We start from the raw sequence: 108,207 nt of genomic DNA on the forward strand, positions 1-108,207 counted from the left end.
AGTTTGAATCTGGCTTCTGAAGGGTATATATCCATTTTATGAAGATGTCACTCCACAGCATACATGACAATTGTACTATTGAGGTAATTGAATACACTTGGGCATCAGCCTTGTTTCTCACTCAAACATACAAACCATACCATTGAATTTAATGGAACTATTCATGTAAGTACTGCTTACCATGAGCGGATAGCAGAATCAGCTCATCACATGAGAATTTTAAGTCTCACAGTCTCATGCGTTTTTGGTGGCAGGACATAGATAATACAAATTCAAATGCTCACAAATGTATGTTTTCAATACTCTTTGAGGAAAACAATGCAGGAGATTGCCAATTTGATACGAGGTAAAAGCCGCCTCCACCACATTTCCTGTTCCTTACATGCTTATGAACAGATGTTAAGACTTAAGATTGAATTGAAGTCTTCAGGTACATACTCAAATTGCAAGGCCAAAGCAGAACAGCACATCAACGTCTGCCAACATTTTAAAGCCAAATTTTGTTTGAGATAAAGGGGGAGGTCTTGCTACAAAACAGCAATATATGAACAGGTACGTCTTTTCTTCCTAATCTCTTGTTTCTGGATGTATTGTACAGAAAAAGTGTTTCAATGGATTACATATCCCCCAAGTATGTTGCTTAGAGACTCAAAGTCTGAATATTAATAGTGAGTCATCAGCATAAACCTTAGTTAATCTCCAGCTAAGTGGGCCAAAGTGCATGAAGATTTGTTGAAGAAGAAACATTGGCATCATTTTTAGACTTAAAATATTTGCTGCACTGGGGGGAACTGATTTTACTGTGTGCTTTTTCCCCTTATAAACTTCATACATGAGATCTTAAAAAGCAATTAGCCACGCTCTAATTAACTGCAGGTTAAGGACTCCTTTCCAGGGAATCAAACCTGTCTTTAAAGTTCACAGCCAAGGAAGCTTTATTAAAGTTAAAATTAACATTCAGTCATTTAATGGATTTTTGGGTAAGGGTCATTACTACAGAAAATCCCACTGTTAAATTGGAAAGAATATTTTCTTTTCATAGACAAAGTCAGAATTTAGTCTGCACAGAGAAGCAGAAGGACCAATGGAAGCGACAAAATCCACAGACTTTTATCCTCCAAATCACCCCTTAAAATCTGGATCATGTTGGTAGTCCCCAAATGTAATTCAATACATTTCCCTCTGTGACACAAGAAGTTAGAGGATGTGGTGAATCCAGTTCCAAGCAGACAGATGTCAGTTTCCATGAGAAATCAGAATTAATTGGGGGCTGGTGAAAGGTGGTGAACTGACCGCTTTGGGGGCAATCATTTATTTACCCTCTGACTAGCTATAGCTTGGGCTGCTGCAGTGCTAAGCTCCCCCACATTGCTCCTGTACCTGACTTAGAGAAGCCTTCGTAGCAGTTTCAGCTGAAAGAACCGAACTGAGAATGAACTGTCTGATCCCGCTTAGTGACGGCTTCTCTAAATCGGGTACAGGAGCAATGTGAGGAAGCTTGGCACTGCAGCAGCCCAAGCTATAGCTAGATAGAGGGTAGATAACTGATTGATTGCTCCCAAACCAGTCAGTTCACCACCTTTCGCCAGCCCCCAATTAATTCTGTAAGAGAAGCCTTGCTGTGTCCCCCACTTTCCGATTATATCGGCGCTGATGAGCAAGAAGAGAGTGGATTTTAGATTCCAAACAGGACAAGATATTCACAAGATGTCTGAAGAGGGGGGTTAGACAAGGGTAAAAAGCAATTGCATTGCCAGAATTTTTTTTTAAAAGAATCAAACATTTTATTAGCACTATAACGGTACTATCAATGTACAAAGCAATGTACAATATGCTAAACAAAGGGCAGCAGCCAAAAAAAAGCATACATGCACCATCCAGCTGTTGAAATGTACAGGCTAAAGCAGTGGCTCTCAAATTTTTGTACTGGTGATACCTTTCACATAGCAAGTTTGAGTGCGACCCCCTTCCCCTGCCAATATATTAAAAACCATTTTATATATTTATTTTAACATCATAATAAATGCTGGAGGCAAAGCTGGTTTTGGGGTGGAGGTTGACAGCTCGCAACCCCCTCATGTAATAACCTTGCGTCCCCCCAAGGGGTCCCAACCCCCAGTTTGAGAACCGTTGGGCTAAAGGGTCCAGAGGAAGGTCTGTGATTCATTTAGTCTCCCCTCTCAATTTGACCCTTTGTTTGCAAACCAGTAATCCCTTGGCTGGGGGAAACAGAGTAGCACAAGAAGTGGCATTAATTCAGAAGAGACCCAAATGCAAAGTGTTTTTAATATACAACCATGTAATGTATTAAATATATCCCCCCACAAGGTACAAAAATTGAAACCTAGAATTCCTGGTTCTTATTAATTGTTTTATGAAGCTCTTTGGACCACATTGTGACCCTCTTCCTCACACACAGAGGCGCATGTTGCTCCAAAAGCAGCCCAATTGACTTTGATAAGATTTGTACCTGGAGCAAGCTGCTCTTGAGAGCAAGTAAATTATTGGAATCTAGCCCTTTATGTTTCTTTGTCAGAGTCTGAAAATGATCCTAGAAGCCCTTGATGAAATTGCAGATTTATTATAGTCAAGCTACAATTATTCCTACAGATTTTCTTTGTTCCGAGACTTTTAAAAAAAAGAACAACTCAATTGTTTCAATCTTTGTCTTGTTTTTTTTAAAAGAGGGTTCAGTTTGATCACACTTATTTACATATAAATGAAGATAATGCAACCAAATGTGGTGATAAAGATCTTTAAAAACAATCTCTCGTCTACACAAAATGTACTGTTTTTGCAATATATAGCAGCAGATTATGTGGATGAGAATTAAAGTTAGAGAAATTAATCCATAGAGCAATCCAAATGATAGAGAAATATTCTTTTCCATTTTCCTCACCTTTTTTGGTCCCCCTTAATTTTATTTTTTGGGGATCTTTTGCACAGCAGATCAATTTTTGCAGGTTACACCTGTTAGCACATATTGAGAGACAGCTTCAATTATCTGCAGGGACATTTTTTTCTGTGCAGAGCTATTGGGTTTCTCCCACCACTGCCGCCAAAGTTGTGGATATTGAAATAATTCATTTAGCATAGTAAATACAGGTTGGAATCTATTGCAAGCATGTGGGTGATAAAGGATCAGATGGGGAACGCATCTATGAAGCTAGGATATGGAAATACAAGATATTGCTCATTTTCTGTTTAGATAGTGAAATTAGCTTGAAATTTACATTTAAAAGGGTCAGACACACAGAGAGGCATTCTTAGGTCTTTATGGATATCTTAAGACTCATTGTTCATGAAATATAAAAAAAATGTTGGTTGACAAGCAGATCAAATATGTGTTCACTTATGTAAGAATGATTAAAGATTCAGAACAGAAATGGGATGTGTGTGTATTTATATTTCCAACTTAAATAAAAGCCAATAATAGAATGTTTGAATGAGGGTTTTGGAAAATAATTTTAAGATTTAAATGTAAAGTGACCCCCTGAGGAAAAAGCTCAAATTGGGCGTGTCCCTCCCCTCAACCCTTTTAAATATTTCTTAATGAAGTTACAAGCCTTTTTTTATTTTCTTTTAAATAGTTGTGGGTTTTTTAATTATCTGGTTGTCTTTACACATTTGAAATTCAGATCTTGCATCTCCTGGTTTTGCTAGGAGATTCTAAAGATGTAGGAGTCTTGTGACATCTTAAAATACCAAGGAAGTTAAACCTGATTAACTGAGAAGCGAGTTTTATCTAGACTGAAATATTGGTTTGTTATTAATGCCAAATTAAATCAAATGCCCCCAAAATTGCTGGGAGAACTGCTCATTTTAAAGGTTCAGTAACCCCTGCCTCTTCAGTTAGGGGCTGAGAAAGCTCAGTTCACATCTCAAATTGCTCTTTCTGCTCCAGGAAAGTCAGGGAGGATTAAAATTCACAATGTTCCTTAAGTAAAAGAACAAACTGGATTTTTGTTTGTTTTAAATTTCAGGCCTTCTCCACTTCAGAAAGGGGCACCATCTCCGTTTTTAAATACTTTCAAGTCACCTTAAAATTCACTATTTGGGAGACTCTTCTACAAAACTTTTTAATCCAGTGAATGCAGAAGTGACATTTCTATGCTACTGGTTTCCATTACAGCTCCTTATACTTTCTTCCTTCTCAGGCCATGTCATTTCCTTCTCTTCCCCATACCTGGCAATAAAATGGAAGTGGAGAAAATGAAAAGCAAAAAGAAAGGTTGGGGAGGGGAGAAGGGTAATCAATATCTTCAGAAGGAGTGAGACAGCAACGTGAGCAAGGATGGTTTTGTGATTAAAGTACTGGACTGTGACTCAGGCAATCAGAGTTCAAATCCTGGCTCTGTCGCAAGACTTATGTGACCCTGGGCAAGTTTAGAGGAGATCCCTTTGTTACTCATTTCCTCCTGAGGAAGAAAGGGGAGCAATGCACACATATTTCATAGGGATCTGAAGTCCAAGTTGTATTCATGATCCTCAGATGGTAGGCACTTGTAAACATACAAGGTGTTACTGGTGTTCAGACAGCGTAGCTAAGGAGAGCCTAGAAATACTTTAGGCAGGCAGAATTGTGGTCTCAGAAAGCAGAGGTCTGAATGATGTCTCAGATGCACTGCAAAATAATGGGAGAAGTCTCATAGGTAGCAACAGCTGTGATCTGACTGCAGCAGTGTGTCTTCTGGGAGAAGGAGAAAAAAATTAGCGCTTCTTGAAACCGGAACTGCACTTGCCAAGAAAATATTTTTCTTAATATTTAAGAAAATGCACTAAGGAGGTTTCATGACCCATTTGAGAGAATGCTAACATTAGAGAGAGAGAGAGAAAGAAAGATTGATTGAATCAGAAGGAGCAATGTGGTTATAGTGCTCAAAATATTCTACACATTGTTGAACCCACGGAATTACAGACCTGTCAGCTTCCCCTCAGTCCATGGAAAAATCATGGAGCAGGTCCTCAAGGAAACCATTCTGAAGCACTTAGAGGAGAGGGAGGTGATCAGGAACAGTCAACATGGATTCATCAAGGGCAAGTCATGCCTGACCAACCTGATTGCCTTCTATGATAAGACATAGGAAAAGCGGTGGACATGATATATCTTGACTTTAGCAAAAAATTTTTGATACAGTCTAACACAGTATTCTTGCCAGCAAGTTAAAAAAGTATGGCTTGGAAGAATGGACTATAAGGTGGATAGAAATCTGGCTAGATTGTCAGACTCAATGGGTAGTGATCAACAGCTCGATGTCTAGTTGGCAGTCAGTATCAAGCGGAGTGCCCCAGGGGTCGGTCCTGGGGCCGGTTTTGTTCAACATCTTTAATAATGATCTGGATGATGGGATGGACTGCACCCTCAGCAAGTTCACAGATGACACTAAACTGGGGGGAGAAGTAGACATAGTGGAGGGTAGGGCTAGGGTCCAGAGCGACCTAACCAAATTGGAGGATTAGCCCAAAAAAACCTGATGAGTGCAGAGTCCTGCACTTAGGACGGAAGAATCCCATGCATCACTAGAGGCTAGAGGCCAACTGGCTAAGCAGCAGTTCTGCAGGATAGAACCTGGGGATTATAGTGGATGAGAAGCTGGATATGAGTCAGCAGTTTGCCCTTGTTGCCAAGAAGGCTAACGGCATATTGGGCTCCATTAGTAAGAGCATTGCCAGCAGATTGAGGGGAGTGATTATTCCCCTCTATTTGGCACTGGTGAGGCCACATCTGGAGTATTGTGTCTAGTTTTGGGCTCCCCACTACAGAAAGGATGTGGACAAACTGGAGAGAGTCCAGCAGAGGACAACAAAAATGATCCGGAAGCTGGGGCACATGACTTACGAGAAGAGGCTGAGGGAACTGGGCTTGTTTGGTCTTCAGAAGAGAAGAGTGACGGGGATTTGATAGTAGCCTTCAACTACCTGAAGGGGGGGGTTCTCAGTCATGGCAGATGACAGAACAAGGAGCAATGGTCTCAAGTTGCAGTAGGGGTGGTCTAGGTTGGATAGTAGGAAACACTATTTCACTAGGAGTGCGGTGAAGCACGGGTTACCTAGGGAGGTGGTGGAATCTCCATCCTTAGAGGTTTTTAAGGCCTGGCTTAACAAAGCCCTGGCTGGGATGATTTAGTTGATGTTCGTCCTGCTTTGAGCAGGGGGTTGGACTAGATGATGTCCTGAGGTCTCTTCCAACCCTAATCTAAGTAACCCCACTTAGCCCCTGTTGCTGGCAGATCTCTGTACCTGTGAAGCTCCATTGACTTCCCTGGGACTCAGAAAAGACACAGAGGTCCCGGCATGCCATTCTCTCTCTCTTAAATAAGAGTTAAGGCCCTGATATGAAAACAACTTGCAGCCTGAGTATCAAGTTGATTACAAGTCAGTTGGCTGTCAACAAAGAAGCAGCCATGTCAGCTAGTGGTTTCAGCAAAGAGCAGGGAAGCAGAAAGTTCTAAGAGAGGCTATACCATACACTCACTGTGCCACTGTATCCTGGCAAGTTGTTGGACCTCCTTGTTGCCTCAGGTCAAATCACCCTGAAAACCTGCAGTGACTGAGGTCAATAGGACACAATGAGAAATACATTGTTGGTGCTCTACAGATAAAATCATCATACTACTATACAAATGAATACTGCGGGGTAGAGACTGAAAAGGCTAAAAGATCAAGGAATGGAAATTTGATGACAGTTTAAAATGCTTCAAAAAGTGGCTGTGGATGATAGTGTGTACCAACCAACAACATTCTTTCAGAGAGAAAGTTATGGTTAAAAACAATTCTACAAAGATATGTGGGGGAAGCAACAGAGTCCTGTGGCACCTTATAGACTAGCAAATGTATTGGAGCATAAGCTTTCGTGGGTGAATACCCACTTCATCAGATGCATGGAATGGAAATTTCCAGGGGCAGGTATAAATATGCAGGCCACAATCAGTCTAGAGATAATGAGGTTAGTTCAATCAGGGAGGATGAGGCCCTCTTCTAGCAGCTGAGGTGAGAACACCAAGGGAGGAGAAACTGCTTTTTTAGTTGGCTAGCCGTTCACAGTCTCTAATTATGTGTTAGAGAGGTTTAAGCTTAGGATTGTAGGTGATGGCCAGTGGAGTTCTGTTGGTTTCTTTCTTGGGTTTGTCTTGCAGCAGGAGGCTTCTGGGTACACGTCTGGCTCTGTTAATCTGTTTCCTTATTTCCTTGTGTGGGTATCGTAGTTCTGAGAATGTCTGGTGAAGATCTTGTAGCTGTTGGTCTCTGACTGAGGGGTTGGAGCGTATGCGGTTGTACCTCAGCACTTGGGTGTAGACGATGGATCGTGTGGTGTGCCCAGGATGGAAGCTGGAGGCATGAAGGTGGGCATAGCAGGCGGTGGGTTTTCGGTATAGGATGGTGTTAATGTGACCATCACTTATTTGTACCGTGTGTGACATTGTGCAGTCTATATGGTTTTATTAAAATATGTTAATGAGTGAATATAATGTAAACTGGAATATGCTTCATCCAAAAGGTCTGTTGTAAGGTATCATTACAAAGCTTATAATCTACTGAGCGTGATCATCCTGTTTCTATAAATTTACCGTTCTTGTATCTGGGACTAGAAATATAACTCTGAGGGTCTACTGGAATTATGCAAAGTGTGGGCCATTAATGGTGGTATGGAATCTTAATGGCTCCCATCAACCAGGACAATTGACTGGGGCTCTGTTTGCAGGCAAGCCTTCCTGTGAGTCAGGCTGGGAGGAATGAAGGCTTGGGGTCTTACAGTGACATGTGATCATGTCACATGAACTGGAATCCATCTTTAACCTGGTGCTTTTCCAGTGAGTGGGAGTGGAAACCCAGAGAGAGACAAAGGATTCCTGCCTTATGCAAAAGATATATAAAGGTGTGGAACAGAACAAAGAGGGAGAGCCATCATGAAGAATCCCCTAGCTACCACCTAAGCTATAACAAGAGCTGTACTAGGGAAAGAATTGTGCCCAGGCCTGGAACGTGTCCAGTCTGAGGAAAAAACTTACTGAAGCATCTCTAAGGATGAGATTATCTGTATTCAGTTTGATTAGACATAAAAAGTGCAAATCTATTTTAGTTTGCTTGGTGACTTACTTTGTTCTGTCTGTTACTACTTGGAACCACTTAAATCCTACTTTCTGTATTTAATAAAAATCACTTTTTACTTATTAGTTAACGCAAAGTATGTATTAATACCTGGGGGAGCAAACAATTATGCACCTCTCTCTCTCAGTGTTATAGAGGGCAAACAATTTATGAGTTTACCCTGCATAAGCTTTATACAGCATAAAATGGATTTATTTGGGAGTTGGGCATCTGGGTGTTAAAGACAGAAACACTTCTGTGAGCTGTTTTCAGGTGAACCTACAGCTTTGTGGCACGTAATTCAGACCCTGGGTCTTTATTGGAACAGATGAGTGTGTCTGGCTCAGCAAGACAGGGTGCTGGAGTCCTGCACTGGCAGGAAAACAGGAGCAGAGGTAGTTTTGGCACATCAGGTGGCAACTCCCAGAGGGGTTTCTGTGATCCAACCCATCACACCATGGTGTCTAGGAAGTGGATCTCCTGTGTTTAGATTGGTCCAGGCTGAGGTTGATGGTGTGGTGGAAGCTGTTGAAATCGTGGTGGAATTCTTCCAGAGTCTCCTTCCCAGGGGTCCAGATGTCATCAATGTAGCATTAGGTAGAGAAGGGTGTGAGTGGACAAGAGCTGAGGAAGCGTTGTTCCAGGTCAGCCATAAAAATGTTGGCTTATTGTGGGGCCATGCGGGTGCCCATAGTGGTGCCACTGGTCTGGAGGTATATATTGTCACCAAATTTGAAATAATTGTGCGTGAGGAGGAATAATTGTGGGGGAAGGAATCTTACACCAGAGACCTGTGCAATTTGTGATGGGAGCAATTTTACTACCAAGTAGCATCTCCTGGCTCTTCTGGTACATTCATCTAGCTCTGGCTACTAAGCAGTTGTCCTGTACAGACACAGGAGAATAATTGTGATCCTGACATTGCTCCCAGTGAAATCAATGGAAGCTGTGTCATTGGCCTCAGTGGTAGCAAAACTGAATTCTAAGGGTGTGATCCAATATCCTCAAAAATCATTTGGGGTTTTTCCATTGACTTTAATAACCAATGGATTGGACCTTATGAAAAGGACATTTTATACAGAAGCAACCACTGCTCAGCTTTTTTTTTTTTAAAAGCAGCTCTTGCAGTATGTACATCATTAGAGAATGAAAAGTGCTGCAACCAGAGGGAGCAATGCTCCAGGTGAGCAGCAGCTAACGAGCTGAGCAGCAGCTAACGAGCAGCAACTAATGAGCTGAGCTGTCTTTTCTCAACAGGAGTGAAAGCCCTGGCCCTTCCTGCAAGGAAAACGTTTTCCCCCTGTAGACCTTTGTAAAAAATAGGCAAAGGAAGTTCAAGGACATCAAATGAGAATGACATTAAGGGTCAGATCAGACCTGCTGATCAACACTCACTCCAATTGCCACCTCCCTCCCCATTGGCCCCTTTTCCAGCTCAGTCCTTTCCCGCAGCATTACTGGAGTTTAAGTGCTTTAACACCCTCCCTCCTCTGCAGGGATCCATTTCAAGAGCTCAGATACTGCCATGATGGGAGACACAAGAACCTACAGAAAAGCAAATGTAGATTCAGGTTGCCTCTACTCATACAGTTGAGTGTTTCTCTCTGGGAATAGTTTTCCTACCTCTTGGCGGATAAGAGTAGTCAGACGCATGACACTCTGCCCAGTTTTATGGCTACGTCAGAGCAGGAGGTTGGAAACACACTATGGTCTTCTCACCTAGGCTTGATGGTGAAGAATTTGGATGAGCTAAGTTAGCATCACAAGATGAACCACTATGAAAAATGAGGAAGGCATTTGGTGAGGGAGGGTCCTGCCTGGGTTCCTGTCTGGAGCACCAAGGAGAGGAGGACATGGGATGGAGAAGCCTCAAGCTGTCCCTATGTCCCTGCACTATATGCACAATTAATACTGGCTGGTTATTACTTTAGGGTTCCTTTGAAGTTATTATTGCCAAGATCTGCCTCTGAAACACTTTTGAGGTCCATGGACTCCCAACTGCTTGTATTCTTACTGCGTTTGGTCCTCAGCTTCTCTCCCTCATCTCAATGCCAGGGTAGAAAGACTTCAATCAGTAGCGCAGTTGATCAGGAGGAGAAAATGGCAGTTTTTGGTTGGGTAAGAGGGAGAAACAGAGAGGGAGAAAATTTTTCACTGGAAAGGAGTTGTGGAGAAGGAGCAGAAACATAAAGATGCAAGAATAGACCAACCCTTGGGGTCCCTTTGGAAAAAAAAGTCCCAATATACGATCAAATAATGAAGTCTTAGTCTTTAAAGAGGCAAACTCCCACTGAAGCCAATAGTTTTGCCTGAATAGAGAAAAAGGCCTTGACTATCCAAGGAGTTATTTCAGAACACCTATTCCATATTAGCTCCATGTGGGAATGCTCATATTCCAGAATTAGTTTTAACTAGTTTGGAATAAAGCACACTAATTCTGGAATAAGAATGTCCACACATGGAGTTAATCAGGACTAGTTAATCTGCCTTCAATTCACACTATACTTTATTCCAGATTAATTTTCATATAAAGGTTTGTCCATAACTTCAGAATTTGGCTCACCAACCCGTGTAATTCAGCCACAAACTAGCAGTTTTTGAAAAATCTGTGCATGTGTGGCAGAAGCCTTTCTATTTTCCTAGTAGTTTGGCAGTCATAAATTGATAACAGCATTTTGGTTTGACCTAGGCCTGGTCTACACTGGGGGGAGGGGTGTCAATGTAAGATACGCAACTTCAGCTACGGTATTCCCTAGATGAGACATGATATATCAATCCCCAATAAATCGATAGTTATCTGCCGATACGGCAGGTAGTCTGGACGTACCCCCAGAGTGGGGTTACGTGTCATCACTACAAATAGTTTAACAAGACTAGTTTCCTACTCGGACATCCAGATGTTCTCACTAGTATTTAATTGGGTTGCATGTCAGTGGCTGTGCCTGGAACAAAAAAAAAATTAAAGTCACCACCTCAACTAAAGGGGGTGTGTGGAGGGGAAGTGCAGCTATTAGACAATGCATAATATGCAGGAATTTGCTTTCTATTACAGAAATGGAGTTTGAATGCCACTATTCAATCTGGGGACTTCTAGCCTTTATGACTATGGCTCTGATTGTTTCATTGGTCATAAACATTTCATACTGCATAGCAAACAAGCAAAAAGGTAAGAAATGATGTTCACGCATGCGCATGCAAAAGATTGTGTTTGAGTATTTGAGAGAGACTACAAACAAATTTGTCACCACTGGGAATTTTCTGGCAAGCAGACAATGTTTTTAAAATGAATCTTTTTCTAAAAAATTGTTCTAGTACTAATGCATTTTTAACTTGCAAGGCACTGATACCTGATGTTACATGGTATGACAACGAAAAACAAAAAGCTTTCAAAACATCAGCATGACTCAATGATTAATAAAAGCTGAAAAACAATCCTCCAACTTACTCTTCCCAAATAAGTCAGCCAGACATGAGGAAGGGGCAGATTTTAATTCAGATAATATTTTCAACATATGTCATGTAGACAATTTCTCCCATCTGTAAGTTTTAGCTACCTGAATTTCAGACACAACAGCACTATATGTACACATTAATACAAGCTATGAATCTAGGCGGCAATATTTTCTCCCTCTGAATTCAGGAATGCTTATTTGAATTTTAGATTTCATCCAAATTCAATTTTTTCTTTGTTAGGAATTCAGCTCTGCTCCAAAGAGGGTAAAAAGGCGTGTGGGGGGGGGTTGCGTGTGTGTGTGTGTGTGTGTGTGTGTGAGTGTGTGTGAGAGAGAGAGAGAGAGAAAGAGTGTGCACACCAAGGTAACTGTCAAGCCATCCTATTGCTGACAAATAGGTGACTTATTTTGCTTCATGGATGCTAGCCCATGACTATTGGTCTGGCGTACACACAGATTTTACATAGGTATAATTATTTTTGAATAGGGTTATGATTAAAAAAAACACTGAAACAACTATACCAGTACAACCCCTAGAGTGGATATAGTTACACCAGTATTAAGGTCGCTTATTCCCCTTCCTATATAGGAGTAAGCCATACTGATATAACCACCCCTGGAGTGCTATAACCGTGTCCCTACTAGAGAGGGGGTTATATTGCTTTAACTATGCCAGTACACAGGTATACAAATTGTGAATAAAGAAGTCCTATGTAAACAACTGGTACTTGCAATGCACAAGGGAAAGGATTTGGCTGAGAGCTGCTAAGGTGACACCTACTCAATGAGCTGCAAGGTAAAATATTTTTATCATGAAAATGAAATTATTTCTAAAACTAAGCAAGGGAGCAATGAGATTGAGGATGTGATGTCCACGCAATCAGATTTTCTGAGAGGCACATTCTGGAGGTCAGAACGCAGAACTGAGAGCCAGGAATTCTTGAATTCTAAACCCAGCTCCAACAATTGACCCCTTTATGTCGCGGGACTCTCTGCTTCACTTTCCCTGTTTGTGTAACAGTAGGTACCCCTTACTGAAACATCACTAGTAACGTTTGTAAATCCAAATGAAGAGGAAAAGGTAGTGAGCCTGCCAAGGCTGCTGCTCACTCACACAGCATTCTTTCATTGTTTCCTTGTTCTACCACATCCTGTTTATCTCCACCTAGTGTGGTGCATCATAAGTTTATACTGTAAATTCTTTGGGCACAGTGACTGTTTTTTTATGGTGGGTGTATATGTAGTACTTAGCAAAATGGGGACTTAATGGGGGCTTGTAGGCATTAGTGCAATGCACAGAATATTAATAAACTGCGTTAGCCACAATTTAAATCTAGATACTCCTGAGGAAAAAGATATCCCCAATCTGAATCTGAGAGCCTACAGCTTTCAATCTCACACAAACATGAACAAAGCTACTGAGACATTCTTAGACTCGCATCACGTTTCTCTCCATGAGACACACAATACAATTCTGTTAAGAACAAAGCCGTGAAGACAGCAAATGGAACTGTTCAACAATTACACAATTAATATTTTCTTTCTGCTTAAACTTCTTGTGTTTTAAAATAATTTTCCAGGTTACACGTACAGAGACTATCAAGAATATAATCCAAGGTATGTTGAAGATAAATTACGTCTGATTTAAAAAAGTTAAAATAGAGTATTAAGTTACAATGGCTGGATTTGAAGGAATGGACCAGAGGACATATGAAGGGTCTTGTTTGATGTACAGTAACTCCTCACTTAAAGATGTCCCAGTTAACGTTGTTTTGTTGCTGATCAATTAGGAAACATGCTTGTTTAAAGTTGTGCAATGCTCCCTTCTAACCTCGTTTGGCAGCTGCCTGCTTGGTCTACTGCTTGCAGGAAGAGCAGTCCATTGCAGCTAGCTGGTGGGGCTTGAAACCAGGGTGGACCAGCAGCGCCCCCATCAGCTCCCCTTAAGTTCCCTGTGCTGCAGCCACCCACCAGGCTATCATTTGCTGGCAGTTCAGCTGTCCCTCCCCCCAGTGCCATGTACTGCTCCTGCCCTCTGCCTTGGAGCTGTTCCCAGAGACTCCTGCTTGCTGTGCAGAGGGGAAGGGGGCGCTAATGTCATGGTATCCCCCCCTGCTTCTGCACCCCGCTTACCCCTTCCCTATATAGAGCAGGGAGGGTACACAGACAGAGAGAGACAGAGAGCTTGGGGCAGCAGCTGCTCTCTCAACTTCCTGATCCACTTAAAAAGACAATGCAGTTAAGAGTGGGTCAGCTTCCTTAAATGGGCAGTGTGCATCTCTCTCTCCTCCCACACACAAGCTGTGTGTCTGTCTCTGTCTGCTGTGCTGTCTCCCTTCCCTCATGTTCGTGCTGCCTTGTGTGAGAGGCTACATTAACAAACTGTTAACCCTTGAGGGCTCAGCCGAGTGCTAGTTCATCATATAGCAGCAAGGCATTCCCTGGGAAATATCCCACCCTTTTCCACCCTCTAACTTCATCACCTCATCAATGAAGCCTCACAATCATCATAGCTGTGAACAGTATTAAATTGTTTGTTTAAAACATATACACACAGTATATCTATACAATATATAGTTTTGTCTGGTGAAAAAAATTTCCCCACATTTACATTAATTCTTATGGGGAAATTGGATTCGCTTAACATCTTTAAATGCTTAAAGTCACATTTTTCAGGAACATAACTACAACATTAAGTGAGGAGTTACTGTACATAGAAATATTTTTACAGCTAAAAGGGGTGCTTAAGGAATGAAGGAAAGAATGCAACTTGTAATGGGAGATACTGCACCCACTTTATTAAGCAGTTGGAGGGAGTTCACTTAGTAGTATGAGAAGCATGATAGAGTTAATCAGTTTAGGATAGCAGGCTAAATGGGTATTTATTATTGCTTGGCCTCAGCGAGAATGAAGATGAGCCCTCCGAACTCACTGCTAACTGTTCTGATTAATTACCACTCCATACTCTCTCAGTATTTGTACTTATATTTTACAGAATGTTTAAACAAAACAAAAAAAAACTGGCTCTGGATGATCTAACCTCATGTTTTTCAGAAAACAGACATTGACAAAGCCCTTCTCCACCCCAAAACAAACACATAAAAACTTTAATACAAAAATGCCTCCAACAATACCCTATCACTGATTTGTCTGAAGTTAGCATGTGGACAGCCATAACTGCCCAAACAATGAAAAATACCATTTGAAAAACTATACCCCATGGCTTCATTCATTCCGATTAGACACGAAATAAAGTACATAGCTAGGAATGTGTCAGACGAAACATCTTTCAGTATGCAGAAGCCTGCATGCACAATTTCCATTTTTTGGGCACATACCATTTTAAAATATCTAGCCTTTAAATTATACCATTCATTGAGTATAGGATGCTCTGAGCACCAAGACCTGGAGGATTCTGGATGTTCTATAATGCAAACTGGGGATTGCATTTGCCAATGATTTCTTTTTCCTTCTTCAGATCTGCTTTTCTCCTCTACGCTTTCATCACCTTCAATTTGTAGAGCTTTGAAGGTCAGAAAATATTTGGGCTAAGTGTGGTTTTTACAAAATGTATTACAAACATATTAAATTCTTCAAGTGAACTACAAGGATGATCTTATGATTAAGATCCTGGACTGGGACTCAGATCTGGGTTCAACTCCTGGCTGTTCCACAGACACCTTGCCCCAGTTCTCCTATCTGGGAAACAATACCTGTTGTCTCCCACACTTCACCTGTCTTGTCTATTTGGACTCTTCTAAAGCCCATACTGGTTTTTGTTAATTATCTATGTACGTAGGTCTATATGAAAATTGCTCAGCACAATGGGCTCCTAACCTTGACTGGGGCCTCCAGACACCACAGTAATTTAAATAAAAAAGGGTCAGGTTCACTATGTGCAGCATAAGATACTTCAATGAACAATTACAGAGTGAATTAAAATTATTTCTGATTCCCCATTATAGCTATGATGATGATTATACTGAAGAATGCCCAGTTTATGGCAACCTCAATCAGGAGATTTTAGGTAAGATCTCTTATCCTAAGAACTTATTAAAATCAACATACAATAATTAGAGACAGAATCATTAACATCCTTTATGAATGTCTCCTAAAACGTGAATTTCTGAAGCCCTGTTTGTTGATCAAATGGATACACACTTGTTCCAGTTACAGGGGAGAGAAGCAGTGAGCCTCCAGTTGCTCATTTTAAAACCAAAATGTGTTAATTCCCATAATATTAACCTAGATCAGGGGTCAGCAACCTTTCCGAAGTGGTGTGCCGAGTCTTCATTTATTCACTCTAATTTAAGGTTTCACGTGCCGGTAATACATTCTAATGTTTTTAGAAGGTCTCTGTCTATAAGTCTATAATACATAATTAAACTATTGTTGTATAAAACGTAAATAAGGTTTTTAAAATGTTTAAAAAGCTTCATTTAAAATTGAATTAAAATGCAGAGCCCCCTGGACCGGTGGCCAGCACCTGGGTAGTGTGAGTGCCACTGAAAATCAGCTCGTGTGCCACCTTCGGTATGCGTGCCATAGGTTGCCTACCCCTGACCTAGATCTTGGGATAGTGCTGTGACAGTGGATTGACTAGTGCAAACTGAGTTTTCTATTTTACTCTCCAGACATTAAGATATGTGAATGAAGAGGGCTATTTAAAGGTTCTCAAAAGCACATGCGGGCTAGTCTACATGCAGAGTTGCACCAGTTTAACTAAAGGTTCAATGTTAAACCAGCACAGGCGGCTATGTGGACTTATTTCAGATTCAACTAGGCTTATTTTGTTTTTTCCACAGAGAGATTAGCAATAGGTTTAAACTAAACTCAAAGATGACAGTGTTCACAAGGGGGTTTAACCAGTTTAACTAGAAACAGTGCAAATTTGTGTTCACACCCTCAGTTTCAAAACTGCTCTATGAGGGAAGAAGATGTCCATTTTACCAGAGCATAAAATGAGGCATGAAAATAAAAGATAACTTGGCCCAAATTCATAGAAAGTTAGTGGCAAAGCAAGGAATAGATCCTTGCCATTTTGGCCCTGCCCACAGGCCCTGCTGTTACTCTAACCCTGACTCCAGGTATTTCTCTTACCCAGGTATACCATCTCAGCAATATTTAGCTTGTGAGACCTGACAAATCATATGGTGACTGGCACTATCAAGTCTGTCAATGTTTTAAATTATCCCAGAATTGTAAAACTTTTTCTGGACAACCTAATACCGTCCAATACTGTGATACTGTGAAAATAAACTCTACCCAGGGATTTCCTAGCTTTTTATTTCCTGGCAGCTGGGAGAGTGAGAGGGGGAATATAGTTTAGAAAAGACGGTTACTCACCTTTGTAACTGTTGTTCTTCGAGATGTGTTGCTCACATCCATTCCAGTTAGGTGTGCGCGCCGCGCGTGCACGTTCGTCGGAAACTTTTTACCCTAGCAACTCCAGTGGGCCGGCAGGTCGCCCCCTGGAGTGGCGCCGCCATGGCGCCCAATATATATCCCTGCCGGCCCACCCGCTCCTCGGTTCCTTCTTGCCGGCTACTCCGACAGTGGGGAAGGAGGGCGGGTGTGGAATGGATGTGAGCAACACATCTCGAAGAACAACAGTTACAAAGGTGAGTAACCGTCTTTTCTTCTTCGAGTGATTGCTCACATCCATTCCAGTTAGGTGAATCCCAAGCCATACCTAGGCGGTGGGGTCGGAGCGAGAAGTCGCGGCATGGAGCACTGCAGATCCGAAGGCCGCATCCTCTCTTGACTGCTGGACCAGGGCGTAGTGGGAAGCAAAGGTGTGGACTGATGACCAGGTCGCTGCCCGACAGATTTCCTGGATGGGCACACGGGCGAGGAAAGCCAGCGACGACGCCTGCGCCCTGGTAGAATGCGCAGTCACACGGCCCGTAGGGACATGGGCCAAGTCATAGCAGGTCCTGATGCAGGACGTTACCCAAGAGGACAACCTCTGGGAGGAGATAGGAAGCCCTTTCATGCGGTCCGCTACTGCCACGAAAAGCTGGGGGGATTTGCGGAAGGGCTTGGTCCTCTCCACGTAGAACGCGAGAGCCCTACGGACATCAAGCGAGTGGAGCTGCTGCTCCCTGCCTGAGGAGTGAGGTTTCGGGAAAAAAACCGGGAGGAATATCTCTTGGTTGACGTGGAAGGCTGAGACCACCTTGGGGAGAAAAGCAGGGTGTGGTCTCAGCTGCACCTTGCCTTGTGGAAGACCGTATATGGGGGGTCTACCACAAGAGCCCGGAGTTCCGACACCCGTCTAGCTGAGGTGATAGCTACTAGAAAGGCCGTCTTCCAAGAGAGGTAAAGCAGGGAGCAAGTAGCTAACGGCTCAAAGGGGGGCCCCATGAGCCGGGACAACACGAGGTTAAGATCCCAGGTTGGAGCAGGGGGACGGACGTTAGGGTATAAACGTTCCAGCCCCTTAAGGAATCTAGACACCGTCGGGTGAGAAAAAACAGACTCAGATTTTGAGCTACTCGCCTGAGGAGGTCCTGGTGCGCCCTGAGGTCCAGCGGGGGGGGGCTGTTGGAGGAGGTCCCAGCCACCGCTTCATCCGGGGAGGAGGATGAGGAGACCCCCGGCAAGAGAGTGTCTAACGGCGGGTCTCCTTCGGCCCTCGCCTCTACCTCAGGAGCCAAAGCGGAGTCTTGATGCTTGGACCCTTCCTCCCCATCCGGGGAGGGAGGGGGGCGAGACAACGAGGCTTCAGGTGCCCTGCGCTCCGCAGTCGCCGGCCTAGCAGGGAGCTGTTGGGGGCCCTGGGCCTGATGATATGCCCAGGGTGTCCAGAATCCCCATTGTTGCGGGCCTTGGTCCTGCTGTGGCGGATCGCTGAACAGCGCCGCTGCCGGTCGGTGCCCAGCGCATACCCACTGTCCGTTAGCGAAGATACGGACGGCTGTCTAGAGGGCCATGGCGGGGCGGACCCTGGATGGTAAGGGTCTGCGCGGGCCGGCACGGACGATCTTCTCGGTGCCGGGGACCGGTGCCGGGAGTCATATCGGTGCCGGGACCGGGACCGTGTTCTGTCACGGTGCCGGGATCTGGACCGGTACCGGGCGCCGCTCCGGTGCCGGGATCGGGACCTGCCACCAGCTCGGTGCCGGGAGGTCAACCGGGACCGGGACCTGCCACCAGCTCGGTGCCGGGAGGTCGACCGGTGCGGCGAATGATGTCTGGATAGGCTCCTGGAATCGCGGTGCCGGTATCGGCGGCTGGAGACCGACCGCGATCGTCTTGATGTCGACCGGCGCCGCGAGTGCGACCGGTACCGCTGAGGGAAGCGGTGCCGGGACTGCGAGCGGCGGCGGGATCTGGAGCGACCGTGGCGTCGGGACCTGGATCGAGAACGTGAGTCCCGAGACGGTGCCGACATCATAGGCTTGCCTCTGGACACGACCCGCACCGGAGGTACCGGGGGTGGCAGCTGAGTGGGCTCAGTCATGGCTATGAGGTCCCGTGCCGAGGCGAAGGTCTCTGGTGTGCATGGCACCACTATCTCAACCCCAGATGTCATGGGGGAGCTTGGCGGCACCGGACTCGACGGACCCGCCGGGCCCGGAGTCGACGGTGCCGGCGGCGCCGCGGCCGATGTTGTGGCCGGGCGCTCCAGTCGGGTCTGCCTGGCCGGAGTAATAGACTTCGACGGCCTAGGCTCTGTCCCCGGTGCCGGAGAAGGTCGGTGCCGGGGAGTCTTCTCGGTGCCGGTGCGATCCGGTGCCGGCGCCGAGATCACGGCCTGCGAAGCCGCCGGGTCAAGTGCCGCCTCCATAAGGAGAGTCCAGAGCCTTTGATCCCTCTCCTTCTTTGTCCTTGGCTTAAAAGCCTTGCAGATGCGGCACTTGTCGGATCTGTGCGATTCCCCCAGGCACTTCAGGCACGTGTCGTGGGGATCGCTGGTAGGCATGGGCTTCTTGCAGGCCGCACACTGCTTGAAGCCCGGCGAACCAGGCATGAGCCTGGTGCCGGGTGCCGGGAAGGGCTAAGCCCCCGGCGAAGAACTATTTACAAACTACTTAACTACTACTATCTACACTTAACAATCTAATTAACAACTACAATAGTGCTAGAGATAACGATAGAGAACAAGGAGAGCTAGGGACGTGGAGGACAGCTATGCCGCGCTCCACAGTTCCAACGACCGACACGGCGGTAAGAAGGAACTGAGGAGCGGGTGGGCCGGCAGGGATATATATTGAGCGCCATGGCGGCGCCACTCCAGGGGGCGACCTGCCGGCCCACTGGAGTTGCTAGGGTAAAAAGTTTCCGACGAACGTGCACGCACGGCGCGCACACCTAACTGGAATGGATGTGAGCAATCACTCGAAGAAGAACCTGAACTTCCACTGAAGTAGATTTGGAGAACTGAGTTCTATAACAGGGTGTCTGTTTACTCTTTAATCAGAGGAAGAATCTTCTAACCACTACGAAATTTTCTCATTTCTAATCTCTAGATGAATGTTGCTATGAACAAATGAAGTCCCAGCCTCGGAGACATGCTAATGAAGTAAAGGTACCCTTATTTATATTCTTGTTCTTAGCCTTCTGCATTAAGGAAGGCATTTTGCCTCAGAGCTCCTCATATGTACCCAATGGCAGAATATAACCCAAGACTTCAGTCTTCTTACAAAAATGGACACACCAATTCAGCAGAGCACTTAAGCATGTATGTAGGTGTTTTGCTCCATCAGGACCTTAATTGAGGAAGTCTGAAGATTGCAAGCAGCTATGTACCAGTCAGATGTGTCAATTGTGTCAAACTTGTCAATTCATCCATTAGTCTCATGAAAGATTAGATGAAAGATTACATGTTGAAGTCATTTTAGTACTTTGATTACCAATGTTTTCTAATGTGCTCAGCCATTTAGTATTGAGATACTGTATTAAAAACTAGAAAACCAGAATTTCTGGTTGTGTAGAAGAGATATCCACTACTATAAATTAAGCAATGGCCTGAAATTAAAAATGTTGCTAACCATTGCTAATAATAACTTGCCAAATAAGTTGCAAGCTGAAAAACATGGTAACCATGAATCCATTAGGGATACAGTTCTATATTTGATTATCTCTAACATGCCCAGTACAAGTACCCTAAAAATGTAAGACCCAGAGTCAGTAACACATCCTGTGGCCAATACCACACATCCTCCCTACTCCCAGAGCAAAACTGGTGTAGGATTTTGCATACCCTGCAAAAAACCTGGCAATCTGAGTTAACTCTTTACCAGGAAAGAAGAAACAGGGTTGGGAAACCATCTATTGATGTCTCTGATGCCAAAAATTTGGAGTTGACTTATACCAGTAGCTCCTAAAGTGGGGTTCTCACACCCCTGGGTGTCCACCCTGGTTATGCCGGGGTCTGTCCCTTGAGCCTGGCCAGAACACAACAGCATTTTGGCACTTTTGCCGCACAGAGAACAAAATGGCATCCTCTGCACAGCAGGACCTCGCACATGCCGTGAGAAAGAGGTCACACTGGCAGATATGTTCCAACAGTACCAGAAACTAAAGGGATCCAGGACATTTAGTCAGATGCCAAAGGGGTTCTTGGCAGACAATAACTTGCAAACCATTGACTTATACAATACACCCCTCATCCTTCAAAACTGAAATGTCTCACAAGAACACTATGCTGAAGGTTCCAGACTGGTGGGTTGCCTTAAGAAGCTGAAAATCTTAAAAGGTGTAGTGATTAAGAAAAGGATTAAACTGAATAAAAATGATTTTCCTCTCAGGTGGACGTTGAAAGTCAGATGTGCTATGCCTCCCTTAATCACAGCATCAAGGAAAAACACAGGAAGCCTAGGAAAAAGAAAGCTCCTTCGTTAGAAGTGAATGAAGAAGAGATGCCATCTAAAAACAGCACCCTGGCTTCCCAAACTAGTATTTATCTTAACAGTGTCCAGCTGGCCACTGAAAATAAACCAACAGAGGAAGCCATTCATGATGACCCTATCAGACTGTTTGGCTTGATTCATGCAACATAGGAAGAGACTTCTAAAGAAGACTCCTGACCCAACTGATCACCCAAGATAAACTAGATCTTTCACTTGTTTATGTTGAGGGAAAGAGACTGAATAAATAATATCCTGAATTTGGGAGAATAGCTTGGTAAATGAAACACTGATCAATGGTATAAATGGGTAAGTAATGCATTCAAATTGCAGGGCATAACTGCGGACTAATTTAGGTCAGCAGGTAGCAGGATTTTAGACACAGACTGCCAATTTTTAGAGCAACCCAAAGAAGAGCTGGCCACCTTCATATTTATCTATTTTGTAAAGGAGTTACAGGAGCCAAGTATCTCTCAGAATTTGCCCCCAAATTAGCAATTATCCTGCATACTTTATAGCAGGACTTTCTTCATTTCAGTTGTCCATGGATCCCACTTCAAGGGATCTAAAATGGGCCACATGGCCCTCTGCAGAAAGCTAGCATATTTTGCCAGTTATTCTATGTTGTTTCAGGAGTAGTTTGGGAAATCAGAGGCACTTTAAGACTAACGTATTTAATAGTTAAAACTTGTTTTGCTGTTCAATATTTAACACTTTCCTACTGTGACCTGCAGTAATATTTAAGGTTAATCAGAAAATAATGTAACTGCTTCAGTTCATTTCATTAGTGCTTTGTACATCCAAGTTTAATGATATCCCTTATATACTCTTAGCTTCCTATGGTGAACAGTACCAGAATCTCAAATTTCTACTTTTGTACCAACAACATTTTATCTGTCTGTATTCAACAGCCTATAAAAGAAAGTGGAAAATGATCTGTAAAAATAAGCCTCCTGAGGAGGACAGAATGATTTCTACTGGGTTTTACATTGTCACTTTAAAAAACTATTTTAGGAAGACTGAGGAATAAGACTTTTCCTAACAATTCAGTAACTGTATGCATACATCATACTTAAAACTTACAGCACAATTTTAGTTTGAAAGCTCTTTGGGTGCAAAGACTAATTTTATGTATGGCACGTTTTGCATGCTTTGTTAATAGTAGCAAACAATAACACACCACTGCTGTAATGCTGCTGCATCTGGGTGCCAAGGCAAAGGGGTAGATTTTTCTCATATGAAAAGCATAATGGGCTCTGGTGCCATAGAAAAGCAGAAAGAATTTGATCACTCAAGGTCTCATTTAAAAGCAACACACAAATTAACTTGCTTTCCTATAAACTATTTAATTCTAAGTGAGATGTAGACAACTAATGTTACAGAGGCAGAAATAATGCTAGTAGAGAATCAATAGAAAATACATGAAGCATTATAAAACAATTCCTCAGGCTAATGTCTCCCTGCCCGCCCCCCCCCCCCCCCCCCGCAAAAGAGAGAAATCTGAACCTAAACACAGGGACAACAGAACAAGAAATGCTATCTTAATCTGGTCACCTTATTTACCATAGTCAAGTGAGATTGAATCAAAGTAAACACTGAGCCTTATATCAACAAGTTCTTGACCCCACGAGCCAAAAAAAGTTTTGAACAGCATCTCTGTTAATGGTAGGGTGACCAGATATCCTGATTTTATAGGGACAGTCCCAATTTTGAGGCCTTTTTCTTACATAGGCTCTTATTACCCCCCACCTCCTGTCCCGATTTTTCACATTTGCTGTCTGGTCACCCTAGTTAATGGTGAGATGTAAAATAAGTATTTCAACTAAGCTGACACATGAAACAGATCTAGTACCAAGCCCCTTCAAGGTGATTAAAAGTAAGGCTTATCTAACTAATTAGACAAGCAAACAGCACCCAGGACAAGTATTCATGTTGTCACATTTATATTATATAGGGAATACAAAATAAGGAATATAATATTCTCAGTGAATACAATTTATGAAGCCTTTTATCTAAATAAAGATCGGCCAGGGTCCATTACTCCCTATGTTTCTCTCATTTTTTCAAAGGGCACTCCTACCCCACAGTACCCACTTGCTGGCTAGATAGCTCTGCTGAGGCCTGCTTTAGTTTCCCTTTAACTCAGTCTCCCTTAAAAAGTCCATGCAGGCCAGATATTCAGAACATTCCCCCCTCCTGGGGTCCAATTTATTAAAACCTGCAGAAAGTCTTTCAAAAGAAAACTCAAGACTTACAATCTCTTCATCCGTTTCAGCTAGGACCAGTCCTTCCTCCCTGAGGCTCTGTCTTCCCTATAGAGTGCTAGTACTGTTCACCTGCTGTGCTAAGCACAGCCAGCCTTTCAGGAGGCCTGAAACATAGCCTTTTCCATTGTTACCTTCCTCCTCCTGATTAGCAGCCCAGCCAGGGCCTTGTTATGCCTTACAATGCCTGTAACTGCTAACAACCTGCAGCTGTCTATCCCTTTGTAAGGCCCGTAAGTGCCTTCTCTTAAGCACAACTGGGCAGCAGGTAATCAGTCCAGGTGCACTAGACCCCACACTCCCTCTCAAAGGGGCCAGTGACATTGCAACACACTGTTTGTATTCTGTGCATGGACTGTATCTTTGGCTTCCTTCCCTCATGCTGAAAATCCCAAGTGTCTGATAATCAAGGTTCAGAGAACTTTATCAAGGCCCCAATTCCACAAAGCACTTATGCTTAATTCCCATTAAAGTCAGTGTGATTTAAGCACTTGCTATACTTAAGGGCATGTACTTAAAGTCCTTTACTGAGTTGGTACCTAAGTCAGTACACTTGGTTTCCTCTGTGGCATTGTCAGTCTTCACTGATTTCAGTCAAGTTATGACAATTTACATCAACCTAGGGCCTGCAATATTCTTTTACTTGTCCCTTGGCAGTTTGGTGGGAGAAGTGAAGTTGGAACTTACCAGAGATTCTCTCCCGCACTTAGCTTTCCCTCCCTGACTGATCACTGCAATAGTTAAATTATCTACCATTGTCACCACAGCCTCCATTTTAACATAAATAACCGTAATGTTCATGTCAATAATACATTGAGACGCCTCTACTGTTGCTATGTGAGCTAGAGATATTTTTCTCCCCAGACTGCAGAGATCTATATAACAAAGCATTTTGCTGGCTCTTTGGTCTCAGGTTCACTTTTTAACCTGGACTTAGCCTGTTGTGTTTAGGGACTACATCCCTGAAAGCCAGAACCTGGCCCAGCAATAGCCTTTGTTGTTTTTTTTTTACAATAGTGATTTTTAGGGAGTTGCTGAATGCCTCTTAAAAACAAGCTGTCTGGCAGAGAACATTCTTCCCTGCTCTTTGGGCAACATATCACCTAGTGGACCTGACGTAACTTTTGGTGTTACTGATTAAATGTTTTGGTGTTATTGATTAAATAACAACGAAATATAAAAGTGAATTTATTAGGATAATGTTAAGAATAAATATTTGCATTATTTAAATTTTACTATGTTAATGACAACAAACTTTTAAAATGATACAGTATAGTCTGAAACCACCTTCATCATATCAAAAGCATTTTTGACATTCACTACTTTACATTAGACTAAAGTCAAAAGAGACAGGAAAAAGAACAAAGTCCTAGTGAACAGGGGAAAGATGACTAAGATAAGAGATAGCAGACCAGACAGAAAAGGTACCATGTAGAGCCAAGATGTCATACAGATATCACTTGTCTAGTCTCTTAAGTTTTTCAAGTGTCACCTGGCACATTAGTAGAGCTCCCTGAATACATCAACATTTCTTAGATAGCGGATAGAACTAAATATTGAAAAACAAATGACAAGAAAGAATTCCATAATTTTTATGTGCTACTCTCAGCATTTCTCAATCGAGAACTGCTAGCATCTCTCACTTGCAGAAATTAATATCAGATACAGGATCAAACTCAAATGCCTTGAGGTATTTCCTGGACCACTTCTCTAGAATTCTAGTCTGTTGGGACAAGTAGGTTGGAATATATCTACTTAAACTCAATCTGATAGCTTCTCTCTAAATATTTTCTACTATATCTTAACTGAGTAAGAATTGTACAATACTGCTAGGCAGGAATGGACATCACCTTCTATCACCAGTATTGGAAGTATTACCGCTGGAACAGGCAGGGCCTGTCCAAGGAATATATTCAAATATACTTTAAAGATGTTCTGGAATAGTTAAGATAAATTATGCATGCAATATTTCAAGGATAGAGAGGATTTGGGATCACTGAATGGGGAAGAATTTTATTTTAAAAGATCCATTGGAAAGGGTATTTGCAGAGCATATCGTGTGTTTAAAACCGGAAGAAACATAAGCCAACAAAAATATATAAGAAAGAATTGTGTTTATTGTTAAAAGGCAGACATCATCCCATGAAAGAATCCAGTATCCATAAAGTCCAAAAAACACACCTAGTGAATGGAATCTTATAACTGATTTATGTTCCTTTGTGCCATATCACCTATCCTGGTGGTACAGCAAACAAAAAGAGAGCGCTTGAGATTGGAATGAAGGACTTCTAAAACTACACGCAGAAGAGCCTTTTCTACTACTAAGATTAGCAACAACCTAGCAATGCTTTCTGTAATATTAAGGAGAGGTTTTGCCTACCTTTCACTTGATTATTTTCCCAATAAAATTATCTTTAAAGTCAATATGAACTGGGTATCTGAACTGTTAGCTCGGGAGAGTTGTTGCCCTTAGAACAAGTTTTCTGGTTTCTCAAAGAACAGATGAGAAGTCTTGCATCTTACACTGAGATTGAAAGCTCTTTTGGGGTAGGACCATCTTTTTGTACTGGGGCTCCTAGGTACCTCAGTAATACATGCATGCAACCAACCAACCAGATAACTACCTCGGTACAAAGTCCCATGCATACAGAACACTGGTTTTCCTTCCTAAGGAGTGCAACAATGGCCAGTTAGGGTTATTGTGGACACAGAATGTACTGTACATGTGATCTAATGGGCACCAGGCACATTACAATGATTCCTCTAACTTTTAGGAAGCAGCATCAAACCTCCCAGGACCTGTTGGGAAAGGGAAGCATGGTCCTGTGGCCTGAAAGAGGGCTGTAAAGCTGCTGTGCTCGCAGCAGTTATACTAGCACTTACATTAGAACAATCTCCCTGCCAAGAAGGAAACAGGAAGTGGGGCCATGAAAAACAAAAACAAACAAAACAAACAGACCCACCACACAATGAAGTGTTTGCAACAGCTAGAAAGTTTTATTCACGGAACAGAAAAGATTACCCAGCAATGGGAGTTAGGCCAAAACGTGCACCAGCTGAAGTGATGTGCTCTGTAAACCTGGGAGAGCATTTGCCCTTGAAGTATCTACCAAACATGGGGTAGGTAGACAAATGTGTCCTGTAACAAGGGTTGAACAGCTGGAAAATAAATTCTATCTTCCCTAAGAATAAGAGCGTGAATGCTTTCTGGTGCCTCTGATAGGTTATTGCATATATACTGGCCTCACTGACACGTTATTTTTTCTGTGCTTTAGAGTATATGGACCCTTATTACATTACATTATCATGAGGAAATTGTCATTTGTAAGACTGGGAATGATGAAATTGCAACACCAAGTTTATATTTAGCAGTGCTGTCAATTAATGGCAGTTAACTCACGTGATTAACACACAAAAATTAATCGTGATTAATCGCAGTTTTAATCGCACCGTTAAACAATAGAATACCAATTGAAATTTATTAATTTTTTGGATGTTTTCTATATATTCAAATATATGGATTCCAATTACGACACAGAATACAAAGTGTACTGTTCACTTTACATTATTTTTTATTAAAAATATTTGCACTGTAAAAATGATATACATTTTTCAGTTCATCTCCTACAAGTACTGAATTGCAATCTCTTTATGGTGAAAATGCAACTTATAAATGTAGATTTTTTTTGTTACACAACTGCATTAAAAAACAAAGCAATGCAAAACATTAACGCCTACAAGTCCACTCACTCCTACTTCTGATTCTGCCAATCGCTAAGACAAACAAGTTTGTTTACATTTACGGGAGATAATGCTGCCCACTTATTTACAATGTCACCTGAAAGTGAGAACAGGCATTCGCATGACACTTTTGTAGCTGGTATTTTCATGCCAGATACGCTAAACATTCATATGTCCCTTCATGCTTCAGCCACCATTCCAGAGGACATGCTTCCATGCTGATGATGCATGTTAAAAAAATAATGCGCTAATTACAGTTGTGACTGAACTCCTTGGGGGAGAATTGTATGACTCCTGCTCTGTGTTACCCGCATTCTGCCATATATTTCACGTTATAGCAGTTTTCAGATGATGACCCAGCACATGTTGTTCATTTTAAGAACACTTCAACTGCAGATTTCACAAAATGCAAAGAAGTTACCAATGTGAGATTTCTAAAGACAGCTACAGCACTTGACCCAAGGTTTAAGAATCTGAAGTACCTTCCAAAATCTGAGACTGACGATGTGTGGAGCATGCTTTCAAAAGTCTTAAAAGAGCAACACTCCATGCAGAATCTACAGAACCCGAACCACCAAATAAGAAAATCAGTCTGCTAGTGGCATCTGACTCAGATGATGAAAATAAACATGCATCAGTCCAGACTGCTTCGGATTGTTATCGAGCAGAAACCATCGTCAGCATGAATGCATGTCCTCTGGAATGGTGGATGAAGCATGAAGGGACATGAATCTTTAGCACATCTGGCACGTAAATATCTTGTGACGCCGGCTACAACAGTACCATGAGAACAGCTGCTCTCACTTTCAGGTGACATTGTAAACAAGAAGCAGGCAGCATTATCTCCTCCAAAGGTAAATAAACTTGTTTGTCTGAGTGATTGGCTGAACAAGAAATAGGGCTGAGTGGACTTTTAGGCTCAAGTTTTACATTATTTTTGAATGCAGTTTTTTTGTACATAATTCCACATTTGTAAATTCAACTTTCATGATTAAAAGATTGCACTACAGTATTTGTATTAGGTGAATTGAAAAATATACAAATATTTGTAATAAAAAATAAATATAAAGTGAGCACTGTACACTTCAGATTCTGTGCTGTAATTGGAATCAACATATTTGAAAATGTAGAAAACATGTGAAAATATTTAAATAAATGGTATTCTGTTATTGCTTAACAATGCAATTAATTTTTTTAATCGTGTGATTGCGATTAAAAAAATTAATCGTTCGACAGCCCTAAATTTAGTAAAATATAATCTATTACACTTTATAAAAAACTGCCAAATCCAATAATGTATAAAAAATTTATTAAGCAATTAAGATTTATGATGAAATAAATTGAAAATTAAACATTAAAACCTCAAATCTGATAGTACAGCCATATTACAAAGTCATAATACATTATACTACATTTGGACCTTCCAGACCAGTGTTTCCAGGAGCTTAATAATGTGCAAATATAAAGCAGGAGCGCACAGGAGAGGCTAGGAATTCTGATGGAATACAAAGCCAATGTACATTATTATTAGCATATTAAAATCCATGTCTGTAAGCAAACAGAAAGAAATGCAAATCACAAACATCTATTATGACAAACACTACTAAATATAAAAGTTTAACAAATAAGTCAGTCCAAAGACGGAATTTTGATTCCCTCCAGTGGACTTCTGGGGCCAAATGAATGACTCCTCATTAAGGAAAGGTGCCAAGCCCACCTTGGCTGAAGGCGAAGCTGGTCTCCAAGGAATTATTTTGGATGAGAGGGAACGTACATAGCAGGACTAACTATATACTAGAGCACTATTCCTCAGCTCTCTCCCTATCAAAAAATGCAATTTTCAGATTGCAATGGTTAATTAAAATGTCTTTGATGTCTTTACAAATTTATAAAATAATATTTTCTCTGTAGCCTTCCAGAAATGCTCTTTCCGTATCTTTAGCGATGAAGTCTTCCAAAAGAACACCTGAGCTTTTCTCTCTCCCATCATTGTAGCTGAGTTTTCTGGATACCCTGGAAAAGAATTTTAGATCATAAGTTACTGGTAATTAAAAAGCATCCATGCTAACTGAATCTCCAAAGAAGAGAACAGAAGCTGAACACCAACGCAAAGAATCTAGTCATCTTAAAATATTAATGGCAAAATGCAATAGGCCTAATACAGGAATTTCCACATCCACCCAACTGCCGAAAATCCTTTATTTTTTCATTGTATTAATGCCTAAATAATATGAATAAATTAAATTTAGGTTAAAAGCTTTAAAAACAATCTACTACATGTGTACAAACATAAACATAAATTAAAGTTTTGCTCCACTGAAGCAAATACACCTATACAGAACTCATCTACAGCTCTACTTTTCATTTCCCCCCTCAGGAATTGAAGGATTGGCAGCTTGTTATTAAAATTTGTTGTAAACACATCAACTCCGTGATCACACCCTCAAGTGGTCCATCGCAACACAGTCTGAGCCAACAATTCATAACTGATCTATAATAAATCTGTTAGTTATTGACCTTTCCTTCTCTGAAGTTGATCTTTTATAATTAGCTTCTTGCCAGAGGCTGCCAAATCCAACGTCATTACATACACAAGAGGACTTAGCTGGTTCTTCTCCAGCTGTTGATTAGAACGTATAGCAGCTTTGCTATCTACTTGACTACGATTTTTGAAGACTTCGAAACCACTCAGGACAAGTTCCATTTCCAGGATGTTTACTGCAGTCATCTCTTGGACCTCTAAAGCTATCATAGCACTGGCCTGAGGAAACTATCCAGCTGAGTCTTAATTCAGGTTACACAAATGTATAGTCACTGCAATTAAGGAACACATTTTCTATTCCAGATAAGTTAGCAATCGAACACTCACTAATGCTTTTCACATGAAGCCTGTTACTTGTATACACAAAGAAAAAAAAAGTTTCTGGCTCAAAACAGCTTGCCAATATCATCGGGAGAGGTTTCCACTGATAACAGACGGAAGAAAAAAGCATGACTTAAGAAACTGAGTAAAGATGTAATAAAAAATATTTACGTGAGCAAGTTCAAGCAAAGCTCACAGAAAGACTACCTAGCCATTAACTTGCTCAAGATCATCCACTAAATCAACTATTTTTTAATCTCATATATAAATGAAAGGCCTTAACCAAAGAGAAATTTCATACTTTAATTAAAAAAGAAAATGAAAACAGCAAACAGTTAAACAGGAGTGGGAATGAAACTGCAGAAACACACACACATAACCAGCCTACGTTTTCTGTATACATCATGTGTTAGAGAAATTGTTTTTGAAAATATATTTTTGTAATTTTTTAAAAGGTTACTACTGTATTGTGTATTCTGTTGCTATAAAGCTGGATTAGTTATGAGTCTACAAGCATAAGACTCTGAGGGAGCTGAAGTTTCAGAAATCTGTTACCTTAATATTTTCTAAACAAAAATCACAAATTAAAAATGTTTGCCCACTGGAAAGCTGGAAGTCTCCCATTTCCAGTGGTAGATAATATTGTACCTGTTTCCAGCTTTAGTATGCCACATGATATCAAAACCTGAACCTGTCAATGTACTAAAGTTATTAATCCTAGGTCTCAGAAAAGTAATAGGATTTAGGGAAGGACAAGTGATGGGAAGAGAAGCAAATTCTGTGGTACGTTTAAAAATACTTGGGGCTGTTAAGTCAATCTGCAGATTGGAACGTTAGTGCTCTTTCTATATATGGATAAGGCAGACGAGATGTCTGTCACATTTCATACTTTATCGTATATTCCATATATATGCAAATATATTTAAATAAGATATTCCTATATCATGTATATATACCACCTACAGCAGGGGTCTGCAACCTTTCAGAAGTGGTGTGCAGACTCTTCATTTATTCACTCTGATTTAAGGTTTTGCGTGCCAGTAATACATTTTAACATTTATAGAATGTCTCTCTCTATAAATCTATATATTATATAACTAAACTATTGTTACATGTAAAGTAAATAAGGTTTTTAAAATGTTTAAGAAGCTTCATTTAAAATTAAATTAAAATGCAGAGCCCCCCAGACCAGTGGCCAGGACTCAGACAGTGTGAGTGTCACTGAAAATCAGCTTGCATGCCGCCTTTGGCACGCATGCCATAGATTGCCTACCCCTGAACTACAGCCTTTAAATCTTAATGTAAAGAAGTCCTATGATACAATATATTACAAAAAGTCAGTGACCGATGGATCCTAAAACATAGGTTATACAAAGAGTAATGTAGTGTTATCAATTCAGTGATTAACTGCAGTCATTTTTTATTATAAGTCCATAGCCTATATATAGGCCCCCACACTTCCCCAAACCACCAGCTAAAGAAAATAAAAAATAAGGAGCACAACACATTTGTAAACCTTTTCTTTAAAAACAAACAACAACAAAAAACTTATTTTGCTACTATTTTGAAACTACTGAAAAGTCACTTGCCTTTGTTAATATTTTTGTGCACTTCTGCATGAGCCATTACTTTGCAATGTTCTAGGCATACTTGCATAGACATTTGCAATCCTGGATTCTGGTAATAAAAATAATGGAGTCATAAGGTTAAGCATCACATTGAGCACCCTATCCAGTACAGTGTTAAATTATTGGACTACTTTGACCTTAGGAGCAAGCTCATAGTTGCAGTTCTAAGTATAAAAGAAAGCAGCAACTTACTTCTATCTGCAAAGTATAATGAACATTCTTTAAGTAAAAGCCTCTGGCCAAATTTAATTTCAAATACAATTTGTACTTTATAACAGTAAACATACTTAAATGTAAATTTCCTTTACATTCAAGTATGTTTACTGTTATAAAGTATATAATTTATAATTTCTTTTAAAGACCTTATAATTTATCAGCATTAGAAAAGGATGGAAATATCTTGCAATTAGGATTAGGATCACAGAATGGCATTGCAGAGAGCTGTGAACATCAGTTAAGAGAAATAATACCAAGGGATATAAGAGGTTAACAACTCAGAGCAAACAATAAAATAAGACTCATCTTGGAAAAATGAGACCTAAAGAAATACTGCTAACATGAAAAAAACCTTATTTCTGAAGAATTTGTACCTACTACACTTATCAGAAACACAGATTATTAAAACTAAAGCATTAACAAAAAAGTATATTTTTTCCAGTCTGTTAACTATGTGCATTTGAGATTGTTTTATGCAGTCTGTCACCATTTCCCCTGCATATTGAGTTAGTTCTTCCCTTGCTGGAAAGATTCTAGTGTAACAGAAAAACTTTTTAAAAAGAAGTTAAATTTGAGAGTGTCCATTCATGTATCTAGGGAAAATAATTCAGAACACAAATGTTCAATGGGAGTGAGAAACTTCTCAAACAGAAATGCTGAAACTGATGGCTGTAGACAAATTAGATACACTTTTGCAATGCTACCTTGTTGGGAAAAAAGCTAGTGCAATTTGCTTACATAGAAACATCGTATCAGAGCAGAAAGTTAACAGTCCCTCTTCCATATCGCTTGTATGTCATCAGACATGGAATACTGCATTCAATTCTGAGTCTCATTATTAGAGCCCAGTGCAAATGCAAAATTTGGATTTGCATCTATCTGCGATCCGCAAAGATGGTTCATGTATACAGATATTAAGCAGGTATCTGCAGGGCTCTGCTCATTACTGGACCTATACTAACTGGACAGAACTTAGGGAACAGCAACAAGAAATGACATGGGGGGGGGCATTGTGATTGATTTATATAGAATGATTAAAACAGTTCAATACTTATAGTTTGGCAGTGACTGTTTAATCAGGTATGAACTGGGACATAGTAGTGGGCTACAAAATATTTAAATAGTATAAACATACCACAGATACAGGGGGAGTATCTATAATAAAGGCAGTATATTATAAAAATGTCAACATTTTGGATGAATATCAGAGAGGAAACAACCTTCCTGACAGCAAAAGCTATTTAGATTGAAGAATCTTGACTCAACAGAGGTGGTGGAAGCTCCATCACCTGGATCGTGCAAGGACTAACTGTGCATAACAGGAAGTGCATAACAGGAAATAGAAGTCTGAAGTGGAATAGAGATGGGCTAGATAACCTCATAGGAACGTTTCCTCTCTACTTTCTGTAAACGTATCCGATACTGTCACTTTTAACAAGCGATCAGGGCGACAACTTTAAAGAAAAGAAAGTCAAGTTTGTTTACATACTATTTTCCACTTTTCTTCTGACAAAATTATTCATCCCTATATATCAGGTATGTCCTTCTTTGGGAACCCCAGAATGGACATTTCATGAGACAATATCACATCCTCCTTGGAGAGAATATTTATGTAAACAACTAGTTCAGAAATCACAGAAGGCAGATCAGAGTAACTGAAAAGTTATTATGAGGAGATTCCAGGGATGACAAGAGAGACAAGGGATATCAGAAGTAAATGACACTTCCTTTGAGACCAGAAGCTGGATCTCTGTCAAGCTATTCTGTCAAAGGGTAACCTCTGGAAAAAGATGTGGTCCCCAAAAGTGTGAAATTTTATTACTCTAATTATGCTGATGATACCAATCTAGGTTAGCTGTTGTACAGATTTAGCCCGGATCTACAACTAGGAGAGCTTTGCTGGTATAAGTGTACCACAATGGCAATGCACGCCTAGTGCAGATTCAGTTTATATTGGCAAAACCAAGCTTTTGCCAATATAGCTAATACATTATGGATAACCTGAAAAATTTTGTTTGACTAAATACTGTTGTAAGAGAGCAAGAAAGACTCTGACCAGAAAATTATTTCCCCTTACAATGCCTTCTTTAAAAATCTTAAGGGCTTTCCTCTGCCCCTGCTGATGTTATAAGGGGGGAAAAGGCCAGTGTTTTGGGTCTGCCTGTTTCCCACTTGTCTCCTGCTTCTGTTACACTACTGACTGCACGCCAGCTTCAGCAGCAGCACTGAAGCAAGACCTTCCAACCTCTAACTCTAGAGGAGTCCCAAAGAGTAAAAAATCCCTTTCCTGGCTCCCACTACTCCCCTGTCTATACTATAGTTTGGGGAAGAACAACCTTCCTGTCCCCACCCCCAGCCACATACAAAATGGTCTGTGGAGGGAAGAAGAGCAATCCCCTGGCTGTCCCTTTTTGCCTCTTGCCTACACAGGGCTCCCAGGAAAAGGGTACACTCTCCTGGCACCAAACTTAGAAACAGAAGAAGCTCTTCTCTTGTGTTTCTGGTAAAAAGTAAATGCCCCCTTACAGGCACAAAGGAGAGGCATACATGCTCTCCCTAAGACCAATGCAAAAGTGATGACATGCTAATGACAACTCACCATTAACAGAATCATGAAAGTGAATAAACACAGTGCTGTTAAAATGCACAAAGTAAAAAAAAAGCCGAGGAAACAGAAAAGCTGAAAGTGATTCAGGATTTTTTTTATGTACTTCTTGCAACAAAAGGATGTATAACACCTCCATAGAGTAATGAGATTTTTCAAGTTGACAGTGTCCCTATCTCAGCCTGGAGATTTTATGGCCAATTTAAACAGACCTGAAAATAATGCATTACGTTGGAAATATTGACAACTTTAACTATGAGAACTACTGAAGCGGGTGCTTTTGTATCTGAAGTAGCTTATTTTAAATCTCAAGCTTCAGATTTACAATTCTCAGCAACTCTTTATGATGGTAACTACAAAGATTAGGCATTTTATAGGACTTGAGAGTTTGTGCCTATCTAATCTCATACCAGTTTAATTTTTCAAATTCAGAACTTGAGCAAATCCTCTTGTTGACTTGGTGGCAGCACTTTAATTTAGTTTAACAAGTCCTCCTAAGACAGATCTACACTTACAATGCTGCAACAGTGCAGCTACATCACTTAAACGAAGATGCTCCTATGCTGTTGGGACAGCTTCTCCCATCGCCGTAATTAATCCACCTCCGCAAAAGACAGCGTCTATGTCAACGGGAGAGGCTCTCTGCCGACGTAGACGGTCTATACTGAAGGTTAGGTTGGTATAACTATGTCGTCCAAGAGTGTTGATGTTCACACGCCTGAGAGACAGTTATACTGATATAAGTCTGCAGTGTAGACCTGACCTAGGACATATTTGTAATCCTGTTACTGTGTAACTACCAGTTTTGTAGGGCTGGAAGCAGGAACTCCGCAAGAGTGGGAGTAAAAAACTTTTAGTTCTTGAAAACATGATTAACTAATCAGCGACTTCCCTATTACACATTAACTGATATTAGCTATGTATGATATTAGCAATACAGAAGAGAAGGGGAGCAGGAAAACCAGTATTTATTAAATGAAGCCTTAAGAAGAAAATTCTGATCTTATCCAAAGAAAAAAAAGTAAAACACTCCAACAACTCTCAAGTTGTGGTCCAGGATGCCCTTCTTGAAGATCTCCAGAAAGGAACATTTTGGGAGATATCCAAGGATTGTTGGGAGAAGAATGGGAGTCCCTTAGGAAGAGGTCTGCAGAATTAATGAGTTGGAGATCTCTTGGCTTCTGCTTAAGAGAAGCCCTCCTAACTGATAAAGTAATTCATAATGCCTTTTGAAACTTACCTTGCACAAACGAACTTGGACTAACTGGATAAGTGTGATTTGAAGACGTATGAAACCCAGAATCCTGAAAATGAAGCACTGAGAAATTAAATCAAAGTAGACACTTACAAGCGTGTTACAGTTAACAGCCTGGGTCAGAACAAGGAAATGGGAATCCTGCACTAAGGGCCTGATTTAAAACTCACTGAAGTTAATAGGAGTTTAATGATTCCAGGCCATTAGCTCAGTTTCCCTGCCTGCCTCCCACACAGGGCTGTGAAGATGATTTAACAATGCTCATAGTTTGACATTTTATTCCTTTTAAACTCAATTACAATGAACTAAGAATAAACTAATACTTTTGCTGACTATTTTTAGGAGCCATATTTCCTAAAATAGGGAAATGGGATTAGGGGGCCCATGAGCTTAATAACACTTCAAGCATTTCAATCATACTGATCAAAAAACGGAAGCAGAAATTTTAGATTGACTTAAAGCTTCTCTTGGACTAAATCAATCTTTTTCAAAATGACTGTAGTACAAGCTATAATTTTTTACCGTTCTGCACATTATCAACCAACAATAGTATAGTAAAAGTGTCCTTACAAAGTTTTCAGATGCCTGACTTTGACAATTAGGGATATCAAATATGCCAGGAACAATCCCATCCATCACACTTGAGAAATCCAGGCCAGATGTCTGAGTATTAATATTTTTTCTGTGAGGAGACTGATTACTTGCTCTAGTTAGAAAATCTTCAGGTATATTTTTCAGTCTCTTTACAGGTGAAGACAAAAGATCTTCACTATGGAAATCTGCTAGTCTTTTAATTCTGGTAACTGAAGGTAAAGTTCGTATGGGTGAGTTAATTAAAGCATTTACAGTTTCTGACATCTGTATGCCTTCATATTTCCTTAAGTTCGAAGCTCTCAGAAATGTGGGCAGTTTTGGAAACCCTTCGGAACACAATCTCTGATAAACCTCGTCAAATGCACTATCATAATTTTTATGAGACTTTACAGAATTACAGAAGTAAGACTTGATTAGTCTCTCTTTTTCTTTAGGGTTTGAAGGAGGCTTTCTAATCTTAAGAGGTTTCTGAAGTTCTTTGGGGCACAGCTTCTGGTAAAGTTTCTCAAATTCATCTTCACATTTCTGGCGAGTCTTGACTGGACTTTGATTCACAGGAAGTGAGGAAAAAGAATAACTGCGCTGCAGTGAAATATCTCCCCTGAAAGTTTTTATTTCAGGATTTCTGATTGATGCATTTGATGTTCTTACTAGAGAATATCTGTTAAGTGGTGGAAAGGTATTAGCATCATCATTCAAGTTGCAAGTGGACAAATGGAACCCTGATGTACCATCGGAAGTTGTATTGTCAATTTTGTCGTTCTTGCTGTCTTTCACTAGATAAGGAGCTGTTGTGCAAGTTACAGAAGAGCATCCCAGAGAAAGTACTTCAGGCAGCTTCCCATTTGGGCTGCCTTTTGAATCATGTAAAGACATGGTGGTCTGAGGTGGACTCTCAGTTAGAAATGTTTCTTCTGTTCTAGCAGTAACATCTGGAAAAACAGACTCTGAGATGTTTTGGTCTATTCTTTGAATGTATGAATTATCTTCTAAATTTTCAGGCCAATCTATTTCCATTTCACTTGTATTAACATGTGGGTAAGATACCACACCAGATTCAGCATTAGTCACACACTGTGTCTGACATTTGCCATTATGAAGAAGTTGGTTACTTTCATTTAAATTATTTCCAACAGGCAATTTATGATCATTACTATTTGTGTTAGGCAGCATAGGCTTCAATTCAGATGTCCTGAACCTTCTTATTCTTTCTATGGTGACATTAAGCTTTGATTTTCTAGGAGGCCATCTTCTGTGTTTGTAGTGTCTGATTATGGAATCAGCTGCTTTTTTCTGAGAGTGTTTGTTCATCAACTTGCTAAGTGTCTCTACCATTCCTGGATACAAATCTGCAAGTGTGACATTGTTCCAGGAACATTCTTCATTTGCAGACTGATAATCTTCCATGAAGCTATCATAGCCCGTTTCATTTTTTTCCAGGAAAGGTTTATGTCTGGGTAGAGTTATCTTATCTTCTGAAATAAGAAAAGCAGAAATATATAGTATGAGACACCTGGATGCAGGAGGTGCATTTCTAGATTCTGCTTTCCTTCTGAAACCATTAACTTGGTTATGTATTAGGCCACATAAAGTTATATACAACAGTGATTAGAACCTTTCAAATAATGTATTAATTACACAGCATAAATATAATTTTAAATATTAAAAAGTGTACAAATATTCTTGCAGTGTTGATCTTCATGTGCTGTTAATAAAGCCTTGTAAAATTCTAGATTGTTTTCTTTTTCATGAGTAAAATTTCTAGTGTTTTTCATCACAATTCACATCAGGTTACAGGACTGTTGCTGGACAAATACGTTTTATCAAAGTTTGTAGAAGGCTATATTAACAGACTGCAGAAAATGGATACCAAGTGTCTTGGAGTACAAACTATTTCAAAGTTGTTCTGGGGCGTAAGTGGGAGTTGTCTAAAAAAAGACTTCTTGCAACAAGAATATGTACAACACTCAGTGGTGAATGCATGGTAGTGCAAAATATTTTCATTGCCAAGACAAACAGAGCCTCTCCTCTTATCAAATCTGCCATAATGAGTGGGAAGTGAATGTGATTTTCTTAGCAAGCAAAGATAAAAGTGTCATAAAATTTAATATGTTCACTTGACGATTGTAATGTTGTTTTAAAGTTATAATGGGTAACTTACTAAGTGCTCTGAAGTATTTACTATAAAAGTAACAAAGATTCATAAATGGCAGCTTGCCACTCCTAAGTCTTCATGAAACAAGGGGAGATTACTGATTTTGGGGTCAAATACAATCTGCATATGAGCAAATGTGTAAATTAACAAAGTTCAATTGAATAATGAAACCTAGGGCATAGCCTTATGTAGAGTTTTTGGTTATTTTATTCCCTCAAAGAAGTACAATGATTCTCCTTAAAAGCCAAGTTTTTACCCAAGACTTTTATTGTCCCACCTTTAGTAACTGAAGCCAATTAAGTCCGAAAATGTGGAAGGATCAAGAGAACTTTCTATAATCCCAGGGCACTGTGTACCGAAAGGAAATGTTTTCAAAAGGCACAAAAGGCAATTAGGAGACCACTATGTCTTAAATGCTAGGGAACAGAACATTTCATATGTCTGATGGCAACTGTTAGGATGTGAAAACAACATGGAAGAAGTAAACCCTTCTGCAAAAGAGCACCAGACTTCAGTGCAAGTTTTTCCCTACCTAAAGACTGCAAAAATCAGGCCCATTATCTTCATGCTGCTTCTGCACAAGCAGTTACCGCCAAATACAAGACACCATGAGACTGAGTTGTGCTACCAGCTAAACCAAAGCAAGCACTAAACATGTAATAACTTGACCATGCTTAAATTCTTTATTACTGTGGGTTTTTAAATATATCTTTTTCTCTGACTATTTTAGAATAGCTGAGTCATTTATAAGAGAGAATTCCTTTTTTAAAATTGTTTAAAATGCGCCTATGGCAAAACATTAACAATGGGCCTATATATCTCCTCAAGAATTCAAACTGTTGTATATTTATGTTCAGGTGAATACACTTTTCTGCATTTTCAATAAATATGTTAAATAACTACAGTCCAGTGTCATACTCACCAACTGGAGATTTAGTCATACCCATCAAGTCTTGCCATGGAGATGTTATGTGAAGATGCTTTGATTTTTCTCCAGGTGCAACCTGAAAAACCCACAGAACTTACTTAGTAATTTATGTTTATATTACAGTAGCACTCAGGCCCCATTCAGGATTGTGGTCCCATTGTGCTAGGCACTGCACAAAGGACATGAACCATATCCTGAAGAGCTCAACAAAATGGGGAGGAAAAAGTTCTATTTAAGATTTGCTTTTGCTTCAGTTACAGTTGCAGTAGGTTTTATTAGACAAGCAACAGATAAAAACTTGAGAAAAAGGGTATTTGGCAAATATTCAAAATCTTACACGGCATTTATAATTTCTAAATTAAGCATCAAGTTTGCATTTCTTTCCTAAATATTTAAATTTACTTCCACTTATAAAACAAGGAGAACATATCTGAACACTCAAGGCACCTCTGACAAACACAATACATTTAAAAAAAAAAACCAAAAAACAGCAGCCCCATAACATAAAACACTACTACATAACCAGACAGCTTCCCACTTCTTCCAATTTCTTATTTTCCATGAACATCAAGCCCAAAAATATTTGCTTCTTGAGAAAGTTTATTAAGATGCATAAGTAGCCTTTAGCATGTCAGGCAAACAACATATAATGGGAAAGAGTAGTTAAATTATGTTTGTTCAGTTTCTTTGAATCATCCCACAATGTTTCAAAGCTAAAAGGGCAATGCTTTCCACAATGGGCAAAAGCCAGTGCTCCCTACTCCACCAGAAAAAAGCAATAAAAATTCAAGTGACAGGCAGCAAAGAAAAGTATTTTGGTGGTCTTTGTGATGCAATTCTAAGTCTACTACTATTGCAGACTGCTGACTTTGACCTATGTTGAAAGAAAAAAAAAAATCAGAGATACTGAAGACAATATTTGAGAGTTTGAAGGAATGTTACACAAACAAGCTAGTTCAGTGATGAATGTACCTGACATATACTGAGACTGTGCCTTTGTTCAGCAACCAAAAATAGGGCTTAATAAACCAAGATAGCTAATTCTAGGGACATATCACTGGTCTCCAACCCAATAAGAAGAAAACAAATTTGAATATGACACTTACTGGTATATGGACTCAGAAGTTTGCTTTAAACTGATGAACAATTCAAATTTTTATAAGTGAATGAGATGTCCCATCTTCAAGAAACTCACCCTATTTTTCACCAAGAAGTTCTCACAGATTTGGATTGCCCCTAGCCAAGGCACACCAAGCAACAGTTTGGCTAATAGTTTAAAGATACACCTCTACCTCAATATAACGCCACTCGATAAACACGAATTTGGATATAAAGCGGTAAAAGCAGTGCTCCAGGGGTGGGGTGGGGGGAGAGTAGGGATGCGCACTCCAGTGGATCAATATAACACTGTTTCACCTATAACGCAGTAAAAAATTTTTGGCTCCCAAGGACAGCGTTATATCGAGGTAGAGGTGTAGTAGTTTTAAGTAAAAAGCAACAAAGAATCCTGTGCTACCTTATAGACTAACAGATGTACTGGAGCATGAGCTTTCGTGGGTGAATACCCACTTCGTCAGACACATGTTTTAAGTAGTGAATTAATTCTAATAAACTAAGCAGATGTCTTACCATAATCCATTTAGGGATATTTCTTTCATCATCTTGTACTATCACATCCACACGAACTCTGACTTTCTCTCTCATTTCCAGCTCAGAAGGGTTTACAAGCAGAATGTCCTCCTTTTATTCACAGAAACAAAAACATGTCAAATGCAACATCCTCAACAAAAAATATTTACACAACAAGAAGTTAGTAATAGAAAACTTCACAAAACACAATACACATTCAAATCATAGGGATTTCAAACTTGAAGAAAAACAAATAAAAAAAGATTGGTTAAAACAGTACACTATAAATACTGACCAATAAAGACATGCCCAATCAGCTCATTGCATTTCAAGTAAATGATGTCTATACTGGAAGCAAGACAGAGCAGTATAAAATGTTCAGTAACTATAATCTAACTTTTCAATTATATATATTCTCTGTTTTAAGGAAAAATATGAAACTGTGTTCACATTAGATGCATATATAAATAGCTATATGAAACAAGAAATTCACGGTCACTCCCTAAGTCCTCACAAATACACATGGTTCCAAAGAGGTGAATAGCCTAACTAGAAGCCAATACCACTCCAACTACTTTCCAGCTGAAGTATTCAGCAGACTTTCTTCACCTTTAATTTATTTATTTTTAAATAGAAAAAGTTTGATAATGATTTATGGAAAGATACTGTCTTTCATAGCTAAACATCACTGACTAGTTGGGTGATCCTAGGCAAGTCAACCTCTGTAAAAAAGGGTAATAATACTTCAAAATATTCTGAGACAAAATTTTGTAAAGTACTGAGATCCCTGAATGCAAATAACAAAAATGCTAAACATCGTATAATAAATTAGATGCAAATGATAATCCACACTCCTACATAAAAGGGAAATTTGTCTCCATTTTTAACCTCTACTTAGCTCTAGACTCTCTGGCCTTCTCAGTGTTAATATGTGCCTTTACGAAAAACATAGGAATCGCCAAACTGGACTAAATGGATCTCGTCTTTGACAGTGATCAGAAAAGTGTCAGAACCCCACAGTTGGCATGTAGAACAATCTGCATCCCTGCATTAGGTCTTAGAATCATAGAACTGGAAGGACCTCGAGAGATCATCTAGTCCAGTTCCCTGCACTCAAGGCAAGCCTAAGTATTATCTAGACCATCCCTGACATGTGTTGATCCAACCTGCTCTTAAAAATCCCCAGTCATGGAGATTCCACAATCTCCCTAGGCAATTTATTCCAGTGCTTAACCACTCTGACAGTTAGGAAGTTTTCCTAATATCCAACCTAAACTGCCCTTGCTGCAATTTAAGCCATTGCTTCTTGTCCTATCCTCAGAGGTTAAGAAGAACAATTTTTCTCCCTCCTCCTTGTAACAACATTTTATGTACTTGAAAACTGTTACGTCTCCTCTCAGTCTTCTCTTCTCCAGACTAAAACCCAATTTTTTCAATCTTCCCTCAGAAGTCATGTTTTCTAGACCTTTAATAATTTTTGTTGCTCTTCTCTGGACTTTCTCCAATTTGTCCACATCTTTCCTCGAATGTGGCACCCAGAACTGGACACAATACTCCAGTTGAGGTCTAATCAGCGCGGAGTAGAACGGAAGAATTACTTCTCGTGTCTTGCTTACAATACTCCTGCTAATACATCCTAGAATGATGTTTGTGTTTTTTGCAACAGCGTTACACTGTTGACTCATAGTTAGCTTGTGATGCACTATGACCTCCAGATCCCTTTCCATAGTTCTTCTTCCTAGGCAGTCATTTCCCATTTTGTATGCGTGCAACTGACTATTCCTTCCTAAGTGGAGTACTTTGCATTTGTCCTTGTTGAATTTCATCCTATTTACTTCAGGCCATTTCTCCAGTTTGTCCAGATCATTTTGAATTTTAATCCTATCCTCCAAAGCACTTGCAACCCCTCCCAGCTTGGTATCGTTCGCAATTGATTGATTGCTTGATTGATTGCTTAATTGATTGCTCCATTATCTTTCCAGGTACAGGAGTTAAGCTAACTGGTCTGTAATTCCCCGGGTTGTCCTTATTTCCCTTTTTATAGATGGACACTTATTTGCCCTTCTCCAGTCTTCTGGAATGTCTCCCATCTGGAATGTATTATCCTGGTCTCTAACAGTTAAAGACTGGCTTATGCATTGAGGCATATGATTTAACATGCCTTCAAACTTTTTGATTTTTAAAACAACTCCAGAGAGTTTTGATATCCATATACAATCTCTTTTTGATTTTGCTAAATTCTTGGCTTCAGCCTTGGGAGGACAAGGCGTTTCAGTCTAATAATGCATTGTATTGATTTTGACACCAAATGTCATCAAAGGGCCCTTAGTTCTTGTGTTAAGAGACAAGGAAAACTAATTCCTGATCTATTGCTCTTTACAATTCATTATTTTATATATTTTTATCACATCCACCCTGTCTTATTTAACTCCTTTCTAACGTGAACAATCCCCATCTGTTTAATCTCGTCAGATGAGTTTTTCATGCCCTTGGTCTGAACCCACTAATTCTGCAATATCCTTTTAGAGATAGCAGTGACTGGTACTGCATACAATATTTCAGATGAGGACACCATTTATTTATATCCTCCATCCCACTCCTTATGTATCTTAACATCATTTGCTGTTTCGACTGCTCCTGTGCATTGACGTGAAGTCTTCACTGAGCTGTCTGACACTCCTGTCCCTTTCCTGAGTCAACAGTAACTTCAGAAACCTGTAAAATGTTCTGAATAGTTCAATTCTCCCCCCCTCCACTGTATCAACACTGAACTTAATTTGCCATCATATTGCCCTGATATTGCTTGTTTAGGTATCTCTGAAATTCCTCACAGTCTTCTCTGGGACTAGAAACCCTACACAACAGTTTATATGAAATGGCTTCGTTTGTATCATTCCAGATCACAACTGCACTGAAAGTGTTTGATTAATATTAATCAATGCCCTTGTAAGCAGTCTCAGGTCTGAACAAGGAGGGAAAATGAATCTCCCTCCCACATCTACAGTTGGCCACTAGGAACAAAGAGGTGTATATGCAACACAGTGGAGAACAGGAGGAGAAAGTTGTATTAGTACAGTGCTTGCTTTGGCCGTGCTGTAGTTGACCTGTGGATGAACAGGAATTAAGAGTTTGTGGCTGTCAGTCCAGAACTTGTCACCTACAAAAAATCCACATGAAAATATTTTATATTAAAAAAATCCAACCTCTTAAAGTGAATGCAAAAGGTATAAAGAAGAATTATTTTTACCTTGAGGTTAACATTTTCAAATTTTCTTCTAATCGAAACCAAATCAGCTTCATGTTCTGTATCTACAATTTGAAGTTAAACACTAAGTAAATTCCAATTCATCCAAACTCAATGCAATATATTTGTATTTCTGTGAATTATTTTAAACTGACACTGTGAAGACCAAACTGGCCAAAAAATTACATCTTGAAAAAATACTTTTTACAAAATCCTGAAGAAATATGTTCCTGTATTATATTTTTAATTTAAATCTCAATGAAAGTCAGTGAGACTTGGCCTCTGAAGCACCTAAGTCACTTTTGAAAAATGGCGTAACCAGAACTCTTTGAGATGGACTACGTACATCCACACTCATGGGATGTGCTGGACAGTATAACTCAAATGGTGGAACTTTCTCACAGGAGTGACTGTTAGAGAGCTCACATGCCCCTCCACCCCACTGTCCATTCCCAAATGTTCCAAGGGCAAGACTATTAAAAGGGGGCATGGTGACCTCTGCAGCCTTAATTCCTTCCACGGTTTCATAAGTCAATATTTCATTAGGACTCCGAAGAGGACAGGAAAGTTGGCAAGGAACATGAATATGCAGAATCCATCTCAAACAACTCCAGTTAGAGGTAAGTACATGTCTGTTGCATCTTATGTGCATTTAACATGCCCAATTTCAGCTTTACACGGTTGGCAAAAAGAAAAAAAAACAAACAAAAAAAGAGAGAAAAACAACAACTTTAATACTGTATCTATAGTGTGGGCGATTCCGCCCGCCATTACACTCAATGTAATTTTGACTATACGCAATTTTCACTTTACGCGGTGACTGCGGAACGTAACCTCAACGTAAGATGGGACAGACCTGTAAACTGTTTTTCTTCCTTCAAATGTCCTCTGCATATTCCCACTCGTGGGCAATCAATATCCTATCCAGTGTTCAGGGAACATCAAACAAGTCTTCTAACCTTGCTTTCTTAGGTGGAGAATTGTGAGAAGTGCAAGAGGTTTTTTCCCATTTCCCTTCTAGGCAGTCTATCTTGCAGATCCAGGAAATGATCTGACTGTGAACCTATGTGATGCACTTGATCTAAAACCATGACAGAAGAAGTTGAGAGTACTGGTGATGAGGCTATCACCAGTTCAGGAACTTTCTTTGGATCCAATGCAATCCTCTGAGCTGGGGGATCCTTAGATATACCAATATGCAGGGTGGATAAAAATCAGTGACTTTTTTTTAAAATAAAAAATAAATAAATCAGATTTTTTTTTGATAAAATGCTTTTTGAGGAAAAAACCTATCCAAAGATAGTTTTAATTAAGACACATTATAGCTCAAAGATATCTCATCATGGAATACAGATTATAAATTCTAATTCTATAGTATTCATGTAATGTTAAGAAAAGTTTTGCAAATGAGTTCCAATAGTTCATAGATTAGGGACCTAATCTTATGGGGTTCCACAGACGTCTGTACAGATTATTTAGGTTAATCTTTCTATCTACCCAATGGGACTCAGTGCTCAGTCTAGAAGATACCATCAGAGATGCTTAGTTTTGCAGTTCTCAAACTGTGGATTTGTGTCTCCAGAGATAACATGTTTGTTAACAGCAAAAATGTTTTTAAATAAATAATATGTAGCGGTGAGAAATAACAGACCTCAACTCTATTGTACCTCTGCAAATTTGTATACAGAGTCAATCCCTTACCTCTCTTAAAAGTGAAAAGTTTCAAAAAGTTCAATGAATAGAAGATTGCTCGGGGCGGAATAGGTCTGGACAAGGAAAAGAAATTTGGAGATAAATGTGAGAAGTGAGGGACATATAATATTTTAACAAAACAATTATATGTTTGGTATTCAAGAAAAAATCCAGAATACATAACGTTCTTTTAGTTAAAAAAAATAATTTAAATGTCTGTCTGGTGATGTTCTCCTCCTAATACAGCATGGCAAGAAAATCCTCCAAATATTAATGATTAACCTGTTGAATTGGACAGGGCTGCCCAGAGGATTCCGGGGGCCTGGGGTCTTCGGCAGCGGGGGGCCCTTCCATTCCAGGACCCACCGCCGAAGTGCCCCGAAGACCTGTGGTGGGGACCCTCGCCGCCAAATTGCCGCCGAAGCTGGACCAGCCGCCAAAGTGAAGCCAGGACTTTGGCAGCAATTTGGCGGCGGGGATCCCCCGCCGCGGGTCTTCAGGGCACTTCAGCGGCGGGTCCTGGAACGGAAGGGCCCCCTGTGCCGAATTACCACCGAAGACCGGGCTGCACTTCGGTGGCAGGTCCGCCTCGGAGTGGAAGGACCTCCCGCTGGTGAAGACCAGGAGTGGAAGAAGCTCCGGGGCCTGGTCCCGCAAGAGTTTTCCGGGCCCCCCTGGAGCAAGTGAAGGACCCTGCTCCAGGGGCCCCGAAAAACTCTCGTGGGGGCCGCTGTGGGGTCCGGGTACAAATTGCCCCTCTTGTCCCCCCCTCTGGGCGGCCCTGGAATTGGAGATAGTTTGCCTCCCAATGACTTCATAAATATCTGCTTCAATTACCTTTGGTAAATGAAATAACTAAACAGTCATTCATTTTCTGATATAGCTGTAAAACTAACTTGAAAATTTTTCAAAATAAATCACTTTAAAAAATGTATAGTGTGTACCTTCTAAAAATGAAACCTACATCTATCTCTGAGTTGTGAAGAATACGTATTAAGGTTATAACAACCAACAATGCACTTTTATGCAGAAAACCATGATTAAAATGAGTCTTCCTGACTAGTGATTTAAATCAATTTGATTTAAATCAAATCTACCCTGCCAATCTGAAATCCTAGCTTTTGGTTTGGGATCCATTATTCTCTGATCCTGCTCTAATGGACCTGAGGTGTGTCTCTCTGTTAGTCCTGGTAACAGAAGTCTATTTGTCCCTTCTTTGGAACCAAGATAGACAGTTTCCCTGTCTGCCTCTCTCACACAGGGCTGTGAAGTAAGTGCTTCAAAGTTGAATCTGATGATTTAGGAGCCAACTGCAAAGCAGTTTTGTAACTGGATCCCAGGGCTGAAACCAGTGCTTTTCGCATCGTGGTCCTGTGGGAACCAAAACTTTCCAGCATCAATACTGGTCTTTTTGCATCATCATCAGATCCCTTTGTGGCGTCGGATCTAAGAAGCTTAGCTATTAAAGCTTTTTGAAACAATAGGGCTTAGTCTGCTGTTGCACTCCTTGCATGCTCTCAGGGTAAGCCTGCTGCAGACAAAGTATTCTGAAGAAGAATGACTCTCTCCATGACATACCAATCATCCAGTATGGACATCTGATGCCTGGAAGACTGCTAGACACTTTAAAGCCAAGTATCTTTGCCTTTGGAACCACCAGGGAACCAGTAGTCAGAACCAAAGTCTCTATAAAGTTCATTAAGAACAAAAAACTTTCCTTAAATCACAAACTTAAGCCAAGACTAACACCAACTATAAAGCAGTAAACTACACAAAGCTAAAGCACTATAATCATCTAAGTGAAGGATCTAGATTAATGGAGGTTTACATCCATCTGATGCTGCAGTTGGAAGGAAGTGAGTCTGCAGAGGGTGCCATGCCCCCTTTTAAAGCCTTGCTCTCAGAACATTAGAGAACCCAGACGAATAGGAGGTGGCATGAATGCTTTAACAGGTATTGCTATTAGAAGTTTCCACCATCTGAGCTACAGCAGTCATAACATCCCATGAGTACAAATATGCTGAGGAGAGACAGATAAGGACACTTAAAAAAACTAATGTGACTGTCCTTTTAATTGTCAGAAATGTCACATCTTGAAATAGTTGTTTTCCATTGATAGATAAATGCAGAGAGGCATTTTAAGAGATATGCTATGACATGCTTATGGATAGGGCTCTACCAAAATCACAGACATGAAAAACGCATCATGGACCGTGAAATCTGGTCTCCCCTGGTAAATTCTGGTCTTGTGTGATTTTACCCTATACTACACAGATTTCACAGGGGAGACCAGCGTTTCTCAAATTGGGGGATCACACGGTTATTTTAGAGGGGGAGGGGGGCACGGTTTTGTCACCATTACTACTGCGCTGCTGTCAGAGCTGGGTGGCTGGAGAGTGGCAACTGGTGGCCAGGCGCCCAGTTCTGAAGGCAGTGCCCTGCCAGCAGCAGCAGCAGCGCAGAAGTAAGGATGGTAATACTATACCATGCCACTCTTATTTCTGCACTTCTGCCTTCAGAGCCGGGTGGCCAGAGTGGCGGCTGCTGACTGAGGGCCCAGCTCTGTAGGTGGCAGCTCTGCCTTCAGAATTGGGCTCCTGGCCAGCAGCTGCCGCTATCCAGCTGCCCAGCTCTGAAGGCAGCACTGCCACCAACAGCAGTACAGAAGTAAGGGTAGCAGTACCGCAACCCTCTCTACAATAACCTCGTGACCCCCTCACGACACATAACTACCGCTGCACTGTGATGTGAGATTTAAGTAGAACATTGCCTTACTCAAAGGCACAAATCTTATTTTTACGGATAGAAAAAAATCTCATCTGAAGTATACAAGTTGTGTAATGCCATTCAAAACACAGCTATTTGAAAACAACAGTATTAATACAAGTGTCATGATCAATTAATAAGTCAGTCAGGAACACAAAACATTTTCAAAAGTTTGAAATAGAGACAGTGCGAACAGTTGCAGAATTCCTGGTCTCTCTTGCAGACACATTATGATGGCTCCGTTCAATGACTTCACTTGCATGTCCATTAAAATTACTTCCCATGCCTTTCTGGTACAAACCTCTTAGGCACTATGGTGATACAAACCAACCAAACCAAACAAAATAATAATAATAAACCACTCATTTCTACTTTGCAGTACAAGCTCTCATTCTTTCTCCCCCTTTTGATTTATAGAAATGGCAGAGGCAAACGAACCTATTTCAGACTTAGAGAGTCAAGGTGGGTGAGGTACTATCTTTTATTGGACCAACTTCTGTTGGTGAGAGAGAGACAAGCTTTCGAGCTTACACAGAGCTCTTCTTGCCTGCCATACTAGTCACTTCTGTGCTGGGGTCTAACCAAGAACACGAATATTGCACTGGTCAGCATTAGCAATGTTGCCGTCTCATATGGTCCCTAGTCAATACTTCAGCTATAACATATTAAGAGTGTAAAAAGCAGACCCAGATTAAACCCACCATTTTGGAAACATGACAACTAGCAGGACCTCCATGCATTTTAAAACAATAAATACTAATGGCAAGTATAATAACTTTTTTGAAATCTTACCCGTGTCAGCAACTTGAATCTCTTCATAGGAGTCTATAAAGGATTTCCTAGCAGGTTCCTTGAAATAAAAACACACATGAACAAAGTCACAAGAACTAGTAGCAGTTTAGCTCTAATAATCTGGACTACTCAAATTCCCTTTGCCATTAGTTCCACTGTTACTGCTGGAAAACCCAATTGTCTTGTGAAAATGACTATGTCAAAATGGCATCTTAATCAACAAAACTGCTCCTAAAGCCTATTCTGACTCTCAGCTGAATTCTCAGGTTTTTTTTACTACTTTTTCCTCCTTTTATTCCCTGAGAGCCAACATAACCGTGAGAGGAAGCTAGTGTGTACTCGGTTTTTTTATTTGCCTTTAAAATATACAATAAAATATACAAGTTGCCCAAAATGAATGATTAACATTCTTAAATATTAGGGGGAAGAGATTTTCAGGGGAACAATATAAACAGCACAACAATGATATCGTGATGGGGATCAGACAGATTAGCTTAATAGAATAGCTAAAAGAATTTTGATTGCTGTATCTTTACTGTAGGTAATCTATGAGCCAAAAAAAAAATCCAGTTTGAGCTTCAGATTCCATGTTGAGTTTGTAGACCTGGCAATTAAGGAAAAAAACATATACTTATAAACTGAGTACATTTCATCTGGTGTCATGCAGAGACAATTAATCTTCAACATTGCAATGTTATTCTTGGAGTAGAATCAAGAGCAGAGCCACCTAGTTTCAAAGTAGTACCACACTTGAGGCTACTTAACTACAGAGGCTTTTTTAAGTGTTTATATGAAGGCTGCCTTGCAAAATGGTCATGGAAGTTTACCAGCTGAGAAAAAAAAAAAAAGGTTTACTCCCTCATCCTCTATTATGAGAAGGACAATGAAAAGAACAGAGATCTTATTTTCCTGTCAATTACAGCTGCGTGCCACAGGAAAACAGAAATTTGCAAGACTGATTAACTTACTTTACTGCAGATACTATTACAATATAGAGAGATTCAAATGAAGTTCTCTACTTACACAAAGAAAGTGACTGGTTATCTGCAAATAGTTTTCTTAACACTATATTAATATTCTTCAGAATGTAGGGGTTTGATCCTGCACCCAATGAAATAATTGGAGCCAATGGCAATAAATCACAATGTATGCAGATGAGGCCCTTAATGGTTTACTACAAAGGTTTCAGTAGAGAAAATTTCAGAGTCAATTTTTTTAGTAACTTTTTACAATTCAACGCAAAGGAGACTGATATAGACAAATAGCTTTTTCTACAGGTTTTCAATTGACTTCTTGCAATGAGGTTCTTAAAGAACTCCGGTAAAACAAATCTAAACACTATTTTTCTATCTAATTCAAAAATGCACTTTGGACTGAATACAACAGCAAAATGCAGACAGACAAAAAAGTTTCAGGAACTTGAGACAAATAACTAGAAAAACAACATCATTACTTAAAAGATGCAGCAAACCCATGAAGCCTGCCATACTGAATTTCAGGTACTGTTTCACATTTGATCCTGAGACGGAGCACGTCCCAAAAGCAACTAACTCTTAAAAAGCCTGCAGAGTTTACAACGGAAAACACCTTAAACATAAGTAAGGTTAAAAAAACCTGTCTTCAACTGGAAAAAAAAACCAACCCCCTCTGTAGGTTTCAAAGCCCACAAGAAATAGCTCTTTCACTTTAGATTAATTTAAAACAGAGGCTGGGATTCAGCGGATGTTCCTATATCCACAACACTGTAGGGAGGACATAATCACATGATGGACAAAGATAGTTACAGAAGACATAATACAAAAGAATATTTCTATACAGCCTTTCATATAAACATGCATTTTGTATAAAGTGAAATAAAAATACAACTGTCAATCTGTGCAGTACAGGTCTGTCTCGTCTTACGCTGGGTTATGTTCCGCAGTCAGTGCATAAAGCGAAAACCGCGTATAGTCAAAATTACATTGAGCGTAATGGCGGGCAGAATTGCCCGCATTACAGAAACAGTATTTAAATTGTTACTTTTCTCTTTTTGGGTTTTTTTTTTTCTTGTTTTTGCTGACCGTGTAAAGCTGAAATCGCGCATATTAAATGTGCCTAAGATGCGACAGACCTGTACAAGAGGAAAGAAGATTATTGTAAACTTTTAAAAACAGTAGGAACAGGCTTAAAAAACTCCCACCCCACTTTAGAACAATGGTGACCAATACCAGGGTCCAAATATAATTTTCCAATATTGTTGAGAGCTTTAACCAGAAAAAAAGACAATAACTGCTCCATGGACCATACTGCTCACTGGCTTCCAGCTTCACCCTACCCATAAAAGCCTCAGCCTGCCAGATAACTTAAGCTTAGCAGGATTCAGTCGTTTGTAAACACTGATGTCACCTGACACACAGAAATGGCTGAAAAACATATCCATCCATTGCAGTTAGCAAATGAAGTCTCACCCACACCTTATGCCCATGGGGTCCAGTATCCCAGCCCCACAGGAAGCTCTCTGCAGCCCTGCTGTTACAGTCCCACTCACTCATTCACCAGCTGGGAGTGTGGAGGCCACCCCTGAGGAGGAGCTCTTCAGCAGCAGGGTGGCCTCCTTGCAGTCAGGGGCTCGCTCTCCTTCCCATGGTCTTGGGGGTGGGGAGGGGTCTCTGCTCATTCCCCACCAAGACCACAGCTTTCCTTGCAACTTGTGCCTGCAATGTCATTGGCTCTGCAGCTGCGCAAGGAGCCCCTGCAACCCTTGTGTTAAACTGTGAACATTTACTAAAAAGCTTGAGGCCCAGTTACATCAGGGCTAAACACCTACGTAGTACAGTTTAGTTTAACTTCTGTATGACGCGGGGTGCACCAAATGCAAGGGCACATTAGATCAGGGTTTGACATAAGCTGGACTCCACTGCATCAAGTAATGCAATTAGAAACACTGTGCCTCAGCACAGATAAAATGAAGCCTCAAACTCATCTTGATTGTAGATGGGGGATACAGCTGATAAGGATACAGTAAAGCACAAAATCCATAACAACTGCAGGCCACAGCCAATTGATCCATTGCTTTAAAGATAGAAAAAGTAAATTAGATGATCACAGTAACTATGAGAATAAATTCTGTTTCAATCCATGAAGGAACATGCACATACTAACAGTAAGAGCTCTTCTAAAAGGATGCAACTAGCCACAATGGAGGCATGTGCATTCAACACCCGGGGAACTATATGGACAATTCTTGAAGATGCAGCACTGTTGTAAACACTTTGCAAAAATTCAGATATACAATGACTAAACCAAAGTGGAATACTGTAGTAGATAAGGAAGAAAACATACAACCTTTTTGAAAAAATGAGGATCTGTATTAGACAGCATGGTAATTTAATTCAATAATTCACACTTTTATTTTAAGTTAGGCTATTATAAAAATCATATAGAATCCTGCAGAAAGAAAAACATAGTAATTATATTCACATAGTCATACATTAGTGTCTAACACATTTACATTTGCCAGAAAACTTTATGGTGCCCATACCTGATGTACTTTTAAATCTTCATCTTCAAAATCAGAGATCCATTGCTTTCGTGTTTCTTAATTAGAAGGTATGAAAAAAAGACCTCTCTTTTAGAATGGACATATTGCAAATAAGTGTTAGATTTGCATCCAGAAACTAATTTAACTAATTCCTCATTTACACATAAATATTTATAATTAAAGTATTTTCTATATAAGTAAACTCCGGAAAGGTTTAACAAATTCAGCACACATACAAAGGAATGAAAGAAAGGAAGAATGACACACCAAGTCAGATTTTCACCCCACAAATTGGCATAGTATCACTGAAGTCAATGAAGCTATGTTCATTAGATCAGTTGTAGATCTCACCTGATGCTTTTAGACAGACACTCAAAAGCCTCTCTAATAGACAACTTCAAACTACCTGTAAAACACTGTTAATCTCTAAGGACCCAATCTTACAATACTTAAGCAACTGTCTTAACTTTATTTATGTGGGTAGTTCTATTAACCTCACTGAGACTATACACAAATCAAGTCATACAAACACACAGACAAGTGTTTGTAGGATCAGAGCCTATTTCTATACAGTACAAGTAATATCTGCCTTTACAATATACAAGTTGTCCAAAATGAATGATTAACATTCAAAAGTTAGGGGGAGAGATTTTCAGAGGAACAAGTATAGTTTGGTGCTAAACTGCCCTTTTCACCTCTAGAAGTCATCCCAGTAGTTCTGGACTTTTACATAATCCCTTCTAGCTATGAAGTTTTCCCATAAGCATTGGTTCCTGAACATTTTTACTCAATTCTTTAAAGTTGTTCACACCAAAAAAAATGCATGCCATAGATACTGGAAATTACAGTCAAAGCATAAGAATTCCTCTTTTAAAAAAAAGATTTACAAGGCTTACACTACAGTCATTAATTTGCTCTTTTAGGTAGATAAATATTTATTCTACTTATAACTAATAATTACTGATTACGCGTTGCAAATACTGTTAAAACCATTTATAATGTTCTAATGAGATGCAGCATGCCTTCTCCCGTGTTCTTTGTGTGGATTATTTACATAGTGCCCAAAAATGTGCTAGAAAGCAAGGAAGGAGATGATTTAGAGCTACATTTTTTAGTAATACATAAAGAAAAATAGAGTATCAAAAATATACGTTTGTCTAGTTTCAAGTAACTTTTTTATTTTGCCTTTTGCCTGCTCCAGATACCTGCCTTAGACACAGCACTGCATTAAATGAACACTATTTACATAAAATAGCTTTGCTAGTGTTCCCAGATCTGACCCTTCCTGGACTGCTTCACCAATACCATCTTGCAACTGTCAAATGTGCCATGACTGAACCAGGGAGCGACACTCCACACGCACACATCAGTTTGAGCTGCTATACTCTTCCCGTGTGCTCCCTCAAGTGACACCAGAAAGTGGATATTCTCTGCCTACACTTCCTGGTACTGTCTTTGAGACATGAGAGAAGAGGAAGAGGGGAGGCAATTTTCTGTGTATTTTGAAGGGGTAGCAGGGAAGTTTTTCCCACCTGCTACTTCAGGAGCTGCTTTAAGTGCTTCATGTCTTTCTGGTATGGTTTGGGAAGCCCATCTTAGAACAGTTTCTTCCTTTACAAATTGTGCTTGCCCTCCTTGGCTTAAGGGAGCACTTGTCTCCATCTCTATATTTTAATTTTATTTTTCTTTCATAAGAAGCAAAATAAATGTAAAGACCTTAACAGCATCTGTGGTTATAAAAAAAAAAAAAAGAGTCTAAAATGTGCTCCATGCTTTTTTCTCCTTTAAGAATCCAAGGAAAGATTTTACTTTGTGCTTCAGTCCCCACCATCTTTTCCCTTAGCTTATTAGTGCACCAGAAGCACTCAGCCTGATTAAAAAAAAAAAATCAAATTTCCTTAAAACTGGTGATTACATCTGATGCTAACTTTGTTTAATTTGTATTTACAGCTGTGAATACTCTTCAAGGGTAATTTGATTCTTGATACTAAACTAGATACTGTCCTTAAAATTTCGCAGACTGAAAACTGATTTGAAGTAGTTGAGAAGAAATCTGAAAATATGAAGAAAAAGCCTTTGGCTTTGGCAACAAAACTAAATAATACTAATAGGTATCTTAAACAAAGATAGCTCTTTGTTATATTGGAAAACAGGATCTAGTTTCTCAATAGTAGTACAGCCTCTAATATCTATCTATACATGGGACATGCTTTTGATGTGCACCGGAGGCAGGGGGAAGAGAGTAATTAACTCAGTCTGACATTATTACACTATTAGCAAGAGTTTGATTCTCCTCTCTAGAACTAAGGATACCTAATAAAAGTTCTGTACCTAATTCTTTCTAATCTGCTGGTACTAAAACTTTAGTGCTTATGTCTTCTCGTGACAGAGCACATGTGATGCAATTGGTCTGCAAAAAATGGAAACATTATGTATAATAAAAATATGTATAACCAGACAGTCTAAAGCTACCCATCCATGTTTGACATGGGAAAAAAAAAGTTCCTGCAGAAGGCAAAATTTGTTGATTTTGCTTTAACTTCTTCAAGTTTGTTTCTAAATAAACTGAGATTAGTCAAAGATCAAAGCATTATTTATTTTTATTATGATAGGGAAAAACCTTTTGGCTTCTTAAATTAGGCATATGGGGATCCTGCAAATATTTATTCACTGTGTTCAATTTTACACATTCAAGTAGTCCCACTGGGATTAATTTCAGGCCTAGAAGTTGGCAGGATGAGGCCTTAGAGAAATGCATATGGAATGGTAAGGGGAGGAGGACCAAACAAGACGATGATGGGATTACTCACATGCATAAGGTTAAGCACAGGAGTTTATGATGTTTGCAGCATCAGGGCCTTAGCTTGTAAGCTCTTTGGGCCAGGGATCACATCTTGCAGACTTTGTGAACATGATGCACATCTACAGGGCACTGCAAATATCTTTTAGCAATATATTTTATTTTTAAAATGCTGATTCAAGGTTACATTACCCCCAACTTAACTGTGCTATTGGGAAGCAACAAGGGTAGTCAGATCAACCAAATTTCTGCTTTTGTCCCTATAGAGCAAAATCCATTAAACATCACAGAGAGATTTGTTTGTTTGAAACTGGAACAAAACATCCCTTTTATTTAGGTAAGGAAAAATTTCGACTATATGTTAAACACTACAGAAATATCATCCTACCAGGAGTTTAACACATTCCTTCCTTGGTTCTCCTACCCCCACTGTACACTTTGTATTGTGTTGAAATTGAAATTAATATATTTGAAAATGTAGAAAACATCCAAAAATATTAAAATAAATAGCATTCTATTATTGTTTAACAGCGCCAGTAATTGTGTTCATTTTTTTCCAACTACTGATGCTTGTCCTTGCATCCTGAATGTTCGTTGAACATGGTGGTTTTGGTTTGGTTAGGTTTTTCTTTATTAATATATTGTTAAACTGGGTTAAAGGTGGACTCTTGGATGGGGAATGAATGTAGATAGCACAACAAAAGGATGTTGGGGTCAACTATCTTTTAGGGTTGAGGGCCTTTTTCTTTAAATGTAACACTTGTCCTTTACTATCAAGTTCAGTTGATGTAAATACATACAAATGATGGGGGAGGAGGGTTTAAAAAAGTGTATTGTTTATATGGCTCAGGTGTGAGCACAAGAGCAGTATTCATAAATCAGATGGTGTAATAGAAATTCTCCCTGAAAAAAAGGTTTCTAGTATGTTAACTGTAGGCTTGATCCAAAGACCACTGAAGTCATTTGATCACACCTCTTAACTTTCTAATTTTATAATAGTACTTGTATATGTTGACAGGGAAGGGGGAAGAATGGTAATTAAAACATATTCTTAGGTAGTGGAATGAAATTCAGACAGTTGAACAGCCTGCAATGGAGACTTCAAAAGATAGCGTTTGATGACTCTGCACTGGATTTGACCCTAGCCCTGCTATGTGCTAATGGCACTGGAATTAATGCCAAAGAAATTTATTTGTTGGGTTCGAGGGTTTTTTGTTTTTGTTTTTTAGTATTCTAAAGGCTTGATCTGAACTACTTTTAAATCTAATCTTCTTTACTGTATGCAAGGCCAGGTAGAAGAAAAAACACTTCACACCTTCTGTTTTTGTTTTTTTCATTTTATTAAAGTAATCCCTATAGCAGAAGTATTTTTTAACTTAGTTATGCTAGTCTTAAATCCTCCTAAGCAAGAAATACTTTACACTTGTTATCAAAAATGGATAGACAGCATGGATGTTTCTCTGCTTTTGTTCTGAGGCAAAAAAATAATTTTCCAGTTTTTCTCTTTGTTTATATATTTGTATTAGGGCTGTCAAGCGATTAAAAAAATTAATCATGATTAATTGTGCAATTAAAAACATCAATTGCATGATTAATTGCACTGTTAAATAATAACAATACCATTTATTAAAAGATTTTTGGATGTTTTCTACATTTTCAAATATATTAATTTCAATTTCAAACACAGAATATAACACATTTCCCCTCCCCCCCAAAAGTTTGACCCCTTCTGCCTTATCCCCTTCCAACCTGTCTATTCCAGCCCTATCTTTTCCCCACCTGTAGCTCCTTGTCCTAGGCCCTTTCTCCTTGCCTATCCAGTCCAAGTCTCCACCCCTAAGGCTTCACATCCTAGTCCCAATCTTCTTGTCCAGTCAGTCCTAGTCTCCCACCTCATACAATCTAAATCTCTCTTCCCATCACACCCCTATTCTCTTCCCCCACTGTTTCTTAGTGACTGTCTCCTGGACCAGCCCGTCCCAGTGTCCCCGCTCGCCTTCAGCTCCTCATCCAATCTCAATGACCCCATCTGCACAACCAACCAGTTCCCAGAAGCCCATCCTCCACCCCCTCCCAGTCTTAATCTCTATGCCCAACCAGTCCTAGTCTCCATTACCCCCACTATCCTCAATCCCAGCTTCACTCCCTCACTCCCTCCAGTCCCAGTTTCACCAAACAATTTGTCCCAATTTACTCCTTACCTTCCCCCCTGTACAGCTTTTGTTCTCTCTGCATTCAAATCGGACTGCTTCCTCCTCCATGCTGTCTGAGTGCTATATGGGGGGAGGGGTCCCTACAAGCACAGGAGAGAGAAGCTTCCCACTCTGATTGTCAGTATCCAGCAGCACCTAGGCCCAGAGCAGCCATTAGAGGGAGTGTCCTGCTTAGCCTGCATAGCCTTGAGCTGGAATATGCTCTATGAGGATGACTAGGGCCCAACCAAAGTCATGGCCATGAAAAACAAGTCAAGACCATGAAATTGGGTCTCTCCCCATGAAATCTGGTCTTCTGTGTGCTTTTATTCTATACTATACAGATTTCACAGGGAGACCAATGTTTCTCAAACTGGGGGATCCTGACCCAAAAGGGAGTTGGGGGGGGCAAGAGGTGGGGATGTCACAGTATAGTCATCCTTACGTCTGCATTGCCTTCAGAGCTGGGCAGCCAGAGAGTGGCAACTGTTGAATAATTTGGCTGAAATTTTTCAAAACTCAGCCTGAGGCAAACATCCAGCATGGAAAATTTCAGCGTGAAAGATCTGGTTGCTATAAGTAACTGAAAACAGGGTCTTATAACAGGAAGTGTTGGGCAATCTTAATAAGCAATGATACCAACCACACCTACCACGTAAGCACTCATTTCAAGCTTTTTTTAAATCCACATTTCTGAACCTTTTGGAACATTCGCCTGACCTCCCTTCACTAACAATTTGCACTTTGAAGAGTTCAGATTTAAAAGCATAGTAAAAATGTATATGATACTTAGGACTGTAGATTAATAGCAGTTAAGTCACGTGATTAACTCAAAAAAATTAATTGCAATTAATTGCAATTTCAATCTCACTGTTAAACAATATCAATTAAAATGTATTAAATACTTTGCATGTTTCTCTACATTTTCATATATATTGTATTGTGTCATAATTGAAATCAAAGTATTATTTTTATTATAAATATTTGCACTGTAAAAACAAAAGAAACAGCATTTTTCAATTCACCTCATACAAGTTCCGTAGTGCAATCTCTGTCATGAAAGCGCAATTTACAAACGTAGTTTTTTTGTTACATAACTGCACTCAAAAGCAAAACAATGTAAAACTTTAGCGCCTACAAGCCCACTCAGTCCTACTTCTTGTTCAACCAATCACTAAGACAAAGAAGTTTTTTTTACATTTGAAGGAGATAATGGGGCCCTCTTATTTACAATGTCACCCAGAAAGTGAGAAAAGGCATTTGCATGGCACTTTTGTAGCTGGCATTGCAAGATATTTATGTGCCAGATATGCTAAACATTCATATGCCCCTGCATGCTTTGGCCATCATTCCAAAGGACATGTGTCCATGCTGATGACGCTCGCTAAAAAAATAATGCATTAATTACATTTGTAACTGAACTCCTTGGGGGAGAATTGTATGTCCCCTACCCTGTTTTACCCGCATTCTGCCATATATTTCATGTTATAGCAGTCTTGGGTGATGACCCAGCACATGTTGTTCATTTTAAGAACACTTTCACTGCAGATTTCACAAAACACAAAGAAGTTACCAATGTGAGATTTCTAAAGATATCTACAGCACTCAACCCAATGTTTAAGAATCTGAAGTGCCTTCCAAAATCTCAGAGGGACGATGTGTGGAGCATGCTTTCAGAAGTCTTAAAAGAGCAACACTTCAGTGCAGAAACTACAGAATCCGAACTACCGAAAAAGAAAATCAACCTTCTGCTGGTGGCATCTGACTCAGACAATGAAAATGAACATGCACTGGTCCACACTGCTTTGGATTGTTATCAAGAAGAACTGGTCATCAGCATGGACGCACGTCCCCCGGAATGGTGGTTAAAGCATGAAGGGACATATGAATCTTTAGCGTATCTGGCACGTAAATATCTTGTGACGCCGGCTACAACAGTGCCATGAGAGAACGCCTGTTCTCACTTTCAGGTGACATTGTAAAGAAGAAGCATGCAGCATTGTCTCCTGCAAATGCAAAAAACTTGTCTGAGTGATTGGCTGAACAAGAAGTAGGTCTGAGTGGACTTGCAGGCTCTAAAATTTTACATTGTTTTATTTTTGAATGCAGTTTTTTTGTACATAATTCCACATTTATAAATTCAACTTTCATGATTAAAAGATTGCACTATAGTACTTGTATTAGGTGAATTGAAAAATACTATTTCTTTTGTTTTTTTTACAGTGTAAATACTTGTAATCAAAAATGAATATAAAGTGAGCACTGTACACTTTGTATTCTGTGTTGTAATTGAAATCAATACATTTGAAAATGTAGAAAAAAAAATCCAAAAATATTTAAATAAATGGTATTCTATTATTAACAGCACGATTAATCGAGATTTATTTTCTTAATTGCTTGTCAGCCCTAATGATAATCTAAAAAAAACAACGTTTACGCTTTTTAAAAAAAGGCATACTAACACGTCCAGTAGTACCACTGTAAAAAATATTTTCTGGAGTGAAGACATCTGCTGTCTTCAGTCTTATACTGCATGCATATTAAAAACAAATTTATATTTCTAAAACAACACGTATAGTGATACAGCATTTTTATTTGCTTTTGAAGAGATTAATTACAGTACATGTATTTACCTGTGGTTTTTTGACATTGTGTGGCCTTCTGCAATTAAAAGCAAAAAAGAGAAGAGTCAGAAGAACCTTAGAACAGCGCAAGTTATTTTGCAAGACACTTATTTACTTTGCTTATTTATTTATAAGGGCCCTGATTCTGTAAAGTACTATTCAACCTCAATTCCCAACAGCTTTTGGTTGCAGTCTAAGAGGTTACTGACCTACAAAGCACTGAATATCCTGGGATCATCTTACTTGAAGCACTTTCTCACACTTACTGCTACTGTTGAAATCAAAGACACACAAGCTGCAGCTACCTTGGTATATCAGAGAGCTAAGGAGAGGGCATTCTCTTTGGGTCCCTCAAGACTAAAAGTTCACTCTTCTTTCCTTTAATCTACCCAGTTCAAAAAATCCAGATTTGTTGACGTTCAAGACACTTCACACAGCCCACCTTTTAGAACAGGCATTTGGGAGAAGACTGAAGGTTTGGTTTCTTCGAATGTTTGTAATATATATTTGCTGAAGGGGCCAATATTTGTTTTTGGAGTGGAGCAGAAAGAGAGGGAAAAAGGAAACACGTAATATAATTTCCACAACAATAAGGGAGGAAGAGAATTGAGCCTGGCATGTGCCTACACGAGAGACCTTACAGCAGCAGAGCTGTATCGATGCATCTCTGCCGCTGTAAGATCTTTCATGTAGCTGCTCTATGTCAGTGGGAGAGAGTTCTCTCATTGGCATAATTAAACCATGTCCAATGAGCGGCGGTCGCTATGTCAGCTCTCTCACCAACATAGTGCTGTGTACTCTACAACTTATGTCAGTGAAACTTATGTCATTCGGGGGTGTATTTTCACACCCCTGAGCGACATAAATTTTACAGACAGAAGTGATAGCGTAGACATGGCCTTAGAGACAACTCAGATTGCAAAGACATTGTCATTCCTTTATTTCAATCTCTACAAAACAATGCATGTAAATAACGCTAGAGGTGGGACCCCAGGGCAGAACTTGGCCAACTGCTGTCATTTTACCACAAGTATACTTTAAAATCAACAGTGATACACTGAAGAGGTACAAGAGTATTGTTAAAAGACCTTCAAACTGTATTCTCTCAGCAATATTTTTTCAGCCGCTGAGCTTATCTGTCACTATGAAATGGAGAACTATTTCTCTTTGATTGTATCCCACAAATATTCTTTGGAACAGCAAGGTTAAATTAAGGAAATCATACCATGCAAGAGAGTTATTAGATACCTTATGTAATTTTTTCTTCCATTCGTTAATGCTTTTTTCTGACATATCACCCCATAGCTGTGGTCCTAGATATAACAAAACAGAAATTACTACAAACATTTTACATACTACAGTATAAGTCTATGTTGAATAATCTCTCTGTATTCAAGGAGTGTGTGTGAGGCAATGAAAATACCATCAAAACCAAACTGCACCTGCAAGTCATTTACGTTGTGTGTTGGCCAGCAATTTATATGAAAATGACTTCTTTAATGGAGTTCTATGTTTGAGATTAAATTGAATGCAGTCAGTAAATTCAAAGTTAGTTTCCTTAATAACATAACTCAGCTCCATTGCATGTTATGGCCCTGATCCTACAAAGACCTAAGCAAGCAGCTAACTTTATACGTAAGTAGTCCCATTAAATGCACCAAGCCTATGTGGAGTGTACAGCAACTCAGATGTTTAAGTCTTCAAAGGTCAGTGTTTCCTATAAGGTGTAAATAGATGTTACAAAAATCAGACACATTACCAGCCATTGCAAATTCACACATTCCAAGCGGCAAAAATGTAAACACAAAAAATCCAATGCTAATCCTTAACTCATGATTAAATATATTTAATCATATTAAAATTGTAAAAGCCTTTAAAAACGCACACCCTAAATTCTGGACCTGGGACTAGATAATAGTTGGTATTTTTGTAGAATTCTACATATGCGTACAATAGTTAACTTAACCTTGTTAAGGCACTTACTTAGGTATCAATCCTCATTTGACAGGCAGGAAGCTATAGCAGAGCAATTCTTGGCTCTAAGTAACATGTTCAAATCATTAGATGATAATGCCTATTAAATTGCAGACCACATGACATTTTAGAGAGAACTCAGCCTTTTAGGTTAGAATCTCCTCATATACATGCAACCGTTCTGACGGATGACAACTCTTATGAGACCCTGGAAAAACATGTACTCCCCCAATCTCAGTACAGTAACTGAATTAACCATGTGCTCTCACAGTGAGGAAAAAGTCTTCTCAGGATAACGCAATCTATTCCATCCAATGAGATACTGCAAACTATTCACATCACAACAGCTTTTACATAACAGCTACTGGGTTCTCCCCTTCATTCTCTTTTCTCAGTTACTTTCTTTCCTTTAAATTCGTCTTCTACCCTAATGTCTGTGACTTACAACTCATTATAGTATTAATCACTGTTCTCTCGAGCCTCAATGACTTTTTTTTGTTCAAATAATGATTAAAATTGAAACTTGCTTTTACCCTTCACCCATTGCTACATATGGACATAGACCCAGCGCCTGTAAAAATTATCCATCCATTGCATTTTACATATGGCTTCGATGGGACTATGTCCACGGGCAAACTACAGCAGATACAGAAGTTTTTGTAGGATCTGGACCACAGAGTGAATTCTTTTTGCCCAGACATTATCCAGACCTATTTGTGTAAATCTGTACACTGGTAGTAAGTCTGAAAAAAAAAAATGAAAAATGCTATTTTAAGGAATTCTTACCAATGGGTGTATCGTAAGTCAATGATTCCATAGAGACAAGTATATCATCTTCAAAGGGATAATTGTACTATTAAAAAAAGAGACCATTTTACCAGTTAGAAATTATTGGTTAAATTTCTAACAGCAGAGGTTTTACATAAAGTTCAAAGATTTTCATAAGCTTGTTTAGACTGAAACACACACACACAGACTTTTACTTTAAAGTATTTTAAAGTCTGCAATCTGACAATACCCACTTTTACTTTAGATGAAATACATTTTTAAAGACTATAAAGACTGCTTTCCAGGGCACAAGCCAAACACTAACTGACAGGTGTTTAGGAGTAAATGTGCACCACGGACAAGGTATCCAGAAACTGTCCTTTACAGGGCTTCTTCCACCTTCCTCTGAAGTAACTGGGTATGGACACCGACAGACTGAGTATCTGATTAGAGGGACTACTGGTGCGATCTCCTATGGCAATACAGCCTAGAGGGGACTGACAAGATGAGAAAAAGCATTTACCATCATCATTATCTAAATGTTATTACCAAGAAACTCAACGGCATTTAAAAAAAATACTGCATAAATATTTTCAAAGTTTATAAATAAAGATGAAGACCAAACAAAATTACTTTGGGAATTTCCATCTCTAAGGCGCTGGATGTATTCCACGGGAGCCACCACTTTCCCTGTCAACAACGTGGAAGCTGCAATAACTTGCTTGTTACCAGTGAGATCGCTGCCACATACAATACCCCGGAGCTACAATCTTCCTAAAATTAACCCCCCAAACCAAATTTAAAGATGTAAGCAAAAGGCACCCGATCTCACAGGGGTGACGCACCCGTGCGCTTTCCAGACCTCCGCGGGACTGGCGGGGGGGGGGGGGGGTCAGCACCTTTGCGAAGTGACCCAGTCCCAGGCTAGTTGAGCGACTGACGACAGATGTAGAAGCCCAACTTTATGCACAGCCACACTGCAAAGTTGCGCCTAAAGTCTTACACCTTTGAGCGCCCGCCCCCGGCCCGGGCTGCTGATTTCGATGACGGGGGACGGGAAGGGGGGGGCCCGGCCAGCGGCTGGAGCAGCGTGTCTGGCCGCCCCGAGCGAGCCATCGGCGGCGAGTCGTTCTGCGACACCCCCGCCCGCGCGAGCCGCCTCGGGGCCTGGGCCGCGCGACTCCCGGCAGGCCCAGGCCAGGCCGTTACCGGGGCGGGACACCCGGCATAACGACGGGGGGTGCCGAAGCCCCGCCCCCGGCCTCACCTTCTCTATGATCCGCTGCAAGGAATCCACGAACCGCGCGTTGCTGAGGCGCAGCCTCTCCTCCAGCTCCTCCATGGCGGGGCGCCCCGCGCCCCGCCGCTTCCCCGTGTGGATTCGTCGCTCCCCAGTTCGACAAGCTTCCTAGCGCCGATTCAAACTTCGCGCCGCCTTCCGCAGCCCTGACAGCCGGATTGGCGGTTGGCCGTGTCACTTTACTCGGAACAGCGAATCAGTGGTTCCAGAGTCAATGTTTTTCCTGTCGATTGGCTATCGTGATCGGAATTCCGCCCCTTTTTTCTTGTGTCCCGCCCATCTCATTCTCAGAGCTCTCTAATTGGAGGCCGGGCTCGGAAAGGATGAGGAGTAGGAAAAAGGGGAAAAGGTTCTACCTAGCAACACCGGCCCAGCGTGAGCTCCTATTGGCGGTGACATGCTGGTGGCCGGCTATTGGTCACTGCGGCGCTGAGTATTTCTTTTAAACCCCCCTGTCCCCAGGGCCATGGAGAGAAAATGCTGGAGAAAAGGGGAGGGTGGTTCCTCCTCCTCCTCCTCCTCCTCCTCCTCCTCCAGAGCCCTGATCTCCAACCTTTATATGCCCAAGAGCCTGTTTTGAATTTAAGGGACCTCAGGATCTTTCCCACCCCTTCTTCAAAGCCCTGCCCCTCACTCCGTCCCCCTCTCCTGCTCTCGCTTGCTCTGTCCCGCCCTCACTCTCACCAGGCTGGGCCAAGGGGCTGGGGTTCAGAAGGGGGTGCGGGCTCTGGGCTGGGGCTGAGGGGTTTGCAGTGTGAGAGGGGGCTCTTGGCTGATCCTGGGGCGGGGGGATTGGGGTGTAGGGGAATGATGGGTGCAAGCTCTGAGAAGAAGTTTGAGTGCAGGAGGGGGCTCTGGGCTGGGGCAGCGTGTTGAGGTGCAGGAGGGCGGTACACAGTGCTGGCTCTGGGAGGGGGTCAGGTCTGGGGCAGAGGGGGTGCAGCTAGAATAAAAGTGGGTCTTCAGTTTGTCCCCGGGAATAAGGAAGGGGGAAGAGCGGGAGGGAAGGAAAGAAAGGAGTGAAGCCCACACCATCACAGTACTGGCATCCTCCTAGTAACCCTAATTATTGGACCTCAGCCAAAGAAACAAACTGTTGCTCATGTGGTTGCCTTGATCACATGAAAAGGCAGTATTCTCACTGCTGGATTTAGGGGCAGATGATCACTGGGGTGCCAGGCTTGCTATTTTTGTTGTTAGTGACAAAAAGGAAAATAGAATGTTTGAAGTAAAATGTGTCAGGTATTTTGTATGTGGATTAATTTTTCACTAACCTCCTAGAATGTTCTGGACTTTTGTAGAATCTCATGAAACCTTCCAGACTTTCTGAGAACTATATTTTCCTCGAACCTCCTGGAATGCTGTCAGCCATGGCCTTGCGAGTATATAAGGAGTAGGGCAGTGCCAGTCAGTGAGATATAAGAACAAAGTGAAGTGAAGTGAGAGCCCAGCTGCGATATCGTGAACCGTGTTTTATTGTGTAATTGCAAAAGTGTACTTGTTTAAGACTTGAATAGTTTAAGTAGTGACTAATAAAGAACATATTTAATGAGATGCCGGAATATTTATCGACATCCTAGCTATGCAGCTGTAAAAAAGAAATACTGTTACTTCTTTTGCCATACTTTACATATAACGTTTGATGACTTTCTAAGACTGCAGTACATAGACTTTTGCTCTCCCTCATAGTGTCCGTTTTCTTCCATAGAAAATAAAAGATGCCCGCGAAGAAGCCTTCAGGAACTCAGTATAAAAAGCATAAATCTCAATTGCAATCTAATTTGTAGCAAGAAGCAAATTTGATGGAGAAAATACAGACTAGGCTTTAGGCAGTATCGATCATCTCAGTGCAGAAGAAAATTATAGAATCCTAATTACTAAAGAATTAGCAGATTTACCTGAAAATAAGGAATGGAATGGTGAAGAAAGTGATGATGAAGAATGTGGCTCACATGAAAAGGAGAGTAATGATATTGATCATACAATTTTGAACGAGCTGGGCCAAATCGAGGATATGACATTTCCAGTAAATGAGAAGAAGCAACACTTCTCAGAATCACAAGTGCTCGACAATGGTGAGAAACTGAATTGACATTGGCTAATTTACTCAAAATCAACTGACAAAGTGTTCTGGTTTTGTTGCAAAATATTTGACAAGGATGCCAAATTGTTGCTTGAGCTTTCCACGTACAATTATTGGCATAACTTAGCTGATGCTCAGAAGCAACATGAAAAGTCACCCAGACATTTTATGGCCTACTATTCCAAACGGATGGCAGTCGAGTCCAGGCTCAAGCTGAATAAATGCATATACACAGACAACCAGCACATTATTAATGTAGAAACCCAGCACTGGAGAAAATGTGCTCAAGTATCTGATCTCAATTACCCACTTCCTTGCAAGAATAATTTGGCTTTCCAGGGCTCGTCAGATATGTTGTTCACTGAACATCACAGTAATTTCCTCAGTTTGGTACAGCTCCTTGGGAAATATGAGGAGGTCATGTGGGAGCATCTACATCGAGTAGTTTGTAAAGAAACTGTGGACCATTACTGCAGCAAAACAATTAAAAACAAATTGATTGATCTTATGGCAAGGAAGGTGCTTGATAACATATTGACGCAGCTCAGCAAAGTGAATTGCACTCCTGACATTATTCACAGTGAAAAGATGTCATTTACAATAAGATTTGTTGATGAGGAGGATTGCTGTATCCAAGTGAAGGAACACTTTATCTGTTTCTGGTCTGTGGACAACTCTACTTGAAAAAGCCTAACAGGACTGTTTAAGAATGTTTTTGAATGAGAATAAAATAAAGCTTCAACATGTAGAGAAGAAACAGTGGTGTCCTGGCAAAGATCCTTGCGGTGAATCCAAGAGCTTTCTTCATACCTTGTGGCTGCCATTCCTTCAATCTGGCTGTGTCAAATCTTCTTTCGATTCAGTATCTCTCTTTGCAGTGCTGCAAAGGATGTACGTCCCATTTTCAGCATCAAGTATCAGGTGGAAGATCCTCATAGACAATGTTAAAGTCTGACAATGAAGCCGCTAAGTGACACTTGCTGGGAGAGCTGTGTTGACAGCATAAGGCCAGTGAGGTACCAAATGACTGAGGTTTACGATGCCCTGATGGAACTTGCACAGTTGAGTAAAGCAAAGACCAAAATCTGACACGAGGTGCAAAGCCTGGCAAACCAGATCACTGGCTTCAAATTTCTGGTCTCAGTTGTGGTTTGGCACAATATCTCGTTCCAAATAAACTTTGTCAGCTAGGCATTACTAACTCAGTCAATGGACATCGCAACCACTATTCCCTTGATGAGAAACTGCCTTGATTTCGTTGTGGCCTATAGAATCAACGGATTTGAAGATGCCATCACTGCTGCCAAAGAAATGGCGGAAAAGTTAGGACTTGAGTCTGACAGGGATAAATCATGCATGCAAATCGTGCATCAAAGTCATGAAATGGGCTACAAATTCAATAAAAATAAGGTATTCAGAAGTTTAACAAATGGGGGAGGGAGGCATCTAGGGTACCATTTGGTCCCACCAGCCTTGGCAGACTTTAACATTTATTCGGGTCATTTTTATAAACTCCTGACTCATTCAGTACACAGGATGGACAATGCTCTGGAGGTTTTTGGACATTGTATATGTGTCCCCACTTGCAATTTGCCAGCTGTTGGAGTGCCAGACTGAGCCTCACGAGTTCTACCGAACAGACTATGACTGTAATGGCTACTACAACTCTTTGACACAATTTTCCAGTGTGTTTGGAGTCAGGGGTGGGGACAGACTGGACTAGAAACTTTGGCTGAAGTCAATATGTTGGCTGCTGCATGGGGTGGCCTGGACAAGCAGGTTGCTGAGTCAGTGTTGAGCCAGGGTTGCTCAGCCTCTTAATGGGAGAGTACAGCCTGACTCAGAGAGAGAGAGAGAATGAAGCAGATAGCTCAGGGAGTCTCTGATTAACTCCCACTACACAGAAAGGAGTGTTTGAACTACTGTGAGAAAATTGCCTGGATCAGACAGATTAGCCCCATGGAGACCAGCGTCTAGGCAGAGATCTGGCCTGACACTGGCTACTGACAGCCAGCTGAGCCCTCCATAGGACTCCAAACCCGGATGCTAGGGAGCTTTGTAGGTGTCAGAAGAAGAGCCTAATCCACCCAGTGGTCCTGATGTTAAATATAGTAAATGGGGCTGTTGTTTGCAGGACCCTGCCTGAGTTTTTGCAGAAATTGGAAGGTGTTTAGTGAATGAAGCAACAGCTTGCAGGAAGACAGAGGATAGCCTGAGGGTTCAGGCAGGTGAATGCTGCCCTGGAGAACTGTATTCTATCTCTGCCTCTGCCACGGAGTTCCCATAGGCGGCTGGACAAGTCACTTAAAACTAAATTTCTCACAGATTATCACTAATTGTGTGTTCCTTATGTTTTGGATGCTCAATCTGAGATGCCTGGGGCCAGATTTACAGATGTGTTGAGCACACAATTGCAAATAAAGTTGACTGTAAACATGCTTTGAACTCAGCGGACCAACACCGTAGCATTTAATTTCAGAAAGGAGAACTACACAAAAATGAAGAGTTAGTTAAACAGAAATTAAAAGGCACAACACCAAAAGTAAAATCCCTGGAAATTGCAGGGAAACTTTTTTAAGACACCATAATAGAGGCTTAACTTAAATGTATATCCCAAATTAAAAAAACATAATAAGAAAACAAAAAAAGAGCCACTGTGGTTAAACTACAAAGTAAAAGAAGCAGTGAGAGGCAAAAAGGCATCCTTTAAAAAATGGAGGTTAAATCCTAGTGAGGAAAATAGAAAGGAGCATAAACTCAGGCAAATGAAGTGTAAAAATATAATTAGGAAGGCCAAAAAAGAATTTGAAGAACAGCTACACATAGACATCAGACACATAGATGAACATAACTTGTTGGAGAAGAGTCAACCTGGTTTTTGTAAAGGGAAATCATGCCTCATCAATCTACTGGAATTCATTGAGGTGGTCAACAAGCATGTGGTCAAGGAGGATCCAGTGGATATAATGTACTTAGATTTTCAGAAAGCCTTTGACAAGGTTCTTCACCAAAGGCTCTTAAGCAAAGTAAGCTGTCATGGGATAAGAGGGAAGGTCTTGGAGCAGTATCTGATTAAGAGATAGGAAACAAAGGGTAGAAATAAATGGTCAATTTTCAGAATGGAGAGAGGTAAATAGTGGTGTCCCCCAGGGGTCTGTACTGGGACCAGTACTATTCAACATATTCATAAATGATCTGGTAAAAGGGGTAAACAAGGAGGTGGAAAAATTTGCAGATGGTATAAAACTACTCAAGATAGTTAAATCCCAGGCAGACTGCGATGAGCTACAAAAGAATCTCTCAGAACTGGGTGACTGGGCAACAAAATGGCAGATGAAAGACAATGGTGAAAAATGCAAAGTAATGCACATTGGAAAACATAATCCAAACTATACATATAAAATGATGGGGTCTAAATTAGTTGTTACCACTCAAGAAAAAGCTCTTGGAGTCATTGTAGATAGTTCTCTGAAAAATCCACTCCATGTGCAGCGGTACAGAATGTTGGGCATAATTAAAAGTATAGATAATAAGACAGAAAATATCATATTGACTCTATATAAATCCACAGTACACCCACATCTTGAATACTGCATGCAGATGTGGTCACCCCATGTCAAAAAAGATATGTTGGAATTGGAAAAGGTTCAGAAAAGGGCAGCAAAAATGATTAGCAGTATGGAATGGCTTCCGTATTAGGAGAAATTAATAAGACTGGGACTTTTCATCTTGGAAAAGAGACAAGTAAGAGGTGATATGATAGAGGTCTATAAAATCATAACTGGGTGGAGAAAGTAAATAAGGAAGTGTTATTTACTCCTCATAATACACCAACTAGGGGTCACCAAATGAAATTACGGTAATAGGCAACCAGTTTAAAACAAACAAAAGGAAGTATTTCTTCACACAATGCACAGTCAACCTGTGGAACTCTTTGCCAGAGGATGTTGTGAAGGCCAAGGCTATAACAGGGTTCAAAAAAGGGCTAGATAAATTCATGGAGGATAGGTCTATCAATGGCTATTAGCCAGGATATCCCTAGCCGCTGTTTGCCAGAAGCTGGAAATGGGTGACGGAATAGATCATTTGATGTTTACCTGTTCTGTTCATTCCCTCTGAAGCACCTGGCATTGGCCACTCTCGGAAGACAGGGTACTGGGCTAGATGGACCTTATGTTCTTATATCAAGTATTATAAGAATGCCAAGTACTCTGAAAAAAATTCAAGATCTACATATCTTAAGTTGGGCTTCAAAAATTAGTAGACACCTAACAGTTGTGGCCTTCATCTCTCTGACCTTCAGTTTCCCATGAGTAGAATAGGAATAGTAATACCACTTATGCTCACTGGAGTGTTGTGAAGATTAATTAATGTTTGTGAAGCCCACAGATACCCAAGAGGAAATTAATAGTTTTATATTTAGAGCAGGTTTTGGATGATGTGTTTTAAACAAGACCTCAGGACACAAACTGAATGAGAAGAGAAAAAGAGAAATATTGAATAACTAATCCAGTCTCTGAATGAGGCAGGGGTGTTATGGAAAAAAATAGTATGTGATCATGTAACTGAAGACTATCATACAGCATAAGCACAAGGAGACTGCATTAAGCTGCACAGGCAGTCTTATTTGTGGCATTTCCAAACTTTTAACTGCTTGACTTTGCAACATTAATATTTGTTTGACTTTTCTATTTACTATTGGGAGTGAGCACTCACGTAGAAAAATAGAGTATGCTCTTGTCATTCTAGTATCATCAGTAAAAGATCAGCCATCCAGCACAGTATAGCTGGTAGTTAATTTTGGCTGTTTTGAATTCATGGTATATTTCACAGGAATGACAGGAGCACTCAATTACAAAGGAATTATTCTACAAACCATTTGAAAGAATGAGGGCTGCATTGTGCAGTTACGCACAGTGCTGTTGTATGCCCGAAGTCACCTGTTTAATTATACGTAACCAAAACTTCCAACCTCAGTGACCTTAGGATTCATGAAGTCAGCAAACTTCAGGCAATGCATGGTTGTCAGTCTTGTGCCCAGAGAATGTGCCTGTGTAGACTGCAAAGTAAGGTAGTGCTGTTGTGGAAAACAAATGAGAAAAAGGAAAGAAAGAAAAATTATATAAAAGTTAAAGCTATTTCCAAAGAAAACCCAAGCAGTATGATGAGGTTGGATAAAGCAGTTCTGTAGAATTCTGGGACTATACACTCACAGAGCTTAATATCCCCCCTCTGATGCTCAGCCACAGGATGAGAAAAACATTACTTATGTCAGAGAGATATTTCCTATGGAATGAAAATAGCCATTATCCTCTGAATCCTATATGGAATGTAATTAACCATTTAGTGCCTTCAGAGATAAATAAAATGTTATTTAATATGATGCAGAAGCATAGAAATTCCAAAGGACAAAACCTATTTGGTCCTAGTACTAGATCGCTTTAGAACCTTTTCTGTCCAATCAAGGTTTTGAATTTCCTATAGCAAGGATTTAGAATAGTAAGATTTCTACTGTTTCTCTTGGAAGTCCATTTAACAACTTCCCCTTAATTAATTTGATTTCAGTAGTAGTTCTGCGTGCAACGTAGCTTGTGGGATCAGGCCTTATGTCTAGGCTTGGAAGGATTAAATTTTTGTTGGTAAATACTGGTAAACATTGATTTCACCATACTCACACAAACTGATGAAAAAATATTTCCATCAGTAATCATCAAAATTTATAGATACGCAAAAGAAGAAAAATGCTGCTTGAGAGCTTATTAAAGTTTGATTTAAGGATATTTGTGTGTTTTGACATATGAGGTTGATGATGTGTGTTTTAACTGTTATAAAGTTTGAATCTCAATGCCTGCCACTAAATAATTGTCTGATCCCCCTACTCCCATAATTTCTTGCAACTGTGAAAATCTAAATGTAAACAAATGTAAATCAATAAGAATGCTTAAAACTTATAATTTTGTGCAACTATGACAATCTAAATTGATAAAAATTAAAAAAAGTTTAAAAATAAATAGTGATATTACCTGTCAAAATTATATAAAAATATGTAAATCAAATTCTGCCAAGTGTACTTATGTCTCATTACTCCTAGTTATGACCCCTTCTATAATTTCTCTTCCTGGTATTTACTTCCTTCATAAACTTGTAGAAGTTATTGTGGGTCTCCCTAAATCATCAATTAGCCAAGCCTCATACTCTATATTATTCTTCTAATCTTTCCTTATAAATCAGTCCTTCTGAGCCCATTAACCATTTTTGCAACTCTTCTCTGAACGCCCTCCAATTGGTCAATATCTTTTACTATTTATACATTGATGAGCAAGATATGTTGGAGTAGAGTCAACATGGCTTTTGTAAAGGGAAATCACGCCTCACCAATCTATTTGAATTCTTTGACAATAACAACAAGCACGTGGACAAGGGTGATACTGTTTGTATGGTATATTTGGACTTTCAGAAAACCTTTGACAAGGTCTCACACCAAAGGCCTTTAAGCAAAGTAAGCAGTCATGGAATAAGAGGGAAGGTCCTGTCTTGGAGCAGTAACTGGTTAAATACTAGGAAAGGGTAGGAATAAATGGTCAGTTTCACAGTGGAGCAGGGTCCCTCAAGGATCTGTACTGGGACCTGTGATGTTCAACATATTCATAAATGATCTGGAAAAAGGGGGTAAACAGTCAGATGGCAAAGTTTACAGATGCTACAAAATTACTCAAGATAGTTAAGTCCAAAACTGACTGTGAATAGTTACAAAGGAATCTCACAAAACTGGATGACCGGACAACAAAATGCTAGATGAAATTCAGTGTTGATAAGTACAAAGTAATGCATATTGGAAAACATAATCCCAAATATACATTCAAAATTATGTGGTCTACATTAGCTGTTACCACTCAAAAAAGAGATCTTGGAGTCATTGTGGATATTTCTCTGAAAACATATGTTAATTGTGCAGTGACAGTCAAAAAAACTAACAAGGTGAGGAACCATTAGGAAAGGGATAGATAATAAGACAGAAAATATACTAATGCCACTATATAAATCCATGATACACCCTCAGCTCATAGACTCTAGGACTGGAAGGGACCTCGAGAGGTCATCGAGTCCAGTCCCCTGCCCTCATGGCAGGACCAAATACTGTCTAGACCATCCCTAATAGACATTTATCTAACCTACTCTTAAATATCTCCAGAGATGGAGATTCCACAACTTCCCTAGGCAATCTATTCCAGTGTTTAACTACCCTGACAGTTAGGAACTTTTTCCTAATGTCCAACCTAAATCTCCCTTGCTGCAGTTTAAGCCCATTGCTTCTTGTTCTATCATTGGAGGCTAAGGTGAACAAGTTTTCTCCCTCCTCCTGATGACACCCTTTTAGATACCTGAAAACTGCTATCATGTCCCCTCTCAGTCTTCTCTTTTCCAAACTAAACAACCCAATTTACTTCAAAGTTTACTAAACAAACTCCAATTAGCTTGAATACTTCATGTCGTTCTGGTTACCTCATCTCAAAAAAAGATATATTAGAATTAGAAAAGGTACAAAGAATGGCACAAAATTGACTAGGAGTATGCAACAACTTCCATAAAGGGGAGATTAAAAAAACTGGGACTGTTCAGCTTCGAAAAGAGACAACTGATCGGTGATATTAGAGGTCTATAAAATCACAAATGGTGTGGAGATATTGAATCAGAAAGTGTTATTTACCCCTTCATATAACACAAGAACAGGGGTCACTCATTGAAATTAATAGACAACAAGTTTAAAACAAACAGAAGGAAGTACTTCTTCACACAATGCATAGTCAACCTGTAAAAATCATTGTTAGGGGGATATCATGAAGTCCAAAATTATAAATGAATTCAAAAAAAGAATTTGATAAATTCATGGAGGATAGATAGGTCCATCAATGGCTCATAGCCAAGATGGTTAGGGAAGCAATCCCATACTCTGAATGTCTGTAAATCTCTGGCTATTAGAAGCTAGGACTGGACAACAGCAGTGTATCACTCAATAATTGCCCTGTTCTGTTAATTCCCTCTAAAGCATTTGTCACTGACCACTGTTAGAAGACAGGATACTGGGCTAGATGGAACGCTGGTCTGACCCAGTATGGCCATTCTTATGTTGTTATTTGGTGTTCATAACTGTAAATAATTTAGGAGCAGCCTCTGCAGAGCCACATAAAAAGGAATTTCCACATGTGTACTCTGTAAACCTCTCTCTCCATATGCAGCCCAAATCACAATGTCAGGTTAAGCTACCATGTTGTAATGCATACTCATGTCTACACTTTAGGACTAGATTCTTCTATCTGATTAACCACATAGAGGAGTTTGGTCACCCTGCTTTCCCACAGCCTTGGAATGCTCCACTTTGGTTTAGGTCTATGTATATTACACCCCATAGTGCTTGGGCAGGACACAAGAACTTAACCTGGCTGTACCTTCTGTGAGCATCTGGGTAGGGAGTGGATGTAGCCACAGAGCAGTACTTGCTGGCTATGGAAGTATACTGAAAAAAGTGTAGTAAATTATTCCCCACAATGCAAGAGAGGAGCCATGACAGGCACAAGTATCAGAGGGGTAGCTGTGTTAGTCTGGATCTGTAAAAGCAGCAAAGAATCCTGTGGCACCTTATAGATTAACAGATGTTTTGGAGCATGAGCTTTCGTGGGTGAATACCCACTTTGTCAGATGCATGTAGTGGAAATTTCCAGGGGCAGATATATATGAAGGCAAGCTAGAGATAATGAGGTAGTTCAATCAGGGAGGATGAGGCCCTGTTCTAGCAGTTGAGGTATGAAAACCAAGGGAGGAGAAACTGGTTTTGTAATTGGCAAGCCATTCACAGTCTTTGTTTAATCCTGAGCTCATGGTGTCAAATTTGCAGATGAACTGACGCTCAGCAGTTTCTCTTTGAAGTCTGGTCCTGAAGTTTTTTTGCTGCAGGATGGCCACCTTAAGGTCTGCTATAGTGTGGCCAGGGAGGTTGAAGTGTTCTCCTACAGGTTTTTGTATATTACCATTCCTAATATCTGATTTGTGTCCGTTTATCCTTTTCCGTAGCGACTGTCCAGTTTGGCTGATGTACATAGCTGGGGACTGTATGTGATGGCCAGTGGAGTCCTGTTGGTTTCTTTCTTGGGTTTGTCTTGCAGTAGGAGGCTTGTGGGTACACGTCTGGCTCTGTTGATCTGTTTCCTTATTTCTTCGTGTGGGTATTGCAGTTTTGAGAATGCTTGGTGGAGATTTTGTAGGTGTTGGTCTCTGTCTGAGGGGTTAGAGCAGATGCGGTTGTACCTCAGTGCTTGGCTGTAGACAATGGATCGTGTGATGTGCCCGGAATGGAAGCTGGAGGCATGAAGGTAGGCATAGCGGTCGGTAGGTTTTCGGTATAGGGTGGTGTTAATGTGACCATCACTTATTTGCACCGTGGTGTCTAGGAAGTGGACCTCCCGTATAGATTGGTCCAGGCTGAGGTTGATGGTGGGGTGGAAGCTGTTGGGGTACCTGTGTATCAGTGCACTGTTCAGTGTTGTCCTGAAAGTATTCTTTGACTCGGAGATGGCAAAAGTAGGCTTCCAGATCACCGCAGAACTGTATCATGTTGGTGGGGGTGGCTATCTCGGGGACTCTCTTTCTGCCCTGCCACCCCCAAGCCTTTCTCAGCCCTATTCACACATGAGATAAAAAGCCTTTTGGTTACAGGCCCAAAATAAGTAAAAAGTCAGAGTGAATAATGTCTTTTATTATTCCTTAGAAACCTTCAATCTCGGGCTTTGCTGAATTCCAGTCACTAAGCTGCAGTGAGTTCAGTCCTGAGGACAGACAGCAGAAGTATTCTGGCTGATCACAATTGCCATGATAGGTCATAGGTGGAGAGGCAATTACTAAGAAAGCCAGGTGCCCATTATTCAGAGACTTATTGCTCAGAGACACAATACCTTCCATTACATCTTGAAGTGGCAGACTGAAATCATAAAAAGCACTTCGGACCACTTTTTTTATCTTGGAATTTGAGAGCAGGAGCAGATCCAGTAAGACCCTACTATTGCTAGCCGTTAGGACAAAGAGAAGGAATACCCTCTCAATGGATCAATTACATCCCCTCTCAATGCCACAAGGTACTTTCCCCAATCCGTCAGGATCAACTCAGACTTGTCCGGATTGACTTTCATCCAATCCCTAAATTCAGGCAGCCATTTGGAAAACAAGGATACTATATAATGTGGATTTATTGGAGAGATGCGCTACTGCATATCATCAGCATATTAATAATACTTAGCACTTGCATCACACTTCTTATCCATAGATCTCAAATTGCTTCACTAAGGAGGGCAAGTGTCATTATCCCTGACTGATAAGATGGGAAACCCAAAATGTTTATTGCTATTCCTTAGTGATTTCATTTATACCAGGGTGGGTGATAGGATGGAAGTCTACAGGTCCCCCCACTATATGTAGCCTGGAGAAGAATGAGTAATTATCCACAAGGAACAAAAAGAACCATTCTAAAGTCATCCCAGCCATTCCTGCCAGGTTGCACAGATGAATGATCATGATCAGCTGCATCAAAGGCAGTGGTTTCCCCAGGAACTGAAATTAGAGGGGGTGTTTGAATTTAGAAGGGGGGTGTCAGGACCAATATGAGATATATAAAAGAGATATGAATAAAGTAAATGTTTTGTTAGGATGATGCAAATTTAACATAAGAATAATGCAAGTTACACCAAAACACATAACAGGTCTAGATTTCTAAAAAAATATAAATTAAAAAAAAGTATTTAATTTAAATTGACTTTTGAAAAGTAAGCCATCATGGGATAAATGGGAAGTCATCTCATGGATCAGCAACTGGTTAAAAGATGGGAAACAAAGGGTAGGGATAAACTGTCAGTTTTCAGAATGGAGAGAGATAAATAGCATATCCCTGAGGGGTCGGTACTGGGACTATTACTGTTCAACATACTCATAAATAATCTGGAAAAATGGGTAAACAGTGAGGTGGCAAAATTTGCAGATGATACAAAACTATACAAGATAGTTAAATCCCAGGCAGACTGTGAAGAATTACAAAGGGATCTCACAAAACTGAGTGACTGGGCAACAAAAATAGCAGATGAAATTCAATGTTGATAAATGCAAATTAATGCACATTAGAAAACAATCTCAACAATACATACAAAATGAAGGAGTCTGAATTAGCTGTTAACACTCAAGAAAGAGATCTCGGAGTCATTGTGGATAGTTCTCTAAAAACATCCACTCAATGTGGAGCGGCAGTCAATGATTCCCAACTTTCTGTTTGCTTTTTTAAAAAGCACAGGGTACTTGTGGCACTTTAGAGACTAACAAATTTATTTGAGCATAAGCTTTCGTGGGCTACAGTCCACTTCATCGGATGTAGCCCACGAAAGCTTATGCTCAAAAAAATCTGTTAGTCTCTAAGGTGCTACAAGTACTCCGGTGCTTTTTGCGAATACAGACTAACATGGCTGCTACTCTGAAACCTTTGCTTTTTAAAGAAAGGGATAGATAATAAGACAGGAAATATCATATTGCCTCTATATAAATCCATGATATGTGTACACCTTGAATACTGTGTGCAGATCTGGTCTCCCCAACCCAAAAAAGATATATTGGAAATGGAAAACATACAGAGATAGGCAACTACAATGATTAGGGGTATGAAACAGGAAGAGAAATTAAAATGACTGGGAATTTTCAGCTTAGAAAAGAGAAGACTAAGGGGGGATATGATAGACGTCTATAAAATCTTGACTGATGTGAAGAAAATGAATAAGGAAATGTTATTTAATCCTTCACATAATACAAGAACTAGCAGTCACCCAATGAAATTAATAGGCAGCAGGGTTTTTTTTAAAAAAAGAAAGTACTTCTTCACACAACATAAAGTCAATCCATGGAACTCTTTGCCAGGGGATGCTGTGAAGACCAAAACTGTAACAGGATTTAAAAAAGAACTAGATAAATTCCTGGAGAATAGGTCCATCAGTGGCTATTAGCCAGGATGGGGAGGGATGCAACGCCAATCTCTGAGTGTCCCTAGCCTGTTGCCAAAAGCTAGGAATGGGCAACAGGGGATGGATCACTTGATGATTACCTGTTCTGTTCACTGCCTCTGGGGCATGGGGCACCTGGCCTTGACCACTATTGGAAGACAGGATACTGGACTATATGCACCATTGGTCTGACCCAGTATGACCATTCTTATGTAAAAATTAATTATAATAATAAAAATGTTTAGTACAGAAATTCCCCAATATAATGACCTCTCAAGATAGCAACAATGTGAGATAACAACCTTGGCAAATATTGCATTTTAAAAATCCTAGCCTACTAGGAAACATATTTATGTAAGTTTCCCTTCCCAGTCACAAATCTAGCATTCTGGAGCAAAGTCACTAAAATATAGTCCAACAAACAAATGTTGTTTTAACATGCCCCTCACTTTTCCCACCACCGCACCCCACTCACTGGTGTTGTCTTTGGTCAGCAGAGACTCAGAGTTCAGAGTTGCTTTCACGTGAGTACACCTCCCAGGTTGGGGGCAAGAAGGCACCTTGCTGGTTCCTCCAGCTGCTCACTGTTCACTCTGGCCATGGCTGTTCGTTGTGCCACCGTTCACTCCACCACTCTGTTGCCAATGGCCCTGTGCAGTCACCTTCTGCTGCCACCTGCCACTGTGACCTCTGCGAGTTGGTCTCTTGAGGTTCCACACAGCTCTCAGTGATTTCAGCTGAGCTCTCAGTGGGGGAACCTCGCTGCTAGTGCAGTCTGGGCTGTATTTTACACAAAAACACTGTCCCCACAGAAACACTGTCCCCACACCAGGACTAAGCACTTAGACCTGATTATCAGTGATTTCAGCTACAGTGGTCACTTAACAGAACAAAAGACTATCTATGGAGCCTATTCAGCTTTGTCTTTGTTAATGAACAGGAGCTGCTAACAGGGAATTTCGCAAGGGAGTTCTCCAGGTGAAGGAGGAGCACATACAGCATCTGTGGGAAGAGCAGAGCGGACAGGGAGCTGCAGATGGGAATTTGAGAGAGTTTGACAGAGGGAGGCTTACGATGGTGAGGAGGACTCGCAACACCTGTGGCAGCACTGCTTCTGTCTCCTCCACCTGCGCCTGTAGCCAGACAGAGCACCAAAGCATGGATGCTTTTACCCAGATTCTGGTGTGGGTTTGCAAAGACTGTAACTTGCAATTTCCACTTACTGATATCCAGGCTGGGGGTGGCATCCAATGTGAAAGGTGCCTACTGGTGGAATCTCTCAGGCAGCAGGTGGGAGAGCTACAGGAGGAGGTGGCTAGGCTGAGGAACATCCATATCCATGAGCAATTCCTGGACAGTATCCATGTGGAGACAGCTGACGTAGCTGTCCCAGTTCAAAGGACTACTGACACACCAGTGGAGGAGGAGATGGCCCAGGGTGGACACTGGAAGCTGGTTACTTCTGGCAGCAGGCAGTGCTCCACCCCTGCTGCGAACCCTCCTGCTGTGGTAATAGATAACCGTTATGCTCTTCTTGATACAGGAGAGAAGGAATCACCCCCAACAGTTAAGGAGGGGAAGCCTCGTACCCCTAAGGCTGGGAGGTCTGCTGCCACCACTGATAATAAGAAACGTAGGGTAGTGGTGGTTGGAGACTCTCTGCTGAGAGGGATGGAGACACCCATCTGTCGCCCTGACCGTTCATCCCGGGAGGTATGCTACCTGCCAGGGGCCCGTATCCGAGATGTTACAGAGGCATTGTCGAGGATTATCTGGCCTTCTGACTACTACCCCATGCTACTCATCCATGTCGGCACAAATGATACTGTGAGGTGTGGCACTGAGCAGATCAAGAGTGACTACAGGGCTCTGGGTGTAAGGGTGAAGGAGTTTGGAGCGCAGGTGGTATTCTCTTCGATTCTTCCTGTCGAAGGTAGGGACCCGGGCAGAGACAGATGCATCGTGGAGGTGAATGCCTGGCTGCGAAGATGGTGTCGCCAGGAGGGCTTTGGCTTCCTCGACCACGGGATGCTATTCGAGGAAGGACTGCTAGGCACAGATGGCGTTCACCTTTCGAGGAGGGGAAAGGCCTTATTTGCGCACAGACTGGCTAACCTAGTAAGGAGGGCTTTAAACTAGGTTCGACGGGGATAGGTGAGCAAACCCCACAGGTAAATGGGGAACAAGACCTGGGAGATGGGTTGGAAACAGGAGGAAGCACGGGCTATAATGGCAGAGAGAAAGGAGGGTCAGGGCAAAGCTGGGAGGCAAGATCAAACCAGTATCTTAGATGCCTATATACAAATGCAAGAAGTATGGGTAATAAGCAGGAAGAACTGGAAGTGCTAATAAATAAATACAACTATGACATTGTTGGCATTACTGAAACTTGGTGGGATAATACACACGACTGGAATGTTGGTGTGGATGGGTATAGTTTGCTCAGGAAGGATAGACAGGGGAAAAAGGGAGGAGGTGTTGCCTTATATATTAAAAATGTACACACTTGGACTGAGGTGGAGATGGACATAGGAGATGGAAGTGTTGTGAGTCTCTGGGTTAGGCTAAAAGGGGGAAAAAACACGGGTGATGTCGTGCTGGGAGTCTACTACAGGCCACCTAATCAGGTGGAAGAGGTGGATGAGGCTTTTTTCAAACAACTAACAAAATCATCCAAAGCCCAAGATTTGGTGGTGATGGGGGACTTCAACTATCCAGATATATGTTGGGAAAATAACACCGCGGGGCACAGACTATCCAATAAGTTCCTGGACTGCATTGCAGACAACTTTTTATTTCAGAAAGTTGAAAAAGCTACTAGGGGAGAAGCTGTTCTAGACTTGATTTTAACAAATAGGGAGGAACTCGTTGAGAATTTGAAAGTAGAAGGATGCTTGGGTGAAAGTGATCATGAAATCATAGAGTTTGCAATTCTAAGGAAGGGTAGAAAGGAGTACAGCAAAATAGAGACAATGGATTTCAGGAAGGCGGATTTTGGTAAGCTCAGAGAGCTGATAGGTAAGGTCCCATGGGAATCAAGACTGAGGGGAAAAACAACTGAGGAGAGTTGGCAGTTTTTCAAAGGGACGCTATTAAGGGCCCAAAAGCAAGCTATTCCGATGGTTAGGAAAGATAGAAAATGTGGCAAAAGACCACCTTGGCTTAACCATGAGATTTTGCGTGACCTACAAAATAAAAAGGCGTCATATAAAAAATGGAAACTAGGTCAGATCACAAAGGACGAATATAGGCAAATAACACAGGAATGCAGAGGCAAGATTAGAAAGGCAAAGGCACATAATGAGCTCAAACTAGCGATGGGAATAAAGAGAAACAAGAAGACTTTTTATCAATACATTAGAAGCAAGAGGAAGACCAAGGACAGGGTAGGCCCACTGCTCAGTGAGGAGGGGGAAACAGTAACGGGAGACTTGGAACTGGCAGAGATGCTTAATGACTTCTTTGTTTCGGTCTTCACTGAGAAGTCTGAAGGAATGTCTACTATAGTGAATGCTTACGGAAAGAGGGTAGGTTTAGAAGATAAAATAAAAAAAGAGCAAATAAAAAATCACTTAGAAAAGTTAGATGCCTGCAAGTCACAAGGGCCTGATGAAATGCATACTAGAATACTCAAGGAGTTAATAGAGGAGGTATCTGAGCCTCTAGCTATTATCTTTGGGAAATCATGGGAGATGGGGGAGATTCCAGAAGACTGGAAGGGGGCAAATATAGTGCCCATCTATAAAAAGGGAAATAAAAACAACCCAGGAAACTACAGACCAGTTAGTTTAACTTCTGTGCCAGGGAAGATAATGGAGCAGGTAATTAAAGAAATAATCTGCAAACACTTGGAAGGTGGTAAGGTGATAGGGAATAGCCAGCATGGATTTGTAAAGAACAAATCGTGTCAAACTAATCTGATAACATTCTTTGATAGGATAACGAGCCTTGTGGATAAGGGAGAAGCGGTGGATGTGATATACTTAGACTTTAGTAAGGCATTTGATATGGTCTCGCATGATATTCTTATAGATAAACTAGGAAAGTACAATTTAGATGGGGCTACTATAAGGTGGGTGCATAACTGGCTGGATAACCGTACTCAGAGAGTAGTTATTAATGGCTCCCAGTCCTGCTGGAAAGGTATAACAAGTGGGGTTCCGCAGGGGTCTGTTTTGGGACCGGCTCTGTTCTATATCTTCATCAACGATTTAGATGTTGGCATAGAAAGTACGCTTATTAAGTTTGCGGACGATACCAAACTGGGAGGGATTGCAACTGCTTTGGAGGACAGGGTCAAAATTCAAAATGATCTGTACAAATTGGAGAAATGGTCTGAGGTAAACAGGATGAAGTTCAATAAAGATAAATGCAAAGTGCTCCACTTAGGAAGGAACAATCAGTTTCACACATACAGAATGGGAAGAGACTGTCTAGGAAGGAGTATGACAGAAAGAGATCTAGGGGTCATAGTAGACCACAAGTTTAATATGAGTCAACAGTGTGATACTGTTGCAAAAAAAGCAAACGTGATTCTGGGATGCATTAACAGGTGTGTTGTAAACAAGACACGAGAAGTCATTCTTCCGCTTTACTCTGCGCTGGTTAGGCCTCAACTGGAGTATTGTGTTTCAAGAAAGATGTGGAGAAATTGGAGAGGGTCCAGAGAAGAGCAACAAGAATGATTAAAGGTCTTGAGAACATGACCTATGAAGGAAGGCTGAAGGAATTGGGTTTGTTTAGTTTGGAAAAGAGAAGACTGAGAGGCGACATGATAGCAGTTTTCAGGTATCTAAAAGGGTGTCATCAGGAGGAGGGAGAAAACTTGTTCACCTTAGCCTCCAATGATAGAACAAGAAGCAATGGGCTTAAACTGCAGCAAGGGAGATTTAGGTTGGACATTAGGAAAAAGTTCCTAACTGTCAGGGTAGTTAAACACTGGAATAGATTGCCTAGGGAAGTTGTGGAATCTCCATCTCTGGAGATATTTAAGAGTAGGTTAGATAAATGTCTATTAGGGATGGTCTAGACAGTATTTGGTCCTGCCATGAGGGCAGGGGACTGGACTCGATGACCTCTCGAGGTCCCTTCCAGTCCTAGAGTCTATGAGTCTATGAGTCTTTAAACAGTGGAAAGGGACATGTCCCCACCCTCTCTCCTGATGCCCTCAGTCAGCACAGGCTGAGTACAGTTCTACTGCACTTTACTCATACAGTAAGAACAACAACATTTCATTCCCTCACCCTCACCCCCCGCATTCAAGTGATTTGTAACCGAACCCCAGCCAAAATCTATCACTTGGGCAACACAGCTCTGTTTGCTGGATACCTAGGTAGATTAGGTGTGAATGTAAATGCAGTCTGGTCCTGAAGCCTTTCCCTCCATCTCATCATTAGCTGTCAGGGAGAGCTCATTTAGACTTTGCTTACAAATAATTATTTGAAATTATTAGATTGGCCAACATCGCCAAAATGTATGCACTGACATTGTCATAAAAAACAATGGCTGTATAAGGAAGTGAGTCTATGTTCATACTTTTCAAATCTATTATACTTTTACAGATACACGTATTTTATCATGCACTGTATATGCTTTTAAAGTGTGTATTAATGTTTCAATTTCAATTCAAATTTCCAAACAGTCACTAAATTGGCATGTTTCAGAGTAGCAGCCGTGTTAGTCTGTATCTGCAAAAAGAACAGGAGTACTTGTGGCACCCTAGAGACTAACAAATGTATTTGAGCATAAGCTTTCATGGGCCCACTTCATCGGATGCATAGAATGGAACTTATAGTGAGGAGATATATATACATACAGAGAACATGAAAAGGTGGGAGTTGCCCAAACAACTCTAAGAGGCTAATTAATTAAGGTGCGCTATTGTCAGCAGGAGAAAAAAAAGTTTTGTGATGATAATCAAGATAGCCCATTTAAGACAGTTTGACAAGAAGGTGTGAGGATACCTTAACATGAGGAAATAGATTCAATGTGTGTAATGGCTCAGCCATTCCCAGTCTCTATTTAAGCCTAAATTGATTGTATCTAGTTTGCATATTAATTCAAGTTCAGCACTTTCTAGTTGGAGTCATTTTTGAAGCTTTTCTGTTGCAAAATTGCCACCTTTAAATCTGTTACTGAATGGCCAGAGAGGTTGAAGTATTGTCCTACTGGTTTTTGAATGTTATGATTCCTGATGTCAGATTTGTGTCCATTTATTCTTTTGTGTAGAGACTGACTGGTTTGGCCAATGTACATGGCAGAGGGGCATTGCTGGCACATGATGGCATATATCACATTGGTAGACAGGGTTGGCGCTTCCATTTAGGGCACCAGGATTTGGGAGGGCGGCATTTTGATGCTCTTGGCGGCAATGCGGCAGCGAGGGGTCCTTCTGCGCTCCAAGTCTTCGGCGGCAATTCTGCAGCGGGTCCTTCACTCACTCTGGGACCTGCTGCTGAAGTTCCCCGAAGACCGGGAGCGCAGAAGGACCCCTGCCTAGGGCACCAAAAACCCTGGCACCCCTCCTGTTGGTAGATGTTCAGGTGAACAAGCCCCTGATGGCGGGGCTGATGTGATTGGGTCCTATTATGGTGTCACTTGAATAGATATGTGGACAGAGTTGGCATCGGGCTTTGTTGCAAGGATAGGTTCCTGGATTAGTGTTTTTGTTCTGTGGTGTGTGGTTGCTGGTGAGTATGTGCTTCAAGTCGGGGGACTGTCTGTAAGCTAGGACAGGCCTGTCTCCCAAGATCTGGGAGAGTGAGGGATCATCTTTCAGGATAGGTTGTAGATCTTTGATGATGCGCTGGAGAGGTTTTAGTTGGGGGCTGAAAGTGATGGCTAGTGGCATTCTGTTACTTTCTTTGTTAGACCTGTCCTGTAGTAGGTGAATTCTGAGTACTCTTCTGGCTCTGTCAGTCTGTTTCTTCACTTCCCCAGGTGGGTATTGTAGTTGTAAGAACGCTTTATAGAGATCTTGTAGGTGCTTGTCTCTGTCTGAGGGATTGGAGCAAATGCAGTTGTATCTTAGAGCTTGGCTGTAGACAATGGATTGTGTGGTGTGTCCTGGATGGAAGCTGGAGGCATGTAGGTAAGTATAGCAGTCAGTAGGTTTCCGACATACGGTCGTGTTTATGTGACTGTCACTTATTAGCACAGTAGTGTCTAGGAAATGGACCGCTTGTGTGGATTGGTCTAGGCTGAGGTTGATGGTGGGATGGAAATTGTTGAAATCATGGTGGAATTCCTCAAGAGTTTCTTTTCCATGGGTCCAGATGATGAAGATGTCATCAATGTAGCGCAAGTAGAGTACGGGCATTAGGAGATGAGAGCTAAGGAAGCGTTGTTCTAAGTCAGCCATAAAAATGTTGACATACTATGGGGCCATGTGGGTACCCAGAGCAGTGCCACTGACTTGAGGGTATATATTGTCCCCAAATGTGAAATAGTTGAGGGTGAGGACAAAGTCGCAAAGTTCAGCCACCAGGTTTGGCGTGTCACTAGTTCAAAAAACTGGGAGGGGTGTTGAAAGATCTAATAAAATCAGCATGGATCCCTAGCCTTCCTCCTGAAGAAGGAGATCAAATTGTTTAAAAAAGTTGAATCCAGTGCCCAATGTAATCAATGTTACCATTGCTAAGATCACCCACAATGAAGAATACTTATTGAACAGCAAATATTGGTGGTGTTTCTAAAACAGTCCAAGTGTTTGTTGAAAAGAATATTGATTGAGCCAAGAAAACAGCAAGTAGTTATAAATGTTTAATCACATTCTCATTCAAGCCTTCCTTCTGTGCCAGAAATTAACATTTTTGTGTCTCATGAGGACTGAAGATACATTTCCATAATGTTCTGTAAATTCAGAAGCTCTGCATCCATATAGAATCGTAGAATTATTCATTGCAAATGATTATCTGAGCAATGTAGCTCTTTTGTGCACAAATTATCTGTGAACAGGTTGTGATTTATATGAATTTGTTCCTTATTTGCAATTGTTTAACAAATAATGGGGCAAAGCAGTTTTAGCCTAGGGCTTATTCTTGAACTAGTGACTATAAGCATTGCTATTCATTATTGCTATTCATATTGTCATATGACCAATCACTTAGACCACATGGCATTGTTCCCATTCTCTGATTGGATCATGTGACTTTTATTAAAACAATGTGTCCAGCTCTCTGTTAGCAAGTTACTCATGAACATTTGCGTTCATGTTTGAGTAATCTACTGTGTAAATAATGAAAGGAAAATTTCAAAATGGCCACAGGAGCACTTCTAGCATGAATACTCTTGGCATGATGAGATGTAGAAGCACTATGCAGCTGGAGAGCAGGGAAATAGTTAATGCTGACCAAGAGAAGACAGGAAATAGACCAGCTGGAGACAGTTATTAAGATCAGCCCCACAAGTGGGAAGATGAAAACCCAAGGGATCCTTGCTGCAGGAGGCAGAAAGAGGGGAGTGCTATATCTGTGACATCATTCCCTCTTTCTCCGATTCCTATGGCAGACCCTCCATTGGAGCTCCACTATCTCCAAAACTGGGAAGGCAGGGGCGGGGGGAGGGGAATGCTATCTGATTATTGGACTCCTTCTCCACCTCCTGTTATGAAGCTCATGTTAAATCATAGCGACCAACAGTCTCAATATGCTGGTATACTCAAATTTTGCAAACCACAGTCCGGGCGAGTGGGCCAGGTGGGTAGAGTTTGTTGCACTGTCAGCCTCTCACCACTAGTGGCCACTGTGCACACAAGGAGTGACTCCATCTGGCTTCCAGCACAGTCAGCTCAAGCCTGTTGTTTGGCTTGTTGCTGAGGCCAGAATTTAAACTAAATAAGTAAATCCATGCTTCCTAAGACTGGAGGGGTAGTCCTTCCAGTGCTTAATGTCACTCAGTGGAAAGACAAATGAGTTGGTAGAGTCCTGAGATATTGACTTCTGTCCCCACTCCGTATAGGTCCGTACTGGGGATACTAGAGAAGGTGATGTGTGCTTTCTGTGCTGCAACAGTATTATCTCTTCAGGGAAGCGTGAGGATGCCTGTAACACAGGGAAAGCAGTAGAATTAACCGAGGCTTGTAGGAACTAGGGGGGAGGGTTGGGCAGACAAAGTGAGAAGATAGATTTTGTTTTGGAGGCATGGCAGTAATGGAGGCATAGCAGTAAAAAGATGTTTTGGAAAGTGAAGAGTTATTCTGGGGGATAAGAGTTATTTCTTGGATGCGGAAGCGCAAAGGGAGTGTCATAAGGAACGGAGGAAACTTGAAAATCTCCCCAACTCCTGCCAGAGAGACAAATAGGAGATACCTGGAAGTCTCCCTTTAAGAGAGGGGAAGACACACCACACAATCACAGCCAAGAATGAATGTAGAGAAATTCCCCTGAAGAGCCCAGAGGATGGTATGGGCCTGCTACTTCTCCCCGAAGGTGCTGGCAAGGGAGCCTCTCATCAGGAAGACAACTGCACACTGGGGACCTGCTTGTTAAGGGTGGGGAGAGAGACATTGTTTTTTGATATCTAATAGAGCTTCTGTGGGTTCTGACTGCTTACCTGAACCCCCTCAAGCCTGACAGGGCCCTAAGACTTCAGATTTTCAACAAAAAAATCACCTAAAACTCCCTAGGATGCTCACACAGGGGTCTAGCTTCTTTGCACACTTATTCCTAGTACTTTTATTTTTAATGTTGGCAGCTATGCTGTAAATTTCTGACACTTTTTATACTGCATGTGGTAACATTCACTTAGTCCTGGTCTACACTGGGGGAAGGGGAGAGGGGATCGATCTAAGATACGCAACTTCAGCTCGAGAATAGCATAGCTGAAGTTGACGTATCTTAGATTGACTTAGAATCACTTATTTTGCGTCCTCGCAGCGCGGGATCAGTGGCTGCCACTCCCCCATCAACTTTGCTTCTGCATCTCGCCGTGGTGGTGTTCCGGAGTCAATGGCAGAGCGATCGGGGATCAATTTATCCGCGTCTACACTAGACACAATAAATCAATCCCCAATAGATTGATCACTACCTGCCAATCTGGCGGGTAGTGTAGACGTACCCTTAGAGATTTCCTTGCTTTTTAAGAGTGTCACATTGTCTAGCAGGGGAGAGAGTTCCATGCTGTCCTGGGGCTAGAAGAGGGTAACAGTGAGCAGAGAAACAGTCAAACAAATTACATTAATTACATCACACAAAGGCAGACAACTAAATATTGACAAATTTTAAAGATGCTTGCATACAAATGAAAAAAGTCTAAATACTAAAATGGGTGAACATGAGTGCCTGGTATTTAATGAGAATATTGATATACTAGCATCACAAAAACTTGGAATGATGGTAAATAATGGGATACGGTAATACAAGGACACAGAATATATAGGAGTGTCAGTGCACTGCTGGAGAAGTGGCACTATATGTGAAAGAAAGTCTTAAATGAATAAAACAGTACCATAGAATACTTGACTAATAAAGAGTTAAGCGGTAGGAATATACTACCAACCATCTGACCAGGATGGTGACAGTACATGTGAAATGCTCAATGAGGTTAGAGAGTCTACAAAAACAGAAAATGCAGTAATGATGGGAGATTTTAACTATCCCCATATTTACTTGGTACATGTCACCTCTGGACAGGATGCAGAGATAACATTTCTAGACACCATTAATGACTGATTCTTGGAGCAGCTAGTCCTGGAACACAGAAAGGGAGAGGCAATTCTTGATTTAGTCCCAACTGGCACACATGATCTGGTCCAAAAGGGGAATATAGTTGAACTGCTTTTGGTATTAGCAACCCTAATGTAATTAAATTTAACATCCTTGTAGGGGAGAAAATACCAAAGAAACCCACCACATTAACTTTTAACTTCCAAAAGGGGAACTACATAAAAATGAGGAAGCTACTTAGAAATTAAAAGGAGCAGTCACAAGAGTGAAATGCCTGAAAGCTGCATGGAAACTTTTTAAAAACACCATAATAAAGGCTTGAAATTTAAGCATATTCCAAATTAAAAAAAAAAAACAGTAAAAAGACCCCTCCAAAATGAATTTGTTGCATCACTCTTCACTGCAGAGTATGTGAAGGAGATTCCCACACCTGCACCATTCTTTTTAGGTGACAAATCTGAGGAACTGCCGAGATTGAGGTGTCAATAGAGGAGTTTTTGGAAGAGGCTGATACAGTAAACACTAATAAATCACCAGGACCAAATGGTATTCACCCAAAGGTTCTGAAGGAATTCAGATATGAAACTGCAGAGCTACTAACTGTGGTATGTAACCAATCACTTAAATCAGCCTCTGTACCAGATGACTAGCGGATAGCTAATGTAATGCCAATTTTTCAAAAAGGCAATTACAGGCCATTAAGCCTAACTTCAGTACATCGCAAATTAGTTGAAACTATAGTAAAAAGGAAAATTATCAGACACATAGATGAACACAATATGTTGGGGAAGAATCAACAAGGCGTTTGTAATAGGAAATCACGGCTCACCAATCTGTCAGAATTCTTTAAAGGTATTCACAAACATGTGGACAAGGGTGAGCCAGAGGATATAATGTGCTTGGACTTTCAGAAAGCCTCTGATAAAGTCCCTCACCAAAGGTTCTTAGGGATAGTAGGCAGTCATGGTATACCAGGGAAGGTGTTCTCATGGATCTGTAACTAGATAAAAGATAAGAAATAAAGGGTAGGTGTTATGGTATAATTGCCCACTCTGAACCTTAGCGTCCAAAAGATGGGGTACCAGCATGAATTCCTCTAAGCTCAATTACCAGCTTAGAACCTGTAGCGCTGCCACCAACCAGGAATTCCAGAGCCTGGTACACTCTAGTCCCCACAAAACCTTGCCTCGGGACCCCCAAGACCCAGACCCTCTGGATCTTAACAAAAGGAAAGTAAACCCTTTCCCACACCGTTGCCTCTCCCAGACTTCCCCTCCCTGGGTCACCCTGGAAGATCACTGTGTGATTCAAACTCCTTGAATCACAAAACAGAGAGGACAATTCACCTTCCTCCCTCCTTCTCTTTCCCCCTCCCAGACTCTTCCTGAGAGAGAAAGTAATCCTGACACAGAGAGAAATTAGCCTCTCTCTCCCCCTTCCCTCCTTTCTCCCCACCAATTTCCTGGTGAATCCAGACCCAGTCCTCTGGGGCCTCACCAGACTCAAAAAAAACCAATCAGGTTCTTAAACAAGAAACTTTTAATTAAAGAGAGAAAAACAGTAAAAATTAGCTTTGTAAATTTAAAATGGAATAGGTACAGGGTCTTTCAGCTATTGACACTGGGAATACCTTCCCAGCCTAAGTATACAAGTACAAATTAAAATCTTTTCAGCAAAATACCAATTTGAACTCCTTTCAGCCAAATACACATTTGAACTTCTTCCAACCAAATACACATTTAACTCCTTCCAGCCAAATGTACAATTAAAACTCCTTCCAGCCAAATGCATATTTGCAAATAAAGAAAACAAACATAAGCCTAACTCACTTTATCTACCTCGTACTCACTATTCTGGATCTATAAGAACCAGTATCAGAGAGATTGGAGAGAAACCTGGTTGCACGTCTGGTCCCTCTGAGCCCCCAGAGTGAACAACAACCAAAACTAACAGCAAAACACAAAAACTTCCCTCCTTCAAGATTTGAAAGTATCCTGTCCTCTGATTGGTCCTCTGGTCAGGTGACAGCCAGGCTCACTGTTCTTGTTAACCCTTTCCAGGCAAAGAGATATGAAGCACTTCTGTTCTATTAACTCTTACTTATCTGTTTATGACAGTAGGAATAAATGGACAATTTTCACAATGGAAAGACGTAAATAGCGGGGTCCCCCAAGGATCTGTCCTGGGAGCAGTGCAGTTCAACATATTAATTAATGATCTGGAAAAAAGGAGTAAATAGTGAGGTGGCAAAGTTTGCAGACAATACAAAATTACTCAAAATAGGTAGGTCCAAAGCTGACTGCAAAGATTTACAAAGGGATCACACAAAACTGGGTGACTGGGCAACCAAATGGCAGCTGAAATTCAATTTTGCCCCACTCTCAACACAGATATATTAGAATTGGAAAAAACACAGGGAAGGGAAACAAAAATAATTAGGGATATGGAACAGCTTCCGTACAAGGATTGATTAAAAAGACTGGGAAAGTTGAGCTTAGAAAAGAGATGACTAAGGGGAGGATATGATAGAGGTCTATAAAATCATGAAAGGTATAGACGATAAGCTTTATTTACCCCTTCACATAACATAAGAACCAGGAGTCACCCAATGAAATTAATAGGCAGCAGGTTTAAAACAAACAGAAGGAAGTACTTCATACAATGCACAGTTAGCCTGTGGAACTCATTGCCAGGGGGTGTTGTGAAGCCCAAATGTATAACTGAGTTCGGACAATAATTTGGTAAATTCATGGAGAATAGGTCCATCAATGGCTGTTAGCCACCACAAACACAGCCCCATGGCCTGGATATCGCTAAGACTCTGACAGCAAGAAGCTGGGCTTAACAGTGGTGTGTCACTTGATAGCTGCCTTGTTCTGTTCACTGCTTCTGAAGCTCCAGGCATTGACCACTGTCAGAAGACAGGATACTGGGCTAGATGGGCCATTGGTCTGACTCACTATGGCCATTCTTATGTATGACTGAGGAAACACAAGGGGAACTGCTACTTTTAGGGACCAAATCCCTCACTTATATTTGGGGGAACCTCTTGTAGTGTCTTATATAAGGAACACTCTGATCCATAAGGATCAGGCTTCATTTATAGTTATAAATTTAGGTTTAGCTTGGTGGGTGGGCATTAGAGGTGGATTTAAATGTGCTATATTTAGTATTTATATAGCTAAGTGGCTTACAATAAAGGACCAAAGTAATCAGTTTAGTAACATGTGCCACAGGTTGCTAATTCAGGTGCTTCAGCTTTTCATTCTGCACTATGAGAGCATAGAGAGGCATGGGGCAGGATCCTGAGCCACAAATACTAATACCATCCATGACAACATTTTAAAGGAAATCATCATTACATATTAAGGGTTCCATTTAGCTTGATAAACGCAGCTCTGCTATGGGAGGAGGCGAAGTACAACATCGCCCCAGAGAAAGCTTTAGGAGGGGTTTCACTTCCCGGTGCTTTCCAGTATGTGTGATTACTTAAGGCACCATCCTAAATGATGGTGGAGCTAATTCACCTTTCTGCAGACATCCAGCTCTGCAATATGGTAGAGAGAATAAGCTCTGCTTTCACCTCCTCCCCTCCACACTTTGGGCTATGTTAAGGTAGCTTCCTATTGGACTTATACTAAGGGAGTATTGGAAGTATTGGAAGTGCGTATGCAGTTTCTTTGCATACGTGAAGAACTGTGTTTATCCCGGAGAAAGGCTTCTTGCTCTCTACTCCCATTTGGTACCTATATAGTGCTCAAGCAGCATCTGGCCATGGTCATATTTCTGAACAGAGTGTATATTGAGCATGTCGCGCAGTCACATTCTAAAACTGAAATGCTAGGAACCACAATTTTCTGGCACAATTAATCCTCCCCCCACAGAAAATACAATGAAGGATTTTTAACTGCACTTTTTATTTTAAATTAACAGTTCATTGGTAAACTAGTCCCATTTCAGATCCCCTTTTGTCCCTCACAGAAGTTTGACAGAAAGCCGCTTACATTTTTTGTTTTTAATGTATAGAGGTAGCTCAGAGGTTAGTTCGATGCCCTGCCATACAGGGGAGTTGGGTTTGACTACTGTTGCATGATGCCCATCAGAGAGAAAACTTACTGTCTGTGCAGTACTTTGTGAGGTTGGCAGGATGAAAGCATCATTCTTCTTTGAGTAACATCCGTATGGGTGTTCCATTTCAGGTAGGCATGCGCTTCTGGAACCCTTGATTGGAGATTTTCCATTAGCAGTGATTGTTCAGCCCTCACATGCCTCCTGTGCGTACACAGAGGCTATATAGAGCTGTGCAGCTGAACCGCCCTCTGTTCCTTCGTGCTCGGCTATCTCATGTACAATTACCGATAGTGGTTTGTTTAGGATTAGTGTAGTGTAGTTAGCTAGCTAGCTACAAGTAGTGAGAGGACTGACTTGTTTCTTCTCCTTCCCCTCGGAGATCCTTATCCTCCCTCCTGGCAGGGCATTCCTGGTTTGCCATGTTTTAAATGCTGCCTCTCTTGTCTAGGGGCTATACCCATTAGTGATGGCAACTCCAGGCATGGCTGTTGCTTGTGGGAGTCCCAGGTCTACCTGACCCTCAAATCCAGGGCAAGGCAGAACAGAGAGATTAAACCGAGACTGCTGATGTTGGAACTCTCCCTTCAATCTGCTTTTAAGTCAGTTCAGGAGACACCCCCCCCCCACCCACTGTACATCTCTGGTATTGAGGATTCTCCAACATTTTCTGTGGGTGCCCGTCCACCCCCCCATTAGAGATATTGAGGAGGATGAAGGAGATGTCTAGTCAGTCAAACTACTCTGACTCCACCCTTTTCTGTGGGTGCCACCGCTTAGAGATATTGAGGAGGATGAAGAAGACATCTAGTCAGACAAACTTGATTTTCTGACCAGCCTAGTCTTCTTTATTTCTATATTTGGAGTGGGGGCAGCTCCAGTCAGGCCAACGGGGCTGTGTGCGTGTGTGAACATAAGAATGGAGCATTGGGTCAGACCAAAGATCCATCCAGCCCAGTATCCTATCTACTGACAGTGGCCAATTCCAGGTGCCCCAGAGGGAGTGAACTTAACAGGTAATGATCAAGTGATCTCTCTCCTGCCATCCATCACCACCTTCTGACAAACAGAGGCTAGGGACACCATTCCTTATGGGAAGGGAGGCAAATTCCATGCCTGCCTGAGTCTTGCAGTTTGGGAAGGGGGAACTTCCCCCTGCTCCTCTCTCAGTCTCCACCCATGCAGGAAACCTTAGCACTATTCCTCTCTTACCAAGTTTAAATGGGAAGAAAATGTTTCCCCCAGCACCGGCTCGCACAAAAGGGCTGGGGAGAATAACTATCCCCTTCATTGGACCATTAATTTCCTCTTAATGGAAGATCCCTTGGCCTCTCTAGTCCTATTGGAAACATGAGAGAGAAATAAATTGCCCTTTCAGTTTCTCATTTCCTTATGTAACCCTTCTGCCCCTCTGAGTTGGCAGCAACAAGGGCCGGGTTCAGTATCCAGGGGTTCCGTTTCAGTAACCAATGCATAACCGGCTCGAGCCCCCACCCAGTGACCTGGGACCTCACATACCACACCCCCCTGGGCGCCTCTAAAGGCAATACTTCCCCTCTCGCAAGCACGGAGTCTGAGTGTAGCAAAATCTTTTTAATAAAGGAAGGAATCAATGCAGCATCCCATTGGAGAAACACCACAAACAGGGTTATAACACAAACCATAAACAAAACCCCACCTCCAAGTACGTTTGGCATTGTCCTTTTTCCCCTTAGGGTTTTAAGTCCAATCACCCCAAAGTCCAACAACCCAAAAGTCTCTGGTCAATGCCACCCCAGAGTTCGAGAGTTTATCTGTAGAGGTCCCTCCCCCCAGCCTGGGTAGAAAGGGGCACCTTACGTGGTCCGGGGCCAACTGTCCTGCCTCTCCGTGGGTTCTGCTTCTGCCTTCTCCACGAACTGCTCCTCTTTACCAGCTGTTCCACTCTGCTCCTCCAGCCGTCCTCAGAAACTGCTCCACTCCACCAGCTGCTCTGCTCCATGAGCTGCTCCAGTTCTCTCTGCAAACTGCTCGGCTCCGCTCGCTCTGTGGGCCGCTCCACCCGTCCCACAGCTACTCCGCTCTGCCAGCCGCTCTGCTGCCACCAGCCGTCCCGTGATCCGCTCCAGCCGTCCCCGCAACTGCTCCACTCCACCAGCTACTCTGTTCCACACTATCGCTTCAGGCTCCCCCACTAGTTAGCACAGTACTCAGTGCGCTCAGCTCAGTCATTTCAGCTCTTTAGTGATTTCAACTCTTAGTGATCTCAGCTCTTAGTGGGGGAGCCCCAGTGCTAGTGCACCATTAGCCCAAAGTGAGTTCAGCTCAGTAACCTGTATTTAGATTCTTGAGGGAATAAAAAAATCAACTCTGACATTCCACAGTGGAGAGAGAAGGGGGTGGAACTGGTGCTTCTAGCTCCACAAGGAAACTGCACCCCCAGGCACAGATACCTGTCCCCAGCCTCTCTCAATTCACTGGGTTTTGGAACCCATGTCCCTTGTCTAGCAAGTACCACCCAACTGAGGGTGAGTCATTTGTCACCAAGCAGTCCCACAGCTCGGCAGTCTGGGATAGGGTAGGCGTGCCTATGCAAATACACTCTCTGACATTCTTTCCACCAGATGTCAGGGTAGAGCTTATCCTGACTCTGCTTACACTTAGATAGGATGAATGAATGAGGGCAGGGTGAGTAGTAACAGAGTCAGAGAAATGGAAGAAGAATGGAAGATGAAAAAGGGAAATAAGGATCAAGAGAAAAGGATGGAAAATTGAGCAAACATTTAAAATTAAAAAAGGAGGCACTATACACTTGTGTATTTTACTTGCAAATTTATGCTTCTATGTAGGTCTAGGGGAAAATATAGAATGTTATTGGTGTGGGAGAGGAGGAGAGCTTTGGAATGCTACATGATTTGGGTTTCATTTAGGCTTAATCTTTCTCTACAAGATAGCACAAATTGAAGACCACAGGAGTCTCAATATCTGGTGGGCAAAGGCCTTTGAATACACCTGCTGCTGTGTTCCACAACAACTGACACCAGTGAGCTTTTATGGGGGGTATCCAATAACCCAGCCAACAGGTCAGGAATTAACTTAAATCTTTCCAACGTTTGCAGCTCAAGGCAGAACGACTTTAGGAAGCTCACACTTCCACTCTCTTTTCCTTGAGACTCTATTCTAATTAAAGCCCATCTACAAGGCAGGCCATGCAGTTGGTTTGTGACATCACAGTTCAATGCTGTGATGATGAATATGATGTTACAAACAGAGGATTATGATGTCAGGTGAGGCACCATAAGCATTAGGTGAACATTTAAGAAATAAGTTTCCAGCAATATGTCCCTAGTAACAAAAAGCATTACTCAGCCATCAACATGCAGAACATATTACTTAAGAGCAGAGTTCTCTTCAAGAACTGACTTCAAGTATGGTGAAAGATGATGAACCATGGAACAGAGGTCCTCGTTTTGCGTAATCCTGTTTAGCATTATAAGGAAATAATGGAAGAAGCTCCTCTGACCCTTTGCAAAATATCAGATTTGTTTTAAATAAAAATATTCAGGGCCATCCAGCAGGAGTTAGCAGCTCTTTAAAATTAAAACTGTTCATTGTATTTGGAATCTTTATGGATTTCAAGCTTTTCCAGATTAGAAATAATGCTTGTCAAATATACTGAAGTTAAAGGGAGATGAACTAGCTATAGAAGAACAAACATAACAAAAAAAACCTAAACTAGCGGCAGAGCCGTCCCTTGGGTACAGCGAATTGGGGCGACTGCTCTGGGCCCCACGCTTTGGGGGACCCCTTGGGCTGGTGCAATTGGCCGGCGTGGTTGGTCCAGGAAGTGATGGATTTGTTGCTTCTGCCCCGGGCCCTGCACCCCTCTAGGGACGGCCCTGACTAATTGGAACCTCTAAAGCTGCATGCCAGAGGAAATGCCTCAAAGGCAAAAGACGATCACTTCTATTGCTAGGGGGTGTGTGAGGGAGATAGAAGAAACGTGGGAATGGATACTGAAAATGAAACCCTAATGCCTAAAATCTGAAGCAAATGTAGTTTGTCTGAATACACTCAAAACCATGCCAATGCTTGTCATGAATATTTCATTGCTTTTAAAAGGAATGTATCATTACTGCCATCATTTTAGTGTTCTGAAAACTTTTCTTTCTGTATTTTTCCCTCCACCCTAGCCCACAGAAATGTAACACTGCATAAAAGGTTAATAAGATGCTGAATAAATCAGGAGCTTGACATATACTTCAGATGTTAGCATGGAGAGATTCTGTTCCCCTTTGAAATCAATGGCAGAACTCCCACTAATGTAACTAGGCTCAGGAAGGGGTTCCTATATACAGAAATATTTATCATTCTAAGTATACGTCATGATTTCCAAGAAAATCAGATCATTTAAAAATCTGTAATCAATTTATATATTCAAAGAAGAGCTGGAAGGTTAGATGGCTCAGAGGATTGGGGAAACAATGCCACATATTTCCCCCTTGATCAGTTGCCCAAATCCAGTCTAGATGGACTGGTGGCCTATGTAAAATGTATTTGGTGATTTCTGTTCAGTTCCCAAGTAGAGAGTTCTCCTTGTCACTAAAATCCCTGCCACAATTAGAACTAGCACACTCTTAGCAGCCTAAGAGGCAGAGTCTTCACTGGCTGCTGAAACTGAGCTATGTGGGACATTGGAGGAGAAGTTTGTTTTGTTGCTGCTGTACCCTGATCTGTCAATCGATAGAGGACGTCAGTCTCCAGCACTGCCAGTTTAGTAATGCTCATGAGAAATCAGTTCTTTGTCTGGCTACGCTGGAAGGAGGTCAGGAGACACTGGATGTAATTTAATTAGATGGCAACTTTATTTCTTAATGTCTGAGAGTATTTGGCAAATAAAACTGAACAGTGAAGGTAATTCCATAATCATTTACGTATACTCAGGGGGTTGCTGGCAGCCCTTCTCCTTACCCATCCTGCTCCACAGCCAACCCACTGCTGTGACCTGACCTTTCCCGCAGGCCCCGCTGTTCAAACAAGGGCTAAAGGAGGCTATAAATGAGGAGGAGTTGACTTCTTGCCATACCAGTCATAGAAGCCCCAAACCTTCCCTATTTCAGTTCTGTGACAGGGCTCTGCTCAACACGCTGGCACCTCCTGATGGTTGTCTTGGAGATTAGCTCCTCAGATTGGTATGCCCTCTCCCGATGGTGCCTAGCCCACCATTACGTCTGCTCTCTGACCTGCATCACTCCAGGGATCACAACATTCTCTTCATGACATGGCCTCTGCTGTGTCCCCCTTCTGGGGTTTAGTACGGCCACCCAACTGTCCAGCCACTTCCCCAGTGGTGAGTTGGGGGTCTGGGTCCCAACCCAGGGAACTTCTGAACCACAGTTACTTACTGTGTTCCTTTACCTCAACTACCGCTGCATTTCCCTAGGTCACTTCTCTGTGGTCACAGCACCCTACTCAGTCCCAGCAGCCCATCCTCAGCTCCTTCTCATTCCCAGGGTCCCCGTCTGCACTTCTCTGTCCAAGGTGCTACAGGGTTGCAGCCTACTAAGGATACTGTTTTCTCTCCTCAACCTTCAGGCAGCTACTGACTCTGCTCTGCCCTGTGGCTCTTCTTATATAGTTCTGCTGGACCCCAATTGGCTGCTCCTTACAGCCTCTCTCCTATTGGCCACTTCCACATGCAGCCTCCTCAAGGCTCTATTAACCCCATGAGTGACTGCCCCATCACAAACTCCTTTGAAGAATGCTTCCTTTAAATCCTTTCCCAATCTATTTTTTCTGATTGCCTTATTAATTCCCTATGGAGTACCTGCACTGGACATCTGCTGCAAGGAGGTGACAGCAATTAGCTTGGCTGCCTACCCCGCATATCTACTTGGGTCCCAGATGTATCCTGATGCTTTTTTTAATATAGACTAAAAATGTATCAACTCCAAAGTCTGACAGGTGGACCCCATCCTCCCTAAATAATTCTGGTGCCCCATAAGCTATGCCAAGATGAGAAATTATCAACCCTCACCCATGCCTTCTGTGAATTTGGCCACCTCCATGTTCACCTACCTCCTAGCCTTGTCAACGCATGGGAGTTTAAGAGCTCCTCGCCATGCCCTGCATTGCAACATGTCTGATCAAATAATTTTTACCCCTGGGAAAAGTTCCAGGATCTGCCCCAAGTCCTTCTTAGTTTTGATCATTAAATCAATCCTGTTACACATTCCCAAGCCATTTTCCACAAGGTGAACCACAATCATATCTGGTGCCTGCTTACAGGCCACCACAGTGTACAGAAGGGGCATTAGCTAGTCCCATAACATGCCCCTCCTCCCATGCCAGCTCAGGACTGCTTCACCATCAAGGCCCAGCTGTGAACCTCCAAACAACTTGGAAACCCGCCTATGTGCCCAATGAACAATACTGTCCCAGCAGATCCATACCACCCATATGTGCTTGCATCCTGATGCAAGCACAAAGACAAATTAACACCGATTCCCTACCTGGGGCTTCACCTATGTTTTGTATGCTTCAGAATACCAGTGCCTGAATTTCCCTGGCCCTCAGACCCAGCTGGGCCACTGCTGTTTCCTTCCTGATCCTGAATGAGTGGAAACCAAATTTATGTGCTGGAAGCTCCAAATTTGTTAGTCCCCATCTTAAAATTGTAACAAACAAGTACGTTGTGAGGGGATTCCTGTCACTGTGAATAAAGAGGGGCTCATACCTCCGTGGTCTTATTGCCATGTTTGCCCTCACAGCCTCCACAGGGCAGATCCTGGGCTTTCCACCCTCCTGTAAAATAATGTATTCACCCCATCCTGCTTGATCCATTTTTGACATCCTTAAGGTTAATATCATTGATCATCCCTCCCAACGTATATCCCTAGGTTCCAAAGCCCTTCCAGAAGACTCCTTAGAGGACCCAGGTACTAGCTCACTGATCCTAAAAGCTCAAAAAATCACAACCAGGAAGGCTGCCCTGAACAAGACCCCTTTGTGTCCACAACAACATATGTACTCTAGGCTCTGCACCGGATCCCTAAGCATATTGACAGCAACGGGATGACATGTATCCTGCCTAGAGTTGGTGCTTCAAGACCACTTTGCTAGAAACCTCTGAACTGAAAACCTGCTACGAAGATCTGGGTAACCATTCAGCCTACTGACAAATGTAAGGGCCAGTAGATGAGTGGAGATGGTTGATGACACCAGGTACTGCAGCCAGGTTGCTAATGACACCATGTACTGCAGCACCCAGTCCTCTGTAACCGCCATATCAGTGACAGGCCCTCCAGCTCCTAAAATTGAACAAAATCATTAACATTTCTCTCATAGCTCTGCAATCTTTGTGGAGCCATCAATCTCTGCGCTACACTGACAGCCATCTTATGCCAAGGTTCCACAGTGCTAGTGACATCTATTCGGCATCCTTGTTGGAATGTCCATCTGAAAATGAGATAATGCATCTGCTATGCCATTATCAACCCCAGGCACATATTTGGAAGAGAAACAGATATTAAAGCTTAAACATTTTTGTAAAAATACCTTTGCTGCCCTCATAGCTCTATGTGATCTGGAGGCCCAGGACTGATAACATGTACCAGATGCCATGATGTCACACCAGAAACGCACCCTTCATTAGCACAAGGTGTGGCTGTCAGCCTAAGCATACCTTAGTCCTAAAGCATATGGCTCCACTCTTCCAGAGGCCTTGCACAACCAAACACACCCTTCATTCATTAGCCAGAGTTTTGATTCTCCACTCTGTGGTCCCAACAATTGTAGACAGAAAGAATTCCTTAACTGTCCATTTCCCCAGACACCATTTGTGGCTCTTTTCTTGGCTTTGTAGGTCACCAGAAGCTGCCAAATCTTGAAAGAGGGAAGGACTGGATTGCCAAAGCCTGAGCATGCATGCAGACTGGCAAAGATGGCATGGCTTTGTCTAGACCATGGAGAGAAGTGCCTGATCCCAAGGGGAGATAGGCCCTCTCATTTGTTACTTTGCATAGGACCCCCTCAGAATCTTACCTCTACTAGGATTATTTTCCAATGAGAGATGATCAGTGTCCTTTTTTGAAAATGATTTTGTTTGTTTTTCATGAAAAATGTAGTATTTTTATTTTTGGAAACCCTTTACATCAAAAATATTGCTGCAATGGTTTTAGAAAATTTTAGACGACCAAAACCTGGATTTTATTAACCATTTTGGTAAAAATTTAAGACATTTTACATTTTAAAATAGTTCCACTTCAAACATTTTAAAATGAAAGTAACCTCTAAATTAGCATGAATATATATATATATTTTTTTTGACCAGCTGTATTTCTAATATAGCTTTGCCAGACATTGTGACCTAGGCCAAATGTTGTTAGAACAGTGTCCAATTTACATTGTAGCCTTGACTCTTACTAGCAGGTGCTCTCCTGCTAAAACATTTTTTGAACGCTGTCTTGACATGGTTAGTGTCACGCTGTATGGAGTAGCTCAGGCCCATGAGTGCCTACCTCAGGGAAGACTATCAAAACTGGACAGACACCCTAAACTGGTATTGTGTTCTATGATTAGAAGTCACCAAGCCAGTAATAAACGTGAACTCCTGAATCACTATAACAGTCTTACCATAGAGTCACAGACAGTCCCCCTTAGAGCCTCCAGTCTATCTTGCCACCCAGATAAACTGGACTTATGATAAATGGTCACTTCTACCAAAAATTACACAATATTCAGGTTTCTTCCAGTCTCAAGAGACCAGTCATTTACCCCAGATCAATTGGTACCCTAGATCAGTGGTTTTCAACCTTTTTGGACTCAGGACCCATTTGTATATTTATGGCCTATTGCAACCTAGTAAATAGTGTGGGGGTGAGGCCCTGGGATGGTTTCAGTTAGGTCCTGCCCCCTGAGAGGGTTCATTTCTGCCCAGCACTCACCCAACAGTGGTAGCTCCTGCAACTTCTCTGCTGTGAGGCTGGCTGGGCTTGGTTCTGAGCATTGCAACCTCTGGGTTGCAGCACTACTCAGGTTTGGCCACACCTTCCTGACTGGACCAAATTTGTGTGAGTGAAGTTGTGACTTGGCTCATGGGTTTGCAGTGCCAGTCACTCAAATATGACCTACCAGGATTCCCATTGTCATGATGGCTGGGTTAAACCTGAGTGGTGCTGGGACCAGTGAGGATGCAGTGTCCGTAGTAGGGAGGTAAGCCTATCCTGTCCTGTTGGACAGGAGCCACAGGAACTGAGACTCTTTGAAACATTCTGGCAACCCAATCTCGGGTCCTGACCCATGGGTTGAGAAACTCTGCCCTAGATCTTATAACAAAAACAACTGCTGAAGCCAATCCTGTAATAAGCGATCTGCAAGTTTTATTAAGTAGGGAAAAGAACGTTTTTAACTAGGAAAGTAAAGTATTAACTAGGAAAAAGGGGAAAAATGTTATTTTTCAAGTTAATGAAAGCAAGTATATGCACAGAAATGAGTTACCATCTTTGATTCTTAAAAATGCCAGAGATGTGGTAATCTGTCAATTCAAAATGTCTTTCAGGGCAGACCAAAGAGTAACCCCTGGGGATTTCTACCTTAGTTTAATGTTTCTGGCCCTGTAAGAGTTCAAAAAGCAAAGAAATGAACAATCTTCATGTCAAGTATTTTATTTCCTTCTTTTAGCATTCAAACAGATGGGACAAGGCCTTCTGCATGTACTTCTACATGGGTGGATGGGGCAGCTAACAAAACTTTTGTCTTAAAATGGCCCACTTAATTTTTGATGTCTGCCTGGATTAGCGAGGAGGACAATTTCATGCCTGGGTTCACAAGCTCAGAACAAACACTTTCAAAGTTATAAAGTAAAACTTACATATTTCCTTATAGCATGGAATACAGACATTACAAGTGACATTAATGCATGGAGCAACTTACAAACATTTAATAGATCTAAACACTAAATACACTCTTATAAGACTAATACCTATTTTGAACTATGAGTTTGTCAGTTCTTAGCTAATGCCTACAGCCTTGGCCAAAGCTGGCACTTGGTTTACTAGCATCACAGTTAAGTCCCATCTACATTAGGTAGCCAAGCTCAGCAGGAAATATGTTTGAGTGATGTTTGATTTTCAAATGCTTCTGTAGGTGGCGTTAGAGAGCATGATTGTGGTTTGTTTCTCTGAGTGAGGGAATGCAAGAACAAACATTCTATTTTTAATTAAAATGTATCTGCAAGTTGATGAAGTTGATCAGCTGGCTTAGTTAAAAAAAAGGCATTCAGCAAATTTTTTCCTTCAGGTTATGTTTTTGAGGTTTGTGGAGTGCATTGATTATAGCTAGAAAAACAAAACCAATGTCATTTTACACAGCTGAATGCCATACTGAGAAATCCTATCTTGGGTTTTAATTCAGCCTCGTTACACAGTCAATTCTGCTGACTCAGAGCTGGTCTCACACCCCTGAGAACGTAGCTATGCTGACCTACCTCCCAGAGTAGATGCTGCTGGGTCGATGGAAGAATTCTTTGGTCCACGTAGCTATCACCTCTAGGGGAGGTGGATTAAGGACAGTGATGGGAAAACACCCCTTATTGCAATAGTGTCTACACTGAATTACTACAGTGGTGCAGCTGCAGCATTTTAAGTGTAGACAAATCCTCAGAGACCCTTCTTCCTTCTGGGAAATAGCTGTTATTGTAGAGGTTCCTTTAGATCCTCAGAACCGGATTAGGCTTTCAATGCCACAACCTGGTACACTTATGCAAGGTTTAAGCTTTCTGGAAAGCATGGAGAGCTTCTGTTCCCCGTCATGGGTTATTTCTAGATAATCCAGTTAGTTTAAAAATTTACGGTGTGTTCCTTAGCTCATGTTCCTTAAACTGCAAGCTCTCAAAAATATAGATCGAAAAGAAGCAAATATTTACCTAACACCACCATCCCCCTTTGATAGCCTGGATGACATGGAATTCAGAGTTGAATCATTCCCGTGTGTGTTTATTTTTTGTATAAGAGAAAGTCAATAGAGCATTTGTAAAAACAAGATCTGGCATGCTTGGTTCAACTCTTTTGAAATATACTTCAGAGCTGACAATTGATACTGTGCAAACAACTCACATCCTAAGTTACTTTCTGGATCTCTTTTTCTGATAATTCAGTTGTCTTTTAAACCTTTCCACTTGGTCAATCCAGGGCCAATTCTATGAGCTTCTGCTTCCTTAAGCATCTTAACAAATTTCTCCTGGTTCCCAACATGCAGTCACCCTCACAAAGAGTTTTGAACATTTAGCTGCTAGTTGACCTGTGTGATAGAACCAATCCTGCATCAGGTCAAAAATGAAATGGAGGAGTTATATTTCTTGCACATAACATCAGGCTTCCTTCCTACCTCTTTGGGGATGTATGGATTTAGCATCAGGTGTACGAATATCACTTTAATGAACATGCAAATGCTTCACTCTAGAAAAAGTCAATTTCATTGTAGCTTTGCCTCGTAGACTTTCATAGACAAAATTAGCTGTTAGGTTCTCACTAAATTAAGTTATTGTGAGAAGATCACTGAAAAAAATTAAGATAGTAATTGAAGGGATTTATAAATTAGTTAAGAAAGGGGGATTGTAGCGCTGATTACCTTTGGTTGTTCCCCAAATGGAATAAGAAGAGCATAGATACATGAATGCATTTTAATATTAAAAAAGCTCATATGCAGAGAGCAAAGCTACCAAAGAAGCCACAGTTATACTGTCTGCTCAGTGAAGGCTTAGAAGCGTAGGTGGGGTTTGCCAATCCCTAGAAAATATCTAGGGCTCAGTCATGCAATTGCTCCATGCACGTGGAACCCTCACCTCTCAGTTGGACACACAGAGTGGCTACAAGGTGGTGACACATGGTTACACGGCTGGTTGTACCTATGTTCCCTCTCAGGTCTCATATCTTTATCTATCTCAGAGTGAAATTCTGCAATTGTCCCACTCTAAGGCCTTGTCTATGCTACACAGTTTTATTGCCAAAACAGTGGAAGTACACACACTGAAATGCTCCTCCTGCTGATGTAACTCCCCTGCTATACCAACATAAAATTACCTCAGCGAGAGGCATAGGGCTTATGTTGGTGCAGTTAAAACGCAGTGTCTGTGTAGACACTGTGTTCCTTATATCAGCTGTTGACTGTCATGCTTGTCAATTTCATAGCTCAGGAGCTGGGCTCCCACCCAGGCTCCCAGTTTGGGCTGCCTCTGGGCTCTCCACTCCCCGTCAGGAGCCCTGCTGCCCCCCGGGATTCCGGTTTCCTGTTGGCAGCACAGCCGGTGACCAGATTCCAGGTGTGGATCTCCCCACCAGAGGCGAGAAGCCCATGGTGGCTGTCCTGCTCCCAGGCTGGAGCAGGAAGGCAAAAAGCCCTGGGGGGCAGCTAGGCTCCCTGTGTGGAGCCACATGGAGCTCAGAGCCCTGGTTCTCAGCTCCCCTCACTGCCGCTTTTTCAGTCAGCGGAAGCACACCATCAACAGAAAGAGGGTAGTGTGGACATCAGCTGTTGCAGTAATTAATGCGGTGGCTGTAGTCGACCTAACATGGATAGTGTAGAGATAAGCTTAGACAGTGTCCTGGGCAACTGTGTTTACCAACAGATTCAACTGGGTTTGGCATGTGCAGTTCTTCCCTGCAGGAGTATGTGGCCAGTGGTGAATAGTTACCAGACAGCTGTCTTGAACCAAAGTATTGTTTATTTTAACAGTAGGAACAACTCAAAAAGAGCAAAAGGATTTTAAAACTACAAATAGTTTACACACATATCTGTCTTACCCAAACCCCTACCATACTCTGATGGTTACATAGACAGGTCTTGTTTTTTCAGATGTCCCCTGCAGGTGTCAGTCTCTGTCTGGTTCCCCCAAATAATTTCCCCCTATCCTAAAGAGCGTGTTCCTTTATAAACTGCTATAATTCTTTTGTGCTTCTGTGTAGTGAGAGTTTGGGACAAAATCGCTCTGGTAGGCTCAGCAGGAGATCAAGCCAGATGCCTCTGACATTGTCCTTTAACATCTCTCAAGTGTTTGCTGAGAGGTGGCTTATCTTGAGCTATTCATTGGCTTCCTGCTAGTTTTTCCTTACATTGCCCCTGTGATAAACCAGTATATCCATACCATAAACATTCCAATAACCAGATCAACAAACACTATTCATAGATTATTACAGTACAGCTCCAAATCCATCATAGGTGAGGCCCAGGGTCTTGACTTGCTATTGTAATTTGGCTCTGAGCAAACCTTTAGGCTGTCAAAATTGACACATTTTTCAGATGTCACCCAATTTCATTGCATGTACTAGATGAGCAGGTGACAAATTCAAGAGGGTGGAATCAATGGTAAATCTGTAGCCATAATGCATTTGTTTCATAGTGCACCTGTACATCAAATTGTCTTCTGAGCTGGCTAAAGGAAATATATCTTAAGCAACTAAGAAAAAGATTCTATATATGTATATACATACAAACCCTTGTACATGATCAAACATCTGAAGAACTAACGCAATGATGAGCAAAATTTTGAGATGGCAAATGAGCTGCAATATTTAGGCATAACAGAAAGAAGCTAATGTCCTGGGTTTCTGCTAGACAGTCCTTTAGTATTTGTACAGGACTTAGTACAGTGGGGTTCTGGCTCATTACTAGGTGTTACAGTAATACAAATATAATAATTGTAATAATCTTAGTGTATGATATTTTGGCATTTCAGTTTTTCATTTAAGTATTAGGCCTGATATGGACAGGGAAATTAGGTTGGCATAACTACTTCACTCAGGTGTGTAAAAAATCCACACCCTTGAGTAATGCAATTAAACCCACCAACCCCCAGGTGTGGACAGTGCTATGGCAAGGGGAGGGCTTCTCCTATCAACATAGATACTGCCTCTCGGGGGGAGTAGAGTACTGTCACCAACAGGAGAAGGCCTCCCATCAATGTAAGTAGCATCTCCACTGAAGTGCTAGAGCGGAGCCATGTCTACACTAGTACTTGTGTTGGCAAAACTTTGTTCACTCAGGGGTGTGAAAAATCGGTACAGCTGTGCCGCTGTAAGCCTGTAAGTGTAGACATGGCCTAAGAGTAGACCTGCCCATAGTTTAACAAAGATTTCTCGTGTTCATTATTCCTTTCATAGACCATAACACTCCTTGTGACCTGGTCATTTCTATCATGTATTTACAGTTAGATATAATAGTTAGGCAATTAAAAAAAATCTCCGCATAGTAAAAACCCCTCATGAAAAAGGTCACAATAGATATGTAGTAGTCAGTTTAAAAAAATAATCACTTCACTTGTTTAAGAATGCAAAACCTAAAAATTTCAATGTACTCAAATTGATTAAATAACACTATTAACACCAAACTTTGTGTGTTAAATCAAAGCCTATTTTGAATTATAAATGCTCTCAAAAGAGTCTAAAAC

General features: G+C 41.2%; 2 protein-coding genes across 11 annotated transcripts; one reads left to right on the forward strand and one right to left on the reverse strand.

Moving 5' to 3' along the window:
• The first annotated feature begins 397 nt into the window (after positions 1-397).
• On the forward strand, positions 398-23,635 carry LOC127055354 (T-cell receptor-associated transmembrane adapter 1). The gene is made up of 6 exons (XM_050962245.1): positions 398-552; positions 11,141-11,254; positions 13,121-13,157; positions 15,506-15,567; positions 20,015-20,073; positions 21,296-23,635. Exons 2-6 carry the CDS (start codon positions 11,143-11,145, stop codon positions 21,545-21,547), a joined length of 522 nt encoding a protein of 173 aa, XP_050818202.1. The 5' UTR covers positions 398-552; positions 11,141-11,142; the 3' UTR covers positions 21,548-23,635.
• Positions 23,636-26,633: 2,998 nt separating this feature from the next.
• HJURP (Holliday junction recognition protein) lies at positions 26,634-65,029 on the reverse strand. 10 transcript variants are annotated; one of them, XM_050958124.1, is made up of 14 exons: positions 64,278-64,835; positions 64,005-64,141; positions 63,663-63,729; positions 62,151-62,215; positions 60,912-60,939; positions 53,287-53,342; positions 49,767-49,824; positions 44,520-44,581; positions 41,273-41,383; positions 39,638-39,719; positions 36,537-38,035; positions 35,952-36,015; positions 31,852-31,939; positions 26,634-29,412 (listed from the first exon to the last, which is right to left on the reverse strand). In XM_050958124.1, the coding sequence occupies exons 3-13, from the start codon at positions 63,691-63,693 to the stop codon at positions 31,857-31,859; spliced, it is 2,139 nt and encodes a 712-aa protein (XP_050814081.1). In that variant the 5' UTR covers positions 63,694-63,729; positions 64,005-64,141; positions 64,278-64,835; the 3' UTR covers positions 26,634-29,412; positions 31,852-31,856. The 10 variants fall into 10 exon arrangements, with proteins under 10 accessions (XP_050814081.1, XP_050814040.1, XP_050814029.1 ...); XM_050958083.1 differs by lacking the exons at positions 64,005-64,141; positions 64,278-64,835 and adding an exon at positions 64,912-65,029 and having other exon boundaries at positions 36,537-38,032; XM_050958072.1 differs by lacking the exons at positions 64,005-64,141; positions 64,278-64,835 and adding an exon at positions 64,912-65,029.
• Between the last annotated feature and the right edge of the window lie 43,178 nt (positions 65,030-108,207).

Source organism: Gopherus flavomarginatus, chromosome 1 (genome assembly GCF_025201925.1).
Source record: "Gopherus flavomarginatus isolate rGopFla2 chromosome 1, rGopFla2.mat.asm, whole genome shotgun sequence".
NCBI classification, from domain to species: domain Eukaryota; kingdom Metazoa; phylum Chordata; order Testudines; family Testudinidae; genus Gopherus; species Gopherus flavomarginatus.

Excerpts from the sequence above, each read along its gene's own strand:
- LOC127055354 (XM_050962245.1), top strand. The coding sequence starts at position 11,143 with ATGGAGTTTGAATGCCACTATTCAATCTGGGGACTTCTAGCCTTTATG. Across the intron at positions 13,158-15,505 it reads TATCAAGAATATAATCCAAG|CTATGATGATGATTATACTG; the intron begins GTATGTTGAAGA and ends TCCCCATTATAG. Across the intron at positions 15,568-20,014 it reads CCTCAATCAGGAGATTTTAG|ATGAATGTTGCTATGAACAA; the intron begins GTAAGATCTCTT and ends TCTAATCTCTAG.
- HJURP (XM_050958072.1), bottom strand. The coding sequence starts at position 64,986 with ATGGAGGAGCTGGAGGAGAGGCTGCGCCTCAGCAACGCGCGGTTCGTG. Across the intron at positions 63,730-64,911 it reads TGCAGCGGATCATAGAGAAG|TACAATTATCCCTTTGAAGA; the intron begins GTGAGGCCGGGG and ends TTTTTTTAATAG. Across the intron at positions 60,940-62,150 it reads GGAAGAAAAAATTACATAAG|AAGGCCACACAATGTCAAAA; the intron begins GTATCTAATAAC and ends TTTTAATTGCAG.